This window comes from Gossypium arboreum, chromosome 12, assembly GCF_025698485.1.
Source record: "Gossypium arboreum isolate Shixiya-1 chromosome 12, ASM2569848v2, whole genome shotgun sequence".
NCBI lineage: Eukaryota > Viridiplantae > Streptophyta > Magnoliopsida > Malvales > Malvaceae > Gossypium > Gossypium arboreum.
In genome coordinates this window covers 13,756,231-13,900,409 of record NC_069081.1, presented here as the reverse complement: position 1 = coordinate 13,900,409, position 144,179 = coordinate 13,756,231, and the positions used below count along the sequence as shown (strand labels likewise).

Here is a 144,179-nt window from a genome sequence, read left to right as displayed (position 1 = left end):
CATACAATTAATCTAAACAAGCCATGCAATATATGAGTTAAAAGGCTTGTTGGAATACAATCGTTTACAATCACTTATTTCCCTAAAATAGCCATTAAAAAAGCTCTTCAAATAATTAGCATACAAGCATAGATCTTTTAGCAATCAAACTTCTTTGAAGATCAGCTCTTTTGTTTATGAAAACTTCGATTGTATTGAATGTTTGGTCTTCATCCTTGCTTAGCTTTAATTCTTGCTAAAAAAGACTTCATAAATGAGCTGTAACTTTTCCTTAAGTTGTCATTAACATTGAAGCTAACAGTTATAACTAGGACTAACATGTAGTAATGGTAATAAACTCTTATGTTGATCTAAACAATAGTTTCCACCATCAAACAATTAAGTAATACCCTAAACTATCCAAAGATCTTTTACCAAGATATGAAAATAATCATCCAAAATAATTACCTTAACCAAGAAAAGGCATTACCAAGGCCCACCAAGGAGAATTCTCTGTAACCTTCCATATTTGCTTCATTTCATTAAGGAGAAAGCTATACCTAATAGATTTACTAAGTGCTTTGACTATCACAATCTTCTTTCAAGGATCATAATTCTCTTCATGTTCCTCTTTAGAAATATGTAGCTTAATTCAAGTAGAATTCCCTTATTATAAATCCTCCAAAATATGGACAATACCCTCATTTTTACCTAAAACCTCTTCCCAAGTGAGCTTAACTTTGCATCTCTTATTTAAAATTGCATCCTTAAAGGAAAAATCCCCATCAAAATGAAAAAGGGACTTGTAGTTAATTCTTCAATTTTATTAGCCTCCACATTCCTTATCCTCTTTGTAACTAAAATACGAAGGTGTGAAGACTTAGAAGCGGGTTTAAGAGATAGGCCAACCTAAATCATGTTGAAGGGATGCCCCTCTAAGGGCAAGGGTCTAAGAGAATCCACAATTTTGCAAGCTAGGGATTTCACGATGAATCTATCCCAATATTTTGTTCTGATTGGTAATGTAGGAAAAAAAAGATATATAAGCTTTAGAGATGTCTATGAGTTAGGTTGAGCTAAGTTTGAACCAAGTCAGGCTAGATTTAGACAAGATGGATAAATATATGATAGTAACAACATATGTAGTTGCTTAAGTTTGGTCGACACAAAAAGAAAATGCCTCGAATTTTGTCATTTTGTCATAGTCTACCTATATTTGTAAATTATTAACTCAAGCCTATTTAAACTTGTCCGTATTTTTTTTGTAATACATGCTATTTTTATCTAGTATTTTCTTATTTTTGTATTTATTTTATTAATTTTTAAGCATAAACAACTTATATAAATTTTAATATTTATATTATAGTATTATAAATTTAATTTTTATATGATATAAATAATATAATACATAAAAGATTAACATTTGTAAAATTGAAAAATATGCCAAGTGTCGTATTTTTCAAATTTAATAATTTTATTCGTATTCTTTTAACTAGCAAATGAACATTGTAATATAGAGAAATATTCCAAACTTAGAGAAGTGTAATAATAGTGAAGAAGGCTGGAAAGTTCCTGAAGTGATGTGATGATTGGATATGATGTAATGCAAAATCAATAATGAAAAAGAAAATCCACATTTCAGGAAGTGGATAGAATACAATTAATGATAATGAATGCTGCTAAGTTTTTAATATCAAATTAAAGCATGAAGGTTGAAAATATTGTACAAAGAATGGGTGGGAAGGGATTTTCGTTTTGGGGGAATATGAAAAGATTTGCTGATGTAATCATTCTTCTTTTTCCTCCTTCCTTCCAATGGGATCGACTGCAAATAATATAATCAATTAGTAGTCTCGTTTTCTCTTTCAATTTTGCTGGTAGGTAAGCTAAATTATGACGTGCATGCATGGCCGATGCAATGCCAATTCCACAACACGTAAGCAAGTTGCATGTATACTATTACCATTAATAATCAATTAAGCTCTTTTGTAATCTTTCCACCAACTTCATGAAACTGTGGGTAGTCCAAATGGTGGTTTTCAATTTCATCATTTACAATGATAGTTGTAGAGCAACTTATATTAAAATAAGAAAGAGAGAGATAGGAAAACAATTTAGAGGAATGAAATGCAATTCATGCATAATTAAAATGTTTGGTGCTATAAACTTTGCATTTATATTCAATTTAATTACTAATTAAGAAATTTGTTAATTACAAGTTGAGTTTTATTAAAATATTATGGATGATTATTAGGATAAATAACACCGTTAGTAATTAAATTATTGATAAGTTTTCGTTATGCTCACTTAATTAAAAATGTTATAATTTGGTCACTAGATCATTTAAAAGTTTCGATGGGTACTGGTTCACCCGTCACTTGCAGCTCGTTACCGGAACTTTTTTAAAAAATTTAACAGTCCAATGACTAAAATAATTTTTTTTTGAATGGTTCAATGACTTAAATAAAATTTTTTAAATAATTTAATGACCAAATTGTAATTTTTTTTTAATTAAATGACCAAAATAAAAACCTACCCATAATTAGTTTACCCATTATTTTTTTTTGGGTAAAATGAAACAAGCTGGAAAAAAACTAATTACAAAAGAATTATCAGAAGATTATCTTTTGCTTGAACAACAGGGGAAATAGCTAGCACTTCTCTTGGAATCTTTTCAAACACCTTCAGACTCTGGTTTATATCAAAGGCCATTTTAGGTATGCAGTCAACAATTTATTGTAGTCCCTAGGAATCTGTTGCATATCCCATAGCCTATATTCGCCAAAAGATGATGAATATGTCTAATAAGGGCAGAGCTCGAAGTCTTTAAAGAAGATTCTTAAATGGCCTTGATTGCCTCCAAGCTATCCGTTTAAATCATTATTCCAAACATATCGCCTATTTTATAAAAACCAAACCATCAAGAATATACACAGTTCAGCATCAAAGATGAAACATATGGCCAAAAACCAGTTATATCCCATAATCTACTCCTCGTCTCCATTTCACATGACTCCTCCCGCTGCAGTCTTTCCAGAATCCACCTGAATTGCACCATCAATACAGAGGTTGATCCAATTTTCTGACATTTGGTCTATTCGCCTAGGTAAGTCCTTTCTGTGAAAAACCTTCACGTGTTTTATTTATTTGTCGATAATTTTTTTGATATTTTTAACATATTAATTGAAAATATGATGACTTTACATAATGATCTTAAAGAATTATGTTGGAACATTTATTACAAATTTTCATGAGAATAGTTATAAGGTTGAAAAATATTAATTACCAGTTTCTATTAATTTGGTAGACCAATGGAAGGAGATGAAGAAGAGGCCATAATTAATCATATAATTATATGGTAATGGTAGGTCAGCCTTCTTAATGCAAATTCTTCAAAAATAAAACTTATTTCCTTACCAAATAGCATGATTATTGTCGGCAAATCTATGGGTTTTAAAACAAAACCACTCAAAGTTTGTTGGCTGCTTTTGTACTTTTAATGTGAATGAGAGGTGAACCCTCGTGATTTAAAAATTAAAATTTTCTCTTATAAATAGCAAATTGGGTGGGGAAACTTTTTATTACTAAACCCCCCGTTGTTTTTTTTTTTTTTGTTGAATTCTAATTCGATTCGCTTCAAACGAATTCAATTTTATTTTCTTTTGAAAAATGGATATAAATGGTGTAGTATAGATTTTCTTTTAGAACATGGATTTGGAGTGATTATGATAATTGTAAGATTGGTTAGTTTGCTTTTTAATCTAATGTATAGGGATTAATTTGCTCACATTTTGAGTGGAGGGGGCAAAATGCAATCTAACACTTAGTATAAGGGGTTCCATGATATTTTTACCAAAATTTTCTCTAAACAATTATGTTTAAATATTTACATGCATTTAAAAAGATTGAAATTTTTAAAAATAAGTAACAAAAGTTAAATTGAAGCGAAGCAAGATGGGGTAGGATGGATAAGTGTGGATGCATTCCACATTCATGAAAGTGACAATGGTTTTCAAGATTATACATTCATAGAAGAGTGGGTTAAAGTACAAGAATTGGAATTAAAGTATTCTCTGCATTCTATTTTGGTTACCAGACCTTTATTTTTTTCCATTTTGGTCACTAAATATACGAAATCAAATATTTTCATCATCAAACGTTAGCAATCGTTTGAATATTAATGGAAGTGCTGACGTGGAATTTTTTTAGTCTAATAATAAATTTAGCTCTTTAATGTTTACAACTCTATCAATTTGGTCCTAAATATAAAATATTCAACAAAATTAGCCTTCAATATTTACAAAATTTGTCATTTTAGTTCAAATTTTAAAAAATTCAATAAATTTAGTCCTCAACATTTACAAAATGACAATTTTTTTGTCTATTTTAGCACTTGAACTAAAGTTATTTGTTAAAGCACCTTAAAATAGATAGAAAAGTTAAAAGATGTTAACTTTGTTGACGTGGTAGTCCACATGCACTCCACATCATCAATTATTTAAATTTATTAAAAATTTTAAAATATATAGAAACTTATAGAAAGTTATTTAAAAATTAAAAAAAGTATTTAAAATTCAAATATATATTATTAAATTTTTAAAAGAATATATAAAATATAAAAATGGTAAAATAAAAATAAAATGTCATAAAGGTCTCCCTTCTAGTAGGTAAAAAACATTTTGTATGTTTTCACTGGTGTCTTTTCTTGAAACAAACAAAGTTATCTTTTCTTTGTTGGACACTACAGGTTAGCAAATAAATATTTAAATAAAAATAAATAAATATTGCTATATAAAATAAAATAAAATAAAATAAATTATATTTAACTTATCAGATACGAAAAACCAATAAATAATATAACGAAAACCAGAAATCGAAAAGAAAAATCGAGTTTTACTAAATGTTGAGGCTTGTTTTACACAGTTTCTTTAAGAAAAATTTGACCACTCCTAAGGTACTTGGAGAAACGTTGGTCGATTGTCTCCTAAAATACAACAATAGTGAAAAACCAATAAATAACATAACGAAAACTAGAAATCGAAAAGAAGAATCGAGTTTTACTAGATGTTGAGGCTTGTTTTACACAATTTCCTTAAGACAAATTTGGCCGTTCCTAAGATACTTGGAGAAACGTTGATCAACAGTCTCCTAGGATACAACAACACAATGATCGAAGCAGTAGCACCTCTGCAATGATCAACGAACAAACATTGCCTTTTTTTATCATCGAAACGTTGGAAAATATGGAGAGAGAAATAGAAGAATTTTGGAGAGCAAAATAAACTCGGTGTGAGAGTGTGTGATTGTCTAAAAAAGTTCTGAAGAATTCCTAGACTTTTATAGGCATTCAATATAGAAGAATTTTAGAAATATCCATCAATAAGGATACAAAATCTACATTAAATGAACAATTAAATCAATTTTATTAAAATCAAATCAAATCAAAATTTCGTGTTTGGCTAAAATAACCGCAGGCCCATTTTCTGCCCAATCGGTTCAAACATTTTGCATCGCCCACGTCGTGCGGGTGCGCCCCAACCCCAATGGGTTTGGATTTGCACTCTTTTGCCCCTGAGTGTGATGCAATGTTACAAACTTAATCATTCAATAACTTTTCAAGTGGATTCTCAAATATAGACACATTCCCACACTTGGTATTTAACCAATGTGGGATCTAAACTTTTTTCTTTTCCTCAACAAATATTCACAAGTAGTTTACTTTGAGTATCAATTTCTCATTCATCACTCAACTATTTTGAGCATATAATATACCTTTATAAAGGTCTCATAGAGTAGAATATAAAACCATAATTTTATTATTGAACTCTTCACCTTTACCAATTGAGAATATGCCTCAAAGTTTTCAAAAACTTATAATTTTTCCAACATTCTTCTATCTCTAAAAGCCACCATTACTTGTGTCAAGCACTAGTGGGTTCTTCCAATCATGTCGTCAATAATGTTTCAAATCTAAAATCTTGAAATACCAGTGTTAGCACCAATGGCTTCTTCCAACCAAGGTGGAGATAAGTTTTTCAAGCCCAAAATAAATAATAATAATAACCAATTAACAGTACTTCGAACCAACATGCCACCTAGTCTTTTTGTCTCTTCTAATACCAACGCTGAACGGGTTATTATAAAGGGCTTGATTGACGAAATAGTAAATGAGTTTTGATGGAAGGATTGATTATGGGTTTCTTTTTATTTTGGTTAAATCAAGTGGTTTGAAATTTGTGAAGTGTTTGCTTTCTATTTTCGGTGCTTTTGATTTAGGATTGTGAGTTTTTGATTGGTAAGCAAAAACTAGAACTGAGGTTTGCTTGTGTTCATCAATTTTGGGGATAGAGATTTTTCATTTCTTTTAATTGAGATTGAAACTGAAACAAATTTTTAGTTTCCATTCATTAGTTTGTTGAAGAAAAATGTTCTATATTTGAAATTTTCAATGTTTGGTTAAATCAAGTGATTTAAATCAAATTTTCAAATAAATTTGTTTTCATTTTCAGTTTCAGTTTCAATTTTATTCATCCATTTAAATAAAAAAATTTTGGCGGTGATGGATATGTTAAAAAAGCAAAGAAAGTATTATTAATGATTGAGAAATTAAAACTTTAAAAAAATTGAGAAATTAAATACAAATAGTATTTTCAGAAAAATTTAATGAAATATTGGCTCATGCAAAAACTTTATAATTTTAGTGAAATATTAATTTAACTTTTAAGAATTTTTATATTTTTATGTAATTTTTAGAATCAAATTGATATAATGTATAAATATTATATGGATAAATTTATTATTGGACTAATAAAAAAAGCCCACTTTAGCATTTTGTCAATTTTCAAATGGTTGTTAACGATCGATAATCAAAAAATTTGAATTTTGAATAGTTTAGTGACCAAAATAGAAAAATTAAAAGTTCAGTAACCAAAATAGAATACAGTTAATATTTTAGTGACCATTTCTATACTTTACCCTTATTTTCAAAACTCTTATATATTTATATATATATATATAAATAAAAAATTTGGTGGGAGAACTTAAGGATGGCAAAACCCGAATCACTCGTTGGATCCCAAATCAATCTGCTCCAAATAAAATGGATGTTTTCTTTTGAAAAGTGCATGTGGGTGGCGGAGTGGAGTGGATTGTTTTTTGGATAGTAGGTATGGAGCAGTTATGATAATTACTTGCCTTGCCCCATTCACTTCATTACATGAAATTACCATTTTATATTTGCCTATATATAATTATTGAAAGAGGAAAAATGTAATAGTATGTTATAGAAAAAAATTATATGTCTTATGTTTAAATTTTATGAATAATTATGTTTAAATATTTACTTACTTTTAAAAAGATTGAAAATTTCAAATATAAGTAGCAAAAATTAAATTGAAGCAGAGCGAGAGGGATGGGATGGGATAGGGCAGGTTAGGTGTGGATGCGTCTAACATCCATAGAGGCGATAATGGTTTTCAAGATTATACATCCATAATGGAGCAAGGTGGTTGGTGAAGCAAAATGTGCCAACTATGATGTAGTTGTGAATTTAACAACATTTTCCCCACCCTACTTTATTGTCATCCCTAGAGAAATGCACCAAGTTTAAACTTTGGTTTTTTATGCCAACATATAGCTTTGAACCCTTGTTTTTAATATGTAAAAAATGTATCATTTAACTTTATCTTAACAATTAAGAAATTGTTTTCAAACTTTGGGTTTATTTATTAATTGGGTAAATTATATCATTAGTCACTAAATTATGAGTAAGTTTTTGTTTTGGTCACTTAACTAAAAAAATTACAATATGGTAATTAAAATATTCAAAAGTATTCATTTAAGTCACTAAACTATTCAAAAATATTTATTTAAGTCAAAGGGATGTTAATTTTTTTTAAAAAAAAATAATTCTACCAGTGAGTTACAAGCGATTATTCGATGATCGATACGATTGGTCAATACCAATCGACGATTAAGGAACATCTCTTTCTTTGATCTTTGCCACTGTTTCAGTCGTCTTTTAGGCTTTATTCCTTTGATTTTGATATTTTCTTGCGGATTGGTGGTGCTTCAATTCTTGATTTCTTGCGAATTTAAGTTTGGGTATTTGAGAGTAAGTGGTTTCGTTGATTTTTGTTAAGTTTATGGATTGTTATTTTCCTATCTTCTTAAAGCGATGGATTAATTTTGGGAGATCTTTTGTGTTTAGGTGATAATCAAGGAACTCGGTATTCTCCTTCTGCAACTTAGTTGTGTTAGGAAGCTGTTACAGATTTTTGGGTAAGTTTTTGAACGCCTAAGAGTTCAATTTTCATGTTAGAATTGCCTATGTTGCATTGTAGTCTGTCGCGACGTAAAAAAAATTTTGGTTTGGGGTCGCTAATTGTGGCAATTTATTGAGAACTTTAAAACTGAAGTTTGATTTTTTTTTTTTACATAAACTGAAAAAAAAAAAAAAGATGGGAGTCGCCACCGATCTTTTTTATAGGTATGATCGGACACCTAATAAATTTATTTTCTTTAAAAAGAAGGACGAGTTTAGGTCTACGTTAAATCAGAGAAAAAGTAGGGTTCGAAGTCGATTCTGCGAGGAAGGTATGAGCACCCTCGTGGCGCCCAAAATTGGTATCTTTTAAACATGTGTTGTCTTAATTTTCAAAATGCTAGTTCAATTTAAATTCCAATCGTGATCCAATTTAAAAGACGAGAACTTTCAATTTTGATTTTTAAGAAGGATATACCGTTTAACACGAGCCGCGAATTCCATCCAACATAGCGATGAAATTTACGACTTAACGTTAAACCGTGTATTGCCTCAACTAGTAATTAAAACATAAAAATTATTCATGAAATAAGAATTTGAAATAAATCAAATATGCAAACAATGACATTTTCAAATGAAAATATTAACATAATACTAGAGCAGTAGCAAAACAATAATAATATTTAAAAGATAAATAAAACCAAACATAAACAAATATAAAGTACATTTAGTAATAATAATATAAGGTAATATATACATAAGATAATATGCAAAAATATAATATATGATATATATACATGATGTATGAAAATATAATGCCTAATAGACATATATATGCAATATTACTAAATATATACGTACTAGATACAAATACACATAGTATAATTCAACATATACAATGATATTAGAATACTATGGACAAGGAAAATACATTTATACTAATAATAGTAAAAGATATATATACACCAAATAATAATATAATAAGTAGCAATAGGAAAATAATAAATACAAAATCAATAATGCAACATACACAAATAATACAAATAAGAAAGGTATATGCATACGGACTATAAAATAAATGTATTAAAATTAATAATAAATACAATATGGGTAAAATAAATATATACATGATATATACATAATGTGGTACTAAGAAAATATATATATATATAAATAATAGTATTAGAAATCATATAGTATATATAACGATAATATTAAAATATATACATAATATTATATATGAATTATTCATATAATATATATTAAAAATTGACTATTAATACGTACTAAAAATATATACGGGGTAAGCGGCATACACTAATAAATATAATAATAATAACCATGTAATACAATACCAAAAGGTAAATATAATAAAATGATATTAAAATAAAGGTATTAAAAACAGTAATATACATATGTATACATCTAACAAGGATATATAATAATAATAATAATAATAATAATAATAATAATAATAATAATAATAATAATAATAATAATAATATTGAAACACAAAACCATTATAATAAAAATATTAAAATAAAGTAATAGAAACATTACTACATATATATATACATACATGAAGATATACACTAATGTATTTCAATAATAATAATAATAATAATAATAATAATATTGAAATGCAAAAATGTAATATTTAATAAAGAAACAAAACAAATAAAAAGGACTAAAATTGAACTAATAACAAAGTTCGGGGCAAATGTGAAAGGAAATAAAGAAAAAGGGCTTATTTGAGCGCATAAAACAAAGGGGACGAAAGCGATAATTAGTCCCTCCCATTAAAATGCAGCACATTAGCGGGGACTAAATCGAAAAGCGAAAAATTATGGGGCCAAATTGAAAATAAAAAAATGACTTAATTGTAAAACCTTGAAAAGCGGAAGGACAGCGCATAAATAACCCATTCAAACAAAACACGCGGATCCTCCTAGCGGGTCGGGTCGGATGGGTGGGACATGGCAAAACGACGTCGTTTTGGGGCTTAAGTGTAGCCTCCAAAACGACGTCGTTTGGAGGCTATATAAGGCCTAAAATAACCAAAAAATCATTTGGGGAGAGGAAAGAAAAAAAAGAAGAGAGGGAAGAGAGAGGAGAGAGAGGGAGGGAATCGGCCAGGGGCGATCACGGACGACCACCGGAGGCTCATGCAAGCCCGCGGCACCACCATGAAAAAAAAAAAAAAAAAAATTGTATATTTTTTGTATATCTTTTGTATATTTTTTTTAAGTTTGAATATATATATATAGGTTAAAAAACTTAAAACCAATTTAAAATAGAAAGAAAAAGAAATCACCTTAGGTTTTTTTTTTTAAGCTTTCAATCCTTTGATCTTGGTATTTTTTTATGCTTGAATGCTATTTACGTATTTAAACGCTGATTGAATCACTATATTGAATCTGAGATTGAATGTTTCACTTTCTTGTTTTGTGCTCATTTCTCTCTGCAAAAATGAAAGAAAAAAAATAATAAGAGTCCTCCTTTTACCATCTTTTTCATTCGGCTTTTATAGCCTTATTTACAAACTATTTTTTACTATTTTTACTATTGTTGCATGTTTGCTTTCTTCCTCTGTCTTTGCAGAGCGGTGGGAGTGTGTGATGGTGTTGGTGGCAGACAGCATGGGAGAATGGGAATGGTGCTGGTGGCAGACAGCATGGGAGAATGGGAATGGTCTGGTGGCAGACAGCATGGGAGAGTGGGAAGAGGCAAGTGGGAGTCTAGGGTTTTGGGATTGGGCTTGGATGTTAGGCTAGGTTAATTTTAGGTTTTGGGTTTGAGGATGGGTTAAATGGTTTAATGGGCCTGGGTATTTTGTAAACGGGCCAAAATTGGCCTACAACATAGTCGATTGGATTATTTTGGTAAAATTGAGGAACTAGGATTGATTTGGGACAATTAACTGTAGATTTTAGGTATTGGATATATCATGGTTACTTCGTACCAAAATCGTTTCATGTGTGTAATGAAAAACCCAAAAATCAACAAACGGCGAAAGTAAAAAATCTGTATTGCCAACACCACATGGGCGTGTGGTAGGCCGTGTGTAACATACGACCACTTGAAAGGTCATGTGGCAACTTGTGTGTGAAATTATTGCATCATACGGTCTATGCCAATTGGGTTGTGTGAGCTACGGAGCGTGTATGAGGTCGTATGGACCACATGGGCGTGTGGGCCTAAAATTTTAATTTTTTTTCTATGACTGTAAACATCATTTGGATTGAACGTAGGCCTTCCGTAAGGTCATTATGTGATCAATTAATCTATAAAACATGAATTAGACACATTTTGATATTGTACAATAAGATAAATGAATGCATGTTTGATATGATATACGATAAGTACAACTCGTAATGTGATATGTATGGTCTGAAAAGTGTTATGTATGATATGATATGTGATAAGTATGACTTGAGTCTGATATTAAGTGTCTATGACATGTACACTTTTGGCATCTATTATTTTTGTATGCGCCTTTGAGGTGGGATTATGTATTGGAAGTAGCATAGGCAGTTTAATTACCTGTCGTAACTGGTGGCACAAACACATCTATTTCTATACACTGCAATAATTTGCCTAATGATTTGGCAGCTAAACTGCAAATATTCTGAAAAGTGTCATACCGACACTAAGAGGTGTGTAGAGTTGAATAAGTGTTTCATACATTTTATGGTGTGTTGGGATGGTCGGAGTTGGTGTGTAGCGGATAGGAGTAAGATTATATTACTACATCTGTATGGCTCTGATATGTTCAGCTTCTAATATATATATTTGTCTAATTGATTTCTGTTGTCCATTAGTTCAGGTAACCCTCTGAAATGATTAGAACTTTCTAATAACTTTCGTAAATTCTTCTGAAACTCACAAATTTCATAAATTCTTCTGATAACTTTCTGAGCATAAAATATTTGTTAATAATTTGCCTAATGAGTGCACGTGGAAGTGGTACCCGTGGCGTAACGAATACCAAGGGAGGCTCAAGCTGAGCCATCTTTGATGGGAACTATGCCTAATTTGTATACAAGTCAAATGGCTAGGGACGACGCATTGTCCCGAGCCATGTTGAAGGTTTTGGAGAGGGTTGCTAGGTCTTATACTGTATTTGGGAGTCGTGGGCTGGTAATTGAACGACTTCGGTCCAATGGTGCTAAATTGTTTAGAAGCGTCACTGGAGTCACCCCGACTGTGGCCAAATATTGGTTGGAGGCCACAGAGAGGATCATGAATGATATCAACTACACCACTGAGTAGAAATTGAAGGGTGTAGTGACTCTACTTCGCGATGAAGCTTATGGGCCTAATAAAATTTCTTGGAAGTAATTTAAGAACACTTTTTAGAGCAAGTATGTAGAGGTGAGTTATATAGAGGCTCATAAACCCAATTTTATGGGCCTTACTCAGGGGGATAGGACTGTGGCCGAGTATGAGGCTGAGATTTTAAGACTGAGTAGATATACTCGTGTGCCGGTGTTGTCTGACTACGACAAGTGTATCCATTTCGATGAAGGGTTGAAGTATAACCTCAAGGTTCTGATAGCTCTGTAAAGGGAGTGAGTTTTTGTCGTCTTGGTGGATAAGGCAAAGATTTCTGAGGAGGTTAAGCGCGCTGAGCACAAAAAAAGAGACAGATAGAAAGGTAAGACTAAGAGGGATTTGGAGCCTTCTAACTCTATTCAGCAGTCTAAGAAACGGGTCAGATTTGATGGCCTCTGAAGGTTAAGGCACATGTTGCTCCTATTGTGGGCCAGACATGTAGAAATTGTAGTAGATGCCATCCGAGCAAATGTTGGAAGAGGTTGGGAGTTTGCTTGCGATGTGGGTCAATGAAGCACCATATCAGAGATTATCCACTTCACTCTACTCAAGTGCAAGCTCCAGATCAGGGTTTAGTTCAACCTGAAAGAACAATTCAATAGCCACCTAGGGGCCGTGGGTAGGCCAGAGGTGATAGTGGTTTAGGTCGAGGTCAAAGAGCACCAGAAAATGTGCAAATCAGGTAAAGGCTAGACAACCTATTTTGGTTTATGCAGCTAGGCACCGTGAAGAGAAAGACGCCGCAAATGTTATCGTTCATATGTTTTTCATTAATTCTTTACGATATTTTACATTGATAAATATATGTTCAACACACTCCTATATAGCTAGCACTATTTTTTTGAACTTGAGTATTATTGTTGATAACACTTCTAGTGAGGTTTTTGTGATCAATCCGCTAGGTCAGTCAGTTTGAGTTGATAGGATTTATAAGAGAGTTCCACTTGAGATACAAGGGGTTGTATTTTTGGCTAATCTAGTGGAACTGCCATTCAGAGAATTTGATCTAATTCTAGGGATGGACTGGCTCATGAAGCATCAAGTCAACTTGGATTGTGCTACTAAAAGGGTGATTTTGATATCTGAGGATGGTTTGAAGGTTGTTATGATTGGTGAGATTCAAGATTACCTATCTAATGAGATCTCCACTCTTAAGGCCGAGAAGTTAGTTCAAAAAAGGTGTGAGGCTATTCTGGCTTTTGTGTACGATTCAACTTCCACGGGTTCATTCATTGGGGATATTCGAACTTTTATGGAATTTCCAAATGTTTTTCTCGTAAAATTGTCTGGGTTGCCTCCAGATACGGAGGTCAAGTTTGGTATCAAGATTCTACTAGATACAGCTCCAGTGCTCATAGCTCCCTATCGCATGGCACCGAAGGAGCTTATAGAACTGAAAGCTCAAATTCAAAAACTTCTCAATCGAGGGTTCATTCAACCTAGTGTCTCTTTGTGGGGAACGCTAGTTCTGTTTGTAAAGAAAAAGGATGGTACAATGAGGATGTGTGTAGATTACTATTTGCTAAATAAAGTGATAGTAAATAATAAGTACCCACTATCGAGGATTGACGATTTAGTTGATCATTTTCGTGGGGCCTCTGTATTTTTCTAAATTGATCTCCGTTTTGGGTATCATCAGCTTAAGGTTAAAAAGGTTGATTTTAATAATATCGCGTTTAGGACTTTATATGGGCACTACAAGTTCCTAGTCATGCCTTTCGATTTGACGAATGCTTCGGCTGCATTCATGAACCTTATGAATCGAATTTTCCAATCATATTTGGATCAGTCCACTATGGGCTTTATCAATGACATTCTAGTATACTCTAAGACTGAGGATGATTGTGATGAGTATCTTAGAGTAGTTTTTCAGATACTCTGTGAGAAAAAGCTATACGCTAAGTTGAGCAAATGTTAGTTCTGGCTAAAAGAGGTTGCTTTTCTAGGGCACGTGGTATCTACTGAAAGGATCCGAGTCGGTCTTAAAAAAATAGAGGCTATGCTTAAGTGGAAACAACCGAGGAATGTGTCTGAGACTCGCAGCTTCCTTGGGTTAATAGATTATTACCTAAGATTTGTTGAAGGGTTCTCGCTTATCGTATCTCATCTAACTAAGTTGTTGCATAAGAATGCATAATTTATGTAGACTGATGAGCTGCAATCTAGCTTTAAAAAGCTCAAATCTGTTTTGAATTAGGCTCCTATACTGATGTAGCCTAAATCTGGAAAAGAATTTGTAGTTTACAGTGATGCGCCTCATGTTGGATTAGGTTGTGTTCTAATGTAAGACGTTAAGGTAATGGATTATGCATCAAGACAGCTTAAGTCACACAAAGGCAACTATCCCACACACGATCTAAAGTTTGCTGCGGTTGTTTTCACATTAAAAATCTAGAGGCATTATTTATATGATGAGAGGTGTATCATTTACACTGATCACAAGAGCCTCAATTATCTCATTACTCAGACGGAGTCGAACCTTAAGCTAGATAGATAGAGTTGCTTAAGGACTACAACTGCATTGTTGAGTATCATCCCAGTAAGGCCAATGTGGTGGCTGATGCTCTTAGTCGTAGAGCAATGTCTGATTTGAGTGCGATGTTTGCTCGTCTATGTCTATTCGATGATAGAAGTCTGATAGCCGAGCTATAAGTTAAGTCAACTTGGATTGATCAGATTTGGGTTAAATAGTTGGGGATGACTCTTTGGTTCTGAGGTTTCATCAAGTTGAGGAAGGTAGTACTTCTGATTTTGGGTTAAACAATTATGAGGTTTTGTGTTTTCGAGGCTGGGTTTGTGTGCTTACTGGTTCTAATTTGAGGCAATCTATTATGAGGAAAGCGCATAATAGCCCTTATGATATGCATCTCGAAAGGAATAAGATGTATTGAGATCTCTAAAAGTTATACTAGTGGCCTAGTTTGAAATGAAAAGTAATGTATTTCATCTCTCGTTGTCCAACGTGCCAGCAAGTTAAGGCTAAACACCAACTACCTTTATGTTTGCTTCAACTCATTAAGATTCTCCTATAGAAATGGGAACGGGTGACTATGAACTTCGTTAGTGGGTTACCCTTAACAGCCACTAAGAAGGATTCTATTTAGGTCATCGTGGATCGTTTGACCAAGTCTGCTCATTTTATTCCTGTCATGACAGATTATTTCCTTCAAAAACTGGCTAAGTTGTATGTTTTTTAGATCATTAGACTTCATAGAGTTTTGGTTTCGATTGTTTCTAATAGAGATCCTCATTTCAGTTCTCGGTTCTGAAAGAAACTTAATGAGGCTCTGGGTACTCGATTAAACTTCAATATTGCATTTCATCCTCAGACAGATAGACAATCTAAGAGGGTGATTTAGATACTAGAGGATATGTTATGGAGTTGTGAGATCGAATTCTGAGATGGTTGGGAGAAGTTTCTATCACTAGTTGAGTTTCTTATAAAAATAATTTCCAATCCAGTATTCAGATGGGAGCATACGAGACTTTGTATGGTCATAAGTGTCGTAACTCTTTGTGTTGGACTGAGTTGGGTAAGAGACGGGTTTTGGGTCCTAAGTTGGTTTTTTAGACTAATGACGAAGTTAGATTGATTCAAGATCGTCTGAAGACAGCTTCTAATAGACAGAAGTCTTATTCGGAACTTAAGAGGAGAGATATCAAGTATTCTATGGGTGACTAAGATATCGAGTATTCTGTGGGTGATTAAGTCTTTCTTAAGGTATTTCCATGGAAGATGGTTATTCGGTTTGAACGTAATGGCAAGTTGAGCCCTAAGTTTATTGGATCATATTAGATTCTAAAACGTGTGGGACTGATTGCCTATCAGTTAGAGCTACCTCCAGAGTTGGACCATATACATAATGTGTTCAACGTGCCCATGTTGAGGCGATATTGGTCTGACTCGTCTCACATTGTATTTGTTGAGGAGATTAAGGTGAGGCCAGATTTGACATTCGAGGAGTCGGTTCAGGTTATGGATCGAGACATTAAGGTCTTAAGAAGGAAGATCATTCCTTTGGTTAAGGTTCTATGGTGGAATTATGGCATCGAAGAAGCCACTTGGGAACCTGAGGACTCAATTCGACAATAATATCCGCATCTGTTTGAACTAGGTAAATTTCAAGGTCAAAATTTCTTTTAGGGGGAGAGTTGTAATGCCCCAAAATTTGAATATCTGATTTGTTAGATTTTATCATAATTAAATATTTATTTCAGTGGTTAGGGGCTTTAATTTTGTGTTGAGATCTTGGGTTCAAGTTACATTCTTTTTGGAAAAATCCAATTATATTTGCTCCTGGTCTTATCCCTCTTTGTTTGGCTTAAGTATTTTTTTTTTTTGCTAATGAATTTGTGAGATGTTCAACTGGTGGAGTTTGGGTTGAAATTGAACTCTTAAAAAAAACTGTTGGATAATTATAAGTTTAGTTGGTTAGTTGAGATAGGTTGTGGATTTTATTTTTATTTTATTTTGCTTTATCTTAAAAAAATTAAAAAGATTTTCTTTCCCTACTTTTCACGTTATCCCAGTCCTCCTATTCTTTTGACTTCTCTGCACTTACAATAAAGAAAAAATAAAATTCCCAAAATCTGTTTCATTCTTTTCTTCTCTTTCTTTGATCTTTGCCACTGTTTCATTCGACTTTTGGTTTTTTTTTCCTTTGATTTTGATATTTTCTTACAGATTGGTGGTGCAGTAATTCTTGATTTCTTGTGAATTTAAATTGGGGTATTTGAGAGTAGATGGTTACGTTGATTTTTGTTCAATTTATGGATTGTCATTTTCCTACCTTTTTAAAGTGAGTGATTAATTTTGGGAGAGTTTAAGTGATAATCAAGAAACTCAGGATTATCCTACTGCAACTTAGCTGTGTTAGGAAGCTGTTGCAAATTTTTGGGTAAGTTTTTGAATGCCGAAGAGTTCAATTTTCATTTTAGAATTGCTTATATTACGTTGTAGTCAGATTATTTTGGTAAAATTGAGGAATTGGGACTGGTTTGGGATGATTAGTTGTAGATTTTAGGTATTGGATGTCTCGTGGTTGCTTTCGTACCAAAATCGTATCAAGTGTGTAACGAAAAACCCAAAAATCAACGAACTATGAAAGCCGAAAATCTGTACTGTCAACATTACATGGCCGTGTGGTAGGCAATTTGTGACACATGGTTTTGTGAAAGGTCTTGTCGCAGCTTATGTGCAAAATGTTACGCTACACGGTCTGTCTCAATTAGATCGTGAGGGCTACACGGGTGTGTGGGACCAAAATTCTAAATTTTTCCCTAGGGCCGTAAACATTGTTTGAATTGAACATAAGCCTTCCGTAGGGTCGGTATGTGATCAATTAAAATATAAAACATGAATTCTAACCCTCTGATATTGTAAAATAAGATAAATGAATGCATGTTTGATATGATATACGATAAGTACAACCCGTAATGTGATATGTATGATCTGAAAAGTGCTTGTATGGTCTAAAATACGATAAACATGACTTGGGTATGATATTAAGTGTGTATGACATGTACACTTTCATCAACATCACCAATTACATTATCAAGTGGGTGACTTTTACATACCCTTGAAGATGGTTAAAGTTGTGAAACATCATCAACAGACCAGACTTCATTATTTGCTAGCTCAATTGCATGTTTAGTTTACGATTTCCTCTATAACTGGCTTCGTAATTTCTTTATTTACTCTTTCATTTGGTAAAAATGTTCCAAGTTCATCTTTCACAACAACATTAAAGGACTTCATCATTGACTTGGTGGGTTGTTGAACACTCTGTAGGCCTTTCTATTAGTGGTCTACCTAAGAAAAGTACCTTCATCACTATGCGTGCGCATCAAACTTCCCTTGGTAAGCTCTGTCTCTATGCATGTAGCATGTAGCATGTAGCATTTACTACCTATTGAAAAATATGGAGATGGAAATTGAGTGCCAAGGGAGTGTCTAGTCTTTAGCCACTGAAACTGTGTGAAGATAGTTTTCATATTTGAGATGTTGGCGGTTTATTAAATGATATTTATGGGATTGTTGTGTATATGAATGATATTTAGTCTATTAGTGAAGATCGTGTCACTTGGGGAAACATATTTTAGAGATTGGATTGAATCGAATCAACCCTTTAATCTCTTAGATGATGGATATTGGATTAGATTGAAACTCTGATGCTTAGTTGCCAAGAGTCCATATTTACATTACTTGTTTTATTATATTGTATTCATAATATATTTGTTGTTTTAGTGGGATTGTGATAGATCTTCTTATGTCAGTAAGTCTCAAAATAATCTATTTAATTGAGAGACTTTGTATAGGTTAATGTACTGAGAACATTAAGCACTTAATTTGTTCTTGTGAGGAACCTTATTGTATGAGTGCATAATGATAATAAAACCTTTTGTGTTGTATTAATACTTGCTAAATTCAAAATGCGTGAATTTAGTAAGAAGAGTATCATTCTCTAAAGTGCAAAGAAGAGGAAATTGTCATAGGTATACTATTGTAACATCCTCAAAACCCCCTTAGTAGAAAATAATATGAGAAAAATTCTTAGTGAAATAAGATATAAAGAAATTTAAGGATAAGGGATGTTAGAGAAAAATAAAATAAGAAGTATGTTGTGAAATATTAATTCGAGCCGATGACTAAATCTTAAAGATATGAAAATTTTTGTTGTCCAAGTATATATATTTAAAATGTGAGGGGTTAAAGTCAAAATATGGAAAAGTTTAAGGGAAAATAGTGCAACTATCTTAAGGGTGGAAGATTATAGAAAATAAGGAAAATGGATGAATAACAACTAAATTGAATAAATGAAGAGTTATGAGGGACTAAATCATAATTTTACCAAGTTAAATGATGATTCAATAATGGAATTTTAAGGATTATAAAGGGAAAAATGGTCAATTAGCATGAGAGAGAATTCTAAAGTGTAATGATGACATGAGAGATATTTTAATGATATTTTAAATTAAATATTTAGATAAATGTTATAATATTAATATTTTAATTAGATTTTTGTTAACATTTTATTATAAAAATGATTGGTATAAAAAGAGAGGAAAGTGGAAAAGAATTCATCATCTTTTCACGTTCCATCATGAGAGATAGCTAGAGAAGAGAAGGTTTTATTTTTTTTTCTTACAATTTAGTCATTTTCCATGAAAACTCACATTTTAACAAAAAATTCTTCAAATTTTCAATAGGCACCAAAGTGAAAAGATGAAATAGATATTCTAGAGAATATGTTCATCAATTTAAAAACAAGAAATAGTAGATGAAAGTGAAGAAAATGAGAAGAAAAGGGAAGGAAAGTGGTGAAGATTAGGAAGGAAGGGAAATGAAAAAGAAATAGGAAGAAATTCTTGACAATTGGGGTAAGTTCCATACTAATCCTACTTGTATTTCAATAGATTGAGTTAAATATGTTGTGAATAAGATGCATGAAACATGTATTTTAATCTAAATACTAAAAATAGAAAGTATTTGATGAAGCTTAGAAATTTAAAACACTAAACTGGTAAGTAGAAGAAAATGTGATTTGTATTATGAAAAGTACTAAGATTAAAAATGAATATGTAATTTACACATAAACATAAGTGATTAAATTGAACAGTAATAATATTATGGTGATTATGTATGATTGAATGAAATATAATGCAAAGAACCATGGAAAAGAAAATATGTTCATTATAACAATTTGGACAACAATAGTGGCTTAACTTTGAAAATTCACCAAAAATCATAAAAAAAATCATTTATAGGTTTAATTAAATATGAAATTAAATCTTATTCAGTTTAGTTTTGTATGGAAGAAATAATGTATGCTATGGAATTGTAAATTTTGAGATACATTAATTTTTGTGGGACAAGGTCTTAATGGATTCGGGTTCCCCTGTTCAGACTTCGGAAAATCATCAAAATTTGTACAAAAAATATTAGGGAATGAAATTTATATGTTTAAATTATTAGAGAATCAAATGGAAACATCATATGAATTTCAGATAATTAATTTTTAGTAAAGAAATGTCGAAATTGTCAAGCAGTAGAATAAAGGCAAATTTGAAGGGTTTGCTATACTGATTGGCTAAAGTAGAAATTCTGAATTTTTTATGGTAAAAATATATTTGATTCTAGTTTCAATAACATCAAGCGAATCTTAATTTCAAATTTTGTAGCTCAATATATAAATAATTTGGTGACTATGACACAGGTGAACAACTTTGATATGAACACATAAGTAAATAGTGGAATTATACTTAATGTTACATATAAGCATGTCATACTAAAAGCTAAAGATTCTAATATATATACATAAAGGATGTGGAATGCAGAGGAGGAGGAGGCAAAATAATAAGAAAGATACAATGTTAAGAAATTGTTGTAAACGATAGATTTGCTAACACGTATAAGAACTTCAAATTTATTGTTGAAGTATCACGTGCGTGAATGTTTTAAAATGAATAAATGATGAACCCAAAAATCAATTACCCACCACTTCGATCAACCAACCACTTAGGATTTATCTACTCAAGCTTATATTTGAACCCATTAACAACAAGAAATCAAATAGAAACACCATTAACTTAACCTAAAAGAAAGTCGATAAAGACTCAAGTTTTCTTGTAAAAGTTTGAGGAACACAATAATGACAATAAAGAAGATGAATAAAAACATCGAAGATAAGATTTTTTAACAGAGGAAACGTAACAAAGATAATGGATTAAAGTGCAAATATAAGAAAATTTCAAGGGCTTAACAAGTAAATAAATCCTAGTTATAGTAATAGCTAACTTAACTACCAACTATGGAACTAACAAAAACCAGAAATGAACATGAAAATAAACCTTAAGTTATGGAGAAAAAGAATTAAACCCTAAAAGATAATAGAAAAATGTAAAACTAGCTTATGTGAAGTCTCTTTTTCACAACCAATTTTGACCTATTTAAGCATTTTTTCTTAACCCAACATTTTTACCCAAAATGCCCCTTAGCGTGTGTTTCTGATTGGTGTTGAGGTTGTACAAGGTCTGCCGTTGCAGTTAATTTTTTGTTGGAAAAATAGATTTGGAAAACGTAACGGAAAATAAATTTAAGAAAAAACCTAAGTTTTAATTTTTTTTTCCAAAACAAGATCTTGCTTGTGATATCTAAAGTAATAAATACTTAATCAAAATTGTACATTTTCGATTCGTCTAGGATGAAAGCTTCGACCGACTAATCTTCTCTGGTATCCTCAAGTTCACGTCTCCCGGGTGTGGGCTTACCTCGAATTAGAAAATTACCAATGAGGTAATTTCACAATTTCTCTAAACTTTTAGTTCAAGTTGTAAATCAGAAAAATATCTCTAGAAATTTTCTGAAATAATTTTTTCATAAAATTTTCTCTTCACAACTTTCTCTTAAATTCAAATGTGTGAAAAATAATAACCTAAGACTCTCTTTATAAAGGAAGATTTTAGAGAGTTCAACTATGATTAAACTTAATGTTTTAATATTAAATTATTGTAATATTTAACAAGATAAATATTAGATTAAATTTAATATTAAATCTTATTAAAATAATATAATGTTTATCTACAAGATAAACATTAAATTTAATTTAATATTAAACTATTAAAATAATATAATTTTTGAAATAGTTAATCTGAAATCAAATTCTCTGATAGGGTCCCAGTAGGAGTGTAACTCTTCCACTACTCAACCACCGAATATCAACTATCGTCGACCAGTGGGACGCCACCATCGCAGCCGTCGGCACCGTCGTGTTTAGTGGTGCAGGTGCGACACGCTTACGGCACTCTGAGCTGGTTCGGCCCGGGTTAATGACGACCTGATAGGTTCGGTCTAGCCACCGGTTGGATCGTCAACTCGGTTTGACCAATTTTTGGGTCTTGGTCTCAATTTTGGGCTCCTAAGCCTAATTTACGATCTCAGCTCTAATGTTTAATTTTAATTACCCATTAGGCCAATTGTCTGATTAGAAAATTAATTTCTAAAAATATCATATTCATTTTAATTAATTTGATTAATTTAAATTTTCTTAATCAAAATTAATTAGATTTTCCAAATTAATTTTTCAAGAAATTCTTTAATTAAATTCTCTAGTTAAACAATTCTCACAACCACCTAATTTAATTCCATATTAAACAAATCGACTCAATTAAATTATTTCAAAAGTCGTAGAATTTTTTTCTGATTCAAATGCAGTCCGATCGAGCTTTTGTTGAGCTAGCGGAGGGACCAATTGGACATATAAAATTAGGCTCTAGTAATTGCAATTCTGTCCAGAAGTATTGTTTCAATAATTTGCAATTATTTAATCATGAAGTCAGTTCACAAGAAGTATCATGATTGAAATCCCCTTATTGTATACTCTTTACGAAAACAATTCATCCAACTGTTTTGTCCAATGACCTCATCATGTGTGTGTTATGCTCATATGATATCCTTGATTCCTTTGAGTTAACTTCATTCACTCAATACAATCCTATTTTATCACTTTGTCACCATTGTGTTTTCTTAATGATTAATATTATTACTGTCAATAAATGACTGTGATAAATTACTCGTTCGAGAACAAGCAACCTATGGCCACGTTCCACATTTATTAATTCGCAAAAATATTAGATTAAATTAATAAAATACTATTAAGATATTAAATTAAATTTAATATTTGACTATTAAAATAATATTATTTTTGAAATACTTAATTTGAAAATAAATTCTCTAGTAGAGTCCAGTAGGAGTGTAACTTTTTCCATTGCTCAACCACTGATAACAACCATCGTCGACCACCTAGACACTGTTGTCGCAACCGTCGACATTGTCGTGTTTGGTGATGCAGGTGCAAGACCTTTAAGGCACCCTAAGCCAATTCGGTTGCTGCCAGTTCGGTCCGGGTCAATGACAAGCCGACTGTTCGATCTAGCCACCAATTGGACTGTGAGCCCGATTCAATATATAGGGCCTGGTTTAACTAGTTTTTGGGTCTTGGTCTCGGTTTTGGGCTCCTTGGCCCAATTTATGATGTCAGGTCCAATTTTCAAGTTCAATTACTTATTGGGCCAATTGTCTGACTTAAAATTAATTTTCAAAAATATCATATTAATTTTTCTAAAAATCACTTACATTTTCCAAATTAGTTTTTCAAGAAAATTCTTTAATCAAATTCTCTAGTTGAACAATTCTTACGTCCACCTAATTTAATTCACAATTGAATAAATCATCTAAATTAAATTATTCTCAAAGTCATAGAAATTTTTTCTGATTCAAATGCAATGAATTAATTCACAAACGGGCTCAGAATTAATTCATCTTAGGTCCAGTCCAACGTATCATTCTACTAATGAATACATCTATGTCTTTACTCGTGGAGTCAACTACTCCGATAGCCAAGACTAGCCATCTCCCCAATTGGAATTCTAGACGACATAATAATCCTTCTTAGTATTTGAATCAAATGTTCACTTTGATTCTTTTACGGGATTACGGACTCATTTAGATTATCTACTGAAGTAAGTCGTTTCTGTCACAATTTAAACGCTTTTTACAATACCACTTATCTTCAGTTTTAACTTTAGACAATTAATGAGCTAATATTTGCCTGTCACAATTTCGCTATACATGCAAAATATAAAGTACATAAACACAAAAGACATAATAGTGAAATGTGAAATTAACCTTATTTATTTATTTATCATTCAAAAAAATAGAAAATAGTTACATGTTTACTACAATATCGGCACATTTCCCAATAGTATATTAAGAACTCGTCGGACAAGTATTCCCCACCTCGATCAGGCCGAAGATTCTTTATGGATAAACCTAATTGCTTTTCTACTTCTGCATGAAACTCTCAAAATTTATCAAAGGTTTCGCTTTTGCTGTGCATTAGATACACATATCTGTATCGAGAATAGTCGTTGACAAAAGTCACGTAATAATTGTAACTTCCTTAGGCACTGATGCTCATGGGACCATATACATTAGTGTGCACAAGTTCTAAAGGTTGGTTGACCATTATACCTTTCGCATTAAAAGAACTCTTAGTCATTTTACCTTCCATGCAAGATTCACATTATGGAAGACTAACTTCCTTAAGCATACTTAAGAAACCATCTTTCACACGTCTTCTTTCTTCGTTAATATGACAATGTCTTAAGTTCCATAAGTACCTCTCATTAGAGTGAAAAGTTTTAAGTTTTTTATTCATTATTTCAGTTTGAAGCGTCGAGTATTTATTTGGTTTGATAAAGTAGAGATTATTTTTCATCTATCAATTATAGATTGAAGAACGATTTCTGTAAATATCAATCCATTTATTGAATGTCACGGTATAACCGTCATAAAATAATCATGCTACAGAAATTAAATTCCTCTTAAAATGAGGTACATAAAACACGTTCCTTAAAACAATCTTCCTAAAATTATCAAAGTGTAAAATAACTTCTCACACTGCTTCAGATGAAACATAACTCCTATCTCTAGTCCACAACAAAAGGCTCCTATCATACAAACACACAGACTTCTCGTTTTGCTGAACCCCTATAAAAAACACACACACATGGTTAGTGGCTCTAAAATCAATAACCAATTTGTCAATTGATTCTTCCACTAAGCAAGCATCAACCACAAAAAGTTTTATATCTTTGCCCTTTTCGACTAAGTAATCAAAATACTCCTTGCAATTTGATCTGAAATGCCCTTTCCTGTTACAAAAGAAACATTTGATCTTTTTGGGATCTTTTGACTTCTTAGCCTTCTTCCTATCCACACGGGGTGGAAATGAAAACTTAATCAGTTTCTTCTTTCCCTTAGCTTTCTACTTCCCCTTAAAGGATGAGGGGGCCACAGCTAAGTTTGCTTCAGGTTTCTCTTGAATCGACTTACCACCATTCAGCATCAACTCATAGGATTGCAATTCTTTCACAAGCTGAGTAAAGGTAAGCGTCTTATTCCCTAAGTGGTAAGCAGCCTTAAAACCAGCAAACTCCTTGGTTAAGAATTTGAACACTATTTCAATTTGAGACTTCACGTCTAGTTCAGCCCCATTGTCCTTCGCTTTAGCAAAGAATCACATAAGCTTAACCATATCTTCTTGACTGGAGTGCCGATTTTTTGTTGAGAATTCATTAAATTTGTGACAGTGGATTGTCGAGTCAATGTGACTTGACCTTTTAGCAAATCCTTTAAAATTTTCACGGTCTCTTTGGTAGTACAGAAATTCTCGCTAACATATAACATCAAGCAATCGAGTCAGAATCTCTCTAGTGATTACTCACTTTGGGCTAAGTTTCAAGATGACACGTTTCATCAAGAATGAATTTGTGTTTCTTACAGTTGAGAACTATAAACAAGTTTTGTTTCCATTCTCGAAAGTTATCTCCATCAAGTTTATTCTCAGTAAGAATGCTAATAAGAGGAGTAGGAGACATATTTGACCCGAAAAAAATAAAGATTCACTAATTACTATCTTTGTATTAAGCAAATATTTTTCATTTCAGCAATATATCAAGAATGCAGTATGATACATACGTCTTGTACTAAAACCTTGAAAATATATTTTTCCGTTGCTACGATCATTCTCACACCCATCAACCATGTCGCCTTGGGGTCCCATAATTAACTAGCAAGAATATGGATTACATCCAATCAGTTCGTGAATCTTAATTCTCAAAACTCTACATGAACTAACGACTGTTTAACGTTTGACCATCATCTCTAGGTTAAATATCGTTTCTTGGGAAACTATTTAATAAGGAATGATTTTGAGTGTGTAACCATTGAATCAACACCCATCATGAACATGCTCTCATTTGTAAGTCATCTTGGGACAATCTCTCTGAAAGTTATGCATGATTAGTTGTCTTTAAAATGAAATCTCATATAGTGAACCCACATGACAAAGTTTACCTTGGGGTGCGGCCAAGGTAAGAATCGACTCAAAACCTTATCATGCTATCACTTAAAAACCATCAATGGAGGTTGTAGGTCTTCTTCAAGGACCTTCTCCCACTCAATATTTTAAAAACATGCAAGGTTTTTTTATCCCAAATTTCAAGAATGATCATACAATAGTCCTAGTGGCATTCTTACCTAATCTTAATGACATGCTTCCAATATGTGCATGGCATGCTATAGAAATTTTATAATATTCACATTCATTCATAAGAATCAATCTATCATAAAAACAAACAATTTTGATTCTCCATAATTTTTCGTTTAAGGGAAAACCGAAAAAAGTGAATGTGAATTATGCACTAGGTAAGTTCCCAGGAAAGAGAGGTAAGTCAAATTTGATCGCTTAAAAACCAAGCCTTTCCAGGCTAGAGTCAACCTAGACATGCACCTTCTCATTACCACACTTGTCACAGTTATTGAATAACTTAAAGAAGTGAATGGAACAGTACAAGACATGTAGTTTCTCATTGCCACACTTCTTATTTTATAAACTATCAACTGTGGATCATCTCATATATATATCACAACTATAACATTACATAATATAAATATTATAAACAATTATAAAATAGATATATAATGAGATAGGTAATTAAAATAAAATTGCCAGCCAAGTTTTCTATGGTTCTCTTTCTAGAAAATAAATGAAAAAAATAAAATTACGCAGTTTTCTGCCACAAGGCATTCCTTAGGTCTTCAACTTCCATCGCATCTTTTTCCTCGTCATGGACTCCTTTTAGAAGAATTACATTTAAATCCTATATCTGTTTCCGACTCACAAGAATTCTATGAATTTAAAAAAAAATAGCCATACGTGGAGATGATAGTCTACAATTTATTTCCTAACAACCACAACTTCGACACTAAAAAATAATTATATAACAAATATATAATATACCATCAATTCCCATATATAACTCAAAACATGCATAAGATCTAAACAATATCACTTTCTACGTAATCAAATCATTCAAGAAGAAGATAAATTTATTTTGATTATTTGTTTATACTTATAGATAGAACACAACCTCACTCTAATACCAATTATTGAAAAAACGGGTTTGGAAAGCGCAATAGAAAATAAATTTAGAGAAAAACCAGAGTTTTAAAAAAAATTTCCAAAACAAGATATTGGTTGTGATATCTAAAGTAATAAACACTTAATCAAAATTGTACCTCTTCGATTAGTCTAGGATAAGCACTTCGACCAAGTAGTCTTCTCCACTATCCTTAAGCTCACATCTACCATATATGTGCTCGCTTCGAATCAGAAAATTTTTCACAAAACTTACCAGTGGGGTAATTTCATAATTTCTCTTAACTTTTGGGTCAAGTTGTAAATAACAAAAATATCTCTAAAAATTTTCTAAAATAATCTCTTCAGAGAATTTTCTCACTACAACTTTCTCTTGAATTCAAGTATGAAAAATAATGACCCAAAGCTCTCTTTATATAGGAAGAGTTTAGAGAGTTTAACTATGATTAAACTTAATCTTTTTAATATTAAATTAATGTAATATAAATATTAGATTAAATTTATTATTAAATGTTATTAAAGTAATAAAATATTTATCAACAAGATAAACATTAAATTTAATTTAATATTAAGACCAACTGTCGCTAGCCATAAGGATGTCACCGTTGCAGCCGCCGACATCGCCGTGTCCGGTGGTGCAGTTGCGACACCCTTACGACACCTCAAGTCGATTCGGCTGCTACCGATTCAATTTGGATTAGTGATGACCCGACCAGTCCGGTCTAGCCATCGGTTGGACCATCGGTCCAGTCTCACATACCAGGCTCGATTCAACCATTTTTTGGGTCTTAGTCTCGATTTTGGGCTCCTAGGCCCAATTTATAATCTCAGGTCCAATTTTCAAGTTCAATTGCCCATTGGGTCAATTGTCTGACTTGAAAATTAATTTCTCAAAATACCATATTAATTTTAATTTATTTGATTAATTTAATTTTATTTGATCAAAATTAATTTTTTTCAAAAAATCATTTAGATTTTCCAGATTAATTTTTCAAAAAATTTCTTTAATCAAATTATCTAGTTGAACAATTCTCACAACCACCTAATTTAATTTCACATCAAATAAATCGACTCAATTAAATTATTTCCAAAGTCATAAAATTTTTTCTGATTCAAATGCAGTCCAATTGAGCTTTTGTTAAGTGAGCAGAAGGACCATTCGGACATATAAAATTAGGCTCTAGGAATTGCAATTATGTCCAGAAGTATCATTCCGATAATTTGCAATTACTTAATTATGGAGTCAGTCCCCAAGAAGTACCACGATTGAAAACTCCTTATTATATACTCTTTACGAAAACACTTCATCCAACTATTTTGTCCAATGACCTCGTCATGTTTGTTACTCTCATTCAATATCTTTAATTCCTTTGAGTTAAATTCGTTCACTCAATACAATCCTATTTTATCTCATTATCACAATTGTGTCTTCTTAATAATTAATATGATCACTGTCAACAAATGACTATAATAAATTGCTCGTTCGAGAATAAGCAACCCAAGACCATGTTACATATTTATCAATCCATACAATGCCAATGAGAGGATATCATTAACTCTACTTGTAGAGTCAACAGCTCTGAAAGCTAAGACTAGCCATCTCCCCAATTGGAATTGTATACGACATAATAATCATTCTCGGTATTTAAATTAAATGCTCACTTCAATTCTTTTACGGGATTACAGGCTTATTTAGATTATCTACTAAAGTAAGTTGTATTTCCTGCAATGTAAACGTTCTTACAGTGTCACTTATCTTTAGTTTGAACATAGGCAATTAATGAGCTAATATTTGTTTGTCACAATTTTTCTATGCATGCAAACTATAAAAGACAGAAATACAAAAGACATAATAGTGAAATGTGAAATTAACTTTATCTATTTATCAGCATTCAAATTAATAGAAAATAGTTACATGTTTACTACAATTGGGCACATTTCTCAATAATTTTTTTCTCTTTTCGTTAGGTGCATCACAATACCCATGGTTTGGTAATGCAATACCCACTTCAATCTTGACTTGGGGGATCCTTAGGAGTTGGGTATCGCGATACCACTATACCTGGCATTGATCTTATTCAATTCAGCATTTTTAGGGGTGTCACGACTTTTAGGCTTCGATATTATAATACCCTCTTCTAGGTGATATTTTCGCTCACGTTCCTTTTGATGACTCCCTATAACACTCAATCAACCATTAGGTTCCCTATGGTGCATTTGGCCATTTTAGGTTTCAAAAGTGGCATAAAATGCACTATTTCACTTATTAAGGCAAATAATAAAAACTAAGTTAAAACACGACAAAAACATATAAATTGTTCGGAACCAAGCTTCTTAAACGTAACGGGGAGCCTAATTTGACATAACAAATTACGATAGATCAAACTCCCCTATACTTAAGTCTTTATTTGTCCTCAAATAAATACACAAAACATGCAAAAGATGACATTGGACTAAATCGAGCAAAAAGGCAACATGGTCGTTAAATATTTAATTTGCATACAGACTATCTCACATGCAACTTCAGAATGATATTTAGCTAACTCAGGTTTCTTAAAGGCAAACAAACTCAGTTCAACATATTAAAAGGCTAACAAATCTAGAGACAATTCAAATGAATATATGTACAATCGTGCTGTCCATCAAAGTAAACTATATAGATACATTATAGACACATAAAAAGACTCGAAGGTGTTCATCAGATTAAACATAAGTCAAAAGACTTGTGCACGTGAAATGTTCGAGTCGCTTAGGTCTTTTAGGCTTGTAACATTTCGAGGCTTAGGGAGGTTCAGATTTCAAACAAAATTTAACTCAAAATGGTTTTAAGGACTAGAAATAGTGAAGCACACGAAATTTTTCTATATTCTCACCCCCAATTTCATCATAAAGCTCACCTCCTTATTTTTCCCACTCTCGCCTTCCTTATCTCTCCAAAAATTTAAAAGATAGTGTTTGATATTGGTATGTATAGGAAGCTAGCAAGTATTGATACCTTATGAATTGAAAGATTTCTTTTGAGACGCTCAACTTATTTTTCATTTGAGTATTTTTTTTTCTAATTTTTGCTCTTTTTCACTCACAATGCTTTAAACATTAATCGTGTTTTTGTTTTACTCACTTTGCTTTTAACCCTCATTTTGCTTTTATTCACACAATTTTATTTCTTGTTTTAATTTATTTAGCAAAGGTCTGTATATACCATATCATACACTCTATTCTTTTTCTCTAAAGCACACAACGAAACCACCATAATGCCTCTACCTAGTTTTCAATATCCATGGCTTGACGTCCATTTCATAGTGCATTTACAAACTTCGACAAGAAAGGTTAGAATTTTTACTCATTTTAGGCTTAAGGATTCTATAATAAGGCTTATCAAGAAAGGGTTGTTCGAAGCTCAAATTATGGGAACTAAGGGCATATAGTAAAAAGGTAAGCCTTTTTAGCTCTAGGCTAAACAAACAATGGCTTAGGTCATTCCTGAATCATTTCACACAACACGCTTTCTATCATGATTACATTAATTCAAATGAACAACCATCAATTCAAGCTTTATTCATCTACAAGTATCTACACAATTCATTTATCCTATAGCACAATTTACACATTTTTGCTTTCCTACAAATTTTTGTCTCCCCATTTTTGAAATTGTCTTGGGTAGCGCGATACCACTAGGTGTTATGCAAAAGTTCCAATTTTTGAAATTGCCCAGGATATTGTGATATCGAGGACTGATATCGCGATACCCATAAAATTTTTTGCCTCCCCTCAAAACTGATTGGGGTATCGCAATATCCAAGGGTAGATATCACGATACCACTACGTTGGGCCCCAAAAATCTCCCAAAAACTTAATCCTAACTACCTACAAAAAATTAGACCCTTAAAGAAAATGAAAAATTCAACATGCAACAAATTTAAATCCTAAGCTAAACAAGAAAATCAAATGGAATCCATGCTCAAATAGTAATTATTTACAAATTCGGTTTCAAATTGACCCAAAAGCTCATCTACCTTTTTACTCTGAGGTTTGAAGTCAACCATGTAACTTTCTTTAAGGAAAGTAGCATGAGTTGAGACTATAACAGTTTTCTCTTTCGGGTTATAAAACAAACCACCCTCTTTTTTTTCCTTTTGGATAACCTACAAACATGCGTAATTTTTTCTGTGAGTCCAATTTTCTTACATCTTTATCTAATACGTGGGTTGGGCATCCCCAAATCCTAAAATGATTTAGATTTGGCTTCTTACCATGCCACAATTTGTATAGGGTTTTCAATGATGCCTTAGTTGGCACATCATTCAGAATATAGCAAGTTGTTTGTACACCGTATCCCCTCAAAAAAGATTGGAAGCTTTGAATAACTTAACATCGAACGTACCATGTTTAACAACGTTTGATTTCTTCTTTCTACCATGCATTTCTATTATGGAGTGCCAGACGTGGTTAACTAGGTTAGAATCTCATTTTTTATGAGGTACCCTAAGAAATCATCATATAAATATTCCCCACCTCGATCAAACCAAAGTGCCTTTTATGGGTAAACCTAGTTATTTCTCTAATTTTGCACGAAAATCTTTGAATTTATTAAAGGTTTCACTCTTGTGGTGCATCAAGTATACATACACATATCTAGAATAGTCATCAATAAAAGCTGCATAATACTTGTAACCACCTATTGCACTGACGCTCATGGGGCCACATGTGTCTGTGTGCATAAGTTCTAGGGGTTTTTCGGCCCTCGTTCCTTTTGCATTAAAATATTGCTTAGGCATCTTACCTTCAAAGCAAGATTGACATTGTATAAGATTAACTTCTTTAAGAAAACTTAAGATATCGTCTTTCACAAGTCTAGTAATTCTTTCTCAGCTAATATGACAATGCCTCAAATGCCAAAGGTATGCCTCATTAAAGTGGGAAGTTTTAAGTCTTTTTTCAATATTTCAATCTCAAGTAATGTGAACATTTTTGGTTTGATAAAATATAGATTATTTGACATCCACTCATTACATATAAGATTATGATTTCTAAATATTGCAATTTCATTATTAAAAGTCATGGTCAATCCTACTTGCCAGCTTATCCCACAAATTGATCAAATCAACAGGTAATGAATCTAACCACTTGAAAACATCATTAATCAAAGAGAAAGCAAATAATCGAATATGTATGGCGTCATCGATTACCTCGTTATACTTAAAAGTATCACAAAGGGTTAAGAAATGTTTGAAATGCTGGTTAGAATCCTCGAAATTGGAGATTCCCTTGTATCATCGTCGGTTTGATTTCAAAATTGTTAGCATTAATCATGGGGCTATTAATTCTCCATCGGATAACCTTTAAATTAGGCATAGCATAGTCGTGCAACGTGCATTGTTCCATTGGTACTCAACACAGTGGTGGCAATGGACGCTCTTCCACTATTGGATCGTTAATAGGTGAGTCTGTCGGTGGAGGTTAGGCTCCTCTCGAAAGTTGGCCCTTTCTCTCGTGTGTTAAGATTTTTTCCAGTTCTGGTTCAAATGGTATGACCCTACTGTCTATCTGAGTCATACCCTACCTCCTACAAGCACAAGAAATTAAAACAAATTAACAATTATTTTCCAAACAAAATAGCAAATAAACACAAAGAAATTATGTATCTATAAACCTAATTTTTGTCAATTATCTCCATAGATAGCATGCAATAAAACTAAAAATCACTTAATCTAACACTATCTCCCCGAAAACGATGCCAACAACTTAACCTGCATCGTACGTACACATAAAAACAAAATATTTTATTAGTGCAGCTTTAACTGCAAGCAAATAGTGTCATTTGTAATGTTTATAGTGTCCAATAGAACACCAGAGTATTCCAAGGGGTCAAACCCAAATAAGCCGGTGATTAAGCAATTCCTAAACTATAAACATGCAATCAAATGACACTAACTAACTACTCATTAAGTACTATATTCCGGTAGACCATTCACGAGTTTAATTACACTAATTAATTACTTAAATGTAGTGAAAAACTAAATTATAAATAAAACAAAATGTAAAATTAAAAAATACGAACAAATACGATAACAAACAATGGTTGGTTGATTTTCATGAGGTTGGTTAACCTTCAAATTAGGGATCTAAATAACTATTACTCCTAAATTGGTTTAATTTTACCTCTCGACCTCAAGTTTACCAATTTCGATGAATTAGTCTAATTTATCTTTCGACCTCACCAAACAACCTAGGACTATCAAATTGATGTCTAATAAGATCTCTTTTCGATCTCACTTATCTTAATTTTCCCTTAGAGTCATTAATCCTAAGTTTTGAAGTCTATTCGATTTAGTCCAATTTTTGTAATTTAGTCCCTAAACCAAAAAAATCAATCACCCATCACTTCCATCAACCAACCACTTAAGGTTTAGCTACTCGTGCTTATATTTGAACCCATTAACAACAAGAAATAAAATAGAAACACCATTAACTTAACCTAAAAGAAAGTTGATAAAGACTCAAACTTTCTTGCAAAAGCTTAAGGAACACAATAATGACAACAAAGAAGATAAATAAAAACACCCAAGATAAGATTTTTTAATAGAGGAAATGTAACAAAGTTGAATGGTATAAAGCTAATTGATTAAAGTGCAAATACAATAAAGTTTGAAGGGCTTAACAAGTAAATAAATTCTAGTTACAATAATAACAAACTTAACTACCAACTATAGAACTAATAAAAACCAGAAATGAACATGAAAACAAGCCCTAAGGTATAGAGAAGAAGAACTAAACCCTAAAAGATAAAGAGAAAAATGTAAAACTAGCTTATGTTAAGTCTCTTTCTCTCACAACCAATTTTGGTCTATTTTAGCATTTTTTTCTGACCAAACATTTTTGCCCAAAATGCCCCTTAACGTGTGTGTTTTTATTGATGTTGAGGTTAGACAAGGTTTGCCCCTAAGGTCAATTTTTGTCTCTTCTTGTTAGGTGTATTGCAATACTTATAGTCTAATATCATGATACCCATGTCAGTCTTGACTTGAGAGGATCCTTGGGAGTTAGGTATCGTGATACCCATAGTTGGTATCGTGATACAACTATAGCTGGCATCGATCCTCTTCAATTCAACACTATTAGGGATATCACGACTTCTAGGCTCTAATATCGCGATACCCAATTCTAAGTGATGTTTTCGCTGGCGTTCGGGCCTCCAATAACTCTCTACAACACTTAATCAACCATTAGGTTCCCTATGTCTCATTTGGCCATTTCGGGTATCAAAATTGGCATAAAGCACACTATTTCACTTATTAAGGCAAAGAATGAAAACTAAGTAAAAACAGGAAAAAAACGTATAAGTTGCTTGGAAACAAGCTCTTTAAGTGTAATGGGGAGTCTAATTTGACACATCAAATTACAGCGAATTAGTTATACACCCTTTGCATTTAGCATGACCCTTGTCATATATTCAATCATGCAATTCTTTCTTTCTTTCAATAATATTGTATTGTTGTAAAGCCTTTGGGGCAAATAACTCATGTCGGATGCCTAAATTGTCACAAAATTCAAAGAATTCTTCATTCTTGAACTCTATTTTATGATTACTCTTGATTCTAACATCTCTCCAACCAATTGACTTTTCTCATTCATCAACTTCTTACGCAACTTCTTAAAAGCATCAAATGTGTTTGATTTCTCTTGAAGGAACTTCACCTAAGTTAACCTTGAATATTCATCTAATAAACTAGAACGTAGCATTTACCATTCATGGCTTTTGTTTACATAGGCCCCATCAAGTCCATGTGTTGTAGTTCAAGTGATCTAATTGTTCTAACTAGTTGCAATTAGTGGTGCAATTCACATTATTGTTTTCCCTTCACAATTTCACCATAAACTTTGGTAATAGCTTCCCTATCTTTGGCAACCCTTTAACAACATTGTATCCCACAAGCCTTTAAAGTGTATATGACCTAGCCTTTCATGCCATAGCTCAAGGTCTAAAGAGCTGGGACGATTGTAAATCATAAATTCAACCAAATTATAACAATTGTCGAATGCCCAATCTCACTCCATAACAAGTTCTTTAGATTTTCTAGTTACCTTGCAGCTTTTCTTTGTGAAGTTCACCAACATTCCTTAGTCACAAAGTTAGTTATACTAATCAAGTTGGTTTTCAAACCTTTCACAAGGAACACGTTTTCAAGTTGTGGCATTCCTTTAACATTCAAGACTCATTTCCCAATAATTCTTCCCTTTTTACCATCACCAAAGGTCATCCTGTCTTCATGATTCTCTTGAAATTTTTTAAGATAACTTCTATTCTTAGTCATGTGCCTAGAACAACCATTATTGAAATATCATATATTCTCAATAGTAGCCTTCAAAGATTTTTTGAGATATGCTTTAGTATCCCATCATTTATTTGACGAGTTATTTGAGAAGAGGTAATTGGTTCCACACTGCATTATAAGGGGTTGCTTCCTTCGAATTTGGAGATTGATGAGTGCACTATTTTGTTCAAACAAGGAAGTAATTTTTTATTATAAAAAACTAAGAACTAATCTTTAGTGCTAAATAATTATTTTTTATTCCCACCATTTTTAGTGTGAATATAACCTCATAAGTAGATTAGATTGTTATTGAGAAATGTACGGAATGAAATTATATTGTATTATAATTTCACTCTCTAAATTGATGTAACGCAAATGTAGATTTGTGACTAAACTATATAACCAATATTGTGTCTATTCTCTAAAATTTGCTTATTATTATTATTATTCATTCATTACTGTCATGATGTATTATTATAACAACTCACTAATCAATTGAGTCTTAGCTCAATTGGTATTAACATTATTGTCTATATAGGAAGACGTGAGTTCAAGCGTTTTGAAGCGCATTTAACCTTTTATTGAAGGATTGAGAAGAGACTATGAATAATTCTAAACATTTGTATAAAATGTTAGTAAAATTTTAAGGCTTATGCCTTTTGTTGCTAGGAACCGACTTATACACAATTTTAGACGTAAAGTTACAAGTAAGCTGTCATGTTTTGAAGGAAAATAACAAAATGAAGAGATCATTATTGTTATTATTACCACCTCATATTATATGCAAACTAATGGGCCTTGGACTGGCCCAGCTCATGTACTTTTTTTTTACATCATTATTATTTAGGGTAATATATTAAATAAGTCCTTAAACTTTGTTAGTTTAATAAAATAAATTCTTGTACTTCTATTACATCCTAATAACCTAAATTGAGATCGAAATAAGCCCGTAAATTTTGTTACTTTATTTAAATAAATCATTATACTTTTATTACGTCCAAATAAACCCTTAAATTTTAATTGTTACCCAAATCAACTTTAATCTTTGACGTATGTTTAACTAAGCCATTGTAGTATAAATGTAGGCTATTATTCCTTATATTGTATTTTCAAAATATTTAACGTTTAATAATTTCAAAATACTACTTCAAAAATTTATTTCAAAAATATTAAATCATTAATTAGTTTTGTAAAATTTTTTGTTCAACGTTTATTGATTTTAGAAATAATATATAATTCTGAATGTATATACAATTCAATCGATTGTCTATTAAAATTTATAGATTTCATTTTAATTAATTATGCTTACACGCCTCTATTTTTATTAATTTTTTGGTAGAAAAAACACAACATAAAACAACTATATCAACCCGTCCATATTAAATTAAATTAGAGCCATTACAATCAATAATCAATACATTTTTTACCGAATTTGGCGGAGCTTCAAACAATTGGAGCGAGGAGTTTCCTATTACAACATATTTAGCTATGTGATCCGTAACTTCATTTTAATCCGTCGTAATATGATTTACTTCACATTTCCTACGCAGCAACTATGTAGTAATCTTAATTCCACTAAACTACTATTGGCGCTTCTCCCTCCTAAAACCAATTCAACCAAAAATGTATTATCACATTCAACTTTGACATTTCTAAGCTTTTTCCCCATATTATGAAAAGACCTTCAAGCATCGCTCTTATTTCAACTTTAAAAATTAATTCATTGCCGAAGCTCATCACATACTCACATAACCAATTTGCATTTGAACCCCTTTGAAGTCCTTCAATAGAAGTATGTTTCACAGAAGGTAAGACCGCTCCATTAGAATTAAGCTTTATCCATCTCATTTATGAAGGAGACTAAACCGAAAGATGGAGCATGGAATATGAGAATGTATATAATAAATAAAATTTTTATACTTAAAATGATTTTTAGTTATTTAAATTTCATATTAAATGAAGATCAAAACTGAAAGTATAAAGTAAATAAAAATATAAGAAAGAAGGATCAACTTCACTTTTAACTAATGATGGATTAGTTGGGTATATGCCAAAGGTTAAAGAATTGATTTGAGTGAGTAGCAATTAAAATTTCAAAGTTTATTTAGTTGTAATAAAAGAATATAAAATTACCGATAAATAGTTGGAAAAGATAGAAATATTTGAATCTTAAATTTAAAACTGTTGAGCAAGTTAAAAAAGCATAAGGATTTATCTTACGTATGGTTGTACCAGAAAAAAATACAAGGGTTTATTTAGATAAAGCGACAAATCGAAGTATTTATTTAAGTATGAATTAAAATTTGAGTTTTTTACCTCAATATTATAAAAAACAATTTATACACCAAAATAGGTTGTCAGTCAGATTAATTACGAAAATGATATTTTTTTTAGGTCGTGTCTATCTGACAGGCACAACCGATTTTTTCAATATTAAATTTTTTTTTCGTTTAAAAAATTATTATTATATTATTTTTTTAATATTTATATATATATATATATATATATAAAAATACGAGTTTTATACGGGTAAAAATACCCGAAACGGGTCGAGCCTGTCAGGTAGGCACGACTAGTCGTGCCTGACAGGTAGGCACAACACCCCCTGCTGCTGCTGTCTCCCCCCTGCATGTTGCCCATTTTTTCTCATGCATGAGTCTTATCACTCATGAGAAAAAAAAATTTTATGGGGGACCTTATAAGCATGGTCCCCCCCTATATTGAAGCATCTACAGGTGAGAAAGAAAGGAGAGGAAGGAGAAGGAGAAGAAGGAAGAAGAAGAAAAAAAAGTAATGTATTATTTTAGTAATTTATTATAAAATTATGGTGTTTTGTGAGTTTTAGTATGTAAAATTTTTTAAAAATTGTATAATTATTTTGTTAGTAGTTTATGATTAGGTTATAAATTATTAGTTTTTTTTTGTATTTTGTTATAGTTATTTGTTTTGTTAATAATTTATGGGATTAGGTTACAAATTGTTAGTGTTTAGTGTATTAGTGTATTGTGATTTTTTAGTAATAATATATTTTAAAAAAATTATAATTGATTTGGTTATATAAATTGTTAGTGTGTAGTAGTTTAGTGTATTAGTGTATTGTGATTTTTTAGTAATATATTTTTAAAAAATAATTTTATAGCTATTTTATTAGTAATTTAAGATTAGGTTATATAAATTGTTAGTATTTAGTCGTTTAGTATTAACGTATTGTAATTTTTTAGTAATATATTTTAAAAAATATTTTTATAGCTATTTTATTAGTAATTTAAGATTAGGTTATATAATTTATTAGTGTTTAGTGTTTAGTGTTTATTGGTTTAGTGTATTAGTGTATTGTAATTTTTTTTGTAATATATTTTAAAATTTTATAGCTATTTTATTAGTAATTTAAGATTAGGTTATATATTGTTAGTGTTTAGTGGTTTAGTGTGTATTAATGTATTGTGATTTTTTTAAGTAATGTATTTAAAAAATAATTTTATAGTTATTTTGTGTTAGTATATGATTATAAATTGTTAGTGTTTATAGTTTAGTGTTTTGTGATTTTTAATGTAATTTTTATATAATGTAATTTTATATTATTATATATTTATTTGATAATTTTTATTGATGTATTGAAATGTTGATTAAATTTGTTGTTACATAATTTTATAGGTTATTTGGAAGTTCTTCTAATTAGGTATGTTTCTAATTCTTTTTTTTTAATTAGTATGTTTTTTATATTTAGATAGTTTATTTGTTTTTAATTATATTATTATTGTTATCTAACATAAAAAATTGTAGGTAAAAATGAGAAATTATGAGATATTTATGTGTTTATTTCTAAAATTTGAAAAAATTTATTGTATCTTTTGAAATAAGAAAAACTGAATTTATTTTTTTAATTGCGATTTGTAACAAATGGGTTCTTTGATTGATAATACAAATCACATATCAAGTACCATTAAGGAGAGGGTAATAAAATTTTTATTTCATAGTCATGTTATTTGTTGAATTAAATTATATTGTATTAATTATTTCGCTAATATAATAATGTCAGGAGTCGTACCGCGTATTGAGAGGCCGTGTTAATAGTATAGGGTTTCAGCCAGATGAACGCCTAATACCGTTCTTAGAGTTAGCCGGGTTCGGATCAGCAGCATCTTTGTTTGGTTGGCGGTCGATGGTAGTCCCCCCACATACGACACGAATTGGGCAACATCTTCCAGATCCGAATCATGCACCAGAGCCGGAGCCACAGCAGGAGCCAGAGCCGGAACTACACTCTGGAGGTAGTTCTTATCATCCAGATTTAGGGGGCGATGACTATTTCTCGGGCTCCTCGGGCCACGGATATCATTCAAAGTTTGATATCTTCACCACTACCACCTCAAGATTCTCACCATCCCACTCATATTTATCTCAAGATTTACTCCTTCCACTTCGTATCCACCTATGTACTCAACTCCTCCAGAGCCGTATCCATCGCCGTACTCTACTCCTCCCGGCCCATATCCACCTCCATATTCTACTCCTTTCTGTTCAAGTTCATCGATGGCGTTTGAGACATATGATTTTTCGTCTATATTTCACACACCCCCACATACAGATGAAGAGAACGTTGATCGTCGTAGTTATCCGCAACGTGAACGTCGGGCTCCACAAAAGTATACCCCTAGAACCACACCATCAAACCATCAATTTTAAGGGGTTTTGTAATATAAATAACTTCCTTTTTTATGTAATAAATTTTTTGGCAAATTATGTAATGACTATTTATGTAATGAGTTTTTTATCATTAATTACAAAGGATAGTTATCATTTCCCCGATTGAAGAATGTTATTATAATAATAAATGAAATACATAATAAATCCGAGTTAAGTATGTATGAACACAAATAATCATGCTTCACCCGGAGTAAGTATGTAAATTGTATATAAACATGTGCTTCGAAGGCGAATTTTGGATTTGCTTGGGTTGAAGTGCATAATTGCAAAAAAAGAGGAGTATTAAAAACAATCAATTTTAAAATGCTTAAAAAATCCATTTAATACTACTCGGTGGGACTTTTTCTTCCAACATGTAATTAACAAAATCTTAATTTCTATCTGATCGTGACGATTGTCCAATATGGTAGTTTCGGAGCGGGCATTTATTCCGATTATGACCTGGTAATCTGCAAACTCTACACAACTTCCCATCGGATTTCTCTCTAATGTCCATTTCATTACAGATTCTAGATGATTGCGGACGACCTTTTGGGTTCCTACGCAACCCTTTGTCTGGGACAAGCTCGAATGTCATCGGAGGAACCTCCCAAGTAGATAGGTCAGGAAGCACGGGAAACTCATTCTCCCATACACGCAACGTGCATTCGAGGGTATACACTTCATCGATAAATTGATCCACATTGAGCAAGACTTTAGCACAAGCTGCTACAACATGTGCACAAGGATAATGAAGTGTCTAGAACCTCCTACAATCGCACCGTCTATTTTGGAGATCAACTCTGTAGGACCTAGGTGGTATACCGGGTCGACGACCGATGGTCTCTGTAACGCGAAACGTTTCATTACGTCGTGAATATACTTCTACATTCATCGACCTCGCCATCTGACGGTTTGCAACCATTGCATCCCTGACATATTCGACAAACACGTGTCCTGCCTCTATCTGGTTGACTTGTTGCTGACCCATTCTTGGCATCAAGGTAGCCAACCTGTAGAATGTAGCCGAGAAGACAGATGAAATCGGAAGATGTCGTGTTTTTAATAACACAGCGTTGATGCCCTCCACTAAGTTTGTAGTCATTTGACCTTAACGAAAGCCCTCGTCAAAACTTTGAGCCTATTACCACGGCTCTATGGTACCCAACCATTGTCGGAAAAATGTGTTCGTTTGACCTTCCATGTCATTCTCAAGCCGAGTCATCCTTTTCTGGAAAATGTGTGGCTCAAGCTCGTACGCTGTGTATGTATTAAGAAAATATAAGTTACAGTCTCATCACAAAACATTAGGTTATATATTGAAAGGATAAGGTTATTCTTTACCCATTTTCACAACTTGTTTTTTCCAGTCTGCATTCTTATAATCTCGATGAAAGTTAGACGCAATGTGCCGAATGCAAGAAATGATCTCCATGGCACACCGAACGCCTAATGGCGCAATTAATCCTTTCCCTCTATCGGAGATGATGCAAATACTATCATTACTAACAACATACCTCCGCAGGTTTGTAAGGAAGAATTCCCACGACTCCATATTCTCTTTATCTACGATGGAAAATGCAATCGGGAGCACGTTATTGTTCCCGTCCTGAGCAATCGCAAGAAGTAAAATCTGTGTATATTTATCGTATAGCCATGTCCCATCTACTTTCACAAACGGCTTGCAGTGGGGAAATGCACGTACACATGGATCAAACGTCCAGAAAATCCGTTGGAAAATTCTTTTTCTCAATTGTAGTTGCTCATCCGGGCCATAATAAGGTTGTGTCTGCAACTCAATGGCAGTCCCTGGTACGTACTCCCTCATAGCGGCAATCCATCCCTACAACTCATTATATGATGCATCGAAATCTCTGTACAATTGCTCCATTGCCATCTGTTTAGCTATCCATGCCTTCCGGTATGACACTCGATACTGTAATTGTGCCTGTATTTCTACAATCAGTACCGAAACCTTAATGGTCGGCATGTCTTCAACCATTGGCATGATGCACATATAGATAGTTTTGGAATCAAGTTTTCGATGATCTTCTGTCATACGTGATGAAGTGCATGTGTGAGGCCCAACAAATTTTCGTATCTCCCACATCTGCGACTTTTGGATAAATGCAGCTCGTATCCGCCAATTGCAGCTTTCCGCTGACTTCTAGCACTCTCCAATATATAATGTCGGTTTAGACACGATGACTTTATAGTCTACTGATATATTCATACTATACCGTTTAATGGCAAATACGCAATCTTCCTATTTTCGAATCTCTGACCCACAAACAACTACTCAGGATCAGAATATACGGCCATCGGATGAGCAGATTGTATTTCAGGGTACTCTAGGAACTCGGCTACATGCGCCGCATCGGGGTCTATCCGAGACATGTATACCCCAGGATTATTATGTATCACAATACGACGAATCTGATTCCCGACTGAAGACGCATTAACATTTACTTCCTCATTCACGCCTTCATCGTCAATATCATCCGGGACCTCATCCACGTCGGGATCACTTTCACTATCGACTTCATGATCAGAAGGATCACTACTATGATATACATCATCACCAACCACAGCAGTCTCGGGTGCAGCATTAAGATCAATGTCGATCCCATGTATAGTTGATTGACTACCAACGTATGGTACCGGAACCACCATACACGGTTCTTGAGCTCTATCTTCTTCACCTAATGGAGTGGCATCTTCAGTTTCCTCCACACCAGCTAACTCAGCAAATAACTGAATCGGTGCATTTTGGTTGCTCCAAGTCCCACAATAAAGAGCGACCATTGTCTCCACGTCTTCATCGTCTACAAGTTCCATTTCGGTAAATTTTATGGGATCCGTCGAAACTAGAAACTTGTAGAAAAGTTTCGAGATCCTTCTCCCACAACGTTTATAAATTTTTTCACTAATTTTTTCCTTCATATCATCAAAAAAGATATTTCTATTGAATCTCATTGCTACTTGTTTGCGACATTCAAATATACATCCTACGCTTGTTGTCAAAATTTCTCCATCAAAATAGACGCATACGAAAAACTGATTCGCCATATTCAATACTAGATCTGTTAAAAAAATTTCAAAATTCTCAAAATAGTTTGAATAGCAAAAAGTTACATAAAATTTTTAATGCAAAATTTTTATTCGAAGCTAACAAAATTATTAATCTAACAAACTTTTAAATAATAAAATTTCTAACAAAATTCTACATCCTATTTAAAATAAATAAATTAAAATACCTTATCCTTCTTCTTGCTTTCCTTTCTTTCCTTCTTCTCACTCTCTTCTTACTTCTATTTTACTGCTAAATTTTCTGTATGTTCTTCATTTGATTTTCGGGGGAATATATAGGGAAAAATCAAGCATGTGGGCTCCACTAGTTGTGCGAAGGCACAACTAGTCGTGCCTGTCAGATAGGCTCAACTAGTTGAGCCTGTCAGGTAGGTACAACATGTATGTATACTTCCACATACACGGGTTGTATACTAACCCGAAAAAAAATATATATATATATAATAATAATTTTTTAAACGAAAAAAAAAATTTAATATTAAAAAAATCAGTTATGCCTGTCAGATAGGCACGACCTAAAAAAACATACAATTTTCATAATTAATCTGACTGACAAACTATTTTGGTGTATAAATTTTTTATAATATTGAGGTAAAAACCCATTAAAATTTAATATAAATGTAAATTTAAATAAAGCAAAATGTTTAAGGGCTTAAATGAAAAAAAAATGATAAACTCGTGAGAGGCATTTGCCAAGCACAAGCCAAAAGCTGTTGAAAGTTAATAAAAAAATATTAAAAAGAAAAATAAAGAAATAAAAAGTAATTGGATCAACTCAGATCAGATCAGAATATATTGGAATATACAAATACGACAAAGCAGACCACTTCGTATTCTCAGATATCCTAATTTTGCTTTGATTTTTTTCCTCAAGCCTTTTCGCTCTCCTACTCAGCATTATCTTATATAAAATAATAAAAAAATATAAAAAAAATCATTTTAAAGTGCATGTGTTTGGTTGAGTTCACAGAGAACGAAACCTCACCTACCCCTGCCTTCAACTCGAATCTCACATTCCCTTTTAGATCTCGCTTTGCTTTCATCAATCAATCGTTTATTGGCTGATTACCATGGGTAAGTACGCTACTCGAATGATATCAGTTTCCTTTTTCTCATTCTTCTCTTGTTTTTTCTACTTTTTTAGAGATATAGACTCATCTAACTGGTTTTGGGACTTCAATTTTAGCTTCAGCAAATCCTTTCAATTCCATTTTGAAGACTTTGGAGAAGCCACAGGGTGGTGAATTCGGCAAATACTATTCTTTACCTGCTCTCAATGATCCAAGGATCGGTTAGTTTCTTCTTTTAGATTTTAAACTTCGTTTGATTGCCGATTAGTAGTAGGAAAGGGAATCAAGTGTATGAAATGAATTAAATCAATGCGTTTTTTAAGCTAATCTGATATTATTCAAACCGAAGAAGCTCGCTTTTCACTTTTTCTTTTTCGTGTTTCTTTATCTTCAATCAAACAAAGCCTGTTATCTTTTGGTTGATTTGAGATTTTGATGCTTGTTGTGCAGATAAACTTCCTTACTCTATTAAAATACTTCTTGAATCCGCAATCCGTAACTGCGATGAGTTTCAAGTTAAGAGTGAGGATGTTGAGAAGATCATTGACTGGGAGAACACATCTCCCAAACAAGTTGAGATTCCGTTTAAGCCAGGTCGAGTGCTTCTTCAGGTCTGTTGGTTATCCGAAATTTTACCACGATGGTATTGTGTTAAAGATAATGATGAATTATTTTTAATGCTAACTTGCATTGCTAGGAATACTTGTTTTCTAATATTCTCTGATTCATTTTTTTCTCTTTTTTTTTTCAGGATTTTACTGGTGTTCCTGCTGTTGTTGATCTCGCCTGCATGCGAGATGCTATGAACAAGCTTGGTGGTGATTCTAATAAAATAAATCCCTTGGTAAGTTATGCGCTTAGTTTTAGGGGTGCTATTGGACTAATCAAAGCAATGTTTAATTTTTTAAATTGTGATTTTGTAACCTGGAAAACTGTTCTAATCATTGGTTTATTATGAAATTATGATGTTTGCAGGTTCCTGTAGATCTTGTTATTGATCATTCAGTTCAGGTTGATGTGGCAAGATCGGAAAATGCAGTGCAAGCAAACATGGAACTTGAATTCCAACGGAACAAAGAAAGATTTGCTTTCCTCAAGTGGGGTTCTAATGCATTTGATAACATGCTTGTTGTCCCCCCCGGATCAGGAATCGTACATCAGGTAACAAGCATTTTTTATGCTACATTAAGAGATCAAAATCAGTTCTTAATTGGCTGTAAATAAATAAATCAATGCTACTATTGTTGCAAATGATTTGTTATAGTGTTAAGGGGGAAAGGAATTTCATACTGCTATTGATAGGCTTTTTTTAGTAAGAAAACAGAATACATGTGTTTACTGGCATTTTGTGTCCTTATTCCTTAAACAAGTTTCTCTATTCTTGGTTTACAGGTCAATTTAGAGTATCTTGGAAGAGTCGTTTTCAACACAAATGGCGTGCTTTACCCTGATAGCGTTGTTGGAACAGATTCTCATACAACTATGATTGATGGTTTGGGTGTTGCTGGCTGGGGAGTTGGTGGTATAGAAGCTGAAGCCGCCATGCTCGGCCAGGTTAATTACTTACTCCACTTATTAATAGGTTACGTATTACAAAAAGAGGGAAAGGATGGGGAAGGAAGAAAAAGAAAATTTATGGAGCTATTTATGTGGCTAAGTGTCCAATTAGCATTAATAAATTTCTTTTTTCTCTTAGTACATTGCTGAAAGCATGAACTTTAATTTTGATTAGTAAAACTCCTTAGTTAATGATTGTACACTTGCCTTTTTTGCATGTAGCCCATGAGCATGGTCTTGCCAGGTGTTGTTGGGTTTAAACTATTAGGAAAGTTGAGGGATGGTGTGACAGCTACCGATTTGGTGTTGACAGTTACTCAAATGCTGAGGAAGCATGGGGTTGTTGGCAAGTTTATCGAATTCTATGGTATGGTCTTCAATACAAACACTGTGGTAACTTATTCTTTGCTTCTTGTGCTACTTTTATCTATTCGTAAATGTATCCCTCTATCCTTATACAGGGGAAGGCATGAGTGAATTGTCATTAGCAGACCGTGCAACTATTGCCAACATGTCTCCTGAGTATGGTGCAACCATGGGGTTTTTCCCTGTGGATCATGTCACCCTGCAATATCTGCAATTGACTGGCAGGAGTGATGAGACTGTAAGCCCCTTAGAAAAAAATCTTTGTTTCATTTGATGCATCGACCTTTAGTTTACTGACTTATCTACAATCATGTAGATTGCAATGATAGAATCTTATTTACGGGCCAATAACATGTTTGTGGACTACAATGAGGTAAATATTCCCTAGATTCTTTCTTTTTTGAGTAAAAAATTTTCAGCATACAGTTCCCAACTAAGAATTTGTTCCTAAACTCAGCCTCAGATTGAGAAAGTGTACTCTTCCTACCTGCAATTGAAACTTGAGGAAGTTGAACCATGTATATCAGGGCCCAAGAGGTAAAGTTTTATTTTTTTTTATTTCTAGAAACTGCAATCTTCTCTAAAATGAAAATTCTTGTTTAATTTTTGGTATTCCTGTGATTAAGGTTTGTCTGAGTATATGATTGCTCTATTGCAGGCCTCATGATCGAGTTCCTCTGAAAGAAATGAAAGCAGATTGGCATGCATGCTTAGACAACAGGGTTGGATTTAAGGTATGATCTTTATAAATTTGGGAAGAGTGTGCTTCTTGGAACACTGAAGTGGTGATGGGGACATTTAAATATTAAGATTACTATGTGCATACAAAATAAAACTCTTCAAATCTACTATTAAAGGTGGGATGATATTATTTGATTATTCTAAAACTTGAGTGTGATGCTTAGACACAAATGATGAATTCTTGAACAGTGTGAAAATGGTATATAATCTGATCATATAATAAGAACTGTCTGGTCCCTGAATATTCTCTTACTAAAAGAGGAGCTGAAAAAAATTGTTTATTGCATCCTCCTCCTCTACTGTTCTCTTCCCTTGTTCATGTTCCCCTCATCTCTTGTTACAGGGATTTGCTATACCAAAGGAATCTCAGGATAAGGTTGCAAAGTTTTCATTTCATGGGACTCCAGCAGAATTGAGGCATGGAGATGTGGTTATAGCTGCTATTACTAGTTGCACAAATACTTCAAATCCTAGTGTGATGCTTGGAGCTGCTCTGGTAGCAAAGAAGGCCTGTGAATTAGGATTGGAGGTAGACTTTCTCTGCTTTCCTTTATGTCTACATGTATTAATCTTTTCATCATTGAAGTAATTGATAATGAGAAAATCAGAAGTGCTAGATCAACTACGTTAGATGGCCCTTGATTGCTGTTTCATATTTTTGAACATTGCCAGTATGAGCTACTCTTAAAATTGTAAAATTCAACCATTATTCTCAGGAAGATCTCCAAGGTTTATGTTATTAAAAGGTAGAAATTTTTCTTTTAGGTTAATTGCTTTTAAAATAGCACATTATTCGATGGAAAAATATGAATTTTTTGTTTTGCCTTAAAATGATATTTTGACCTAGAAGTTTTGAGGTAACTTTTTCTAGCCAGAATGTTTATACGGTACAATTTTCGGAGCAATAAGCCTTGTTGCATATTTTTGGATCATTCCTTTAACAGGTCAAGCCATGGATCAAGACAAGTCTGGCTCCAGGTTCTGGGGTTGTAACCAAATACTTGCAGAAGAGGTACTTCTTATTAATCTGGAGGAGTATATTGTCCATATGATAAATGCTCTTCTTTATTTCATATTGCTAACTCAGTAATTCACTGCAGCGGCTTGCAGAGGTATTTGAATCAGTTAGGGTTTCATATAGTTGGATATGGATGCACTACATGTATTGGGAATTCCGGAGATATTGATGAATCTGTGGCATCCGCTATCTCTGAAAATGGTAAATTTTTTAACAAGAATATACTTGGTTATACTTGCATAAGAATGCTTGAAGCTGACAGATTGGCTGTTTTCTACATGCGTCCAGATATGGTTGCTGCAGCTGTGTTGTCAGGAAACAGAAACTTTGAAGGACGTGTACACCCTTTGACAAGGGCTAACTATCTTGCTTCTCCTCCTCTTGTTGTTGCCTATGCTCTTGCTGGCACTGTATGTACCTTCATGTTATTATAATTGGATCTCCGTTCATGAATTTATGTTCTTGAAATTGAGTTGTATACCATCTATGATGTCTTCTTGTTATCATAATTTAGCCGCTTAATTTTTAACCTCTTTCTTTATTCATTCACTTGTTTATTCTTAAGATCAAGAATATTTCTCATTAGACACAATGTTGCAGGTAGATATTGATTTTGAGGCAGAACCCATTGGTACAGGGAAAGATGGAAAAAAGATCTTTTTCAGGGATATTTGGCCTTCTAGGGAAGAAGTGGCTAATGTGAGCTACTGAGCATGCTTACCCTTATTCCCAGGCTTAAAATATTAGGGACTAATACTGTTTTCCATTGTTGTCCTGTCCTCAGGTTGTTCAATCAAGTGTGCTGCCTGATATGTTTAAAGCTACATATGAAGCAATCACCAAAGGAAATCCCATGTGGAATCAGTTATCTGTACCCTCTGGTAGCCTTTATGCGTGGAGCCCAACATCAACTTACATCCATGAGCCACCCTACTTTAAGGACATGACCATGTCACCTCCAGGTCCACATGGAGTGAAGGATGCCTACTGCTTGCTTAACTTTGGAGATAGTATCACAACTGATCACATCTCCCCTGCTGGTAGCATCCACAAAGATAGCCCTGCAGCCAAATTTCTACTGGAGCATGGGGTAGATAGAAGAGATTTCAACTCTTATGGAAGTCGGCGTGGTAATGATGAAATTATGGCCAGGGGTACTTTTGCAAATATCCGACTTGTGAACAAACTATTGAAAGGAGAAGTTGGGCCTAAAACAATTCATATCCCCACTGGAGAGAAACTATCTGTGTATGACGCTGCCATGGTAAATTTCTACTCTTAATCCAGCATATGTTTCACATATTATGACTTACCAGTAAAATATAACCTGTGCATTATGATCTATCTGAGGACGTCATATTTATTTGTATGACTAGCATTCATCTCATTGTTTTTAGCAGAAAATAGCATTTACCTTATCGTGCTTGAGGGTTCTATTAACTATTAAGTTAATGCTTTTATATTACAGAAATCATCGTGTTGAAGTTGCATTTAAATATTTTTATTAGTTGTTGAGCTTCTCCACGTAAAGTGGCTTTTTATAAGTGAATTGTAACAGAATTAAATTTTATTTATCAACAGAGGTACAAGACTGCAGGACAGGATACCATAATTTTGGCAGGTGCTGAATATGGGAGTGGAAGTTCTCGAGACTGGGCTGCAAAAGGTCCAATGTTATTGGTGCGTTGCTGGTTTGACTAACAAGAATGCACCATTCAATGGCGCTTGTTTATATATTTACATATGTTATTGTTTCCTGAACCATTGCTGGCTTGAGCGACAATTGTAGATCTTGCTCCTCTATTTCTATGCAGTTTGCGCTCTCCTAATAATGCCATTAATGATGATGTACTCAGGGTGTAAAAGCAGCCATTGCCAAGAGTTTTGAGCGAATTCACCGTAGTAATTTGGTGGGCATGGGCATCATTCCCCTATGTTTCAAGTCTGGAGAGGATGCTGACACTCTTGGATTGACTGGCCATGAGCGCTACACAATTGATCTTCCAAGCTGTGTGAGCGAAATTCGACCTGGCCAAGACGTCACAGTGGCTACAGACAGTGGCAGGTCATTCACCTGCACTGTACGATTTGATACAGAGGTACGTACTAATATGAAAACAATTTTGTCATTTCTTGGCTTTTGTTAAAGGCTGAAGGAGCTGTGCTCCATCCTTGAATAATCAAATTTCTTTCCCACTGATTCACTGAAGGAAGCATTGGTTACTTGAACTAAAATGCAGGTGGAACTGGCATATTTCAACCACGGAGGCATTCTGCAGTATGTCATCAGGAACTTGATCGGCTCAAAACAGTGATTACGCTGTGTAATTTATGGTTGCGGAGTTTGACGAAATATTTCATAACCGTGGTTGCTGCATATTTAAATCGGGTTTGTGAACTGAAACTATTAAGTTTGCAGCAAAAGTTTAAGTTGAATAAAAAATTGGAGACAGAGGTGGGTTGGGATTGAAGGCAAGGCAATGCCAGTTTCAGATAATAGAAAATGCAGGCATGAATTTTGTTAAACCAAGATGTGTTGATTACATTAGATGATGACTAATTCATGGATATATATATATATATATAATATTGGCTTGTCTTTTATCTTTTCATCTGTCACTGTAACGTCTTGTTATGGAATTAATGGTTTCCCACAAAGGTAAGCTATGTGAGTACGTCTCGATTGAGGTTGGGCAGTCCTGTCTACGTGAGGATGTGGTATGCGTATGGTATTAATGTCTTTGTTATTATTGCCGACCAATCAACCCGGGCCACACCTCTTTCCTATGCTCTGTACTTATTTCTATCGCTAACAGCTGCAGATTTTAAAGTTGAAATACGGCGTCGTTACCAAGAAGCTAAGAAACAGAGTTAACCTAATTCCATCCTTCCAAATTAAACGATATGGAAATGCTTCATATTTGGGATTTGAAGTAGGGCTCATAATATGGTCACATTAGGTCAGCAGGATTGAACCTCGACTGTCTTTCAATCCAGGATGTGTTTTACGTTGATTTTTTAAGCTGTTAGAATGATAAAAGATCAAATCAAGCCAATCAAAAATAAAACTTGTGTAACATTTCGATGTTATAATACAAGGCTTTTAGTTTCACCAGGCTTTTAAAATGGAAACATTGTTCAGAAAAGCCAAGATCAACTGATGAAATCAATTAAATTGAAAATTAGTGCCAATTTTTTATCACATATATTGTAAAATGGAGATTTTAACCAAAAAAACAAATATGTTATTTATTATTATTAATTTTTTCCCAAATGATAAAAGTTAGAAACGTTGATCTCAATTTTTTTATTGAATGACATGTCATTAAATCGTCCTTTTTACACATTATAAAAATATTGATTAATTACTTAAATAATATGAAACGAACCGTGCATGATTAAATTGACATCAAATTGTCAGCTGTCATCAATTGTGATAACTTGGGCTTCCCTTTGGCTGAAAAAAATAAAAAAAATCAAAATCCAAATTACTGTTTTTAATATATTTTCGTAAATAATTTGGAAATATTATTTTGATAAATAATTATGATTTTATAATATTATTTTTATTAATTATCTACGTAATGTTTAGATTTACTACAATTGAAATTGCCAATTGAACCGATAACCAAAAATCTGCAGCGATTCAATGAATTCAGTCTCTTAATCTTATCGCTTTCAAAGCAAATCTCTTAATCTTATCTGATTTTATAATCATTGAATGAGATTACTGTTAGAAGTGTTACCATTTGATGCCGTGATTTGCAAGAAATGGAAGTTTTCAAGGAGGGCACACAGGGCATAGAAAATGTGAAAGGAATCTGATTTTGTCAATATCACTAATTTCCTGATTCTCATTAATAGTCATTATACTCATCTGTCCTTGTGCATTATTACACTTTGAATGCATAGTGCTAGTAAAATATTAAATCGCTTTACTGAGGTAAAAAATGGAACAGAAAGAAATTAAAAAAGATAAGGAACAGAAACAAGGTTGGAGCATGAATCCAAGTAAGCATGATAACACACTACTGCGACTACACAAAAAATGGAGGAAAGGGCCAAGCACTGCCCCATCCTCGAAGCACAATGGTCCCTGGAGCTCTTACTTTAACTTTCCAACGTACACTCAAGATAGTAAGAAATCCAAGTCAGTTCTGTCAACTATGAACCAAAAAAAGAAGGATTTAAGATTATGTATGAAGATCATTTACAGGCAAGGCTAGCATGAATACCCTCATGAAAGCTGTGTCAAGAACAATGGGAGATTGAGGGGCAAATGCAGGAATAGGGGTTTCTGTTCCCTTCCTCATAACAAAGAAGAAATCAGGTCCCTTCAGCAATCTGTTCCGACAGGTCAACTCTTATTCATTTTAAAATCATCTAGATATACCATTTCATGAACCTGCTTCTTGTTTAATGCAGAATCATGCTCAATTTAAGATGCATCCCGAGATAGCATTTGGTATAAATTAAGATTCATAATCATCAGCCTAACTTAAGGGGTCTAGATCAATATGGGCGATACTGTACCGGTTGGCATAGAGCTTTTTTCTTTTGGTATATTTGTAATTTTGATAAGTGAATTACTAGATAGAAAAGGTTACCTGTATAACGGTTGTTTAAACCTTGTACTCATTGACACGCATCCATTTTGTAGACGACCACTTATTTCCTCTAATCACAGGGCAGCCTCCTGGATAGCTTAAAATAGTAAGTTATAAATTATCCTAAAAAATAAAAGAAGAGAAAGAAGGGGGAAGATTTGATATTAACTTGTGACAAATTAAGTAATGCAACAAGACAGATGAGGGACATGAGTCATGTCATCCAAGAATTAAAGGACCCTTGGCAGCAACTTAATTTGTGACTAGAACTAACCATGCAGGCTTAACAGATCCAGAGTTGCGTCAGGCTTCATGCTCCAAAAAAGTAATGCATCACCCATCTTTGGTCTCACAGAAAGTCCTCCCTTTCCACATTCAGATAATTCATTCCACCAAGGCACAGCACTGATGTTCCCCTTTGCTGAAGGAAACACTGTCTCTCCTCCTTCTTCAACATCTGAGCTGTAAAACGGTGAAAGAAAGTAGAAAAAGAGCAAATGAGAACTTCCACACAATGCACTAGGATAATAAAACACAGGAAAGGTATGTTATATGTTCATGGTACTTACAGGTACATAAGGACAGTAGCTATGCGCTGGCCCCCGTTCCTAGTATTGACCTCATCCTTGAAGTAGTCATAGTGAGGCTCATATTTTTGGCCAACTTCATAGTGAAGAACTTGAAGTCCTTCCCCATGCTCTGCATATTATTGCGTTGCCATGAGTAACTTTACTACCATGTATAGCATAAAGAAAGAAACTGATCTAAAGCAGACCCTAAGGAAGAAATTACACTAGTAAAGGCATTAAAAACAATTGAGTGTGACTGATAAATTTGGATAGATTCAGATACTAGTACAGACCAACTGGTATGAAGGTAAAATCCGCAATCCTTTTCTCAATGCTCTTAATAATCTTATCACGTCCTCTAGGTAGAAATGTTCCAGAACTTGTACGTACCCTGCACGCAAACATCCATGACATCTAATATAATAGAAGATTTAAAGAAGAAACAAAAATAAAACTATATATGAAATCACAGTAATACTTACATACCTACTATCTTCACTCTTGCCGGTTTTACTATCAACAACTTTTGACTTTTTCATACGAGGCTTGGCAAGATCAATCAGGTATTCACATTCCTCCATGGACTGCCAATTTTTTTACAACTAGAAGTTAGTTTAGGATTAGCTAAAAGATACATGTTAAAAGTATGAACTTTATCTGCCTTCCCTTTCAACTTGGATTAAATCATCTTATAACACGGATCCGTCCACCAAATTACTAAGAATATTTAAGATACATTTCTTTATACATAATTCTCATTGCATTTTCAGTTTCAAGTACTAGAATACAAGAAGTGAAGCTTGAAATTTGAAATATCAAAAGGCTAATAGCTTACAAAAAAAAAAGAGAAGAAGATTGCTTGCTTCACTAGTAATTTCAATTGCAATACTATTTCGGTTAGAGTTGAATATAAAATTGAAGACGAACAAAAAAAATAAGTGAAATATTCATCCAAAAATCTTGAGAAACTGACCAAGAAATTATGGTAGATAAAAGCTCTAGGCTCCCAAGAGATGGCTTCAACCCACTGCTCTCCTCTGTCTTCATCAACATAACTTCTGGCAATTCAAAAAAAAGGAAAAAGAAAAAATGGCTTCAAAACAACCGCGGTTATTATCAGATCGCCTTCCAACACAACCAAAATTAAAAAAAAAAAAAAAAGCTAACCTGTCGACGACGTTATGCACAATGGAGCTCAAATCGTTGGGCTTAGGAGAATTTCGGGGGTCACCGCTAGGAATGTAAAAGATTCCGAGGCCCAAAAGAATCAAAATGAGGAAGGTAAAGATGACCAGCATGGCTAGAAACATGATTGAGGATGAGGATTTCCGAGGCGGAAGGCGGGAAGACCTGGGCTTCGCCATTAGTGCTGAAAACTGGGGAGATCGAGACCTGGAATTGCTTCGACTGGGTGTTTAATAACTGAGTCCAGTGGCGAGTTATGTCTTTAACATTCTATGTTTGCTTTGAGGTTAGTTGGTTTATAGACACTGTGTAATTGTCATTCTGAAAATGCTCTCCTATTCCTTCTTCAATTGCTTTTCCATATATATCCTTCTCTCCCTTCATGTTTTCTCATTGGTAAAACTTACTTAAAGGTCCCTTTTATTATACCAATCTTATCAAATCAGTCCTTTTATTATTAGAAAGAATCAAATTAAATTAAATTTTAATAAAGTTAACTTATACCATTTAAAATATGATACTTATTATTCATCAGAGTTAATATATTTAATTTTTTATAATTCTGCAAATAGAAAAAAATAACATTATATTTTAAATAATAAATGTTTACTCTGCTAAACTAAATATTTCTATTATATTTTTGGTTAGTAGGTCTAAAATTTTGTTAGTTTATTTATTTTTATTAGGATGACACAGCTCAAAATTTCAAACTCCATTTAGCATGATCAAAACTAGCAGGGACTCCTTTCACTCTCATTTTTATAGGAGTAATATTCTAAAAATATATTGTGGATTCATTTGAAAATTGGTTAAATTAAATTTTGTAAAGTTTTTAAATTACCCCTGTATCATGATGTTATAATAGTGCAAAATTATATGGCTAAAATGTCAAATAAGTCTTCTAAAAATAATTTTAAAAATCAACTAAGCCTAGCGTTGAAGGGTGCATCCAATTAAGCCCTTTGAATCATAATTTGTACCCAATTGAGCCCCTCGAATTTATTTTTCCATTAAAGCCCTTGATGGGTGGTTAAGTGCTAATGTGGTACCTAAGGTGGCAAGCTAATATGGAAAATTGAGTACATGGCAGGTTGGAATGGAAAAATGATATGTAGGCTTAATTAAATTTTTATTATTTTGTGAAGATTTAATTGATTTTTATTATTTTACATTATTTCATCTTAATTTAAAAAATAAAAATATAAAAATTAGAAATTATTTAAAAAGTATAAATAAGATATAGAAAATTATCAAAATTGCAAAATTTTTAAAATTAATATATGTTTATAAAATAAAAAATTTCTTAAAATTTTATTAAAATATAAAAAAAGTATGAAAAGTATATATAAAAATTTTGTTAATTTTGCTAGGAATAATTGGTTTGGTTATTAAGGAAATGGGGAGATTAAAGTGTGATGATGATTGTACTTGTGTAGAGAGTTAAGTGAGAAGTTTGAATGATGATGACAAGTTCAATGCTTGATAACTCAAAGGTGAGCCATAAGTAGAGGTATTCAAAGGTTACTCGCAGTATTCTGCTCAAAAAATAAAAACTATGTAAATTATAAATTAATATTTTACATATCTTATAATTAAATTTAAATAAAACATTTTATCAATTTTTAAAAATAATGAAACAAACCATTTCAACGAGCCAAGTCTAATTGGGCTCAGACTTGAAAAAGTTTTTTTTTTAAATTGGTCTAAGCTCAGCCTACCCCACAAACACATCTAATAATGAGTAATGTTTTAATTGAGAAAGAATTATGCAAAAGAAGTTGATAAGGAGGAGGTTAAGGTATGATGTACAATAGTGTGTGAGAAAAACAAAAAAAGTGTACTAATGTATCACCCCATACTCGACCTGGTTATCGGGTCCAAGCTACAAGATGCCACATCTGTTACCGGAAAATCTACAATCAATTATACACCATACAACCATTTACACATGCAAATGAGTATATTATGCATTCATATTGTGCTACATAATCATTTCTAAGTCCCATACGAGCTTAGAAAAGCTTTTTTTTCTAACTTGAGGTCGAATTAAGGACAAATTGTAAAGTTTTTAGACTTGAGGGCTGACGCCGTGACATCATCAGTCAGTGAGTTATGTCGCGACTTCAGACACCTCAATGTCACAATGTCACTTATTGTCGATCTATGTAACAATGTCGAGGACTCGTGCTCATGATGTTGCCCCTGTTTTAGCAAAGAACACATTGGTATATTTTTCATGCTTCCTAACAAACACTTATATACTTCTATAACATCATTCCATAATTAAAACAACATCATTCCATATCCATCTACATCAATCCAAACATATGAACATTTGAAACCAAGTATTTAATATAACATTCAACACATGATCATCATTTAAACTTATCCAAGTCATTTATCAATCTAGTCATATCAAGCTACCTCATTTCAAGTTCACATACATTTTACTTATGCAAATTGAAAATAAAAAACTTATATGGTCTTAACATGAATCGAAACAAACCATAAACTAAACTATATTTCATTCTTAACATTCAAACATACCATTTTCAAACCATTCATTAACTTATCTTGCCCAACTACTTCACTTTGCAACCTTTAACATACTAAACTCATGCAAGTTTAAGATTATCACACATACTTACGTCAAACATGACCAAAACCATGCATCAAATAAGTCATATGTCAAGCTTAACATACAAGTTCAACCACAACCATAATTACCACATAATTATCCACTCAAAAATGACCATTTGCACAACAATGTGCCCTTATATACATTTCATAATACTTGAACTCAAAATGAACATAATTCTACTTGTTCAACGATAGTGTGATGTCCACAAAGATCCCACTTTGAGAGCTCTACAAGTTGATTATCTACAAGAAAGGAAAAAAATTAAACTAGGCATACATGTGCTGAGTAAGTTCAAATGGAAAATAATATGCTTACCTTGATCATACACAAGCATGTTAGCTACCATAGTTTTGGCATAAATTTGGCTAAGACATGGCACTTAGAATAACAACAAGGTGGGCATAAATATTCATGCACATTAGACATTATAAGATCATGCTAACTCATCAAAAGAAAAGCTCAAATCATAACCAATTTATATCACTTTCACGTAATTCATCTCAATGTCATATTCTATCATCAATTCATAAGGTCATGCTAAATTCACCTAATTCATTACAATGTCATATTCAATTATCAAATTATAAGTTTATACCAATTTCACATTATTTATTTCAGTGCCATATCATATCATTTTATCGAATCCATTTTCATTACATTTTCAAGTTTCCAATTTCAATTATAATGTTTCACCCGGTGGAACCTTACTAAGACGAACTTGGATAGATGGGTGAACTAGACCACACTAGATAGCTCGTAAGAGCTTAAACTACACTACACCAAGGCACCGAAGTGCAAAACTTGTAGGCATCAAATGCATATTCATATGTTAATACATTTCTCCTCCATACCAAAGTCTCCGTAAAGACGTATAATACTTAATGATCCACAACAGATGTTAGATCTCAATACAACCTGTAATAATCTTCGTACACTCACATATCTCGTACAAACACGGATATGACCCTATTAACATGTCAATCATATCCTTAACATTTTACTAAGTTCACATGGGCATCAATTATACATATATGTATTATTATTTCCTGTAAACAATCATTTTCACATGTTTATACCTTGTAATTATCCGTATTTACATATCACACCCTACAAATTATCACACTTTCATTTCCATACCCTATAATCATTCAAATTTTCACATTTATACCCTACACTATCTCATAATAGTCAATTATCACATAATATTTCAATTCAATCCATTACTAGCCATATATGCCAAATTCACTAGTATTTCAAATTATACTCAAACAAATATATATAACAAATTAAACACAAGCATACATATCGCACAAGATCAAATTGTAAGTTCCATATGAACTTACCTTTTCAAAATACAAAATGAGTGGATCATTTAGGGACTAATTTGCAATTTTTGTTTTTCCCTTATTAGCTCCACTTTGATCTAAATCTTGATCTATATAAATATTTTGTTTAACAAATCAATAACAAACATTATTACACATATTATGAGATGCATGATCCTAATAAATATATTTTTTTATTTTTCCCACAGACTTTATATTTTATTCAATTTAGTCCCTAAACTCAGGATAGGCATAACTTTAAATTCCTAACTTCGGATTAAAATCCAATTTCACATATTCTCATTAGGGATCTTATATTTTCTATTTTAACATAATTCCATTAAAGGTTTTAGATTTATTCAATTTGGTCCCTAATGTAACGAAGTCAACAAACAAGCTACATTAACTTTTCAATCTAAATCTTTTCATAATCTAAGCTTAAAATCTATCAATTTCAAGCCTAATTCATCAATTAATCAACAATGATAGCTTTTTAAAACTTTAACAGTTTATCAAATTGTTATACGGACTAGCTAAATCAAACTCTCATGACCATAAATTCATAAAAAATTTATAAGAAAATGACTTGAATTACTCACCTAATTAAATGGCTGAATGCATAAGGGTTCGAAAGCTTTCTCTTTGGTTTTTCTATCTTATTTGGACAGTAGAGAAATGAAATGAAGAAAATGAAACTGACACATCCTATAACTTAGTTTATATACTTTAATTATACTGTAATTAACCCAACTTAATTATCTTAATTAAGCTTTAATCATGCTAATTTTTATGCTAATCACCCCAAATGGATTTTCACATTGTCAGCCACTAACTTATACTTAAGAATGATTTAATTTCATTTTGGACCTTTGTTTAATTATTATTTAAGTCCTCAAGTCTTTTGTTAATTAAAATTCTATAGCGATAGGACTTTTACAATTTAATCTCTGAGCTTCAATTGACTAATTATTCTGCAAAATTACTCGACCATTCTAAAATATATTTTTATATTAACTCTATAAATATTCTTATTTTATAGTTATAGACTCGATTTACGGAAATGAGATTTCGAAACCGCATTTTTTGGTACAATTGAAAATCGGGTTGTTACAATTAATTTTTATTTTTATAATATTTGAAACTATTTTTATAATTTATATATCTTAAAAATAGATTTTGTATAATTTTAATATTTTTTTTAAATTGTCAATTAAGCCCTTACAAAATAATAAAAAATCAATTAAACCTTCCATGTCATCTTTTTTCCATGTCAACATTTTTCATGTCGTCAGCTTTCCACCTCAACTGCCACATCAACACTTAATGGCCCATCCGGAATTTTGATGAAAAAATGAATTCAAAGGGCTGAATAGGGTAGAAATCATAATTCAAGCCTCAATTAAAGCACTTTTCATTGAAAGGTTTAATTAATTTTTAATTATTTCCGAAGTACTTATTTTAGCATTTTAACTAATTTATATTTAACCCTTTTAAAATTCTCAATAATTGTAAATTTGATAACGACAAATTTGATAACATTTTCTTTTCTTGCTGACTACACTTTAGTTTATACATCATTCTTGATTATTACCTTAATTTAGTTTATATGCAACCGTGAAAATTAATTTTTAATATTTGAAAATTATCTATAAACTATATATAAAAGGAAGATTCAAACCACCTTTCTTTTATTGACACATGGCATCTCATGGTGCTCCCTTTTCTTTATATTATAGATTAGTGGTTAAGTTTTAATTTGATCCCTCTATTATGCTTATATTTTTAACTTAATCTTTGTATTTTAATTTTTAAGTAATTTGATCTCTATATTTTTATAATATCATTAATTAGTCCTAATAGTTAATATTGTTAACTTTCTACTTAAATATTATATGGTTATATATAATTTGAATGTCTTTAGAATCTTGAGGCGAGTGACTTTCTATTTCTTTTGAGTTTTCCTTTTTTTTTCTTTTTTACATTATAAGATAATGGTCAATTTTCAATTTGGGCTCTTATACTATGTTGAAACTTGAGATTTAATATATATATATATATATATATATATATATATATATATATGTTTTAATTTTTATATAATTTGGTTCTTCTATTTTATTATGCCATTACTTAGTCTAAATAATTAATATTGTTAATCATTTCAATCAAATGTTGATGTCAATTTTTTAAGAACACTACAACAGTAAAATTATTTTATAATGACGAGTCCTAATTATCAAGATAAATATTCCAAACTATCAAATGAGATACTTAAAAATTTTGTAATTAAAACTAAAACATATGAGAATACTAAAGAACGGTGAAAGAACATAAAAGATAGATCCTAAAAATTTGAAGAATCAAAATTGCAAAATCCCTTTAACTAAGAAAAAAAAAAGTTTATCAACTCATGTTACAAGAAAAACACTAAAATATAATAATATTATATGCGGATAAGTCTAATTCTAATCCTAAAAATGTGTATTTATATGTTAAAATTCGGACAAATTGCCCCTAACGAATTAAAGCATATTTTCATGTTAATGCAAGTATCTGCCACAAACTTGCACTTTTTGGCATCTTCTCAACAATTTTCCAACTTCAATTATTACTCTCAATTCTCTTTTTAACTGTATATTATAAGCCCAAATCAAAACAGTGAAGCAAGATCGAGTTGAAATATTTAAACAAGTCAAAATTGTAAACTTTAATTAAAGTTTATACAATAATTCTCAAAGAAATGTTATATCCCGTTAAGAAATTGAAAATAAGCCAAATTTTTCATACTAATATTGAAATCATGTTCTATCAAATTAAATTTCTTAAAAGTAAAATATTTCCAATTTCCATCATTCCAAATGTCATCTTAATATATATCAAAATTATTTGATATGTTACTAGTGTTCAATGAAATTTAAAACTCCATACACACAATTGAGACAATGACATGTCGTTATATGATGTAGTAAATATATATATAAATAAAAGAATGAGATAGATGAATTTTTTTAATTTCGTTTATGATTTTTAAAAATATATATATGCGCTGTTAATATACCAAATTCCACGGCTCCCCAGGAATAATCCTAGCTTGTCCCTACTGGTCCGACTCTGCTTCTAGACTTTCATCTCCTTTACGTGTTCAGCTCTTACATCTTGCATGGGAGAGCATCTCAAAGTATAAATCCCAATACCCTAGCTCGCTCACCTTCAATCTAAACTCTTTCTCTTCCTCCCGAGAGAATATTGTGTGCATGCCGAGTCCATCACTAAAAGAGCATCACATTTTCAAGTTGTTTGTATTGGTATACTTGAATGAATAAAACTGACATTTTTTTATTAAACATTATTATTTTTACTAAAGATTATTAAATTTCAATGGAGCAGCTAATTGCATCATCTAAAAAAGGTCAATGATCGTCGGCCGTCCGTGAGAGTGACTTGGTAAGACTTATGCAAAGTTGTGGCCGGCAAGCAAGTTTGTTTTAAGCCATCATTTATTCATTCTCTCTCACCATTTTCTACATCGACAATTAGACCCTGTGTTCCAGCTTCTGATCTGGGGATCATGGACAAACTGGTGGTGAAAGTGAAACAGAGGAAGATACTGTCCTTTCTGCCTAAAGTTGTATCATCATCAGCTGTACTCACTTTCCAAGTCAGCCCACCAATAAGCCCTGTTGGCAAAGGATCTTCCTCAGCTCCGACCATCGTATCCTTGATTCCCAAGGGAGCTCCAAGTAAGTCTAGGAATGGGAGCTTTGATGCACGTGAGCCTGCCTCCCCAGAAGTTTCGTGCATCGGCCAGATCAAGCGCAACAAAAAGAAAAAACAAGCTGCCAGCAAATCTAAGCTACCCTCACCTCCACCGCAAGCAACATGTGCAGAACAAGTGAAGAGGAAACAGGCATCAAAAGTGACAAAGCATGGTCATAAGATTGCGGAAGCTGCAAGAGTTCCTTCCCTTGGGCAGACGAAGCAATTTTCAAGCGCACGTGGCACCTTATCAGATTTTGATTGGAAGACTTTTGATCAAGCAGCTGGCTTCGTCACCAATCCTTTGTACGAGGAAAAGGTGGTTGTCAATGTAAATGGAGTTAAAGAATCAAGAAATGCAAAATTGTGGATTAGAAGAACCTCAACACGTCTAGCTCCACTTCAATTGTAGTAACTCCATCACTGTCTGCATTGCTATGTAGTTAATCAATGTCATGTTACAAATTTCTAAACAATTAACTCAATTGAGTATTCATTAGTATTTCATTAAATATAAATATTCAAATCTCATTAAGTCTTATTTAATGAGCGATATATAAGTATTACTTTTAACACTCAATCAAAATAATTTAGTTGTCTCTCCCCTTCTCACTTAAACTTTTCCTTATTAAAAAGAGAAGGGAATTCTGGGACGTGCTTAAAGCACAATCCCATGATTCCATACCAATCAAAATGTCACCTGCCAACCCAAATTAGGTTGATGGTGATGGTGATGCAAGCTAATCTGGGAAAGAATATTTGGTTTCCATTTTCCAACTGTATACAAAAGAGGATTTAGAGGAAATCCAAAAGTGGAAGCTTGGATGCTCGTAAAGATCAAAACCCTAACCCCGAAGGCATCTTTTCATGGACTATTTAAGGAAGACTTGGTTGAGTTGTCCATCAAAAACAACTAACAAATGCAAGTTGTAGATGCGGGCGATAGTCTATAGGTTATCGGGGTGGGTATGACCCGACCCCGAAAAACAGATATTGTCAGTGTCAGAGTAGATGGAAGCGGTGGTTGGGGCTTGGCCGGGTAGGTAGGCACCTATCTATATCATTACTTAATACGTTTACACGCTGCCTAAAGTCCACTGAAGGGGCATCTCAAGGCCCAATTTCTTGTTACTTTTATAAATTAGGATGCAAAACTTTTTACTTAATTTTTTAATAATTTAATTATAAATTTTGATTATATTTGTTTTTTTAATATAATATTTAAATAGGGATATGTTAGGATTTTAACCCGATTAAGTAACGAACAAGAAAATAGCAAAATAAATTGAGAAATTGAACACACAAATTTAACGTGGAAAGACCCCTCCAAAGAGGATAAAAAACCACGGGCAAAGATAATTTTACTATAATGGCAAAAGAACGAATAGTACAAAAGATGGAGATAAAAAACTAAACCCCGAAAACAAAGAACTCACAAAACGTAAATACAAAATTCTCTAAATGTGTTATGAGTTCTAATCTCTAATAGGTGTATTTTCTAAGGTTGTAAAAGAGCCTATTTATAGGCTAAATTCATAGATCAAATAATAATAAAATAATCTAAGCTAATCAGTGTTTGATTGAAACAAGTAAACAGAGTTTAACTGAAAGACTATTTTTCAAATTTAACAGAAAATAAGAGTCATATTTAACGGGATATAATACACTTTAGCATATTCGAACTCACGTACTCTTATATTATCAATAATATTTATATTAATCAATTAAGACTTAATGAATATTTTAATTTTTAAACTTTATATTTTCTTAAAATTTGTATAAAAATTATATTGCAAATATGTATTTTGATACCATTACACGGTTTTATTTTATTTTTGTCAAAAGGTAGTACATCTTCAAGTATCAATAAGTACGAGGATACATGATCTGTTAAGTATTATCCAAATAATTGGAAAGGGTAAAAAGATTTTTTTCCAAAAAGAAAAGAATATTCGAAATAAAAAGATTGGAGGTAAAAAACCAAAGTATTTTTTATATCATACGTCTCATCTAGAAAAAGATTAAAGAACTGAAAAAACAGATAGCCAATGATATCATCATCTTTTGACCTTTCAACTTCATCTCTCAAACCAAATTAAAAATACAATTCTTTTTTTACCTTTTACAATTATGGTAACAAATAATAAAAACTTTTCCACATTGGCTGGTGCATAAAAATTTTATATTTGAAATTTATTGGGTTTATTTGGACAATTTAGAGTAATTAAATGAAAATATAATTATGCTCTCTTGTAATTATAAAGAATTGTCATTTTTAAATGTATTTGATTGATGAATATAATTACATTATAATTTCGTATGTCATCTTTGATAATACAAATTATAATTATACAGATTACATAGTTTGTATTTTTAAAAACAATAATTACTATAAAAGTTATTAGTATGATTAAAATAATTATTAATAATAAAATTAAAATCAAACAATCATATTTTCTTTCAAATGGTATCATTTCTATTTGTATAAAATCTTTTCTATTTGTATAATTAACATAAATATTATCATATTTGAGTATACAATCTAAGTAGTTTGTAGCTTTAATTATAAAAATTTATATAAACTTAATTTGTAGAAAGACTTATTCTAATTTAAATCCCTATTTATAATATGTAAATTAAGTCAAAATAATAATAATAAATTATAATATATAACCTTTAAATTGTCCAAAACTTTCATAACACTTCTTATAAATAATATATTTTTGCCATAACTTTATAAAGTTATTTTTTATAAATAATTTATGATAATAAAAATTTATAACATTTTTATGAATAAATATATTATTTTATAATATATGATATGAACATATAAATAAGTTATGTCATAAATATATTATAATACTTTTATAACATGTAAATCATTTTTTCATAATAAACTTTTTGTCATAGTTTTAGAAAAAATTAGAATTTAAATAATATTTTTATTATAACTTTATAAAATACACACATTATTTTTATAATATAAGGAATTTTTGGTCATAACAATTCGAACATTCAAACATGCTTATAATATAAAATTTATAATTTGTATAAAATAATTTTTAAAATTGAATTTGGATATAATTTACTATGTGATTACTCAAATTTTACCTTCCTAAAATTAAAAAGTATAATTGAAGTACTTTAATTATACCAAATTAAATGAGACACATCTATCATAATATCTATTTTGGAAAATAACTTTTTATATACATATTTTAAGTAAAATCTTTACATCATTTACATAAAAATCATTTTATAAACGAAAAAATAATTTTAAAACCTATCAACCAAAAGTAAAGTTTTTATAATATACTAAAAAATTCTAATTTATCAAATAAAAAACCTACAATTATATAAAACAAATCATTATCATTATCATCTGCCTATGTGTTCAAGTATTATAAATGACGCTGGACACTTGTTGGCGATCCGTACTCTATTACCTTGTCAAACCAAAATCTGAATATTCTGAAATAAGATTGAAAGGGGAAACGGCAACAAAGGGTTTTTTTTTACTTTGACGTCATTTTCGTCTTCAATCATACTCCGCTTTTGGAGAACACATGTATCTCTCTACAACACTATCACTGTATATCAAAACAATATACAAATTTACCCTAGAATGTTGCCTTTTGGATGTTGGGTGAGGGGGAAAGGAGGAAAGGAAAAAAGGTCTATTTTTTAAAAAATCCTTTTACTTTTTAATTTTAGAATTTAGTCTCTTAACTTACTTTTTTCTGATTTAAAATTAAAGTTCATTCATTGATTTCTATGAATTTTAAATATATATGATCAATTTAACTTTAATTTTAATCTCATCGTTATAATAAATAATCCTATTAGTATAATATTTTTAGTCTAAAACCTATTTAAATAAAACGTTAATTAATCCTAAATTATTATTAAAAATTAAATTATTTTTATAATTAAAATAATAATATATTAAAATATTATTACTCTATATAATCAATTATTATTTAATTAAACATATTATTTAAAAACTAAAATCCAACGTAAGCGGGGACTTGATGCTAGTGAAAAAAATTAAAAAACACTAAAAGATAACCAATGACATCATCTTTTGACCGTTGATCACTCAAATAAAAATTCTCACGAGTATTATGATTTCAATATTTTATAATTTTTTAAATAAAATTAATAAAAACATTTTTATAATTACTGACTTTATCTAAGTTTTCTTATTTTCATAATATTTACTCTCTTTTTAAAGAAAATTCATTAATTCAAATGATATCATACAATTTAAAGAAAAAAATACTTGTAAACGTAGAAAGACAAGCTCCATTAACATAACAAAGATTACAACCTCAATATCAATAGAATATTATGGTACGTTGACAATTAACTCTGTTACAACATAAGCATGCTACAGTAATTTCAAACACTTAATATAAAAAAAAATAAAATCAACCTTAGATAGTCCAAAATGGTGAGCAAAAAATGACATATGAATTGAGCATCACCAAATTGGAGAGGACGGTGACAAAATCATCCTTAAAATCACTGATAAAAGCAAGACTAAAAAATGTGCTACAAGAGCAGGCAAAAACTTCTAAAAATTAAAACTTATTAAACAATGGAGAATAAACAAAAAAACAAAAACTTAAAATAACATTCATTTATTATTCTTCTCAAAGTAGAAATAGAAAAAGAAAGCAAACAAAAAGCCTCCCACTTTTCAAGAGAAATTGTTGACAGTTGGTGGAGTTTTAGCGACAATCTGTTTATCATAACTTATGAAAATATCAAAACTAACCAGAAAATTAACACCACCGCTTGACAAAATAAAAGAAAAAAAAACAAACTGACTTGAAGAAAAAAAATTAGAGCTTCTTAGATACTTAATTTTATTATTATTATATTTTTCATGTTATCAATATTTTATTATTAAGTGGATGTCTATCAAGATTAAGATAAGTTTGATATACATTAGGACTCTTATGTCTATAAATATAGATTTTTGGAGAAGCATTATAGATTATTTTCCATTGATCAATAAAATTCGCCCTTTCTTTTGCTCTCCCATTTTCTTTGTTCTTTACTCTTGTCTTTTTATTTTATAATATGTTATCAGCACGACAATTCTCTATTTTTTTTCACTTTAAAATCTTTCGAAGTTGTCCCACATATCTAATTCCTCTTTCACATTAATTTTTCACCCTTATAACTTCATCTCTAGGATGTTGAAAGATTCAATTTCATAATGGATTATGATTCTTATTCCCGATCTTTGATTCATCATTGTACAAGCATGGGTAAAGTATAGATTTGGTAAGAAACTTTTATATTTCGACTATATTTTATTTTTCAATTAAGGCATTACTACTACTCATTTTTATTTGATATAAATTTTACATTCGATGGTATTTGATTTTTGCCTCTCTAAGTTAAATTTTTTATGTAAAAGACATAATTGTTAGTTAGATATGTTTGCTATTAATATGATATATATTACTTTTTGATAACCATTTTTTTAGGATAAATCCTCTTTGATTAGATTCAGTGATTAACTTATATATCAAAATTATTAAATGATTTTTCGTGTGCTCTATTAATGAATAAAATAATCGTGATCCTCTTTGATTTATTGGTTTATTTTTTATTTTAAAATATATATTATCTTAACATTATTTATATATATGCCATGTGAGATAGTATTTTGTCTCTAAATTGGTTTCTATTTTCAGCCAAATTTTGTGGAATTGTTTAATTATAGAGATTTCAATTAATTGAAATAGTTTGAAGTATGTGCTTGCCAATGAAGTATTAAGAAATTATATATATATTTGTGATTTAAAGTAAGTGCTTGTGGATGAAGCGGTAAGAATTTATATTATTATGAATTATGTGATTTAATTATAGGTTATGATTAGATAAAGAAAGATATGACTATAAGAATATGATAGTTTTATGATTGGATGCGCTTGAAAGATCTCCTATCTAAAGCTTGTTATTGCTGGATGCACCTGAAGTTGCAAGTTTTTAAAACTATGAGTATAACTCTACAGTATTCAAAATAAATTCTCAATTAAAATTACGTGAAAAAATATTACTGATGAGAATTTGTAAGAGAAAACTTATTCAACTTTTCATGCTTCAAATGTGCTCTTATAGTAGCAATATCGTGAAAAAAAATTCAAGAGTTAATATCATGTTTACTTATGATTGAACAAAAGTTTTTAATCACGAAACCTAACCATTCCCTAAAGAGAATGTAAGAATATGTGATAACTTTGAAAGGCATAATATTTGACGTGGATTTAATAAGTTGGACAATAATAATAGTCAAAAGGGATGGTCATAATAAATTTTCTTACCACTAGAAGTGGAAAAATGAAGAAAGCAAGAAAAAAAAAGAATTCTCAAGAACTCTTTAAGGAGTGGACAAAATTTATACTATCAATATGGTATGAAAAGTCGTTAGTTGTGCACCTATTGTAGACCTGAACATGTAGTTGAACACTATCAAACCTAAATGAGACAATGCGAAAAATGAATAATAAGAATGATGTTAAATCAAATTTGGCATACCAAATTGATGATTGTGATAAGTCTAAACAATAAAGGATATTGACATTGTCTTTATTATGGTGATCATTTTAAATATTAGTATGTGAATTTTAGGATTTCTATAATTCATATCGAGGAATTTGTTACTAGAATTTATTGCTATTGATATTCAATACTAAATTTTAAAACAATGATTTGATTTTGATATTTATATGCAATTTTATGGTCAATTTTTTTAGGGTTATATGTATTTTGTTGTATGAGTAGCATCTTTTTTCTTTTTCTTTTTTTTGTGAATTGTGACAATCATTACTTGATTCTTTAATATCTTATTAGTGATATTTCTTTTCGCCACTAGAAGTGAAAAAATAGAGATAAATAAGAGAACAACAAGAGTTCTCGATATAAACTTTCAAAAATGAGAGACAACTTACGTATAAAAAGTCAATGGTTATATACTTGTTGTACACTTGGAAAATAAGATTCACTTTCAAGGTTTGTTATTAATAAATTTTAATTGGATTCAAAGTCCATTATTGGAGTTTAATTTGCTTACTTCTTGATAAAATCGTCAAGACTCAACGTAAAACAAAAAGGGTATATCTTTAAATGTTAAATCGACTTGATATATGGTTTAAATATTTGAGATAGTCTTCTTTCTAAGTTTTGATTACATGGGTTACATATTGTTTTAAGTATTTATTTGTTTATGAAAATGAATATTAATTTATTTATTTATGTCGTTATAGTAGGTTTTATAATTAAATAATATATTTGACTAAAACATATCTAGTATGCAAATTTGTGTTAATAAGCCAAAGAATTTTATGATTATTTGGATTTGATTTAGTTCATGCGTTTTATGTTATTCCATTTGTTAATTATTTAGAGAAATGACATGAGCAATTGTAAATGAAAAGTTCTATCAGCATGAATAATTGGATTTTGAATTAAATTTCATGCATGTTTACGATGATGATTATGAAAAAAATTGCTAGTTTTTCATTATGTCATATTTTTATGTATGAGATGTGACTTTTATTCATATATTTAATTTAGGTTTGTTTATATACATGACCTAGCTAGTTATTATTGGTAGTTAACTGATTATGCAAAATTCTTTTTAAACGGGCTTTAAAATTATTTTGAATTGATCTCATATCTCCTTGTGACTAAGCAAAATAACGAGTTATCAGTTCCACCAGTTCTACTCCATTCTCCGAAATGTAATGTAGCAATACATAACAATTATGAAAATTTAACTTATTGTCATTATTGACAATAGATAAGAAGAAGATAGATGATTCAAAATGTTGTTAAATGTTTATTCTTAGTTCGAATGCTCGATGATTTATACTAATTTATCACTCCTTGAAGCAGATGATATTTATATAATCTTATTGGTAAGAAAAATGATATATGCTTACATTATTGCACGAATTACTTTTTGCATATTCACGAATGTCTACAATAAATATAATAAATTTTATAATCATTGTTTTGAACATTTGAAGATTTTGACATATTCCTAAAGCGAATATTGCATATAATTATTTAGAAATTATATTTATTTTGTTGACATAGTGGCATTATAGACTTCATATTTATTTAAACATTTTTAATAGTAAATGTCACAATAGTACTTATATGTAGATACGAAGTACAAGGAATACTAGTAAAATTATCAATTTGTCACAATTTATATTGACATTGTCGAAACCATTTTTTTAAAAACAGGAGCCGACTTTAAAAAACGAATTATGGAGTCGCCACCAATCCTTTTTGTTTAGGTGTGATCGGGTCACCCTATGATCGATCATTTTAATAAAGCATTTTGGTTTATTAAAACAACATTTTTGGTCTAAGAAAAACTAGAAACCGGATTCGGGAGTCGGTTACACGCGAGGAAGGACTAGCACCCTTGCAACGCCCAAAATTGGTACCGTATTGATCAATTTATGCCCTTAATGTCGAAAATTTGGAAAAAGGTTAAAATGTGGTTCCTTTAAAAAAGGTGAAAAACTCGAATTGGATTTTAAGATTCACTCGTTCCCAAGGAATAAAATATCACATCCAGCACGTTAGAACACGATATTTTAAGCCTCCAAAAACTTAGATCACATCACTATTTGCAAAATGCGCAACGAAATCTTAAAAGGGTATCCCGTTATTTGGCCCAACGGAAAATTGAAACCCAGCACAGTAGAGCACGACTTCTTGAATTTCCAAACACAAAATATTGCCTCATTTTAATTTAAGAAACATGGATGAAATTTCACAAGGATATTCAGTTATTAAGTTGAACGAAAAATCGAAACCTAGCACGGTAGGGCACGATTTCTCGAACTCCCAAACACGAAATATTTCCTTATGTTTAAGGGTTTTTTGAAACGCGGGTGGTTATAAAAGCGTTAGAGCACATCTATTCGATTTATTTGGAATAAAAAAAAAATGAAATGAACGATTTAAAACAAACAAGTTGGTAATCCCAATTATAAATATACATAGGACTTAAGAACAAGGAAACTAATATGAAACATGTACATGGTTAATATAGTTCATCGTTTATCAACAATAATGCAAATGTGTAAAATACGTAAATTAAAACACATAAAAACAACAAAAATACATAAGATAAATTATATGAATATATACAGAATATATGCGAAACTCTTGAAATAGATTAAAATGAAATAAAATAATCGATGCATAGAATATAAAGTCTATCATATAAATGAATGTCAAAGTAAATATTATAAGCTGAAATTTTAAAATTAATGCTATTCAAAACAATTTAAAACTAAAATAAATTCAAATATAATGTTAATTATGTACATAAAAATAATGATATATGGCCATGCAAAATTTTAAAATAAATAATGTGTGTGAAGTGAAAAACTTAATAAAAATAATACATATAAAATAATAATGGAGGAGGTGTAAAAAAATACATATAGTAAAATAGGATATTTAAGTGAAATAGATTATATGGAACTAAATTTAAAAGAAAATATAAATATAAAACAATCATGAAATTAAGAATGTACATAGGGTTGAACTAATTTAAATATAAACTATATATATAATATATAAGGATAATTTAATAAAATATTACACATGATTTTAAAACCACATTATATGCAAATGGTTTTAAAACAATGACTATATAATTTAAATAAATAAAAAACAAATGCTAATAAACTCCAAAATGAGGTAAAAAGATTAAAGTAATTCACAACATCTATTTAAATAATTTTAAAAATGAATATTAAGTAAATAAAAAAGAGAATTAACTATTGAAATGAAAAAACAAACTGAATTGAAATAAAGTTAAACTAACGAGGGTAAAATAGAACATTAAAACAAAACTAAGGGCTAAAATGCAACGCGTGCAAATGTGCGGGGATTGAAAACGAAATTCCCCCGGGTTCCTGAACGCAGTGTTTAAATGCGGATCAAAATGGAACTTTCACAAAATTTCTGGGCCAAATTAAAAAGGGTAGAAGACCTAATCACATAACAGTGCAGGCAGGAGGGACCGATTGCGCAAATATCCCACTAATAAAAAACGCGCGGATCCTCCCCAGGTCGGGTCAGCGCGCGGATCCTAGGGGATGAAACGGCGTCGTTTTGACGCTTATACCTCAGGCACAAAACGGTGCCGTTTCTTATGTAGTATAAATCTAAATTTTTTCACAAAAAGATCATTTGGGCCCCTGATTTTTTTTTAAAAGAACTGAATACCCTATTATGCTAGGGTTTTAAACCTAGCTTTTGGGGCGCCGGCATTGCCATACCACCGCCGTGGTCAACTTATGGGGTCATCGATGCTTTGTGCACCTCTACCTATGCCGACGAAGGTAAGTTTGCCCTTTTCATTAATTTTTATTTAAAAACAGTTTGAAAAAAACACGAAAAAAGAAGGGAAAAAAAATAATTACGAATAGGAAGAGACAATCTTAGCAAAAGAGTAAAAAACAACCTTTTAAACTTTGACGATTTTTTGCTTGCTATTGACTTTCTGTTTGTATTCTTTTTCTATTGTATTCGTAAAAAAAAAAGAGCCCCTTTTACTCTCAGTTTGATTCGGTTTTATAGCCGAATGAAAAAAAACAAAAAAGAACTTCTTTGCTGCTCTTTTTGCGCTTGTTTGCAGGTGCGTGGTGGATGTGGGCTCTGACGTGGAGGCACGAATGGCGCGGCGTATGGCGCGGAGGCCGCGCGACGTGCGGCGCTTAGGGTCAGTTTGAGGCGCTTAGAGTTAAGGTTTGCTGTTTCTGAAAACAATTTGGGCCATTGGGCTTGTGTTGTTTTTTGGGTTTTAATTGTAAATGGACTTTGTATTTTGGACTCTGGTTTATGGGCCCCGGGCTGAATTGGGCCATAACAGGCATTATTAGTAAAACTGAAATGCATGTTAAAGTAAACCAGAAGTTTACTGATACAAATACATTTATTATTTGGCGTGACCAGTTAGACCATCCTGGATCATATATGATGCGAAAATTAATTGAAAATCCATATGGACATTTATTAAAGAACTAGAAGTTTCCTTAATTGCCAGTTAGACCATCCTAGATCATATATGATGCGAAAACTAATTGAGAATTCATATGGACATTTATTAAAGAACTAGAAGATTCATTAATTTAAGGAATTCTCATTTGTTGATTGGCCTTAATGAAAAATGATTATTAGAAACTTACTAGCTAAAGTTGAGATTTAATATTTTGCATTTTGTGAAATGAATATGGGCTCATTCATCCACAATGTAGATATTTTCATATTATATGATTTTAGTAGATGCATCTGCAAAATAATTACATATGTATTATCAACTTGCAACCTATCGATTGCTTGTTTAAATAATTAATTTTAGATTATGCAATTAAGACAATTCATATTACTAAAGTTGATGAGTTTATATCTCAGTCTTTTATTGATTGAGTTTGAAAAACTTTTGTAAAAGCTTGTTATTTATGCGCATAATGGTTTAGAGAAATTATTGATAGAACGGCTCTAATTAATATCTAAATTGTTACTTATGAGAACTAAACTTCCTATTTCAACATGAGATTATATTGATTTACGTGTTGAACGCATCAAGCCAATAAATTATATATACTCCTCATTACAATTAGTTTTTGGTCAAGAGTTAAATATTTCCCATCTTAAAATTTTTGTATGTATGTATATATTCCAATTTCTCTACCACAACGCACAAAAATGAGTGAATCCTCAAAGAAAGTTGAGAATCTATATTAAATACGAGTCTCATTGTATTATTAGATGTTTTGAATGTATTGAAAATTCATTTATGTCATGATTTGTGATTACTATTTTGATTTGATAGTTTTCCCGACATTAGGGGGAGAGAAATAATTAGTTTTCCCGACATTAGGGGGAGAGAAATAATGGTTGAATGAAATTACTGCTTGTAATGAGTTTTTATTATCTAGATCCTTATAGAGAGTAATTTGAACCAGAAGTTCGAAAAGGATAACTCACTTTATTACAAGTTAATTGTCAGATATATTTACAAATTTAATGACAATAATCAAGTTTTATATACCATCTAATATTTTGAATCAAAGTCCCAATAGGACAATCAATTAGAATAAATAATAGATTGTTCGGTTCTAAATATGAAAATTCTTCTAAATGGTCATATAGTGGAGGCGGGTGCTCCAAAAGAGACCTAATACATAATTAATAACTAAAACTCCAGAAGAAATTTAGGTACCTGAAACTGAAGATTAAAATAGTGAAAACAAAAAAAATCTTGATAAGTTATGTCAATTCGAGAAAATGTGGAACCAATAATAAAAATGGTCGAAAATGATTTTGCATGCAATATTATTTATGAAATAATAAAATTAAAAGAGAATCTTGAATAAATCTATTGAGAAATATATATATATATATATATATATATGGAATAGATTGGTCAAAATAAAAGATTCAATTCAAGTACAATTAAATTCCTGGAGTTTTTTTACCAGTAGTTCAAATATCTAAAGGTATAAACCCAATGAGGGTACAAATAGAGTAGTTTTGTAAAAACGGAACAAAAATATGAAGTTTTCAATTAAATTCCTGGAGTTTTTTTTACCAGTAGTTCAAATATCTAAAGGTATAAACCCAATGAGGGTACAAATAGAGTAGTTTTGTAAAAACGGAACAAAAATATGAAGTTTTTCGTTAAGTCCTAGCATCGGTTATGAAAAAAAAAATATATTTTTGCGATGGATGCAATAACATTTAGATATATTATTAAATTGGTAATTCTTAAAAGATTTAATTTACGTCTAATGGTTGTTATTACAACCTTTTAGGAATAACTATATAATAAAGTTTATATTAAAATCTTAGAAGGATTTAGAATGCTAGAAGCATATTGAAATTCTTGGGAAATTGTTCATTTATATGAATTGAATAATTTGAACATATGTGATAAATTTAATTTAGTGAATAGTAGTTAATGAGGATTATAAAATTATCCAAAATACCTATTTATATTTTTATAGAAGAATTATGATTAAAATTTGCTATAATTATTGTTAAAACTCTGAAGAGATTAAAATATATTTATCCAAAAATTTTCTCACTCATGACTTTAAAAAGAATGGTGATATAAATGCTTAGCAAATACATTCAAATAGTCATTTGAAAAGCTAGTAATCAAGATTGAATATATAGAATATGAGATATTATGTGATGTTTTCATAAATGGGAGTAAATATGCGTTGTACTATTTTTTTTCCTTAAGCGAGATTTTGTCCCATTAGGCTTTCCTGATAAGATTTTTAATGAGACAACATATTATACATATTATAAATATGTGTACTATTTTTCCTTTACTAGGATTTTTTTCCTATAGGTATTTTATTAAGTTTTTAATTAGGCACATTATCTATCAATGAACATTCAAGGAGGAGCGTTATGAATATTTTATTATTAAGTGGATGCCATTAAAATTAAGATAAGTTTGATATACATTAGGACTCTAATAATCATTAGAAATAGAGTTTTATTTCATTTATACTTCTTATGTCTATAAATATAAACTTTGAAGAAACATTGTAGATTATTATTGATCAATAAAATATGCTCTCTCTATTTTAATCTCTTATTTTCTTTGTTTGTTACTCACTTTCTTTTTATTTTATAATATTTCATAATATTTATTTAATTTACTAAATACAATTTTCAATTAAAAGGGATTTTCTAAATTTCTAATAGTAACAATAACGTTTATTGAATCAAATGATAAATAATAATAATAATAATAATAATAATAATAATAATAGAGTTTATTTTCGAGTTACATGCGAAAAACATGCTGTTAGAACTTCAAAAGATAAAAATTCTTGGGGAGACTTTTGTTGGAAAATTCATCAATCTTAGTTATCATTTATTAATTATTAATTTATTATTTTTGTTATATTTAGTCTTTATATCAAAATATTAATTAAAATGATAAAAATATAGTTAATTATAAAATATTCTAATTATTATTGAATAAAAATATAAATTGTATTATATTTTAATATAATTATATGTTAAACATAAAGTATTTTTCAATTAATATATGTAAGTTTTTTAAATTAGAAATATAATTGACGATTGAGTATTAGCTTGATTGGCATAATCATTGATGCAAATACAGGAAGATGTAAGTTTGAGTCGCTAAACGCATTATCTCTTATTTATAGATCGGGAGGGACTATGCTTAAATTTAAGCATTTTATATAATGAAATTGTTTTAAAAATTTAAAATATATACACCAAAATTAATTATTATAAAGTACTATAAGATTAATAATCTGAATACATCCATATATTGTGGCATATAACCGAAAATAAATATACACTATAAATGTTTATACAAAGTGAAACTGAATATAATATCAAAGTTCTTAATGTCTCAACCTAAAATTAATTTAAGGTCTCAAATTCAAAGAAAATCTTATCAAAATAGGGTAAATTTTAAATAAATAAGCAATTATACTTTTATTATTATTTATCTTTGTATTATTTATTTAGTGTATTTATGTCTTTATTTTAATGACAATAGTAAAAAAATATTTTACTTCAAATAAAATTAAATATTTGAAATATACACTTATATATTAATTTAGAGATAATTCCATTAAACTAATTTTATGTAAATTTAATAGGTTACAGTTTTAATAAAATAATTAATTAAAATATAAAAATTATTTAAAAATTAATATTATAATTAAAACCTGACGACAAGTAAATAATCTTTATTTTCCAATAAATTTAAGAGAATTAGATTTAGCGAGATAAAAACAAAACAAGATGAAGAATTAGGCTAAATTAATGATATATGCCGATTTTTTTTTTCATTTAGTCTTTTAGGCCAATTTTTTAAATTAAGGAAATAGATTGATTTTGGAGAGAGAGCTGGATACGCTTTCTGCACAAGTGACAGGAAAGCGCACCCAGAAGACATAAATTTTATATGTCATGGTGGGATAGAACTATTGCCTCAGAAACTCATCCTATGGAAGTTAGGTTTTGGGGTGACTGTGCTTTATACGGTCACGGATCGAAGTCTAAGTGGAAGTTTCAGTAGGCGGCCGTGATATGGTCACGGGTTCAAGTATAACCGGGGGTCAATTGACGGTCGTTAAGTGGTCTTGAGTTCAAGCTTTTTGGATATTCGCAAATAATGCCTTATATATACTATACATTATTGAAGTTATACTCATAGGGAAAAGCAAAGGGATTTTCGATATAATCAATGTAATTTTTTTCTCTATTTCTAAGCAGCTAGTATTTTTAACCTTTTATTCTTATCTAAAAGCTAACAACGAGGTGGACATAATAAGGCTCTCAGGAGGAGAATAGATGTTTCGGCAGAAGTATAGGTCAAACTCGGGTCGGCGCGATAGTGATTGTAGTTATTAATAGATTATTTAATGACAACTGTTGTCACCCCGAAAGGAGCATCACCTTCACTCCACCGAAATAGTTGTTCCCTGCTTGAGAGTCCTCTTGCGTCCATGGCGGTGCCGACCTTCGGGTAAAAAGAAAGGTTAAAGGTACTAGCTACCTGGAAATGGAGAAAAAAATTTCGCTGATTATAACAGGAAACCCCACAGTTTTTTGCATATGATTATACCCTCAAACTTCTGTATGTTATTTTTAAGGTAACATTTTTAGGTATCTAAAAAGTTTAAGCTTGTGCCGGGGTAACGACTTTAACTGGCTTCCTGTTATACTCCGATCCATGATCGTATAACGATCGTCGATTGAGACCTCTACGTAAACTTCCACCCATGACTGTACAAAGCAAAATCACCCTGAAATTTGACTTTCACATGATAGGTTTCGAAGGCAATAGTCTCATCTCAACAGGATATATGAAATGTGTGCGTCTCAAAATGATATCACATCACCGACGATAAAAGAATACCTCGAACAGGAAATTTTATTAGCGACCAAAAATTTCAACACTAAAGTTAGGAAGAAAACGAAAAAGGAGAAATATTGTATAGTGGCGAGATGAAGGCTGGGAGAGATGATGTTTGAGGGATGATGGAGTATGGAGTGAGAGCCTCCTTTTATAGACACAAGGGAAGGGTTTGATTGCAAAGTAGAAAATTCTAGTGGTTGAAAACGAGTTGTAGAAGCAACGTCTTCATCGAATATCTTCAAAACATGCTTCAAATCTAGAGAAAAATCCTCAAGGTCAGGTACATTTTTTCAAGACTTTGAAAATGTTAGTGAAGACTTGCTCGTATCTCATCTCGGGAATCCCGGTGAAATCTAATGCACATTTTGAGGCATTAAACACCCTCTTAAACATGTTTCTAATAAAATTATTTGATCTATGAAACGCTTTTTCGAGCATCAAAGAGCATTTCATTATCATTATTCGACGAAAACACATCTTCAAAAATAGGTTTTGAAGCACGTATTCCCACTTTCGTTATTCTATTTTCATATTAAAATAATGAAATATTCATAATTTAAGCATGCAACAAATTTATATCAAACATCGAAGAGTTGAGTTATGATAGCCGTTTGCATTTCTTTGGATAACTGTATGAAGTTTTTTTGCTTCTGCTCATCCAATTAGTAACTAATATTCAAATGAGTCGAAGAGTAAAATTCGTCATTTACTATGATGATTAAATCTGTAATGTGGAAATCAGGATGGTATTTGCAGAGCCCAGTCCGTGGAATTAGCGTTCAACCGTACCATTTAATTACGTGAGCTACAGACTAAAATCAGGAGGAAAGTAAGGGGTTTGAGTCGAGGAAGAATTTTAAGGTTGCAATGTAGATATCTTACTTCGGTTGACCTCTATAAGTATAAGCTATTTGATGTGAAAGTGAGCTCAAGCTCGAGGCGATCATATCATTACACTGTTCAAATAGAAATGTTGTAATGAAGTTATATGTTGAGTCTGTCGAGATTGATGGAGTTAGTCTATCTTCAGCGACCATTGTGGGTAATGTTGGAACCAAAGCTGAAGTAGAAAGTATTATTATATAGTTGTGTGATGAGTTCACTAACTTGTTACAAAGCTCCTATTGTGATGCCCCTGAAACGTATATGGGTAAACATTCTTCAATTTTTGATACTGATTTAAACTTTGACGGCCACTACCAGTCGAGGTATGAGCTAACCTGGACCTCGACACCCGGGCTTAACATTCAATTAGTGCGTTCAATTTCAACTTCGTTATCTTGATGCCCTAGGGCGGAAGCACTTATATTGGGGGGCATAAACCTACACCGACCACCAATCCGGCATAGATTTTGGCGGGCACATAGGGTACAGAAGAATTGATAACTTACTCTCGACAATCAGGTTTAGTGATGGTACATCGAACCCTTTGGTTGAAGGTGACAATGAAGGTACAGATGAAGAAGAAGATGCAACAGAAGAAGAAGGGGCAGTGGATGCAGTTGACGGATCGAAGTTAGACCCGGATCTAATCTGGTAGTATGGTCTGGATGGTTCAGAAGTGACATTTTTTTTCAACTAAAGTAGGTTCCAATAAAGCTAGAATCTTGCAATTCTGATGACGACGACTCGAATTATGCTCTAAATCCAGATCCGAGATTTAGGGTGTATGAACCTCCACCTCATATGACCAATATCAACTTCTGAATATAGGGTCGTTTAGAGTTTTGACAGCTACCATAAGCTCATTGTTAGATGTTTGGGTATTGGAAGTTGGCATAGAGTACCACGACAAAGACATTTTCCTTGCTGCACTGAAGCGGTATAGCTTTAAGAATGACGTGAACTATCACGTCATGAAGTCCTGTTTATAGAAATTCGAGGGAAAATGCGTAATTTGTGATAGGAGATGCAAATAGAAGATCATGGAATCCTTACCGAAGAAGATTGACTTGTCGATGATAAATAAATATTCTAGTCCACATAATTGTGTTGAAGCAGATGCGCGGTGCGATCACTCCATTTTCTGATATAATGTGACTTAACCGGAGTCTTCATTTTTTACAATTACGTAACTTTAACTCGCAATTTGCAAGTGTAAGTTAGGATCATTCCAGGCTAGACTCGGATATGATTTTTGACATTATTCTGCCGATGGTTAAGGCTAATATCAGGATTCTCGTCCCGATATTGATTGCCAACATCCGTTGCTAGCATGGTTACACGTCATTGTACTAAAAAGCACGAGTCACAAAACAAAAGGCTATTGATAAGTTGTATCACGATTAGGACAATTTGTACAACTGTTTATGGCAATGATGTTAGGTACTGGATTGGTATGTACCAGGTTTCGTAACTGATCTGGAAACACACCCAGAATACTTTGGTGATCATCTAATCCTTGAGAAAAGAGTATTCCATCGATTCTTTTGGATATTCAACCAATGCAAGGAAACTTTCTGGCATTGTAAGCCTTTGGTACAAATTGACGACACTTGTTTGTACAGGAGGTATCAACATAAGTTGTTGATTGTCTTTGCCAAGGATGGTAATCGAAGGATGTTGGAAAATAATGTTTGAAAAACGCAGCGGAAAATAAATTTAGGGAAAAAGTATTTTTTTTCAAAACAAGACCTTGGTTATAATATCTAAATTAATAAACACTTAATAAAAAAGTACCTTTTCGATTAGTCTAGGATGAACGCTTCGACTGAGTAGTCTTCTTGGCTATCCTCAAACTCACATCTACTGGATATGGGCTTGTTTTGAATCGGAAGTTTTTTGATAAAAAATACTAGTGAAATAATTTCACAATTTCTCTAAACTTTTAGGCTAAGTTGTAAAAACTCTATTGTGTTTTCTTAATAATTAATATGACCACTATCAACAAATGACTACCGTAAATTGCTCGTTCGAGAACTAGCAATCCGTGGCCACGTTTCATATTTATCAATCCACACAATGCCAATGAGAGGATATCGTTAACTCTTTAATTGAACTATGAATTCTATTGTTGCTTGTAAAGTCATGCTATACACAAGTCATGTACCCAACATACCGATTATCGGCTCGATCATCTTTAGAGCATAAGCCTCCACTTATATCAAAACACATGAGTTACATACACATGGTCAGTGACTAACTCAGGATTTAGGTAAATCACAACATAAATGTCACAAGTATATTAATTTACAAACGAATTAATAGTTAATTCATCTTAAGTCTAGTTCAACGTATCATTCTTCCAATGAATACATCTATGTCTCTCCCATTGAGTCAATTGCTCTGATAACCAAGACTAGCCATCTCCTAAATTGAAATTTTAGACAACATAATAATCCTTCTCAGTATTTGAATCAAATGATCACTTTGATTCTTTTACGGGATCATAGACTCATTTAGATTATCTACTGAAGTAAGTTCTCTTTCTCACAATATAAATGTTCTTACAATGCCACTTATCATCAATTTAAACTTAGACAATCAATGAGTTAATGTTTGTTTGTCACAATTTTGCTATGCATGCAAATTTTGGAAGATAGAAATACAAAAGATATAACAATGAAATGTAAAATTTAATTTTTCATCATTCAAATACATAGAAAATAATTACATGTTTACTTCAATATGGTCTCATTTCCAAACAGATGATTCTGCATATTGTATTTATAATAAATCTCTTCAAAAAGGCAATTGACTAATATTTCTTCTTTAATCAGTTGCATTGTCGCGTTTGCCCGCAACCCAACATATGTTTCATATCGAGTAGGAGAACTAGAATCTTATCCACTATTGAGAGATAGGATAGCCTTTGGGATCGCACTCAACATAGGTACTACACACGACATGTCAAATCCAACTACCACATGAAATGTCCTTTGAAAAGTGAACGAGACTAGTGCATTGACATGAGTATGTAGGTTCCACTTTTTCCCATTCATGTTACAACTATTTACTATCGTATATTGTTTACATTCATGGGTACGAATTCGTCCAATATCTTTTCAATGAGATGTTGGATAACTTGTGCGCCATCAACAGTGCAAGTGCGGACTACCTCACCAACATACCATTCGAACAGTGGACGTAATCTATAATGGGGGCTTATAGTACAAGTACATGACAATAAACTTAGTCAAATGCATCAATTTCGTATTGAAGGAGATGCGTTATTTGTTGATAACCTCATTTGCTAAAAAAATATACTTTCGTCTGGTTGCCTTATTTTCAAAGTGGGCGGTAGCGTATGCTGGACAAATAGCGGGTAGTTATTTTTGGTGCGAGAATGTCATGAAAGAAATTAGACAAAATAGAGTGAGAGCGAACACTATGTATTTAATGTGTCACTCATGTTGGAACTTGAAATTTCTGGTCATGGAGTACGTTAAACCATCATATCGTGTTGACCTAATATAAAAGACTTGCAATGTGAGAGGTTTCAAGCACTTCGGTTCCCATGTGCACATGTAATTGCCACATGTGCAAACCTACGAATTGAGTCACATTTTATGTCAACAATGTGTACATGCTATAACATATGCGCAGTATATATAGTCCTAAATTCCCACTCATCCTAAATGAGAGTTTGTGGCTGTTAGCTAGTGTCCAGCGCGACGTACGAGTTGGCATCAAATATGAACTTAAGTTACATATTGGAAGGTCACTCGAATTCCACTCTCATATGCACCAATATGGATATTCGGGAAAGGGATAATTAGTAAAGGTTATGCGGGTACTATAGAAAGCCAATACATACAAAGGTAACATATTCTGTATTGAGGAGTACATTGGGGCCTCAATATCATTAGCATTCATATTTTTCAATGATATAAATTTGATTACAATGTTTCCTTTTTTTTTGTGTAAAAAAATTGTTGTTTCTTTTTAATTTGTCTTTCAACTGTATTTGCCATCGCCTACTAACATTTACGTAGTGTAAAAATTACTACTTTAAGTGCTATTTCAAGTACCAATTATAATTTATCGGGGAATTAAAATTTATCCATTTTTACGAGGTAGTCATTGTACCTTTATTAATCATTAGTTCGATAAAAGTGTCTATCCAAAGTTACATAGTTCATATCAAATATTAGATATATGGAAATTCATGTATAGTTTACATTAGAATTTAGCAAAGAAAAATATGAGTTGCAATAGCAATATATAAAAAATTATTGTTTCTTTATTGATGTTATCTATACAAGCTACATATTTATTACTATACAAACTACATATTTATTAAGAAATGACTTTTACCTTGTTATCAATAGGAACATATATGGTCGTTCACTCAAGGACGTAGAAATGGTAGTCGCCACTATGCCCATTACTGTAGCACGAACAGGCAACCACCGATTGACATCTTATTAGGTTCTGTCACTTGACCAACTTCCGGTACAATGTTGCTGACATGGCTGATCCCCAACTCATTCGTCTGCATCCTTTGAAGTCGACTAGATGTATTAGTTACCTTATGTGTACAACAAATTGATATTTATCGAGCATTAGAATGCCCCCAATTAACCTCAGGATGAATGCTCAGACGAATTGTTCTTTGACAATGTCGGACACGTAGGAGGAAGATTTTTGAAATTTGTTTCCGACCACTTCATATCTATCTGATCACCTTGAAACTTGTTAGACACCTTCCCCAAAATACCTCGCAAATGTCCTCCTTACCGGGAACGACCGTTGATCTCGTGACGACTGACTCATCTATCGATAAACCAAATTGTAAAACTACGTCCTCGAGTGTGATTGTACACTCGCCACATGGAAGATGAAAAGTATGTGTCTCGGGCTTTCATATTTCCACCAACGCATTGATTAGTGTAAGATCGACTTTGCAGCCCCTGAGCATATGAGACACATACAAGAATCTTGTGTCTTGCAAGTAACCACAAATTTTGGTAGTTGAGCTCTTTGACAAGTTATGTATGAACCCCTCCAAAATACAATCACCCACCTATTTATATTGACAAAAAAATTATTTAAAATATTTTAAAAAACAAAATGCTTTAAGTTTAACAAAATGATTTCTAGAAAATGATTTATTTTTCTTGAAAAGTTAATATTTTCTAGTGTTTGGATGAATCATGTAAAATATTTTCTATTATTTGGTAGATTTCTTTAAAATATTTCATAATAGTTGTTTTCAATTAAAAAACATACATATCGATTTTTTTAATTTTTCATTGTTTAATTGAATTTATTTTTATCTATAATTTTACATTTATATTGTTTTTGCATATATTAAAAATATTATGTTAAATTCAGATTCATTACAACGTCATTTTTAATTATATGACTACTAAGTGAATATTTTTAATTTAAAATGTGACATCAACAAAATTGACAAAAAAATTAACGATGTCAACAATTGGACTTGATTTTTAAATTTGAAAAGTAAAATGACTAAATTCTTAAAAATAAAAGTACAAAGACTAAATTACAAATCAGAAAGTGTACATAAACTTATGAAATATTTTAACCTTTATACTACAAAACATTTATTATTAATATATTTATAATTTTAATAAATATTTATTATTAAAATATTAATATTGAATATTTTCAATAATATGTGAATAATATTATTTAAAATTATTATTTTAAAATTTATTATTAAAATAAAATTGAAATATTAAATAATTTATTAAAATAATAAATTATAGTAATAAATTATTATATGACTAAATATAAATAATTAAATATTTATGTTTAATAATATTGAAAAATATAATATTTTAAATAATTTTAAAAATAAAAATAAAATTTATTATCAATATAATAATATTAAGCTTGATTTAAGTTAATTTTAGAAAAAATAAAATAATCTATAGATGAACTCTTTTTAAAAAATAACTTACGCTTTTAAATATAAACAAACGGACTCTAATATTCAAAATAAATTACCTTGATAGAAAGCGTTTTATACAATCTCTAAAATCGATTTATTTTTTTCAATAAAAAAACCTAAAAAACCAAATAAAAATAAATGGGATATATCATTAATTTAGCGGAGGAATTAATCGTATAATTTCATTCAAATAAATGGAATGGGAAGATTTGAAGCGTATCTTACAGCTAAATGATTTTATTGAATCATAGAAATTTAAGACGCGACGTCACGTGTTCCTTGAAAACATAAAATAGATATACATATGATCCAAGCATAACAAGGGAAAGCAAGCAGCTTTTGAGCTTAGTTTAGCTGTCTGTAACTGCCGCTGCACGATTGCCTCTTCTGCTACGGTAGCCATTTTCATTATAATATACCTTATTTCCATCTCCTCAAAACCCACGTCTCCCCCTGTTTTTGTTCTACAAACCACAACCAAGTTTCGGCTTTACCTTCAAAGCCAAATCCCCACCGTCGACATAACACACCTGTTCCGGTCCTGGGTTCTTTTGCTTTTCTGCTGTTTTTTCTACTCTGAAAATGGAGGAAGCATCGAAACAGCAGATTTACCTACACGGTGACTTGGATTTAACCATTGTTGAAGCCAGGAGATTGCCCAACATGGATTTTATGGTCAATCATCTCCGCAGTTGCTTAACCTGTGAGCCTTGCAAGTCTCCCGCACAGACTGCTGCTAAAGAAGAGGACTCCAAAATCCGCGGCCACCGTAAGATCATCACCAGCGATCCCTACGTCACCGTTTGCCTCCCCCAAGCCACCGTGGCTCGCACACGCGTATTGAAAAACTCCCAGAACCCCAAGTGGAACGAGCATTTCATTATCCCTTTGGCTCATCCTGTCACTGAGCTCGATATTAATGTCAAAGACAACGACCTCTTCGGCGCTGACGCAATCGGCACTGCCAAAATCCCTGCCTCGAGTATCGCCACGGGGGAGCATATCACCGGATGGTTCCCGCTCATTGGCCCCTCGGGGAAGCCTCCTAAGTCGGACTCGGCGATCTACCTCGATATGAAATTCACGCCCTGCGAGAATAACCCCTTGTATAAGCAGGGAGTCGCCAGCGACCCAGAGCAAGCCGGCGTTAGGCACACGTATTTCCCTTTAAGGAAAGGGAGCCAGGTGACCCTTTACCAAGATGCTCATGTGACGGACGATTTGTTGCCTAAAATAGAATTAGACGACGGTAAAGTCTATAGCCCAGCAAAGTGTTGGGAGGATATCTGTTATGCCATATCCGAGGCTCACCATCTGGTTTACATCGTCGGCTGGTCCGTTTTTCATAAGATTAAGCTTGTTAGAGAGCCTACTCGGCCATTGCCGCGAGGCGGCGACTTAACGCTTGGTGAATTGCTTAAATATAAATCTGAAGAAGGGGTTAGAGTTCTATTGTTGGTCTGGGATGATAAAACTTCACACGATAAATTTGGTATCCGTACGGTAAAGAAGTCCCCTCCCCCTCAAACTCTGAATTTTTTTTATCCAATGACTATTCGAATTATGAGATTGTGATGTGGGTGTTAATGGGTGATGCAGGCTGGAGTGATGCAGACGCACGATGAAGAAACATTAAAGTTTTTTAAGCATTCGTCTGTTACTTGTGTGCTGGCTCCTCGTTATGCTAGCAGTAAGCTTGGGTATTTCAAACAACAGGCAAGGTTTTATTTGTTTGAAATATTAAGTAGCTAGTTAATGTATCTCCAACTATGTGTCTTGAGTGATCATAGATCATGTTTTTGTTTCACCTCCTCAATCTAATTAAGTAAATTGGGTTTCTTTTTGTCTTGTCACCCACCACCAATCTGTACTTGAATTTACTTAATGCTTTGCACCAGGATATTGGATTACCTTGAACAACTTGTTTCCCGCATATTCAGGTTTCTGGATTTTTGACAAAAGCAATGTAGTAGGGTTGCTTGAAGGTTGATGACTTCTGATGGATCTCAACCTGTACATATATTCTGCTTCTGGTTTTGCTTAGTAGATTTAGTTTAGCAAACTATTTTACGAATTTGGCTAATTTTATTTGTGATTCTGATAAATGTTTCAACTAAATATTTTTGCTGAGGTCGCTTCTGCAATTATTTTGTTCAGGTTGTTGGAACCATGTTTACACATCATCAAAAATGTGTTCTTGTTGACACTCAGGCAGCTGGAAATAATCGAAAGATAACTGCATTTGTTGGAGGTATCGATCTCTGTGATGGTCGCTATGATACACCTGAACATCGAATACTTCGTGATCTTGACACTGTCTTCAAGGATGATTTTCATAATCCTACTTTTCCTGTAAGTAATTGCCTAATTTTGTCTTAATTCTTTCCCCTGCTGAGATGTTCTATCTTGTATGTTAATGGAGAACGGATGAGTAAAAATTGAGCCTGGTCATGAATGTTCACTCGTTAACGACTGTAATTTCTTAGCATTGCTTCTAAGTGATCAACATCTCTTAAGTTCCATCGACCTGTATCTTCCATGTCATTCTCACTTACATGGAGCTAGGGTGATATCGGTTCGGTTCAGTTGGGTCTTTTAGATTTTTTGAACCGTTCTTCATAATTCGGTTCAGTTCTCGGGTTTTTCATATTAATTTTTGTTTTAAATTTTTAGACTTATTTTGATAAAATGAGCTTTGTTTTATGGATTTTGAATACTATAATTTTTCAATAACTTTTAAATTATTTTCACTATTTTAAATTTAAAATATTTATTTTTATATCATAAAAAATTAAATTAATTATATATTAAATAAAAAACAGAATTCGGTTCAATTTCGGGTAACCGTGGCTTTTGAACTTGCATTCCATAAATTGTCCAAATACCTCGGTACAAGTCGATTTTCGGTTTGGTCTGTTTTTTTGCTCACTGCTACATGGAGCATGTCTTAGAAAAAGTTGAGGAAGAGGTTCATATTACTGGCTCCATTTAGATTGGGGTTAGGGCTTGTGTGCTTGTGTTGCAGTTTGTAACAAGCTGTTTGCATATAAGACCGACATTTAGTTCAGTTAAATTTCAACTGTATCATCAAACATTCTGGTTTAGGTACCAGTCCTTTAAATTATAATCTTGGCACTTCTTTATATTCTCTTCTTTCTTTCTTTCTACTTCTCTCTATATTTTTAGGTTGGAACCATGGCTCCAAGGCAACCGTGGCATGATTTACACAGCAAAATTGAAGGGCCTGCTGCATATGATGTTCTTATCAACTTTGAGCAGCGGTGGAGGAAATCAACCAAGTGGAAAGAGTTCAGTCTACTTTTTAAAGGAAAATCTCACTGGAGTGATGATGCTATGATTAGGATAGAACGAATCTCGTGGATACAAAGTCCTCCCTTAGCTGTAACAGATGATGGTACTACAATAGTTCCAGATGATGATCCCAAAGTACATGTTCTTAGTAAAGATGATCGTGAAAACTGGAATGTTCAGGTTCTTTAAATTTTTACTGCTGATAACCATGTGTTTGATTTTGTTCCTTTTATCATTTTACAGAAAGGAAATTGCAATGTTGGTTTAATTTCTTGTCTTCCACAGATTTTCCGCTCCATTGACTCTGGATCACTGAAAGGATTTCCAAAATACATCAAAAAAGCTGAAAATCAGGTTTCTCCTTGAAACTGCTTTTATTCTGACTTGTAGATAGGAGGAAAACTGATATGTTTTAGGTTTTCCATATTCTAGATTTTCATCAGTTCCATATTTCTACTTGTAACTAATTTCTGTATTATGCCATATTATAGCTCTTAGTGTTGGATGTATTCTTTTGCAGAATCTTTTCTGTGCAAAAAATCTGGTGATAGATAAAAGCATTCAAGCTGCTTATATACAGGCTATCAGATCTGCCCAGCATTACATATATATTGAAAATCAGTATTTTCTTGGATCTTCATATGCATGGCCATCATATAAAAATGCAGGTCAGCAGTCTTGTCCTTTGTCACTGAAGTTGTCTCCATATATGGAATTATTTGTCTCTAGAAGAATGTTCCTGTATCAAGTATTTAGTGTACAAATTTTTGTCTGAGATATGTCTCTCCTGACCTTTTGGTAGCAATAAAGAAGCTAAAATGTACTATTATTTTATTTCTTTTAGTTCTTCATATGTTTTTGCTTTTATGCTATAAACAGGGGCTGATAATCTGATCCCTATGGAACTGGCACTAAAGGTTGCTAGTAAAATCAGAGCAAGGGAGAGATTCGTGGTATATATCATCATTCCTTTGTGGCCAGAGGGTGATCCCAAAACTGCCACTGTACAGGAAATTTTGTATTGGCAGGTTGGTATCTAGTTCCTGAACTACATTAGCTGTAATCTTCTTATGTCTATTCATACGATAAAAACATGAACCAGCAATGCTATTTGTGCTTGTTCCAATATGTAACTTACTTTGATTTCTTGAAGATTGTTTTTTCTTTTAAGTTGTTTCATTGCTAGTCCATAGGTTGTTCTGAACATAGACTTGATATCCGATGCAAGACCTTCCAATCCCGGAAGGATGCTCATGCTAGTGTACTTTGGGAAAATACAGTTTCTATTGCTTGAGCTTATTTGGAGCTATTTTTATTATGTTAGTTCGTTTTTGGTTGGGGGCTTTCTTTTTTGACATTGTATTTATTGTTATTCAAGCATGAAGGTGGGTTTCTCTGTTTGTTCTGATTAGATAAACGCAGAGTGAAAAGCTATTCTGCTTATATTCACCCATTTTGTGTTCCAGAGTCAAACAATGCAAATGATGTATGATGTTGTTGCACAAGAACTCAAGTCCATGCAAATTAAGGACTCACACCCTCGAGATTACCTCAATTTCTATTGTCTTGGTAAGCGGGAAGAGGTCTCTCAGGAAATGCTCAGTGGTAACAATTCGGTAATTGCTCAACTATATATCCCTTTCGTCACTTTTTAGATTCTTGTTGTAGATTAATGTCTTGAAATTGGATCTGGACTGATCCTACGTAACTCTAGATTTCTACATTTGGATTTTTGTGATTGTTTTATTTATTTATTTTGATGATAAGCTCTAGTTTTTAGATTTGATAACCAGTGGAGAGTTCCTTGATCATAGATGGAATAATAGATGTATCAATAATTAACAATGAAGTGAGGAGTTGCTTATCTTTAGTTTAACGTATTTATGTTTTGCTTAGGTCTCTGACTCCGCAAAATTTGGTCGGTTCATGATTTACGTGCATGCAAAGGGAATGATAGTAGATGACGAGTATGTAATAGTGGGATCGGCTAATATTAACCAAAGATCCATGGCTGGTACAAAAGACACAGAGATAGCTATGGGTGCCTATCAACCACATTATACATGGGCTAAGAAAAAATATCCTCGTGGTCAGGTATGTATTATCTTTTTGCTTATTGTTTCTTCTGATAAAACTGTTGATTTTTGGACCAATTTTTTGGCTGCTGTTCTGAGATGGTAACTGGTAAGAAAAAGCCATTGAATGAACTTAAATGATGTTCACCAGCTATTTGTCTTTCTTTATACTTGATGTCCCAAAATATATCAAAATGTGACATATGGTGAACATTGTGTCAAAACTGTTTTTAGGACCTAAAAACGAAACTATCTGCAGATTTCTGCTCCTTTGTTCATATGGTAGTAGACGAAAAATGCTTTAATCAGTGAGGCTGCATTGCTAGGAAGCTGTTGACCATAATTCGGATGTTTTATTGTGTGATGGCTCTCTGGAATTGGCAGGTACACGGATATAGAATGTCATTATGGGCAGAGCATCTTGGGGAGCTAAATAAGTTGTTCAAGGAGCCAGAAAGTGTGGAATGCGTGAAGATGGTGAATAGTATTGCTGAAGAGAACTGGAAGAAATTCACTGATGCCGAGTATTCACCATTGCAGGGTCACCTTCTGATGTATCCATTGCAAGTAGATATGGATGGAAAAGTAAACCCGCTCCCTGAACATGAGAATTTTCCTGATGTTGGTGGTAAAGTAATTGGAGCTCACTCCATTCAGCTTCCGGATGTTCTTACAACATAATACACTGGTAGAGAGATGGAATGGAGGATTGGACCTTGTAAAATCATATCAGCAATACCATTGTTTCTTGATGTGTGAAGTAGTAGCTAGTTTGTGAGAAAGATTTGGCATATTTGTAAAGAGCAAAAAAAATAATGGTATATTTGGTTTACACTGTCTTTCAATTTTCTTTTTATGTATGCATACAATGTTGGATTTTAATTCTATTTTTTAATTTTAAATTTCTTTTAGTTGATTTTATTTTAATCATCTTATTGTTTTTAGCATTAAAAGGGATACTGTTGGTACCCAAAAGTTGGATTCTGATGCTAATATAAGAGATGCAAGGTCTGTGTATAAATCAAACGTGCAATGAGAATAAGGAATTGCTTTATGGTCGGTAAACCAGGGATAAATTTCTCTTTATTGTTAAAAATTAACGGAATAATTAGACTATAAAATAGTGTACCATGTGAATTTGCTTTTAACAGTGAAAATAAATTATTATTATTATTATTTTTATGATTTCTTAAGGTATCTACTGAATCTAGTTCGGTAATTAATCTTTCGCATTTTTACACTCTTAATGAGTAAATGCTAGCAAAATGCATTTATTAAAAATGGATGAAATTTTGAATAGAAAGATCAATTTACTTTTTAATTTAAGATACAAAAATTAATTTATTCATTTTTGCATAAAAGGAACAAAATACAATTTAACATTTAATACAGAAATTTTTATGATAATTTTACCTTTTCTAATCTTGTCGCTATGCAACTTAGAATCTGCCAATTTGAGAGGTATGTTGAATTTAAAATTAAAACTCAAATTGATTCAATTTGGATTTACTCTATTTAAGATCAATTCCATCTATTATAACAATAAAGTTTAAACTCTAATCATTGAGATGTATCAAAGGATTTTAATCATTAATTTCTTATGTTGTTAACTATAGTATAATATATTAATATTAAGATTATAATATACTACTCATGATTTAGAAAAACAGATTTAATTTAAAAATGTTTGGGTAAATGTGTGCACAGCCATGATCATGATTATTGAACTTAGAAAAAGTTGTGAATAAAAAAAAAATGAAAAAAAAATGACTTGGCACAAAGCAACAAGGGAAGATGGGGAGGATTAATCGATGATATAAATATATCGCAGCAGATAATAGTATTTCAAAATGCTTTGAAATTACAGATAGTTTACCAGTAGATTAATATAAGCATGTAACAATGGTCATGGGATATATAATATATATTCCGAAAATCACAATAATCCAAAAGCACTGCATGCAGCATTAATCTCAAATTTATTAAACAGGGGTTGGCATTAAACGACGGCAAATAAGCGGTATACAGAGACGGCGAGGTTTTGGCATCCGTTCACCATCTCCCCACAGTGCATAAGCTTCCTCTCCATGCACCGCATCATCCCCTACCTCAAGATCCTCTTCATCCATTCTTAAATTAACAATGCGGCTTATAACAAGGCAAATGATGCTAGTAACAACAGCATTCCATGCAGCGATGAATATGGCACCTACAAACTGATAAGCCATTTGTTTGAGGCCCGGGTGGATATGTCCCCCGCTGTGGAGTAAGCCTGGACCATATACGTCATTTCCATACATCAAGTTCAGAAGCTTGGGTTTTGCAAAGAGACCGGAAAGGAGTCCTCCTAAAACACCAGCCACTGCATGTGTATGGAACACCCCTAATGTATCGTCCACACTTTGGAAGAAGGCTGATTTTCTGTGCAAAATCATCATTGTGTACCATGGAATTGATCCCGACATCACACCCATTAAGGCCGCTGCCCATGGATCCACAAGCCCTGCTGCCCCATGCATATATCAGATGTTAAAAGTGAAACAAACCTGGAGAAAGATGACTTAATGTTTGTGATATGTGTTTGAGTGAAGGCTAACCTGCACCAGGAGTGATGCAAACAAGTCCCGTGATCATCCCCTGGACTGCACCGATGACCGAGCTCTTCTTGTACACAACCATGTCTAAAGCAAGCCAGACCAAGAGGCTGGTGGCGGTGCAGATATGTGTGTTTATTACGGCTAAAGATGTGACCAGCCCTGCTGAAAGTGGAGATCCTCCATTGAAGCCAGTCCATCCCAACCACAGAAATCCAGCACCTCCTAAAATCTGAATTATGTTGTTGGGTGGAAAGTGCTGTCTGTCATGCGAATGTCTAGGTCCCACCTGCAATCACCATGTTTGTTTATGATGACGTGACAATTTCTATGTAGCAAAAAAAGGATCCAATATCTAATGGACTGAATTGGTATATGAATATTACCCAATATGCGGCAGTAAAACCAGCCACCCCAGAAGAAAGATGGATGACATATCCACCCGCATAATCAATGATTTTGTGTTGAAGAAATCCATATCCCCATATGGTGAATGCCCCTACGCTATATGAAAAGGTTAACCACAAAGGAACAAATATCATCCAAGCGTAGAAGTTCATCCTCCCAAGCAATGATCCAGCCAGCAAAATCACTGTGATGGCAGCAAAAGCGAACTGGTAAAATACATAATCAGCATTTGGCAGCATAGAATGAACATGCGTTGGTCCCAGAAGAAATACGTTGGACAGTGAATTAACGGGCTTTCCAACCAATGGGCTGTTTTTATAGTATCCGAAAGACATCTGATGTGCCCATAAAACCCAGCAAAGTAGAGCAGCGGCAAAGGCGTAGAGGGCCATGAAAGCTGAGTTGACAGCCCATTTCTTCTTCACCATGCTCCCATACAGCATCACTAGCCCTGGAACGCTTTGCAGGCCAACAAAGGACGTTGCTGTCAGTTCCCATGCATTGTCTCCTTTGCTAAGCCATTCAGGTGATGCTTCATCAGGAACAAGACCTGAAGGGAGAGACCATGACTGATAGCCCTCGAAGCTCATAAAGAGAGATGGGAATTTTCTCTTTTTTGAAATTTTGGACATACTTGGGGGTGTTTTGAGTATAAAGGGCAACCATTTTTGGAGTTTTCTTTGACGTGAAACATTGGAATAATCCCCCATCAATATAATATTATATGAATACACTAACATTCTTCGTTGTCTTGACTAGCTGGCTATGAATATTCATTTGAGAAATAATTAATTGGATTTAGAGGTGAAAAAACGTTCATGTTCGCCGATAGTAATGAAAGGTCGTTGACATAACCAGAAGAAAACATTGTTTGATATGCACCCAAAATGAAAGCATCCGCCACAGCGGACAACACAACGATCCGTTGGACACATCACATTTTACGTTACATATAAGCAATATCACCTAAATCAAGCAGACAGTATCGAAGCTAGAGGAATTTTAGCTTTGGTTGCCATGTAAAGTAAAATGAATATTAAAAAAAGAAAAAAGAAAAAACAAAATGTACAATTCTCTTCTCTGGTACGTGTACTTAGTGTAATTAACCTCAACTCCAACTCCAACTCCAACTCCAAGCAGCAAAGCAAATACAGCCATACTGGATTGAAACAAGGGTTTCCAGTTTCTAAAAAGAGTGTGTCTGGTTGCCTTGCCTTGCCTATTAATGTTGCTGTCTGTCCGTCCCAGATAGAGATTCCGTCATTAATGATGCTGGTAGCTGTTGCACAGAGTATTACGGTCATGGCATGGGCTATATCTCTCAACCTCTGCCTTCTTGCTTCAACCACCGCCCATGTGATCACCTTAAAGGACAAAACTTCCGCTACCTATACTACATCCATATCCACATGTTCATATTTAGCTGGAGTTAATTTGAGAGGTACACAGGTCATTTTAACCCTTAATTTCCATCCTAGATGACAGAACGGTCCTTCTGCAGCGTTATATAGTATGTGTTAGGAACTGATTAGTCAAAGAAAAAGAAAGAGAGAAACATGGATAAGATGGGACAATGGGAGGGAGAATAATGGATTTAAATGCAATGGGCCAACTTTTCTGCTTTGGTAGTAGAGGGTTTTAAATGCTCTTTGCAGACACCCCTCTCACTCTCCTAAATCCCCCCACCCACACATTCGTACACCCCCTCAGCTCTCTCTCTCTCTCTCTCTCTCTCTGTTTTATTTGCTCTCTTTTTTAACCCATCTTTCCTCCCAATATGCTTCACTCTTCTCTGTTTCATTCCTTAATGTTTTATTTAGGGATCCATCCAACGCTCTCTTCCATGCTTTAACATTTCATGGAATAGTAACTGTGATATTGGCCTGGTTCACTCAGACATGAAACAAGGCGCAGTTTTTGATCTCTCAGAAGAGTTGAAGCATCAGTGGTTTTGGTCTGATTGAGCCGTGCCAATATCTTAAGTACTGTTTCAAATCTCCGAGGTTCCACTCTTTTAAAGCGCAAGATGGAGCTACCACAAAGGTTTGCTCTTGTCCATCAACTGATGATATTGTAACATATCCTAGGCTCCTAGCTATTGGTTTTACAACAAGTTTAAGCTATACTTTTTATTTACCTTATGCATTTGAGGGCTTTGATTCTGGCTATAAATTAAGATAAAACAGAAACAGAAACAAATTTCAGAAAGAGAAAAAGAAATACCCGGTGGACGGATGCAGCTGCACCCATCTCTGAAGCTGACATGGGACAGGGGAACATTAGGTTTCTTAAAAAATAGTATCATCAGATTGAGTAATAGTTTGTTGTAAAGTTTATAAGATTAAAATGGGTTGTTAGATGAAGAAGGTCTAGAAAATAGGAAGGAATTGAAAGTCCGAGGGTAATGTTAGTGTTACCCATAATTTCAACCCTTAATATATATTGCATGGCCTTATAGCCTATGCTCTAAGAAAAGAGGGGGTCTACCCTACAGTCTATCTCTATATGTTGAGGGTTTCCATAAGAAGTATTATAACTGCAACTTGTTTTAAATATCTTATACAGCTGCTGATGTGATTAATGGCACAATCAAGCCTTATCTAACAGATGATACCTTTGTCTCTAGGCATGGCCACGTGTGTGGCCGTTACTAATAAGCCCCCTTTGTATTCAACTCAGCCTTGCCCTTTAGGCCTGCCTGCTTTGTCTACATAACACCTTATTTGTTAGTGTCTCAAGAGTTGTAAAATTTTATATTATGATTAAGTCTTAGGGAGATTTGATTAAGTCTTAGAGAGATTTGTTAGCTTTTTAGTAGAAGTAAGAAGCTAGATGTTGTTATCTTGTTAATAGGAGTAAAAAACTAAAATTTGATTGAGTTTATTACTTGGGACATGTATATAAGTGTTGCTTGGTTAATGAATTCAATCATCCTTTCCATTCTTATTTTCTATGCTTCTAGTAGTTCTCTGCTAAATCAATAGTGGTATTGAGAGCTTTTTTCCTTAAGGGACATGTGAGAAAAGTTCTGTGAGAGTTTTGAGAGAAAAATCGAGAGATACACTTGTGAGGTATTGAGGAAAATGGGATCAAGATTAAGTAATCTATCTATCTTAGCCCCTCTTGTGTTTGATGGAGAGAACTATCAAGCATGGTCTATGAGAATGCAAGCATACAAGGAGGTTTGTGATTATTGGGAAGCTGTCGAGGAAGACTGAGGTGACTCCACTTCCCAACAATTCAACTATGAACCAGATCAAAATGCACAAGGAGAGAACCAGTAGGAAGGCTAAGGAAAAAACTTGCCTTTATGCTTTGGTTTCACCAGCCATATTCAATAGAATTATGACTTTTGGATAAGCAAAAGAGATATGAGACTATCTCAAGGCTGAGTATCAAGGAGATGAGAGGATCAAGGGTATGAAGGTGTTGAACTTGATTCAAGAATTTGAGAGGCTACAGATGAAGGAGTTTGAGTTAATCAAAGAATACTTTAACAAGTTGGTGGATATTGCTAACAAGGTAAGGGTTCTTGGGACTGAGCTCTCTAATTCTAGACTGGTGCAGAAAGTATTAGTCTATGTACCTGAGAAGTATAAATCAACTATTGCCTCTTTAGAGAACACCAAAAGGACTTGACTCAATTAAGAGTAGTGGAGTTGATCAGTCTTTACAAGCACAAGAGCAAAGGATGCTAATGAGGCAAAAAAGTCGAATGGGAAGAAGAGTGGTGGTAGTAATGGTTCAGAAACTGCTGCAAAAAGGTAATGGTATTGGAAATTTTAACAAGTATTCTTCATGTAAGTATTGTGGAAAACAGAATCATCCACATTTCAGGTGTTGGAGAAGGCCAGATGTGAAGTGCAGAAGGTGCAACTTGATGGGGCACATTGAGAGGTTCTAAAAGGAACCAAGAAATCAGCAGCAACGTAGAGCACTTGCTGCAGTTAAAGAAGAAGAGGACCAATTTTTTGTTGTCTCTTACTTTTCATCAAGCACTTTATGTGACAATTGGTTAGTTGATAGTGGTTGCACCAATAACATGACTCGTGTTGAGAAGTTGTTTAAAGACCTTGACAAGTCATTGAAGTTGAGAGTAAGGATAAGAAATGGAAAGTACCTAGAAGTAGGAGTGAGCATTCGATTGAATCGAATCGAATGAAAAAATTTCGAGTTAATTGAGTTGACGAATCCTATTTGATCATCTTAACTCGATTTGAAATTTTCTCGAATTGAGTCGAGTGAGATGAAATTCGAATTGAATCGAATTGAATATATTTGTTCAAGTTAGATTAAAAATTGATTTTGGGTCCTTATAATCACTATCACCCACCGTAATCAAATTTGTCCATTGTAATCAAAATTGTTATTAACCTTCATCCCCTCATAATTTATTTATTAATCTTTTATATACGGGTTAGCTTATTTACTTGCCTAGTTGCTTCAATTATCTTCTGATTCTTGTCGCTATGTATTTTGAAATTAAAAATATATTAAATGTAAAAAAATATGATTTTTAATAAAAGCTATCTTAAAGATAAAATATAAAATTGATACCAACATAAAATTTTAACACGAATATTTTATAGCATCATCAATAAATCAATTTTAATAAAAAATATAAAGATTCAATATGATTAAACAATTCAATAATATAAATAGTAAAAATGTGAAATTTAATTTAATAATATAAATAGTAGATATGAATAAAATTATTACTATTTAGGTTTAGGGATTTTTTTGGATGATTTTAATTTTTGATTTGGGGGTAAAATGTGAGAAGTAAAAGTTTAGGGGGAAAATAAAAAAATTTGGGGGTTGATGGAGTAAAATTTTAGGGGGAAAGTAAATAGGGAGAGTAAAATTTGAGGGGGGGAATGGGTTTGGGGTAGAAAGGGGTAGGATGAGAGAGAGTAAAAATTTTAAGGAGAAAGTGTGAATGAGTAAAAGTTTTTGGGGAAAGTAAAGAGGTTTAGGAGTTTGGAGTACAAATGTAAAATATTATAGTTTGGTATTCGGTTTATTTGAATTATTCGAGTTATTCGAATTTGAAAACCAAACTTGATTCAAACTCGAAATTCAAAAAAAAAGATTCGAGTTGACTCGAATAATTCGATTAATTCGATTATCTAGATTCGTTTAACTCAAAATTTGAATTTTTTTCAGTTTTTTTGAGTAGAATCGAGTTTTGCTCACCCTTACCTAGAAGTGAAGGGAAAAGGCATAGTAGCAATAGAGAGTTGTGTTGGAACTAAGTTGATTTTAGATGTTTTGTTTGCACCTGCGATTGATCAAAACTTGCTGAGTGTAGGGCAATTGGTTGAGAAGGGATTCAAGGTGATGTTTGAAGAAGAAAAGTGTATGATCATTGACTCTAATGGCAATGAATTTTTTAGGATCAAGATACAAAAGAAGAGTTTCTCATTAAGTCCACTCGAGGATGAGCAAGTGGCATCCAAGTGTTAGGAAGGAATGACATCAGATCAAATAGACCTTCTTGCTGAACAAGTTAAGGTGCTTGCTGGAGAGATTACATTTAGCTCTAGTACCCTGAAATACTTGTTGGACCAGTTTGCAAATGATCGTACTAGCTTGAAATCTCAACTTCCAAATTTAGAAAGAAAGATTCAAGAAAAAAGGAATCAAATGAGGGCTTTAGGGAAACACGTAATTGAGATGGGAAAGCTTCAATTTCTAATGCATCATTTATTGAAATGCAACAAACAATTGTGAAATTAATGACACAATGTAATGAAAATAGTTTTGAGCTTGAGATAAAACTGACAGATAATGGTATCCTGTAAGAACAACTATAAAACAAGTGTTCTGATGATTAGGAATTGTATGCAAAGGTAACTATCTTGGATCAGCAATTGACATCTCTCTCTGATGATAAGTTATCATCTTCTGCACATGAAATATCTAAAGAACATCTTGATGAGCTACGAAAAAGGATTCAACCTCAGCAGATCGAGAGTGAAAAACTAAAACTGGAACAAGTGCAACTTTCAGAAGAGAACAACGAGTTATGTTTCCCAAATCAAAAGTTGGTTGAAGAAGCTTCATATGCAAAATAGTTGACATTTGTAGCTGCTTTTGAGTTTAAGAATTTAGTTGGTAAGTTGATCAGACTTTCAATGCAAAATGCAAAATTGAAAAAAGAATTATTGGCTATGAGAAGATCGTTAATCAAACCATAAATGGTGTTAATCACAAGTATAGTGACAACACAAGACCTTGGAGGAAGGGGCGACACTCTAGCCACTCTTATGACTTTTCTGGAGCAGTTGGTGATAATTTTGAATTGTTGGAATTTTGATTTAGATGATCTAAAGATGGAATTGTAGGCTAGGAAATAATTAGAGGCAACTCTTGAAGTTGCACTAGCTGAGAAGGAATTCATAGAAGATGAATACTTAAGAAGTTAAAGAAACTGGTTTTATTGCAGATATTTTCATGTTAGTCAATTTGAGTTTCTTAGGAGTAAACTTGGTGCCTACAACACTTGAGTCAGGAGGAAAATGTTAGTATCTCAAAGGCTGCAAAGCTTTTTATTATGACTAAGTCCTAGGGAGATTTGGTTAGTGGGAGTTGTTAGCTTGTTACTAGAAGTAGGAAGCTAGGTGTTGTTAGCTTGTTAGTGGGAGTAGGAAACTAAACTTTGGTTGAGTTTGTTACTTGGGACATATATATAATGACTACTTGGTTAATAAATTCAATCATCCTTTCCATTTTTATTTTCTATGCTTCTGTTAGTTCTCTGTTAAACCAACAACTTTTCCTTCGAATTTGGTCTATTTTGTAAGTATAGTTTCAGTATTTGCATGGTGAATGAAGATCTGTGTTCCAAATTATTCCATGCATGCAAGTATGTTGGTGCTACAATTGAGTTAGTTACTAGGACTGGTGTTAGCGTAGGAATTTTTATGTATAACCAAAATTTGTATTAAAAGTTATGGCCAAAAAAGATGGCAAATGCTTTTTGGTTAGAGAAAAATGACAAATGAAGCAATACCTGCCATTGCCATTGCTCATCTGCCTAGAATTATCATCTTTCAAATGTTATGATGACTCAGATGAATTTGAACCTAAAAAAAAGTCTAAGGTTGCGCGGTTTGCCAAACTTAAGTTCTAGCCGCATGACACTTCCACTTAAGTTTGCAAGTAGCACTCTCTTTGCCACAATGACTTACATGAGCATAACTTCTCTGAAACTACAATTACTTCCATTATCTTTATTACTTTTTTCCATTACTCACTACAAGTAACATGAATTGATTTCATTCACGCTCATTATCCACATATTGTAAATTAACCCAGAATCTCTCTTACGTCCTATAAAATATGATACTTGTTTTATAATCGTTCTTTGGTGATAACTATTTGGAAAGGCTATAAATAGAAGATTCAAAGTTTCATTGGGGGACTTTTTGATGTTTTGACAAATTTAACTCTCTAAAATTCTCTCTGCGACTTTCTTTCTACAATCACAACAACCACAGTAACTCTCACCCTTCTGAGCCTCTTTTTGTGCCCACCATTATCGCATGCCATCACACTTGTTTTCTATTGGAACATTTTCAAAATATATATAGTGTTCCAATAGTTGCAAATAAAAATTATAAGTAACCAAATGTTATGTTACTTGGTTATTAACAAATTGTCATAATTATTCAAGTAAATATCTATTGAATAATTATGTTTATTGCTAAAGATATGATTATCCATTTGAGTAGTTATGTCCTTATGAAGAGACATAAGACCTCCTTTAAATAGGAGTGAAGTTTCATTTGCATGATAATCCAGAAATATAAAAAAAAAGTTTCTTTTTGATGTCCCACCATCTTTTATATTCCTAAATTTTTCTATAAAGAATTATTGTAGAATTTTTTTTAGAAATTGATATCCTTGCTATGCTCGATCAGTGCTCAGTTGATTGCTTTCGTCAGTGCAAAACATAGACAGTCATTAGGTTTCATTGTATCCTCGAAATTCATTCGCTAGTAACTTTTTAGCACACCGTAATATAGGTGGGGGAGAATAGAATCTTAAAGAAAGTGATATTGATACACACTTTGAAGCCTTCGTTAATTTCTTATAAGTTTATTTTTATCCCCACACACCAAAAATTTTAAGGTTCTATTTTCGTAATTTATGAGAAATTAAAGATGGCTTGTCTGTTCACCATAAGTTTACATGCCACTACAAACATGTTACTATGAGGATGGATATCGAAAAATAGGGTTGCATCAAGGCCAAAGATCTTGTCAAATTTTGATTTAAAATAAATCTTTATCACAATAAATGATATGCCAAATTTATTGTTTTACTATTATTGCATGATTTAAATTTTAATTGTTATGTGTTTATTGGATTACATTATGCAAAATATGTGTGTCTCATGCATTAATTACTTGACGAAAAAATTTAAATGCTAGTTCATTTTATGCATGATTTTTTGCATAATTTTGATTAGTATAAAATTATATAATATATGTTATATATCATGCAAAAAAGAAAGAATGAATGGACAAGATAGAATGAAAATGTATGTTTGGGAAAGGGTCGATTAATGGATCGAAAAGTTACTTTCATTTTGAATTGTGATGGCTTTATTTAAAAATTAGTTAAGCATGTTTCTATTTAACAGAAGCATTATGACCATTCGGGTGAGCCTTCCCAAATCAAAAAGTCACGTTACTAGGTCCAACGAATACATTTAAAAGGTTGGGTAAATAGTTTCTTGAAACCAAAAAGTGCAACTTAAAAAGTGACATCTTTTTAAAGAATCACTTAGACACCTATCAATGCTTTATAAATAGAAAGTAAGTTAGAAGAATTGAAATATAACTCGTTCCATCTAATTTGTGAGTGAAACCTTCATTCTTTTTTTTTTTTGATATATATTTAACTTAAGATGTGAAATTACTTGTTTATTCAAATCATTATATCATTAACTAGTATTTGGATGATATTGATATTATTTTCATTGCTAAAATGAAAGTTTGTAAATGATTATAAAATATAAATAATTTTGGTTGTTGTTTTTGCTAAATAACCTTAAGCTAAATGAGTTTTATATATGCTGCACATTTTTTTCTATGTTATAAAATTTGGATTAGAAGTAGTTTTGACTAGAAATGAAATAAGTCATATGCATATGTGTGGTTAATTTTTCTAATTAATATGGACTAGTGGAAAGCATTGGCTTGTATAATAAGATCACTATTCTGGCATGAAGTTTCCTAGTGAATATATATAACGTGATAGTTATATATTTGAAATCGAGATCATACTGTGCATATTTATGATGGTGTAAGTGGTTTTTATATGACTTAGATATGATCTATAAACTCATGATTTTATAAATTTTTGAGATGTAGTAAATTTTGAAATTTATTTTGGAAGTCATGAATCAAAAATCTTATGAGCACGAAATAATAATATGAATGTTATTTAACCCATTTAGGTGATAGACATGATTTTAATCATAGTCAGAAAATAATTGATAATATCCATGGTGAAGGGTGAATAAATATGTGATTTTATAGTCGATTGGACAATTGATGGTCCTTTAATATGACTATATATGTTACACCCTTGTATATATAAAGTGTGTTGAGAAAAATAATGTTATTTGACTATGAATGAAAAAAATTTAAAGTTATGTACTGAATTTGAAAAGAAGCTATGACAAGCAGTAAATATGTTGTCTAGTTTGACTAAGACATCATGTATAGTTTCATATATTTGATGATTGTGAAATTAATTTCTTGGATATTAAGAAATAATTAAAGTAGTCAAATATGAAATCGTCATGATAATAAAAGATAAAGTGATCACTGTAATTTGGCAATAGTAGAAAGGATATCCTTGATAGCATTATTTGGTGAAAGAAAATGTAATTGAACATGGTAAGGATGTTGGTTTTGTGAATTTTCAAGACACAAATAAATATAAAATTTCACCATGTGGTATGGATAAATAACACAACTATGTTGAAAATTTTGGAAATTTAGGAATGAGATACAAGCCTATATAATATTTAAGTTACCCATGATGGAAACTCAACTCAACGCTTGATATAATGTCAAGTTTTGAGTTCAATGAGACAAAGTACATAATAAGTATGTTACTGCTAACACTATAAAATAATATATAATATATCATTCCAAGGTATTAAGTGTTAGGTACCCGTAATAATAAGAGGAAGGATGTGTACTATACTGGTAATAGACCCATAACATAAATATGTTAGAGTGTTATAATTACAGGGATACTCTTAATGGGATCTACTTATGTGAGTAGAAGTGTGACCGCTTCTAGGAGCTCAAGGGCTTGGCTCTGACAGTACTCATGAAAAGAGGTTACAAACACATGACCATAATAGTGGCCCTAGATATTGTGCATTGACTGATTTTGAAATCATTGTGTGGATGTGTTCTGTTAATCAAATGGAATAACTAGTTCAAAGCATATCTATCATGTAATTTCGATTAACTTTAACATGTTTTCACTAAGTGAAAGTTCAATTGTAAGACACCTTCATTTATGCAATTGATTTTTAAGATGATCAAAATCTAAAATATTTTGAAAATGAGGAGAGATTGTTAGAACATTTTCAATATATATATAGTGTTCCAATAGTTGTAAATGAAAAGTTATAAGTAACCAAAAGTGATGTCACTTGATTATTAACAAATGGTTTATCCATTTAGGCAGTTATGTTTCTATGAAAAGACATGAGACCTCCTATAAATAGGAGTGAAGTTTCATTTGCATGACAAAAAAAAAAAATTCTTTATGATCTCCCACCATATTTTATATTCCTAAATTGTTTTATAAATACTTACTGTAGGAATTCTTTATAGAAATTGATATCCTTACTATACTCCGCTCAGTGCTCAGTAGATTATTTTCGCCAGTGCAAAACGTATACAATCATTGGACTTTATTATATCCTCAAAGTTCATTTGCCGATAACTCTTTTACACACCATAATATAGGTGGGGTGAATAGATACTTAAAGAAAGCAATATTAATACACGCCTTGAAACATTTGTTAATTTCTAATCAGTTTATTTTTATTACCTCGCACAAACATTTTCTAGAACCTACTCTGATTTTCCTCTTCGTCATTTCTCCACGTCTCCGCATTTTGCTGGATGGTTAGAGGAAAATGACGATGAAGCAATATCTGCCATTGCTAAGGAATGCCTGGCATGAACCACGATTCCCTGACCTGTAGCCAGACGAGTCCTATTTGTGCTTGTTCAATTACAAACGCCAGGAGCCCCATTGCTTGCATCTTAACCAGGCTTCTCTATGCTCTATGTTGCTTGTTTAAATTGTCACCATTTTATGACTTTTAAATTTTCAACTATCAAAACCTGAATTTACGAGTTCTGGCTTCTTTACAGGTTCAGGCAGAGACTTATCCTTAACTACAACTTTAATCCCTCTTAAATATTAATTTTTCAACAACATTTTAAAAAAAAAATTCATTTTAATACAAAATTTTCTTTTAGCTTTGGCCCTCCATCACACAAGAAAATTTTAATAACATGACAAGTGAGATTTGTATCGATAGCAAAGAAGAGATTTTTATGTACAAAATTCACTGGTTCCATTCATCTATTATTTGTATGTTTCTTTGTTTCCTTTTCCATACAGAACAACAACGAAACGGTCACATTCACATTCACATACTTCCTGGTCATTCTGTGGCTGCCAACTACACTAATATGCGACATTTTTTTTTCTTTACACTTGAGATCTTTCTAGTTCTCTGTCTTCCAAGCTTTATTATTGTATCACCAACTTTATTCCCTGCCTCCAACATCATCATCATCATTCCGTTGGAAGCCCATTCTGAGTCCACGCCGCGTACCCTCCGGCAATGTCAGTAACTGCAGTAAAGCCCTGCAAAAGGAATTAATTAATGGTACACAAGTTGTAATTAACTTTTACCCATCTTCTACATGTAGATTGAAGGATGATAAATTTTATGTTCTCACAGCAGCTAGAAGCTCGGTGGCTGCCATCAGAGACCGTTTCCCAAGTTGACATCCCTGCCATAACCACCCCATTTTTAACATCAAAATGGACATAGAAAAACAAAAAAGGGTTTTGAGTTAAATTAGAAACAGGAACCCACAACAATAATTTCATCATATTTTCCTAAATGTGATGATACTTCAGCTACAAAACTGGGGTTTTTTGCCATTCCTGCAAGCAAACAACAAAATTTCAGGAGCTAAATCAGTTGAAAGGCAAACGAAAATCTCATCAAGCCACGCTTGCCACCGTATTAAGCAACCAACCAACCTGATCCAACTTTGTACATGTAAGGGATGTTAATGGCCCCAGGGACATGCCCTGCACTGAACTCTTCAGGAGTCCTACAAAAATATCTCATCATGTGCTAATAATAATTGAAGCCATTTGCTCTGTAACAATTGGGAGTTTTTAAGATTCGATTAAAACAGAAAGAAGTACCTAACATCCAAATATCGATGCCCAGCTTGATGAAGCTCGTGTGCTACTCTTACAGGGACAGAAGTAGGAACTCCTGTTACATGCACATTTCCTCCAAGAACTGCCTTTGTACTTCACATGCAGAAAAAAAAAACACTAATCAAATTCAAGTAGTTTCCAAAATAGCAAAGGAAAGAAGAACAAAAAGTTTCACAGGGTGTCGTCCTTACCAGAAGCTCAACTTTCTGTGGACAACAGCTGTTGAACATGTCTGCGGGTTTACAGTAACTGGAAACATGCCCCTGAAGACAAGAGACTTGTGGTGGAGATCTGGAGAAGAAAGAGGTGAAGGAAGGAAAGAGAGGGCGAAGGAAGAAGATGAAGAAAGAAGTGAGGTTGCTTCCATGGTTGGTATGTGTGGGGAAGTTGCATTGGAATGTATAATGGGGGATTGGTTTTAAAGGTGAAAGGGTGATTGGGTAATTGATGAAATATGAGGTGAAAAGAGAGGGGAATGGATGCCACGAAAGGTTTGGCGGTTGAGTAATCGGTTGGAGGGTTCTTAGATAAATACAAAGGGATTGACATGGTGGCGATGACATATACCGACATTTGCAATTGCATGGATAAGTTTGAAACCGTCACCAAAAAGAAGTGGTGGTTTCTTTCATGTTCATATATTTTATCCCTTTGCACATATCTCAATGTCTGGCAGTCGCCTTGTACACGTGGGAATATCAACCCAAACTCCAATACCAGATTCTTCTCTCATTGGTTCACAATACAAGCCATCCAAAGGAGGCTACTAGCTAAACCCTAAATTATGAATAAAATCTTGAAAATTTCGTTTTAAAAAAATAAAATAATTTTATTCAAAAATCTCAACTTTCTAAAGCTCAAACCTAGAAGCACTAGTGCTAAAGGGGTTGGATCCGAGGACATTAGGCCTCCATCTTGAATGAGTTAGTCATCTTAAATATGTAGTAGGCCCAAATAAGAATACTTTATCATTATATGCTTTGTTGTACCAAAACTTTGCTTTCTTTTGGATGAAATGAAATTATCAAAAAACAAACGAGTGCCACTCGTATACAAATCAAATAAGACCGATTTACCAATCCCACCCACCCCGAAGAAATCAAAGCTTTTCTGGAAAATAGGAAAGTTTAGATAACAACATATATCCAAAAAAAAAAAAAAAAATTTGAGTAAAAAAATAAAGCCCATTTAAAAAAAAATGAAGTTTTTTTTGTTCGATTCTAATTTATAAAAAAATGTTACTTTCTTGTATTTTTTATTGTTTTACTGACATTTTATTATTATGTTATTACTATTTTATTATTATTATTTAGATATTATATAATTTTTATTTTATTGTTAATTTTACTACTATGTTAAAGATATTTGCTTCCCAAGTTACATCTATATTAGCGTTATTAAGTATACATTTTAAAATTTATTTTTAATTTGTTGAGAAATATTTATTTTAATGTTTTTAATATTTTTAATATATTATGTTTTTAAAATTATATAAAAATTTAAGATGAGCAGACCAAATGAATCTAAATTTTAACATTTTTATATAATTGAACTTAATAAAATTTTAAAATCTTTCTTTTAACTGAATCCAAACATATTGATCTAGCTTAAAATTATTTCAATGCTTAACCAAAACCCAATTCTACTTGATACATGAATATATCTATTACCATCAAATGCTCAATTCAAGCACAAACACCCCAAATGCACGAGAAAACAAAAAAAATTGATGTCTTGCTATATATGTAATCAATTTCTCTTTTTCAACACCACCCAAGAGTTAAAATCATCACAAAAATTATTTTCTTTTTATAAGATTAAAAAGTTTTAGATTTGATCAATTTATATAAATAAATTTTATACTTTTCGGGCATATAAACAAGATTTTAACATAAAGTAGACCTTGATCTATACTTAATTTGAGAAATTTTTTTATCTTAAGTAGTTCTTAAAAATTTTATTTTACAGTATGTTTTGACTCAAAATATAATTCACCATTAAAAAATCTGACACTTTGGATAAATAAAAGCACCACATGTAATATAATTTGAATATTTCATTATTAAAGTGGCTTTTATATTATTCAAATGATAATAAAATCAAAATTTAAGAATATGTTTCATAAAAATTGGTAAAAACAAAAAAAAATATATTTATTAATTTTCATTACCAAACTCTAAACTTTTTTCATCAAATGAGTATCTTGGATAATCAGATGAAACACTTGGATCTATATCATAAGATCTTCTCTCAATAGGCTCTCCAATGGAAATCCAGTTTACCCACCACCATTTTTCATCTTTTTAAGCATATGTTTTTGCCTCCATTGTTGGAAATTTCTTGTTGAAATTTGAAGCAATAGACAAAAAACTCTTTGCAATCTTCTTTGTTTGCAAATCGTGATCCCTATGATCCTTTATGGGCTTTTAACTCCTCTTCTTCCGCAATTTCTTTAACTTTTTTTCTTCATTTTTCTCTTCTTTTTTTGCTTTTTGAACCTTGAACAACACATGAAGATGAGTCGTGCTTGAAGCTTACTACCATGAAAATGGGAAACTTTTTGCCATTAAAAAAAAGAAATGTACTTAGGTGATTATTTAGTGCGAAAAGGTCGAAGGAGAATTGTTAGGGGAAGATATTGGCGTACGAATTAGAGCTTTATATTTTTTTTCTAGGGAAATTTTAAGTTTAAAACAACATGTAGCTATTACAGTCCATCAGTGGGCAATGCACCCAAGGGTGTGAAGCAGGCCATCTAAGTGCAGGAGTTAGCACATGGGTGTGGACAAATGCCACTAAAGGCGTGAATGATCACCAAGGGTCCAAGGCGGCCCCCTCAGGTAATGAAAAATGAGCCCAATTCGAGTGGAAGGTGTCCAACGGTTTCCATATGGTTCTGAAAAGATTTAGAACGTGCGAGAAGGTCTCGGAAGCCCCCAAAAAGGCTCTAAAAGTTCTAAGAAGGGCCGGATCCCTATAGAATCGAGTAGAAGGTTTCAAAAGTTTTAAAATTTATTTTACTTGGGATGTACTATCAGTCTTGATAATTATATTTATATCTTTATCTTTTATAAGTCATCTACTTCGATTACTAAGATAATGTATCTTTGTAATTGGATTTGATAGATGATATCATAGTCTTTTAATCATTTTGCTCAATTTCGATTAGACTATGGACCATTTAGATTATCTACTAATATAAATTATTTACTTATTTTATTTTTCCTAAATTTTGGTAATCAAGATTATTCAGAATTTACAAATACCTTGTTAAAAGTAGGTCGGGCCCATGCGAACATGTATATTTTATGAAAATATCTTGACCCCCTTTAGTAACAATTATGGCTTCTCTTTTGCTTCTCGTATTATGACTAATCATATAATACAACTTAATATTAGTTAAATGTTAGATAATCAATAAATTAATATTTGCTTTCATTTTACTTTGTGTGCAAAAACTATTGAAGACATTATATAAAAGATATTAATAAGAATGATGAAATTTACAATTTATTTGAAAAATAACAAGTACATTTGGCGATATTACTATACTAGATCCCAACAAAAGTTTAGGTGTCTGGGAATGAAAATGAAGAAATGAAAATTTTGTTTTTACCAATTTTCTATAGATTACTTTTAAAGCTCCATTTACTATCATTTTTTTTATCTCAATAATATAAAAGCCACCTCAGTGATGACATGATCAAATTATGTCACGTGTTACAATTTTATTTACTAAAAGTGTCACATGTTTTTTTAAAGCGGTTACATTTTGGGCCAAAACATGTGATGTAATAGAACTCTAGGGACTACTTATGACTAAAAAGACTTTAAGCAAAAATTTGGAATCAGAGTATAGTTTAAGGACCATTTTACTATTAGAGTACATTTGGTTCAAGGAATGTAAGACTACTTTGGTAATAAAATCATGACAATGTTAGATTTGAGGTATAATGTTTACTATTAGTGTGCATTTGGTTCAAGGAATGTAAGACTACTTTGGTAATAAATTTTTGACAATGTTAGATTCGAGGTATAATGTCGGTTATATTACACAACCCTATTTGATTCATTTGGTTGAAATGTTAATTTTGGTGTTTGGTTGATAGAAGGCTTAAATGAAAAATTAGCTCCCTAACCATAGCGCTTTTCCCACTAATGTACTTAAACTTTTTTTGTCAAAATGTTAACAAAATTATAATTTTATTACACAAAATGATCCAATTGTCACTTCAATTTTAAAAAGTTCTTTTAGACAATCATATTTTATAATAAGGACTAAATTGACTAAAAACTATACACATTAAGGTATAAAAAGTTAGTCTTTTTATAATTGCAAATTAGACGAAAGGATAAAAAATTTTAAATAAAAGAGTATAGGAATTCAATTTTAAAAAGTTCTTTTCGATAATCATATTGTATAATAAGGACTAAATTGACTAAAAACTATATACATTAAGGTATAAAAAGTTAGTCCTTTTATAATTGCAAATTGGATGAAAGGATCAAAATTTTTAAATAAAAGAGTACAGAATTCAATGTCTTAAGGTTAAAATACAAGGACTAAATTTTAAATTTCAAAAGAGTACATGAACTTTTGATGATTTAAGCCAAAAGATTAACTTACAATTAAATTAACAATTATACATTTTAAATTATTACATCAAATTAATTAATGTAAGATGTTATAATATCCATATTTTAAATAATTTACATGTAAATTTATGTAGATAAATTTAAAATAGAGAACAATTATAGGTTTATTTTTATTGATATTGTGTTTTAAATTTTTATTCATACTAGAAAATGAGCCGCGTGATGCTGCGACATTTGTTAGTTAATTTGTATTAAGATTTTTGAATAATATGTACCATGATAGAAGATAAATTAAAAGTTACATGATTCCAAAAGAAAAAGTTTTCATTTTAAAAGTAGTCCATCACAAAAACACTATATAATTAAAAAAGCTTTCAAGTATGTATTATAGTAGATGGGAATCAAACAATTTTATTTACATCAAAGGTTTGTTTGATTCCCTTTACAAAAGAGAGGGAAAAAGTGATTCATTAGTCATAAGCCCTGCTTTCAAAATATTTTCAAATTTGTAAAAGTAACTTGATTTGTCACTTCAATCTTTACTACTTGTACTTATGCCGGATCAAATTATGTTTCCTTGCCCCTGGTGGTAATCATATTAATGGTACATTTTATAAGGTTAGTTCTCTTGAAACTTGTTTGGTAACCGGTGATGATGAGATATCTTATAAATACCAATTTCGTATGTTTGTGTAGCATGTGTAGGAGAACTGAGATGTTTGCTTGTATTTTTGGATTGTGATGGTGATTTTGGTTGCAGTGCTTTGCGTTTCCTTTTCCTATTATCATCACAATCGAACAATTTGAAGCTGATTGTATCAGCCCAGTTAGACCAACTTGAAATGTTCTAGTTTCTCTTTTAAGTTGTGAGATTGGTGCAGGTAAGACCATTTTGTTGTCATTGCTAACATTAATTAATTCTAGAACAGTTGTTTCCCAAAAACAACATCAAATTTTCCAGTTGCATCTTTAATCATCAAATTCAATTTACAACTGTAAACCAAATTTCTTAATATCATATTATTGTTAGGATAAAATAATAATTCAATAGTTATCTTTTTTCAAGTAAAATTAGGGGAAACTTAGTTAAGGTGTAGTGTTTCTTACCATGTTGTTGAGGGCATCGAAATTTTCCAGGAAAGAATCATAAAGAGGTACCACATTGGTTGCATGCATTATAATACTAGCCGTATAGAGCTTTTAAATTTGTTATTGAAGAGTTAATTTGAACCTTCCATTCTAGATTACAATCATAATGGTTATTATGAAAAATAGAATGTCGGTAATGACAATGTATCTCAAAGAAAAAGAGAAAGAAAAAATAAAGAACACAGATTTTTGGGTGAAAACTCTTTTGGGAAAAAACCACGAGCAAAGGAGAAGATAATTCACTATATCGAATTCGAATGATTACAAGAGGAGTAGATTTATAGGCTTGTAAAACCATATTCTAATAGGAGTGTAGTAAGATTGAAACACCTTATTCTAATTAATATCAAATAGATGGAGTTTAATAAGGTTTAAAAAACCTTATTCTAAAAATAAAATAAAAGAAGTGTAGTTCTATATGGGTTTTACTTTTATTTTATTTTACCACTGTATTTTATTTAAATAAGGATTCAGGTCACTAAATTCTAACAATCTCCACCTTGACACGAATTCTCAATGAACAAGTTCTTCATCGCGAACTCTGAACGAACAAGTTTTCCACCTCTTCTATAAAACCCTTTAAGGGTTTAACTTCAACAATGAACACCAACCAAGTCTAAACAATGCTCAAACTTGGTTATAGAAAGTGACTTAGTTATCATATATGCAGGATTTTCATGAGTACTAATTTTGCTCACAACAATATCACCACGAGCAATAGTATCACGAACAAAATGATACCAAACATTAATGTGCTTTGTTCTCTTATGAAACATTTGGTCTTTTGTAAGGAAGATGGCATTTTGACTGTCACAAAATACTATACTGGTTTGGAAGTCTTTATTGAGTTCATTAAAAAGTCCTTTCAACCAAATGGCTTCTTTACAAGCCTCGATAATTAACATGTGCTCAGCTTTAGTGGTAGATAAAGCAACTGTAGTTTGCAAAATGGTTTTCTAGCTAATTGCACAACCTCCGATTATAAAGATATAACCTGTGAGAGATCTTCTTCTATTAAGGTCTCCAGTAAAATTAGCACCAACATACCCAATGACTCCATCTCTAGTTCTTCCAAATTGTAAGCAAACATCAGTAGTACCTCGTAAATATCTTAAAATCCACTGAACTAATTTTTAGTATTCTTTATCGAGATTCGCCATGTATCTACTAACTGCACTAACTACATATGATAAATCTGGACGTGAATAAACCATAGCATACATGAGAGATCCCACTGCACTAGAATATGGAACGTGTGACATGTACTTAATCTCATCATCTGATTGTGGAGACAAAGCTGATGAAAGTTTGAAATGAGCTACTAAAGAAGTACTAATTGGTTTAGTACTCTGCATATTAAACCTGCAAAAAACTTTCTCAATGTACCCCTTCTGACTTAGGTACAATTTACTTACTTTTTTATCTCTGAGAATCTCCATACCAAGTATTTTTTTTGTTGGTCCCAAATCTTTCATCTCAAAATTTTCACTTAGTTGGGCTTTGACCTTCTTTTCTCTCCTTTATCTTTCACTGCCATCAACATGTTATCAACATAAAGGAGTAGATACACAAAAAAATCATCACTGTTTATCTTAAAGGAAACACAACCGTCAAAGCTACTTCTTTTGAGATTATGAGAAGCCATAAAGGAATCAAACCTCTTGTATCATTGTCTTGCTAACTGTTTCAAACCGTAAAGGGACTTTTTCAGCAAGCAAACATAGTCCTCTTTTTTCTGAGACTGTAAAACCCTCTAGTTGTTGCATGTAAATATCATCCTCAAGTTTTTCATTCAAAAATACAGTTTTTACATCTAATTGCTAAAGCTCCAAATCATACATGGCCACAATACCAAGCAAAGCTCGAATTGAACTATGCTTCATAATTAGGGAGAACACATCTGTGAAGTCCACACCTGGAATTCGACTGTAACCTTTTCAACAAGCCTTGCTTTATATATGGGTTCTTCAACTCCTGAAGTTCCTTATTTCTTTTTGAACACCCATTCACAACGAACAACCTTTTTACCTTTAAGAAGTTTCACAAGATCCCATGTTCTGTTTTAGTGAAGTGATTCCATCTCTTTTTGTATAGCAAACATCCACTTTTCTGAGTCTTCACAGCTAACAGCTTCAAAATATTTAGATGGCTCTTGGTTTGCATCTATATCTTCAGCTACATTTAAAGCATAAGAAACTAGATCAGCCTCGGCATACTTCTTTGAAGGTTTAATTTCTTTTCTAGTTCTATTTTTGGTGACAGAGTATTGAGGTGAAGAAGCAACTCTATTCTGAATTTTTGTACTAGCTTGAGGAGTCGACTTATTGTAAATTCTGGATTAATCTGATGTTTCACCTACTTTTGATGTTCTTTATTGGAATAGTCTTTAAGAGATAAGTTAGGTAGCATAGCAGTTTCATCAAAAACAACATCTCTGCTAATCAAAACTTTTCTATTTTCAGGACACCATAACTTATACTCTTTTACACCAACTTTATAACCAATAAAAACACATTTAATAGATTTTGGTTCTAATTTTCCATTATCAACATGAGCATACGTAGGATACCCAAAGATCTTTAAATCAAAATTATTAGCAGGATTACCAAACCATACCTTTTATGGAGTCTTTTTCTCAATGGCAGTGCATGGAGATCGGTTGATCAAAAAATATGTAGTAGAGGCTGCTTCGGCCCAAAATGACCTTGGTAAATTGCATTCGACAACATAGATTGAACTTTCTCCATGATCGTTCTGTTCATTCGTTCTGCAACACTGTTTTCTTGTAGAGTATGATGAACTGTCAAGTGTCTCACGATCCCTTCTGACTTGCATAGTTCATTAAACTCATCAAAACAGAACTTTAAGCTATTGTCTGTGCAGAGGTATTTTACTTTTTTTTCCTTCTATTTTTCAATCATAATTTTCCAAGACTAGAATGCGAAAACACATTGCTTTTTTGCTTCAAGAAGACGCCTAAACTTTTCTGAAAAAATCATTAATAAAAGTTAGCATATAATTCTCCACCTCTCGAAGGCACTCTAGATGCCCACAGATCAGAATAAATATACTCCAATGTTCCCTTCGTGTTATGGATTCCTTTAGTGAACCGAACTCTTTTTTGCTTCCCAAAAATGTAATGCTTATAGAACTTCAGTTTGAAAATTCCTTACCCATCAAGAAGTCCTCTTTTGCTCAATTCTGCCATGCCATTCTCACTCATATGCCCTAGGCACATATGCCAAAGTTTAGTAATATCATCATCTGAGCTGTCAGTAACAGTAGAACCCTGCAAAACATATAACTTGGCAGTCTTTCTCTGCCCTTTCATCACGGGAACCTTTAGAAATATTCAAAACTCCACTTTTAGCTGTGTATTTGTACCCTTTTGAATCAAAAGTACTCAACGAAATTAAATTTCTCTTCAATTCTAGAACATATCGCACGTCACTAAGTGTTCTGACAACTCCGTGAAACATTTTAACTTTAATCGTTCCAACACCTGTAATTTTACATGAAGCATTATTTCCTATCAAAACAACATCTTCAGACACTATTTCATAAGTTATAAACTAATCCCAATTGGGACTCATGTGAAAGGTGCAGCCCTAATTAAGGATCCACTCATCGCTCACTTTAGAATTGTTGACAGAAGTGACTAGAAGTTCACCATCACTGTCGTCTTCTACAACATTTGTTTTACTAGATTTTTTTGTTGTTTTCCCTTTTAATTCGTAGCCTCTCTTTTGATCTTATTTTATAGTTTATAACACTCAGATTTAATGTGTCATTTCTTCTTGCAGAAGTTACAAGTTTTACCTTTGTTTGAAGACTTTGATCTACCTTTGGTTTACCATGAAGATTCTGCTCCTATGTCCTTTCATAATCATCATTAGCATTTTGATCTTGTCTCCCACAAATAATGAGACCTTCTCCTTGAAATTCAGGTTTAACCGCTAGATACTTCATCTTATCATGTGAGGTCAAAGAATCATAAATCTCATCAACTGTGAGAGACTTGCGGCTATATAAAATTGTGTCTCTAAAGGTTGAATAAGACGGGGACAACGAACAAAGTAGAATCAACCTTAGATCTTCCTTATCATATTAAACCTCCATGGCCTTTAAGTTTGAGAGAATTTCTTTAAGCATTGTTAAAAGTTCGTGCACAGACGCACCTTCCTCCAAACGATGAGCATAAAGACGCTGCTTTATATGCAACTTGCTGGTTAGAGTTTTCGACATATATATTTGTTCTAGCCTCTTCTATAATACAGCGACGGTCTTTTCATTTATCACATCCTGCAAAATTTCGTTAGACAAATGCAGATGTAACTGTGTTAATGCTTTTCGATCTTTACACTTCTTCTCTTCCTTCGTCAATGTCGAAGATATTTTATCTATCCGTAGCAGGGCATCCTCTAGATCCATCTGTGCAAGAACTGCCTGCATCTTTATCTGCCATAATGCGAATCTAGTATTGCGATCTAATAGTGGAATTTCATACTTCAAAGACACCATTACCGTGATCGAGATGAACAACCTGGAAGCTCAGATGTCAATTTGTGAAAAATAGAGCGTTAATAATGATAATGTATCGCAAAGAAAAAGAGAAAGAAAAAATAAAGAACATACAGATTTTTACGTGGAAACCCTTTCAGGATAAAAACCACGGGCAGATGAGAAGATAATTCACTATGTCGAATTTGAATAATTACAAGAGGAGTAGACTATGTCTATTTATAAACTTGTAAAACCATATTCTAATAGGAGTATAGTAAGATTAAAACACCCTATTTTAATCAATATCAAATAGATGAAGTTTAATAAGGTTTAAAAACCTTATTCTAAAAATAAAATAAAAGAAGTGTAGTTCTATATGAATTTTACTTTTATTTTATTTTACCACTATATTTTATTTAAATAATGATTCGTGACACTCAATTCTAACAGTTATTATGTTTTTGATTTTTTTTATCTTATTTATATAAATGAAACGATATGATATTATTTGAGTTACCTTGGTTATTGTTGGATTGGTATTGTGTAGTTCAACTATTGTTGTATATTTGACTTGTAGTTGTTCGATATTGTTCTCTTGTTGAATGTATTGGACATTGATTGGTTCATTTTTGTACTTGTAATATTGTTAGTAAACGAATTAGGAATGCATTATGTACATTAGCTAAATATACCAGTTATTTTGCACCTATTTTTTAGTTCAATAGTTTCTAAGATGTCAATATCTCAGTATATTTTTTTATGTTGAGCTTGAGGTAACATAGAGAACCCCTACAACACCATTTTATTTGTTGTTTTTATTGATTTTAATTAGTAAACAAAATATTTTTGTGATAGAGAAGATTAACATTTATACAATTTAACTATCAATAGATTCACAATATTGTTTCAGATTTGATCTTAATTTATTATTGATGCCAAGTCAGCATAGAGGATTAGTAGTTTGACCACTATTAAAGTTCACAATCATTATATTTTTAAGATTTAGTAATTGTAATTGATGAGAATAATTACATAATGAAAGTTTATTGCTAGAAATTGAGTTTAAGAGAACTTACTGAACATCTTGAATGTAAATGTCACATTTTTGTACTTCATCTATTCTGTTGTTTAATTGAAATCTTGTTATGAAGGTCAGAATTTCGATTACATCTATAAAAACTTAATTATTCAAAATTTGTTAGTAATAAAAGTGAAAGAAGTTATTAGTTATAATAAGAAAGCATAATTGCAATTGAAATTTGTAAATTTTATCAAAGAGCTGGTTGTAAGGTGTGAAATTGAAATGATGTTAAATCCTATTGGATTTTTTCAATGATTGTAGTCCATTGAAAACTAATTAATAGTTTCACAAACTATTGGTTCATCACTTTGAATGCGGTGGTAGCCTCCGTCGCTATCTCCAATTTTGTTCTTTTTTATTGTTGGAGAATTTGAGTAGAGACAATAGATTCGGAGATGATATGGAATTAAAATAGTAAACTTCAAGGCGCTGGTGACACTTTCCAAAAAGAACAATTTTCCCCTACACAAAGATGTTAGAGAGTTGAGACAAAGGTCCTCTCAGGATACAACAAAGTTTTTTTATTTCCTTTGATTGGCAAACTCGAGGAATTCCCTAACTTTTAGTATAATTTTTGAAATTGAATTGATTGTAATAATTATATTTTTACCACCATATTCTCTCTATTTATATGCACTCAATGGACACTATTGAATAGCCATAACCCTTCGTATTGGACATACTTTTTTAAAAAAAAATGTCTCATGGAAATCAAATGTATTCATTGGATCAATGAGTCATCACTTTCTAATCCTAGTAAGTGCTAATGAATCACACTAAGTGATCCATTAATAATATCTAATGAACTTGCAATCTACAATTTCCAAAAACTTCATATTTCAAGATATATCCACAATATAGGTATGTTCTGATTTCATCAACTTCAGTATCTCAACTCAAGTTGTTTTGTATTGCAGTACTACTTTTTGCTTCCAAAATAGCTTTGGCTTTGTCTGGTCTTTTATTAATGTGTTTAAAAAAATTTTGATAGTTTTATTCCAGCTACAAATTTCTACATTAATGCTTAACCAACAAATCCACATTATGAGGCACAATAAATCAATTATCTAGCTCAATTCCATTATTGATTTCCACATGTTTGTTATCTCTACTTCTATAAATCAGAAAATCATCATCGTTAATGATTGTTTTAGACTGGAGAGATGTTGGTGTTTTTGAATCGAGAAACCAGAACAAAGATAATAAGAGATAAAATAAAAAAGAACACTTAACAGATGGAATAAACTGCTTGTATATTCATCATCATTTTTCATTCCAAAAATTACAATATATATGAAAATTTCTTATAAGAAATCAATCAATCCCATTAAACATCTTGGGAAGGCAAAGATAAAACTTGTACACAAATTGATTAGGTAAAATTAGCAGCTAAAAACATAAAATCAATACTAACTCTGCTTGTTTCTAACAAGTTAACTTAAACAAACAGATTAAACAAAAACATCAATTTTAGCACATGCGAACCCTACACGCACTTCATCTGGGGGTTCGCCAAAACCCTTAATAGCTCACACTTTGATGAGCTAGCAACTTAGGTTGAGCTCGCATCTTTGACGAGGTCGCGCCTTTGGGAGAGCTCGCAGCTTTCTATGAGTTCACATCTTTCAATGAGCTTGCATCATTTGAGTTCACAAGTTTAGATGAGCTCACAACTTCGCAACCTGAGTTTGCTATTGCATGAATGGCCAATTCACAACAAGAGACTTTGGAAAAAAATTGGAACATTTTCCTTTACTCATACAAGGAGTTGTTACATATGCAGCACCACAAGGTCCATGGAGCATAAATTCTTTCACTGCATGATGACCAATCCTATCACTATATTTATCTGGAATTTCAACTGATATGATTTTATCAATGTCAGTTGCAATCTTGATTTGTTATCTTGATGCAGTCAAAATAATAAATGTGCATGTGGAAGCCCACATTTTTGGAATTCGATCATATATGTAGCTGTCAAAAATTGAAGATAACTATAAACAACTATAAAAAGATGTTGATAAAAAAGAAAGAAAGTTTCATAAGTTTTGCATATTACCAGCTAGAATTAATCCAAAATGTTTCTTCTTTATTATGTCTTGCATGAAGAGCCACAGTTTTAGTCTGAAAATTCTTGACACTATATCTAGTCTATCCTCAGCTTGTTGTCCTGGTATTTGGCTTTGTAGGTAAATATGATGAACAAATCAGGATATATGTAGTACCCACAAATTGCCATTGCATCTTGATAATTCTGATATGGATACTGTGGACCCCTGTGAATGTAGCAGGTAAAATTATTCTTTTTCTAATTGAGTTTCCTCGAGTGTTTCAATTGTTCATTGGGGAAAAAACAAAATTATTGAAAGGTTTTTGGAAGGTTTTCTTTTTCTTTTTTAGGGGGTCAATGGATTGTGAAAGTTTGAGGAATTCCTTGGTAGCATGAAGCTAATCTGCTATCATGCACTTAGGTTTGTACTAATTGAAACAAAAAAAAAAGGGGGAATAGGGGAGTGCTTCAATTATAGTTGAGCTTGCATTTTTGATGAGGTCGCGTCTCTGGGAGAGCTCGCAGCTGTTGATGAGCTCATATCTTTCAATGAGTTTGCAAGTTTAGATGAGCTCACAGCTTCAAAAACTGAGTTCGCCATTGGATGAATGGCCACTTTGCAACAAGAGACTTTCGAAAAAAATTAGGAACGTTTTCCTTTACTCGTATAAGGAGTTGCTGCATATGCAACACTAAAAGGTCCATGGATCATAAATTCTTTCACTCCATGATGACCAATTTTGTTACTATATTGATCTGGAATTTTAGTTGATATGATTTTATCAATGTCAACTGCAGTCTTGCGTTTGTTATCCGGATGTAGCCAAAACCATAAATGTGTATGTAGAAGGCTACGTTTTTGGAATTCGTTTGTATATGTAGTTGTCAAAAATTGGAGATAACTATAAACAAATACAAAAAGATGTTGATAAGAAAAGAAGTATCATAAGTTTTGCAAATTACCAACTAAAACTAATTCAAAATGTTTCTTCTTTGTTATGTCTTGCATGAAGAGCAGCAGTTTTAGTCTAAAAATCCTTGACACTATATCTCGTCTATCCTCAGATTGTTAGTATTTAGCATTGTAGGTAAATGTGATGAACAAATTAGGATATTTGTAGTACCCATAAATTGCCATTGTGTCTTGATAATTCTGAAATGGATACTGTAGACCCCTGTGAATGTAGCAGGTAGAATTATTCTTTTTCGTATTGAGTTTACTTGAGTGTCTCAATTGTTTACTGGGGAAAAACAACACAATTATTGAAAGGTTTTTGGAAGGTTTTTTATTTTTTTGAAGGTAAATTTTTTGGGGGGAGGAAGGGGCGACCAATGGACTGTGAAAGTTTGAGGAACTCCTTGGCAACATAAAGATAATCTGCTATCATGCTCTTAGAATCTTGCTAATCGAAACAAAAAAAAAGGGGGGGATAGGGGAGTGATTCACTTATAGGGGTGTAACACTTAAAAAATTGGGTTTACACCATTCTGTAATATTTTTATATGATTGATATTTTAACAATTCAACTTTTATATTTTATGTTTTATTCATATAGATCATGTATGTCAAATTTGACATAAATTTAAAATAATTAACTATTCGTTTTATGTAAAAAAAAACTTTCAACTGTTAAATATATAAAATATTTTGATAAATTCAATAGTTTTATTATTAAAGTATTAATAGTATAAAAAGTTACAAAATAATCTGAAAGCACTCTAATTTTGAAGGTGTATAAGTAGATCATTCTATTTTTATAAATTATTAAATAAATTTAATATATTATAATGATAAAATCATCCCACTATTAATATTAGAATGTATATAATAGTTAAAAAATATATATTTCAAAGATTTGCTATAGGCTTGAATCGGATTGAATCGATCGATTGAATCGGTTGAACAGAGAACAAATCAGAGAATCGGTTCGAAAAGTGATTTTGAACTAATTAAACTGGAAATTGATACAAATTAATTGAAGTGACTAAAAAATTGATTGAATCGATAGTTGAACTGACGATTAAATCAAGTTTTTTAATTTAAATTATTTTAATATTTTTTTAATTAAATTGATAAGATCGACAAACCGATAGCTTGAGAAAGTTAAAAATATTGATATATCCAAATCCTTTTGCCATGGTGCATTAAAGATAACTCCAGTTTCGACTTTATTTGATGCTTTTCTAGATTTAGGAATGCAATCCACCATTTCTGACCAAAATAAGAAAGCAAATCCTTTAGATTTTATATTGGTATATGAAAAATATAAATGGGATGATGAAAACGAATGTGGAAAGTGGAAGTGAAGTAAATATCCTACCATCCAACATCTTTTCATATATTCTCTCATTTCAACTCTTTTGGCTTTTTCAATTTCCCCAACTCAACCAATCCAGGGGACGGTTGTATTTTAATATCTACATTCAAATTCTCATAAAATATAGAGAATGTATAACTCCATCAACTTCAAGATTAAATAATAATAAAAATTCAATGGACCACTTTTGTAAGTTGTATTTTAATATCTACTTAACAATTTTAAATTTCAAATATATATTTTTATACTCCTTATAAAAATTTTAATTTACATTCCATATAAATAAAAACAATTCAAATATTTATACTATTATCTAAACTCGTGATTAAGTTGGTGTCAAAAGTCAATCAGATATTTTAATCTTTTATTTAAAAATAAAATATATATGCTTATAGTGGCATTTGACCAAAGCGTTACTTGAATTTTCTTTATATATTTTAATTTTATTATGTATAATTTATTACCTACATCAATTGCATATTTGTACTTACTATATATAAAGATATTGACTGAGTTAGCGCCACCCATAACCATATCCCAATTCAGTTATTAAATTATCAAAATGTCCTTATTTTAATAAAGCAATAAATATTAATTTAAGAGTATTTTTATCTTTTAGATAAAATTCAAAAAACATTAATGTTTATAATGGAATTTGAACCCAAAACACTAATATACACCCTTCCAACTACGTCATTTCAACTAAAGTAACATTTGACTTCGTGTCACAATTTAAAAAAAAGTTATTTTAATTTTATACATATTGCATACATATTATTATTAATTTCACATCTTACAATTCATTATTTATTGTATATTATCTATAAATACACTCCTGCATTCTAAATACGTTATTTCATGTACATTTATGTGTGATAGAATTTCAAATATTTATTATTTTCATTAATTCAAGAATTATGATTTAAATATGATTTATTCATATTCATCAATTATCGAACTTATTTACAAATAACCTTATTTAAATATTTTAAGGTTAAAGTGGAAATTCACCATCACACTATATGTAAAAATTGAAATTTGTGACTATACTTAGTTTTTATTGATATTTATCACTATATTTTAAAAATATGAGTAAATTTTACATTCAACTCTTATGTAGTTGAATTTTACTGTTAAGCTTTGAATTTTATTAAATTTTACCAACAACTTTGATTTTTTTAAATTAAATTTCACCCTCAATATATAAATTCGATGATTTGAACACATAACTTAATAAAAAAATTCTTTCAAATATTATCTTTTAATAGTTAATAAAATAATTTAACTTATAAATACTAAAATTAATAAATTAAATTATAATTTCTATTTAATGAAATAAAACTTGAAAAATAAAAATACATATATCAAAAGAAAAAAATAAGTTTTTTTTTAAAACGACCATTTTATTTAACTTTATCATTATATTAATTAGATTATTATTTTAAAATATTAAATTAATATTAAATTTTGTCTTAAAATCATTTTAAATTAAAAATTCAATGGAAAATATAAGTGGCAAAATTTAATTAAATAAACAAAATTCAATATAGAGGTAAAAGTATAATGATGACAAGAGTCATGAAAATATAAAATTAGTGACAAATTTGAACATTAAACTAATATTCTAATTTATTATTGGTAAATTTAAATATATAAAATTATTATTTACGTAAATAATTCATGATAAATATTCAAATAATATAAAAGGAAAAGTCTAACCCATCCAAATAAATAAATTATGGCTTGGCGTGTATATAGAAAAAAAAGATATTAATTTTAATTCCCTTCCCTTCATATTTCAGATTATTTTTTTCTTTCTCCTCCTATTCATATACAAAACTGCGTCTAATTGAATTCCATATTCCTCAATACTTTTCTTCATCTACTTTCTTTAAAATTATCCAAAAAATCCCAACAATCATGTCATCCCAGATTTCCGAGGCTGATCAAGAACTCCTCCGCCACAAACTCGACATTTTCAAGATCCGCGGCAAAGATAAGCAAGGTCACAAGATTCTTCGTATTATCGGAAAATTCTTCCCTGGTAATTAATGATCCCCACGTCTCCACCTCCCTTTTTCTTTTTCTTGATTTGCTATTATTATTCTGTTTAAAGAAGATTTGGGTTGATCAGCTCGGTTATTGATCGTTGAGGTTGTGAAGAAGTATTTGGAAGAGCATATATTTCCAAGGCTAGGAAAGAGGAGGTTTTCGGTGTTGTACGTGCACACCGGGGTTCAAAGGAGCGACAACTTCCCTGGAATCTCAGGGCTACGGTGGATCTACGAGGCCATCCCTGTCAACGTTAGGGATAATCTCCAAACCGTATACTTCCTGCACCCTGGCCTCCAGGCCCGTCTCTTCCTCGCCACCTTTGGCCGCTTTCTCTTCAGCGGAGGGTAAACAACCAAACCAAACCTTTTCATTCGTATTCTCTTAAGCATATATTGATTTAGCGTTAATAGAGACGTTGGGGTGGGCGTGGGTGTGGTAGGTTGTACGGGAAACTGAGATACGTGAGCAGGGTGGACTATCTATGGGAGCACGTGAAGAGGAAGGAGGTTGAGATCCCAGAGTTTGTGTATAATCATGATGAAGATTTGGAGTACCGTCCGATGATGGACTACGGATTGGAGAGTGATCACCCTAGGGTTTCCCTTTCTCCTTCTGTCTCCAGCTACTCTATGAGGTGCATCTCATAGCTAATAACGTAATATATCATCTTATAGACCTGTACTACTGCTGCTGCTGCTGCTGTTTCTCTTATTTTCCTGTAAGGTTGAGATTGATTTGTAAATATATACTAGCATTGAGAAAGCAGGCAGCGTTGAAAGTCTGTTTTAAATTTAATCATAGTTTAACTTGCTGTTAATATAATAATCTTCCCCTGCGTTTTCACATGTATTTGAATACCATTAATCTAACAATGTTAAATTGAGAAGAAACTGTGAATATATATATTCATATATATATATGTATTCATATAGGAAAAAAGAGGACCATAAAGATGATGGAATAGAAAGCATCCTGTTTAGGTTGAAATGGAATTTTGGAATTAGAGGCATAACAGACAATAAAGGAGGAGGGATATAGAGAGGGTCAGGGGCAGGGAAGCTTCCTATCTCTGTTCCTTTCTTTTTCTTTTCAAGTCCCTAACGGAATGGAGAGGGTCAGGAAGCTTCCTATTCAGAATTGAGCAATTAGAATATAGAGGGTCAATTACTGCTGTCTTTTCCTTTACTTATTTACTAAACAAACAGGAGCTACATAATAGTGTTAGAGCATTGAAAAACCATTTTGTTATATATATAATTTAATGAGATTTTCCAAAAATTTTGGTTAATCAAATTAAAACTTTCAAAAAACTTTGGAGGTTTTACATAATTTTTTGAAGATTTTAATTGAAAGTTTTATTATTTTGAAAGATTTAATTAGAACTTTTAAAAATTTTGAGGGGCTTCAGTAAAATTTTCAAAAAAAAAAAAAAAAAAGGAGTATAATGATTTGGGGGCTAAGAACCCTTTTCCCTAATAGCCATCTGCCTGAATATAAAAAGTTTGTATTTATATTCGAAAATGAAAAATAAGAGTAGGGATGGCAATGGAAAGGGGCGGAGCAAATTTTTGCCCAATCCAACTTCAACTTAAAACTTGATTAATATGTCTTGATCTCGCTCCAACTCTAATTCTTAAGAAAAAAAATTCGCCCTAAATCCGAATTCAAAATTTTATAGAAGACCTAACCCCACCTTGAATTTAATTTAGGTGTTATATTTTTTATTTTGAAGCAAATAAAATTAATTATTATTAGTATACACTTCTTTTTTGAAAAAGACAATTGGCTTGTATTTGTTTCAAAAGAATAAAAAAAACAAAATAAAAAACAAGAAATTAAAGCAACCCTAAAGGAACCCAATCGGTTTCCTAAAACAAAAAGAAAAAAAAAAAAAACCAAGCAAACGTCCCTAATCAGAAGCCAGCCTTTCCACGATCGAAACTCCTATTGAAACATCCAGTACCCAGCAATTCCCGTTCACCGACTGAGTGTCCGTTCGTCGATACTCATGCTAGAAACCGGGGGCACCTCTCTTAAGAGTCCAAAACTCCTCACAAAGCCGATGTCTTCTTCAACCAGCTTGATTCCGAGGTACCCCCACTGAACCCATCCACTTTGTTCATCGAGAGACCATTTTCACTGAGGTTTCACTTAATAAACCCCTAACTGACAATAACCCTTTTCAAACTTGATCGATTCATTTGTTCTATCTACCCTCTTCTATTCCACCATGCAATCCTTATTACGCCACTTACTCTCTCAGAGATTCTCTTCGGCGATCATCATCTACCTCCATAGCAGTCGACCGAGGAAATCCATTTTGCAGATAAGTACCCCTGTTCCTTTTAACTCCTCCACTGCTAATGCGTGCACCACTTTATTTGCCTATCTCAATGTATTTCTAAACAAGCATGCTTCATAGTTAGAGCTTAGCATTCTAACGCTTAATACATAGGCACTAATTTCAGATTTATATGTATTCCCTATTTGTACCTTTATTACTGACAACGCATTGTCTTCAATTTCAGCCTTCACGATTCCCAAATCCACCCCTAACTGAACCGCTTGGACACACGCAATTGCCTCTGCAACAAATCCAGTTGGTATGTGCTCATTCAGGCGCATGGTAAAATTCAGAACCCTCCCACTTGAATCCCTGACCACTATCCTCGAACATGAACTTTTGCTTTGTTTGTGAAAAGCAGCATCAAAGTTGATTTTCACATACGACTCCTTCGGCGATCTCCAACGCTCTCCCTATACTCTTCAACCAGGTAACCTCTTTTTAAGTTCCTCCAATTCCTGTATTTAACTCGTGATGAAACATGCTATGTCAGATGCATTTTGTAGTATCCCCTCATGTAGGTATTTGTTCCTAGCTATCCACATGGCCAAAAATGAACAGGCTATTACTCACATTTTTGTATTGAGACGCTGTTATAGAGGTATACCATCCAATCTTTAAACTGACCCTTGTTTAGTTCCTGTTGCCAGTCTATACCTAACTTTCCCCAAATTTCTTTTACAGTTAAACAATCCCTAAAAGCATGCTCAACATTTTCTGCTTTGCCTGTACATTTGGGACAGTTCGCAGATCCCACCAATCTCCTTTAGTATAGATTGTATTGATTAGGCAAATAACTGTTAAAAATCCTCCAATTCATAATTTTTATTTTAGAAGGCAGATCCAAGAGCCAAAGTCTTTTATAAAAATATAAAAAGGGTTGTAAGCATGTTGTTCATTGTTGAGAGTAGTCGGGTGTATTTCTTGTATTAGTATTTTGTACCCACTCCTTATCCAGTATTCCCCAGAAGCCTCACCTCGCCATACCAACCTGTCCTCCTGTGGTCGACATGGTAAACGAATGCATAAGATCCTGTCAGCTTCTTCTTCATTAAAGGTAGTTTTAATTAATCCTTCCCTCCAATAATTTGTAGTTTGATCAATTAAATACGATACATAACATATATGCTGATCATTTGCTCGTGTTTGGATTTTGAAATCCATAGCTCTCGGCACCCACGTATCTTCCCAACCAAGACTTAATTTCTTGATCCGATTCGCCAGAATAATCCCTTCTTTAGTAGCCTTTTCGCCGCCCACATACTCTTTCAGGTATATGAAAGTAAATTGCTCAATCTTGCATTTAAGAAATCTGACTCTATGTAATATTTGGCTTTTAACAATCGTGCCAATAAAGAATTTGGATAACAGATTAGATGCCAACCTTAACATTGCTAATAACACCAAATTAAATTTTGATAGTCATTTAATTCCTAATCCTCCATCCTCTTTCAAATTACACAATCTCCTCCACTCACACCAATGGATACCTTGCTTGCCATGGCTCTTTTGCCACCAAAATTTTCCAATGATACTCTCCAATTCAAGACAAAGCGAATTAGACAATAGGAAACACGTCATTGGATACGTCAGGATTGTTTGTAGTACTTATTTTATAAAAACTTCCTTTCCCGTTGTGAAAAATGATTTATATTCCACGCATTAATCCTACTCATCAGTCGATCCTTTAGAATTTGGAAAGCCCTTTGCTTGTTCTTGCCCACCATATTAGGTAAACCTAGATATCTTTTTGGGTCCCTAAAAATTCTGACATTGAGGATAAAAGACATCAGTTCCCTTGTTTACTCCGATACATTTGAGCTAAAATAAGTAAATGATTTTTCAAAATTAATGCACTGACTCAAGCAAATTTCATACTCCTGCAATATACTCTTTAAATTATGTGTTCCTCTTTTTATCTCATCACTAAACAAAAAACAATCGTCATCAAACAATAAATGAGAAATAGGAGGCCCTCTACAGCTTACCCTTGCCCCATTTATTAATCCTTCCTAAATAGCTAATCACATAAGAGAAGAAAGACCTTCGCTACATATTAAAAACAAATAAGGGCTCAACGGATCCCTTTGATGTAATCCCCATTTTGGTTTGAACCTCTCCCCTATCTCTCCGTTTAGACATATCGAGTAAAAGACTGAGTTAATATAATGCATTATAAAGTGTACACATGAGCTAGCAAAACCTATTTTTAGTATTATCTGCTCTAGGAAAACCCATTTCACCCTATTATACAACTTGCTCATATCAAGTTTTAATGTCAAGCTTCCTTTCTCTCTCATCCTTCTCTGCTTAAAAGTATGCATGAGTTCATAGGCAAAAAGGACATTATCAGTAATCAATCTTCTCAGGACGAAATCACTTTGGGCTTTATTGATACATACCTTTAAAACTTTTTGGAGGCGATTTGCAACAGGCATTGATATTACTTTATATAGAACCATGCAAAAACTAATTCACTGAAAATTCTTGAGGTTTGTTGGATGGGTTATTTTCGGTATAAGTGTAACAGCCCGTTTTTCAGTGGTGTCAAAAACAATAATTTTGGAACCACTATTCTAACCAGTGAGTCAGTAATTTTTATTTATTTAATATTTACAGGGTTATTATAGTGTTGTATTAAAATTTGGTTAGAAAAATTTAACATTTAGATAGTTAATTAAGTAAAAAGGATTAAATTGTAAAAGTTACAAAAGTCAATCGCTATTAGTTTAATTGTATTGAATGGTTATGGAACCATGAATTGAGGGATTTAAAAGGTAAATATACCTTGTCTATTATAGTCGACGGTTTAAAGGTTCTAAATTATGAAATTTTAGTTAAAATTAAAAGGTTAAAATGGTAATTAAATTAATAAACAATTTAAACAAAAGATGAACAAAGTCATTATCTTTCTCTTTTGTTTTTGGGGGATAACCAAAACTCCATTGTTTAGTAGATAAGCATTTGGCCAAGCTTTAAGTCTCTTGCGTGGCATGTATTTTGAGTTCGTTTTTAGTGATTTTTATGTTTTTGAGATCGCTTAATCTAGCAAACTTGGGGACTAATTCGTAAAATTTTTAAATATTTATAATTATGTCATGCATGAATTTGTGATGTACTTGAACTTTGATGATAGATTATTAAGCTCGATAGTTAAACAGAACTATTTTGTAAAGCGATTTTAGTTAATTTTAAAATTTATGGACTAAGTTGTTAAAATTGTACAATAACATGAAATTCTTGTGGTAAAGTGGTAAATATAGGCTGTTTAAGTACTTTATAGAATTCGGCACAAAGATTTTTGAGTTAATTTGTGATAATTGTGAAATTTTTGGTTTTAAGGATTAAATTGAATAAAAGGTAAAAGTTTAGCGTAAATGTGTAAAATGTCATTAAAAGGTTAATTGCGTGAATTTAAGTGCTTTAATATGTTTAAATTCGATAATTGAATTAAACTATTATATTTAAGTCAAGAAATGAATCAATCGATCGACAAATGCGGGAAAGGAAAGGTCTAACCAACTCGGCCTGACCCACTTGAAGAACTTATTCCATTTGTCATCCTAACTTGACATCCCTTCCATATTGAAGCCCAAGATAGGGTTTATCTTCTACCATGAATCTATTTTTATCATTTCGCTACAATTTTTCCTCGAATTTTGCATTCCGATTTTTGTGCCAAAAAGTTCTCCACTATCATCATCCCGTAATCAAACTCTCGTTATAGTGGTCGCCCTCTTCAACTGTGCCCTCAATAACATATCCCATCCAAAATCTATCTTCTTCATGCCATGATTGATTTTGATTTGATAGAAATTGTCCCTATGACCCAAACATCTATACAAATAGCAGGACAATGTCAGTCTTTCATAATAGAACGTTGCATATACAAAATTGGATTGAGAAATCATAAGCTTCTTCCTTCTCTTTAAAGGTTTCGACACATCTAACTAAACCCGAATTTGTAGATATATCCTAACAACCTAGCTTAATTATTTAGTGTCATACTCTAAAAATTTCCCAATAAAGTCTCCAAACTGCTTTGCCACATTCTTTAAAAAATATCGGTGGGAGATCATTCACCTAAACCTAAAAATCCAGAAACGCCAAAGGAACTAGTTTTGGATCCTCCCCTCTCTTAACCGATGAAGCATTAAGAAATGATTGTTAAAAGTCCATAGAGTGCCGCTCAACACTCGTTCCACATCAATTTCATGGAAGAACTTGAAAAAATGCTTTTTTCCCCTAGATTTGAAATTTGTATCCCTCCGCAATGGATGTCATAAATTTTCCATTGTGTTTCGTATTACAGAGAACTAAACCACGTTGGCCATTAAAAAATACCGCACAAGACATAACTAATAAGTCGATTTCTGAGATTCAGATTCACTAGGAAGTTGTCAAGCCTCTTCCTCTCCATCGTCAATCTTTAACCCCGCTAGATCGTTTTTCCATTGAATTCGTATTATCAGATCGCATAAACCTGCAAAGGAACTCTTTGCAAACCTACCCGCCACTTCCTAACCTCTATTTCAAAAAAAATAAACCCTAACAAAACAAACCCTTTCCACTTAGCAGACAAAATCGTGCTACCTAGAACAAACTCTTAACTTCTATGGTATAGACTTAAAACTTAATAGATTCATTTTTTATATATATATTTATTTATAGAAAGCAAACACTTAATATATGTATCATGGGGGCATTTTTTTAAATATTTTGAGGGTGGGTAGGACGGATTTATCTCAAACCCGACCCACCTATCTTTGTAATTTAACTCGATATAACCCTTCTTGAACTTGAAATTTTTTTATACAAGAGCAGAACTACAACTATTTTTTGGATTAAAGTTTTGTAGCAAATAAGGAAACTTAGGTAGTTAGCTATAATTTTAGCAAGTGATAACTTTGATTATTTAATATATCATTAATTATAATTTAAAAGTATTAATTAAGATTTGCAATTAATAATAATCTATAATAATGGTATTTATATGATGAAAGTTAAAAATTCTAATGTCATTTTTTTGTATATTTTAATCACCCCACGTTTTTTTTTTGTATTAAGGATATAACTTTTTTTTTTAAAGTTACTAAAGGAATTTAAACTATAATGCTCAATCGATAACAATAGACTAGTTACTTAGCACTTATCCCTTAACATTGCATCTTGACCACCAAAGGCGGTTATGGGAAAAAATAAAAACCTATTTGGCAACACCTTACCGCCTTGTGTATAGGCATTAGCAACCATATTCACTGTTCGTGGTACATGTTGAATCTCTACTTGCCAATCCCTCGTCATCCAGTTGCAAACTTCCAATGCCAATCTCAGCGATCCCACCATTTTGGCCCCAAGTATTAGGTCTACTGCTATCTTACTATCACACTCAATTAGCAGCTAACACACACTCTTCTCCAGTCGTTTCTAGCCCAGCAACAATTGATCGAAGTTTTGCCTCTAGGATCGAGTTAACGCCTATGTTGCAGCCATACCCAAATACCCAGTCGCCTTGGTGACATCTTACTATCCCACCCGCCATTGCACTTCCAAATCGCATATCAACTCCCCTATCTGTATTAAGTTTATACCACCCTTTTTTTTTTTTATAAATCATTGTTTAGGCCGCCTTTTTAATCTATTTTTTAATGATACATAATAAGATTATTTTTTAATATTTTCACGTTAATGTTATTTATAATTTTTAAATTTTATAATTAAGTCTTTAATTATTTTTATTTTGGTAAACTGCTCAGTTGTTGTTAGCTTGAACAATCAATTGAAAAAGGCAAGAAGGGAGGCGAATTGGCCTTTTAAAAATTTTTTGAAGTAAGAATGAAAAGATAGAACAATGAACACAAGAATTTAGAGTGGTTCAGCTCAATTGCCTACTCCACTATCTTAGTTTTCCACAATTAAGAATTTTTCCAAATTTACTAATTTGATCAACCTTTGAGGACAAAGTTTAACCTTACAATTCCCTTATGATTTCTACCCAAATCTTAAGACTTAAACCCTCTCAAAAAAGTAAACAAATAAGCAAATAAAGAAACAATCCTTACAAGATTAGGATGTTTTTCAATTAAGCACTCACACAATAAAAACACTTGAGCTAATACAAATAAAAAGAGTTGCTCACAAGTGTTTGTAAGAAAAATATGAAAATTTGAAGCACAAAAGGTTGATAAAAGAATTGTTGATCTTGATAGCTTATAATCTTTTGTAATCTCTCTTGTTATTGTAGAAGCTTTGAAAGTTGTTATTTATACCTCTTAATTTATTTCCAACCATTTGGATTGGTAGGAATTAGAATAGAGCCGCTGAAGATGTAAGAATTAGTACATTAATGTCTCTTGCAACAACAAGTATCGATACTTTGGGCATTTAATGTCTAAATTTAGTGACTGTTAAAGCCTATAGTATCGATACAATAAAGGAAATATCAATACTTGTTATGAGGTATCAACACCTAAGGAAGGGTATTGATACTTGGGCAATTTTCTTAGATTTTCCAAAACATCGAACCTTAAAGCGGTATCAACACTAGGCATGGTATCGATAAATTTTGAAAGGTATCGATACTTTGTTAAGGGTATTGATATTTTTTATTTTTGTTCAATTTTCCAAAACATCGAAGCTCGAATCGATTTTGAAATCAAGCAAAGGTATCGATAATTTTTGCAGAGTATTGATAATTTGTTTAGAGTATCGATACTTTTGATTTTTGCTTGATTTTTCTAAATTTTGAAGCTCAAATTGGTATCGATACTTATAGTATCGATACTTTGGTTCAGGGAGCAATTTTCACTTGTTAAAAATGTTTGAAAAATTTGTTACTTAATTTGAACTTGTTCCAAATATTTTCTAAGTGTTTGAAGAGTAGTTTTAAAAATATATCTTTTAGAAATATTCTGAAATGAATTGTCTCTTGAAATTCATCAAGTTTTATTCAAAAACATTATCTTTGTTATATCAAAATATTTATCAAATAAAGCTTAGTTTAGCAGTTGGTCACTCAATTTTTAGGGTATTTTCATTTTGGTTACAAAAAAATCCTTACAATTTTGTCATCAAACTTTTAAGGTGGTTTCATTTTAATCCCCCAAGCATTAAAACCTTAATCATGGTGATTGTATACACTAAATCATGCCACATCATACTAATCTATATTTGTCATTTATTGTAACTCTAAATTGAATTTTAGAATTTTACTTTTATTTGATTAAATTTTGGTAAAAAATTATTTTTGTTTAAATTTTGCTATTCAATTTCAATTTAAAATATTTTTGAAGAAAAAATAAATTAATTTTTTAGATATTTTATTTTAATAGCTAAATATAATAAATTAAGTAATATAATATGAAAAATACAATGCTTTTACAAAAACTTATTTTAATCTAATTTTTTTGAAATTATTAAATGGAATATAATATTAATTACAATATTTTGTTTACTATTTAAAAACAATGTGAGATGAGGGTTAATAATAATAATAAATATTATTATAATATAGTTAATTATTTAGAACCACTTTTGAAAAATAAATTTAATGAAAAATATATAAGTTGTAGAATTTATTTTTAAAGAGAAAATATAGAAATTAAATAGAAAAAGAAAGATAGATGTGCCACTTGTCTATAAATTAGTTTTTCTCTTAAACCTTGTAATATATAATAAGAATAATGACTTATTTAACCCTTTAACTTTACAAAAAAAATTATTGTAGCCTTCTATTTAATTTTTAACTTCTTTTAGCCCTTAAAGTTACATTATTTGTCAAATTACTCAAAATGGATAGATTAGTTAATGTTGTTAACTTTGTGACATGACATCCATGTGACAATCCACGTGTATGCCATATTAGTAATTAATTAATTTTTAAAAAAAAATAAAAATATTTTTATAATTTTAATAATTTAAATAATTTTAATTCTTTAAAATATTAAAATATTACTTAATTATTTTCATGGCATGTCATGCCATCCATGTGGCAATTTATGTGTATGCCACATCAGCAAAAATTAACAAATGATAACTTTTTCTATTCATTTTGAAGTGATTTGACAAATAGAATAAATTTAAGAGTTAAAAGATGTGAAAAATTAAATAAATCATTGTACTTATATAATACTAGTTTTCTTACCCATGCAAGCCTTGGGCTTACTTGGTGTATAAATTAATTATAATTTTAAGAATCATAGAGACCTCTCAATATTTGAATCTAATAATAAGTTAGTTAATAAGTGAATTTAAATAATTCAATGTGTGCATATGACAATATTAATAAGAGTAATGTTGGTAATGGAGTAATATAATACTTAAATATAAATGTACAAGTTTATTGTATTTAAATTAATTTATATTACTTTTTTTTCCTTTTTTGAACGAAAATTGGGCTAGTATTAAACAAGCAAAACAAAGTCCAAACAACAAAACAACCCATATAGAAACCAAAACAAAACAAAAGAACAGCTCGAGCAGTTAACAGGTAATAAATCAGACGCAAATCCCAAAAGAGTTGTTTCCCAAAGCTAGCTCCAAAGCAACTAGCAACAAGCATCCTAAATCCAAACCTTCCATCTGCTCGATCGAAAGCCTAACAGCGCAAATTGATGCCTAGAAAACTCTCCAAAGTCAAACCTCCCACCCAAAAACCCTACAGAAATAGCTGAAATCCCTCCAGACACGCTTTCCTCTCCCTAAACCAAACCCCAACTAGACCAGATCGACAGAATCCTCCCCACTCCCCCTTTGTATTCTCGCATCAGAGACCGATGATCTCTCTCCACTGTCATCATCACAAAATTAGGCACCCGCCCACGAACTGATCCCTCCCTGCTAACCCCCTTTAGCCACCAAATGTGCATTACTTGGACATAGTTTTATTTTAAAATGCTTGGAATAAACTTACGTTTTGAAACAAATGTTTTGAAACTCAAACAAACTTTTAGTTATTGTCGTTGGATACCAATTTATGGCCATTGGATTCCAACGTCTTAATATTATATTGGACAAACAAACCTGTGTTTTGAAACAAACTTTTAGCTATGACCATTGTATGTTAACATCTTAGTTGGATGCCAATGTCTTAGTACTGAATTAGTTTTGTATTAGAATCAATACGTTTGTTGCTGTCTTAGTATTGTATTAGAATTAACACCAACACTATTCATTCGCAAAAGTAAGTAAAGTTTTATATTATTTTTAAATCAATATCTCTTCTTCTTTTTTTAAGATTATTATTTCTCTATTTCATATAATATGTTTTGTATATAAATAATTTTAAATTTCAAATCATTTCTCATGAAGGAAGAAATTGCTGATGAAAATAATTAGAAAATTAACACTTATTTATAATATAAGTGTGAGAAACGAGAGTATTGTTTAGTCAGATTTATGACACTTACTTTTATCTAAAAAATAAAATAATTTTTAAAATGTATTATTTCCATTTAAATTTAACCACTCCCTAAAATAAATCAAATTATATAAATGTAAAGAAAATATTGTTTATTAATAATGACCCCACATCTTATATTAATATGTTTAATATTTTTATATATAAATAAGTTTTCTTTTTCAAATTAATATTATTAATTATTGTATAAAAATATTTGGATCCAAAAAAAATATATACAAGGTAAGGCATCTCAACATAATTTTGTCATAGTTATTTTCCCACTGCGTGCAGGACAATAAAAATAATGTTCCCAAAATATATCACGATTAAAAAACACTATTCCTAATATATAACAAAATATCTTTTTCCTAAACAAAGCATTTATTCTTTCACATTTAAATTAAATAATGCCTGAAATCAAAAGTTTGTATGATATGCTTTTGCACTTAAATTTTGAATTATTCACCTTTAAAATAGAATAATGTCAAAAAATCACTCAACACAAGAACAAATAAAATAGGAAATTGTTTTTTTTTATATTTTTGCACTCAAATTAGAAGCACATAAACTCACCACCTAATTAGAAAAATTAGAAGCACATATAATCACCTTCCAAGCGATAAGTTGGTTATAGTAATCGAGGATCCCTCAAATTGTCAACCCTTTCTCTCGTAGTCGATCCCAGTATCACCTGCAAATTGACCATTGTCAAATTTCAAACCACGTGGCACATGCCCGTAATTTAAAACTTCGACAGTCTTACGATTTGAAAAGCTTTACTCGAATCAACGGTCTAAATCGTATGGGTTATTTAAATCCAATCACTCTCTCCCTTGAGGAATCCAACTAGCTTTTTCCAATTGAACACGCCAATTTGTTCACAAGATTTTAAATACAACATCGTCAACTTAACTTCCTAATTGTACGCCAAATGATTCCAACCCGACACGTGCTTTTCAAATTGAAATTGAATCAACTTTAAAGGATGAATTTGTACCATCCCATATATAGGAGAGATACCGAATACCAAATTATAAAGTATTTAAGCAGGTTCATATCTCACGATCATTTTCGAAGCGATAACCGAGCTAAGGCTAAAAATAGTTTAGTTAATCATGAACAGTATCATGCTTGAAAATAAATGGTTTAAATAGAATTGTGGAAATTGAGAAAGGGAAGGGCTTGATAGGCAAATAATCAAAAAGTTGAAAGAAAAAGAAAAAGAGTTGAAATGGCAGAATAGAGTATCACACAGGAATGGAAAAAAAAAAAAGAATTTATTAAATGTAAAAGGTAAAAGTGTGTGTTTAATTTACTGTAGCCACTAGGTATTTATACACACTTTTAGTACTAAAATTTAGCTAAACTTTTGTTAAATATTATCATTAAATAATTCTAAATATTATCACTAAATAATTTAAAAATCAAATTTAAACTAAAGATTAAATTTAAACTAATTATATAGTTGTAACAATATAAAAATCCTTCAGTCTTTATCCTTCAGTCTTTTAATCAAGCCCTGCTCTTTGCTTTTTGTTTCAATGTAGCCCCTTTTTGTAAGAGTTTGAATTTAGCACACAACTTTATTACTGATAAGAAAAAATTCAAATTTAATAGTATTTTATCTAAAATTAGCCAAAAATAAATATACTAAAATACGAATTTATTTTATTATTAAATTCCCCCTACTTTGTTGATAATTGTTCTCAAGCATGATATCCACTAAAAATAATCCGTCAATCCTTTTCAAAATCAAAACCCCATTTTCTAGTTAAGCTTAATCAATAAGCAATTTATAAAATCTCGAATAGTATGTCAAATTCAAATATTTAACTAAATTTAAGCTTAATCAAACATGCGAAACGATCACCCAACATATACTTTTATCAAATTTTTTTTTATTATTTTTTATTTTCAAACGCAGTCAGGTCTTTTGACGCAAAGTGAGATAACAACCCAAGCATCTTACCCTGATTACTCAACTTGGCACGTTTTCTTTATTTAATTATTTCCAATGAATTCGAGACATAATCAAACCTTTTTGACATGAAAGGAGATAACAACCCAAGTATCTCATCTCGATTACTCGATTATCAGAGTGTTACAAGCTTCGGCTCGTCACTAAACCTTTTGATGCGAAACGAGATAACAACCCAAGCACCTCATTCCGGTTACTCAACTTGGTTAAATTTTCGAATCTTCACTCTTAACCAAGCTATTCGAAATTAAAACAAGTACTTTCATTAGACAAATTAAAGAAAACAAAAAAAATTAATAAAATATTAACTAAGACATAATATTTTCAATTCTACAAAATATTCATTGATCAAGTAAGCAATAGTTACTCACAATTTAACCGCTTATTTAAGTGAACTAAACATAGGAATTAGAGATTTATTTTCGAAATGAATTAAGAAATTATTCTTAGCAAAACACATGCAAAAAGAAAGTATGGCATGATCCCCCTACTTAGCAGCCCATATTTCTCCCAATGTGCAAAAAGAATAATAAAAGTTAAGGCAAAATGTACTCCTCGTGTATATTCAATAGGTCAGAGGACGGTGGGAGGGACTGCTTTATAGTATGTTGAGGATACTTGAGATGTTGGCTTCTATTGTTTCGAGACGAGCTTCAATGCGATAAAGTCGCTCATCTACTGTAGAAGGTGATTGCTCCTCTTATTCTCTAGTAGTCGGATATCATCTTCGTCGAAAAACCTTATTTCTTCAAACAGTTCATGTACCTAAAATATAACGCGAGAAAATGGATTAAACAATATTTTATTTAATTGAGAGCACCAAAAATATTCTATTCCCTATAAAATAGTAAAAATAATAGTAAAAATAATAGTAAAGGGGAAGTAGGGTCGAATCCTCAGGGACCGGATTGTACGAATGCTCGTTTCTTGAAATCCTGGACAATTTCTTGGCCAAGAAAACCTGCGTTCCTGAAAAATAAAAAAAATAGAATTAAGAATCTGAAAAAAAATAAAAACAGAATTTAAAGTGAATTGAAATTGTGAAATTAAATAGATTGCAGAAGTTAAAATGAAAAAATAATAAACAAAATTTGAAAATAAAGAAAGTTTCTTATGTGGTGAAATTCTAGCCTCCGGTTGTATCGTTCCGCCTTGGGTTCAATCCTTGGCTTTTAAGTAACCCTTCTCGAGCAAGATAAGCCAGTTATAGTGGAAGAGGACGCCTACGACCACCAGCTCTAAAGATTTAGACTTAAGATTTGGCGGAACCTGACTCTAGCCAATAATCGCTTTTGTGGGACTATCTTCTGCTAGATCACCACTTCCCAACGGCGAATATCACACCGTTTTGTCTCTTGGATTCGCCAAACTCTGACGCAGAAAGCCAATGAACCGACTGTGCAATCTTCTCAAAACGTACAAAGCGGCCGTTCCTTGCACAAGTTGAAAAGATCACCTATTAAGGGACATGGACGGAAGCGTCAGCCTCATAATACGGAGAAGCGATGAATACCCTGTTGAGAAGGCTAAGCCTCATGAATCTTTTTTGGGGAATTTTGACAACTTTCGACTAGATTGGTTTAGTGGCTCATGATTTTTGGGAAAGAAATAAATATAATATAAATGAGATTTTTATTGAAGAAAATATGGAGAGAACAAAAAAGACAAAGTTTTTGGGAGAGGGAGTATTTACAGAAAAAAGAGATGTTAAATATGTGCCACTCCATCCCCTATTTATAGTACTAGAAAACCTAGTCTATTCCTAATGAAATTCTAAAAGATAAATACAAATAAATAAAAATAATTAAAGATAAATAAAGATAAATGAAAATAAATCCTAAAATTTAAATCTAAATAAAAATCCTTAATAATTATCCTAATATAATTGAAATTAAAATAGAGTATTGTGCTATAAAATCTCTTCTTTTGCATTGTAGTCCTTGGGTCTTCCATGTTTGCATTTTTGGCACCACTTTTCTTTTTCTTTGCATGTTGGCCCATTATATCCACTTTTTACCCTTAAATTTCCTTTTGCCTCCAATTTAGTGCCTAAAAGATAAAAGACCATAAATAGCCCAAATTAGTAGCATCATACTCAAAATAAATATATAATTAGCACATAAAATATGACGTTCTAGAGTATTATCTTAACTTTCAAACTAAACTAGAATTCAAAATTAAATAAAATAAATAAAGATAAATATTGGTTGCCTCCCATAAAGTGTTTTTTGTTTAATGTCATTAACTCAACGACCTAGAAAATTTTAATCGTTCGGCTCTTTGAAAAATAAATCCTCTACTACGTGTACTTAAAAATTCTCGTAAAAGAGTTTTATCCTTTGTCCATTGACTTTCAAATATTTCTCAGACTTCTTGTTTTTAATTTCGACTACACCATGAGGAAATAGTTTAGTAACAATAAAATGACCAAGCCATTTGATTCGAAGCTTACCTGTAAAAATCTTTAGTGTTGGGTTGTAAAATAACATTTTTTGATCGATTAAGAATTGTTTGTGAGATATCTTTTTGTCATGAAATGCATTGGTTTTATTTTTATAAATTTGGGCGTTTTTATATGCATCACAATGGATCTCTTCAAGCTCTTGTATTTTTAATTTTCGATAATTACTTGCGGCGTCCAACTCCATGTTACATCTTTTTACAACCCAAAATGCCTTATGTTCTAACTCTGCTGGAAGGTGACACAGTTTACCGAATATGAGTTGGTAATGGGACATTCTTATGGGTCCCTTGTAAGCAGTACGATACATCTACATTGCATTGTTTAAACGTAAGCTCCAGCCTTTCCTATTTGGTTTTACGGTCTTTTCCAAAATCGACTTTATTTTGCGGTTTGAAACTTCTGCTAGACTGTTTATTTGTAGGTGATAAGTCGTGGTCACACGTTGTGTCACACCATACTTTTTCAGTAGAGTATCAATTACCTTCTTATAGAAATGAGTTCCTCGATCGCTGATTAATGCTCTCGGTATGTCAAACTTGAAAAAAATAGAGTTCGTTAGAAAATCTACTACAATTTTAACATCAGCATGTCGGGTAGCTTTAGCTTCTGCCCATTTAGATACACAATCTACAACAAGAATAATATAAACATTATTAAATAATGAAACAAACCGTCCCATGAAATCAATGCCCCACTCATAAAAAATTTTGCACACATGTATGTGTTAGGGGTATCTCATTTTTTAAGCTTAAATTCCCCACTTTTTGATATCTCTCGCAAGTTTTGCAAAATAAATAAGTGTCACGATATATGTGTGGCCAAAATAATCCTTACGTGCGGTGCATTTAGAACCAAAATGCCCTTCACAAGCATAAAAATGACAAAAAGAAATGATAGATTGTGCTTCAATTTCTACGACACATCATTGAATTACCTGATCAGAACAGTGTTTCCATAGGTATGGATCGTCCCAAATATAATATCATGAGTCTCTTTTGAGCTTGTCCTTTCAGAACGTGATAAGTTGGAAGAAACAATACCTATAGCAAGGTAATTTACCATATCTGCAAACCATGGGTAAACTGTCTGAGTTAACAGAAGACTTTCATCCAGGAAGTCATCCTTAAGAGGTGTGTTGTCTTTTGAAAAGAGAATTCGACTCAAATGATCAGTTGCTAAGTTATCACTTTCTTTTTTGTCCTTAATCTCGAGATTGAATTCTTGTAAGAGAAGAATTCATCGAATCAACCTAGGTTTTACCTCTTTTTTCCCGATCAAATATCTTAACACTACACGGTCAGAGAAAACAATAACTTTAGTGCCTAATATATACTATCTAAATTTTTCCAAAGCAAAAACAATAGCTAATAATTCTTTTTCAGTAGTTGAGTAATTGCTCTAGACAACATCTAGTGTTTAGAGGTGTAAGATATGACATGAGGTTCCTTCCCAATTCTTTGCCCAAGGACAACTCGTACACTTTGGTCGCTTGCATCGCACATGAGCTCAAAAAGGTAGTCCCAATTTGGCGGCTTTACTATAGGAGCTGAAACAAGCTTTTGTTAGAGAATGTCAAATGCGTCTTTGCACATTTGATCGAATTCGAACTCTTTATCTTTTTGTAAGAGATTGTAGAGGGGTCGCGAAATTTTAGAAAAGTCCCTAATAAAGCGCTTGTAAAAACTTGCATGATCAAGAAAGAAACAAATTTCCTTCATAGTTGTGGGGTACGGAAGTGAGTTTATAACATCATTTTTGGCCTTATCGAACGTGATCCCTTCAGCAAAAACAATATGCCCTAAAATCAATCCCTTATCTACAAAAAAATAGCATTTTTCATAATTAAGAATTAGATTAAATTCTAAGCATCTATCTAAAATTATAATGAGATTTGACAGGGATAGAATTTCCATAAACTGTAAAATCGTTCATAAATACCTCAATTATTTTCTCGATATAGTCAGAAAATATACTTACCATACACCTCTAGAATGTGGTTGGTGCATTGTAAAGTCCAAACGACATCCGTATGTAGGTGAATGTGCCAAAAAGACAATGTGCCAAAAAGACATGTAAACGTTATTTTCTCTTGGTCCTCTGGTGCCACTAGAATTTGGAAAAAACCTGAATAACCATTAAGACAACAATAGTGAGTTTTTCCCGCTATACATTCTAGCATTTAATTAATAAAAGGAAGTGGAAAGTGGTGTTTTCGAGTTAAAGAGTTTAACTTCCTATAATCTATACACTCTTAACCCATTTGGACTTAAGTGAGAACTAAATCTCCTATTGCATTTTTTATTACAGTCATACCAGTTTTCTTTGGTACCACATGAATTGGGCTAATCCAATTACTTTTGAAAATTAAATAGATCATCCCGGCGTCCAGTAGCTTTTTGAATTTTTTTTTTGACAACCTCCATCATTGATGGATTAAAGCATCTTTGAGCTTCTCTATTGGGGCTTATGTTATCTACTATCAGTATTCTATGTATACAACTCGAGGGACTTAACCCTTTTATGTTGGCAATCGTCCATCCGATAGCTCCTTTGTAGTCTCTCAAGACTCGAATTAAATTTTCCTTTTCCAATCCCGAAAGTTTACTGGAAACTATTACTGGTAAAGTGTTTCCATTACCTAAATAGGCATACTTCAAGTGTTTCGGTAATGGTTTAAGCTCTATCTCTAGAGCCTGCAAAATAGAATGCAACAATTTAATTTTAGAATGAGAAAGTTCAAAGTACTTACCTTGGCTTCTAGGAAATTAAGGAGTCTCCAATAGAACAACGGTTTCCCGAATCACTTTTCTGAACGTCATTATCTCCTCTAATTTATCCTTTGTATTAAGGTCTAAACTCTTGGAAAGTACAATTTGTAATTTATCCCCTTCATGATACTCAAAATGAAATTTCGTTACTGGTTCAATAATATCAACACTAGAAATATTTGATATTATGTTGGGTTGGCTCATTGCCTCATAAACATTAAATTTTACGACCTCACCATCGAATTCCATAGTGAGGGTTCCACTTCGAATATCAATCTTTGTATGTGCGGTACTTAGGAATGGTCTCCCGAGTAGAATGTTAAAAGCATTTTTTGAGTGGTCGTCCTCCATATTGGTGATGTAAAAGTCTGCAGGAAAAATTAGTTCATTTACCTTTATGAGGACATTTTCTAGCACCCCTTCTGGATATACGCATGACCTATCTACCAATTGAATAATCACCTATGTTTCTTTCAAAGGACCTGTGTTTAGCAGTTTAAAAATAGATAAAGGCATTATGTAACATCCAAATATTAGCTCCATGAAATTTAGAAATATATAAAAAAATAGGGAATTGACCTAAAGGTTAGTTATTAAATGTTAAAGCTTGAAAGTTAGTTGAAGTTCCCAAGTTCAAGTCTCAACTCTTACAAAATGAAATTCTTTTTTTTTTATGTATATGTTGGCATCCAAACCTAGTAAACCAAGGTATAAATACAATTTTTTTGATTAAAATAATCAGCATTTTAATCCATTTTCTTCTACCTTAGCTGTCCCTAACCCCCTCTCCCTCTCTTCATTTTTATTTTTTTTCTTTTCCGTTTTTCCTCTATTGTTGTTGTTGCCTACATCTCCAATTTTATCATCATCTTCATCTTCTTTTTGCATCAAGATTGTGCATCATCTCCATTACTATATTGCTTATACTTTTACTCAATTAAATTAGCCCCAAATATGAAATTTTGAACTCCAACATCGATCCCAAACATCACCTAGGAAGTGCCATTGTCATTTTTTTTGACTAGCTTGTGTAAGGTCTCTTTTCTCTTTAATTTATTAATTAATCTTGTCCATTAAAAACCTAAATTTATAGATCAGGAATTTAGCGGATTTTAAATGTTTTTAAAGGTATTTTTCTAGATTTTAATGAGGTCTCAAATCATTTTAAAATTCAACCCAATTTCGGCCATCATGGGTGGTGGTGCATGTGCACATGTGTAGAATA

At 31.9% G+C, this 144,179-nt stretch overlaps 8 protein-coding genes across 20 annotated transcripts; 5 read left to right on the top strand and 3 right to left on the bottom strand.

Annotated features, from left to right (window-relative positions):
- The first annotated feature begins 44,437 nt into the window (after positions 1 to 44,437).
- Positions 44,438 to 51,080, top strand: LOC108479341 (aconitate hydratase, cytoplasmic). Of its 2 annotated transcripts, none has more exons than XM_017781881.2 (20): positions 44,438 to 44,744; positions 44,857 to 44,961; positions 45,191 to 45,351; positions 45,492 to 45,584; positions 45,716 to 45,901; positions 46,133 to 46,294; positions 46,520 to 46,664; positions 46,759 to 46,901; positions 46,980 to 47,036; positions 47,121 to 47,200; positions 47,322 to 47,397; positions 47,748 to 47,933; positions 48,349 to 48,416; positions 48,505 to 48,623; positions 48,711 to 48,832; positions 49,023 to 49,121; positions 49,207 to 49,686; positions 50,004 to 50,102; positions 50,279 to 50,521; positions 50,663 to 51,080. In XM_017781881.2, exons 1-20 carry the CDS (start codon positions 44,741 to 44,743, stop codon positions 50,735 to 50,737), a joined length of 2,703 nt encoding a protein of 900 aa, XP_017637370.1. In that variant the 5' UTR covers positions 44,438 to 44,740; the 3' UTR covers positions 50,738 to 51,080. The 2 variants fall into 2 exon arrangements, with proteins under 2 accessions (XP_017637370.1, XP_017637371.1); XM_017781882.2 differs by having other exon boundaries at positions 44,598 to 44,744; positions 44,863 to 44,961.
- Positions 51,081 to 52,247: 1,167 nt separating this feature from the next.
- LOC108477229 (probable prolyl 4-hydroxylase 10) lies at positions 52,248 to 55,141 on the bottom strand. Of its 2 annotated transcripts, none has more exons than XM_017779718.2 (8): positions 54,766 to 55,141; positions 54,572 to 54,656; positions 54,085 to 54,182; positions 53,892 to 53,989; positions 53,599 to 53,728; positions 53,304 to 53,491; positions 53,030 to 53,118; positions 52,248 to 52,766 (listed from the first exon to the last, which is right to left on the bottom strand). In XM_017779718.2, the coding sequence occupies exons 1-7, from the start codon at positions 54,960 to 54,962 to the stop codon at positions 53,045 to 53,047; spliced, it is 870 nt and encodes a 289-aa protein (XP_017635207.1). In that variant the 5' UTR covers positions 54,963 to 55,141; the 3' UTR covers positions 52,248 to 52,766; positions 53,030 to 53,044. The 2 variants fall into 2 exon arrangements, with proteins under 2 accessions (XP_017635207.1, XP_017635206.1); XM_017779717.2 differs by having other exon boundaries at positions 52,248 to 52,586.
- Positions 55,142 to 62,185: 7,044 nt separating this feature from the next.
- Positions 62,186 to 63,023, top strand: LOC108477881 (uncharacterized protein At1g76070-like). Its single transcript, XM_017780359.2, has one exon. It carries the CDS (start codon positions 62,318 to 62,320, stop codon positions 62,915 to 62,917), a length of 600 nt encoding a protein of 199 aa, XP_017635848.1. The 5' UTR covers positions 62,186 to 62,317; the 3' UTR covers positions 62,918 to 63,023.
- A 22,509-nt stretch (positions 63,024 to 85,532) lies between these two features.
- LOC108479386 (phospholipase D delta-like) lies at positions 85,533 to 91,632 on the top strand. Its single transcript, XM_017781946.2, has 10 exons — positions 85,533 to 86,846; positions 86,943 to 87,059; positions 87,501 to 87,695; positions 88,530 to 88,835; positions 88,941 to 89,009; positions 89,176 to 89,323; positions 89,535 to 89,683; positions 90,122 to 90,271; positions 90,552 to 90,749; positions 91,115 to 91,632. The coding sequence occupies exons 1-10, from the start codon at positions 85,926 to 85,928 to the stop codon at positions 91,409 to 91,411; spliced, it is 2,550 nt and encodes an 849-aa protein (XP_017637435.1). The 5' UTR covers positions 85,533 to 85,925; the 3' UTR covers positions 91,412 to 91,632.
- A 923-nt stretch (positions 91,633 to 92,555) lies between these two features.
- On the bottom strand, positions 92,556 to 94,322 carry LOC108478872 (ammonium transporter 2 member 3-like). The gene is made up of 3 exons (XM_017781328.2): positions 93,711 to 94,322; positions 93,328 to 93,613; positions 92,556 to 93,233 (listed from the first exon to the last, which is right to left on the bottom strand). The coding sequence occupies exons 1-3, from the start codon at positions 94,320 to 94,322 to the stop codon at positions 92,713 to 92,715; spliced, it is 1,419 nt and encodes a 472-aa protein (XP_017636817.1). The 3' UTR covers positions 92,556 to 92,712.
- Positions 94,323 to 105,333: 11,011 nt separating this feature from the next.
- Positions 105,334 to 106,827, bottom strand: LOC108477267 (thiosulfate sulfurtransferase 16, chloroplastic). 2 transcript variants are annotated; one of them, XM_053023513.1, is made up of 6 exons: positions 106,440 to 106,827; positions 106,231 to 106,341; positions 106,060 to 106,133; positions 105,890 to 105,960; positions 105,750 to 105,803; positions 105,334 to 105,641 (listed from the first exon to the last, which is right to left on the bottom strand). In XM_053023513.1, exons 1-6 carry the CDS (start codon positions 106,613 to 106,615, stop codon positions 105,555 to 105,557), a joined length of 573 nt encoding a protein of 190 aa, XP_052879473.1. In that variant the 5' UTR covers positions 106,616 to 106,827; the 3' UTR covers positions 105,334 to 105,554. The 2 variants fall into 2 exon arrangements, with proteins under 2 accessions (XP_052879473.1, XP_017635256.1); XM_017779767.2 differs by having other exon boundaries at positions 105,334 to 105,654; positions 106,440 to 106,788.
- A 16,879-nt stretch (positions 106,828 to 123,706) lies between these two features.
- On the top strand, positions 123,707 to 124,890 carry LOC108478667 (uncharacterized). Its single transcript, XM_017781140.2, has 3 exons — positions 123,707 to 123,989; positions 124,080 to 124,344; positions 124,440 to 124,890. Exons 1-3 carry the CDS (start codon positions 123,866 to 123,868, stop codon positions 124,645 to 124,647), a joined length of 597 nt encoding a protein of 198 aa, XP_017636629.1. The 5' UTR covers positions 123,707 to 123,865; the 3' UTR covers positions 124,648 to 124,890.
- Positions 124,891 to 125,548: 658 nt separating this feature from the next.
- LOC108479861 (uncharacterized) lies at positions 125,549 to 127,503 on the top strand. Of its 10 annotated transcripts, XM_053023558.1 has the most exons (5): positions 125,549 to 126,091; positions 126,264 to 126,626; positions 126,706 to 126,774; positions 126,866 to 126,945; positions 127,029 to 127,400. In XM_053023558.1, exons 2-5 carry the CDS (start codon positions 126,475 to 126,477, stop codon positions 127,112 to 127,114), a joined length of 387 nt encoding a protein of 128 aa, XP_052879518.1. In that variant the 5' UTR covers positions 125,549 to 126,091; positions 126,264 to 126,474; the 3' UTR covers positions 127,115 to 127,400. The 10 variants fall into 10 exon arrangements, 4 of the variants coding, with proteins under 4 accessions (XP_052879518.1, XP_052879515.1, XP_052879516.1 ...); XM_053023555.1 differs by having other exon boundaries at positions 125,602 to 126,626; positions 126,851 to 126,945; XM_053023556.1 differs by having other exon boundaries at positions 125,602 to 126,626; positions 126,703 to 126,774.
- The last annotated feature ends 16,676 nt before the right edge of the window (positions 127,504 to 144,179 follow it).

Excerpts from the sequence above, each read along its gene's own strand:
- LOC108479341 (XM_017781881.2), top strand. Across the intron at positions 48,833-49,022 it reads CCTATGCTCTTGCTGGCACT|GTAGATATTGATTTTGAGGC; the intron begins GTATGTACCTTC and ends ACAATGTTGCAG. Across the intron at positions 49,122-49,206 it reads CTAGGGAAGAAGTGGCTAAT|GTTGTTCAATCAAGTGTGCT; the intron begins GTGAGCTACTGA and ends TCCTGTCCTCAG.
- LOC108477229 (XM_017779718.2), bottom strand. The coding sequence starts at position 54,962 with ATGGCGAAGCCCAGGTCTTCCCGCCTTCCGCCTCGGAAATCCTCATCC. Across the intron at positions 54,657-54,765 it reads GTGCATAACGTCGTCGACAG|AAGTTATGTTGATGAAGACA; the intron begins GTTAGCTTTTTT and ends TTGAATTGCCAG. Across the intron at positions 53,492-53,598 it reads GCTACTGTCCTTATGTACCT|CTCAGATGTTGAAGAAGGAG; the intron begins GTAAGTACCATG and ends ACCGTTTTACAG.
- LOC108477881 (XM_017780359.2), top strand. The coding sequence starts at position 62,318 with ATGGACAAACTGGTGGTGAAAGTGAAACAGAGGAAGATACTGTCCTTT.
- LOC108479386 (XM_017781946.2), top strand. The coding sequence starts at position 85,926 with ATGGAGGAAGCATCGAAACAGCAGATTTACCTACACGGTGACTTGGAT. Across the intron at positions 86,847-86,942 it reads ATAAATTTGGTATCCGTACG|GCTGGAGTGATGCAGACGCA; the intron begins GTAAAGAAGTCC and ends TGGGTGATGCAG. Across the intron at positions 87,060-87,500 it reads TTGGGTATTTCAAACAACAG|GTTGTTGGAACCATGTTTAC; the intron begins GCAAGGTTTTAT and ends TATTTTGTTCAG.
- LOC108478872 (XM_017781328.2), bottom strand. The coding sequence starts at position 94,322 with ATGAGCTTCGAGGGCTATCAGTCATGGTCTCTCCCTTCAGGTCTTGTT. Across the intron at positions 93,614-93,710 it reads GTTTTACTGCCGCATATTGG|GTGGGACCTAGACATTCGCA; the intron begins GTAATATTCATA and ends TGGTGATTGCAG. Across the intron at positions 93,234-93,327 it reads TTGCATCACTCCTGGTGCAG|GGCTTGTGGATCCATGGGCA; the intron begins GTTAGCCTTCAC and ends ATGGGGCAGCAG.
- LOC108477267 (XM_053023513.1), bottom strand. The coding sequence starts at position 106,615 with ATGGAAGCAACCTCACTTCTTTCTTCATCTTCTTCCTTCGCCCTCTCT. Across the intron at positions 105,961-106,059 it reads CATGTACAAAGTTGGATCAG|GAATGGCAAAAAACCCCAGT; the intron begins GTTGGTTGGTTG and ends GTTTGCTTGCAG. Across the intron at positions 105,642-105,749 it reads CCACCGAGCTTCTAGCTGCT|TTACTGACATTGCCGGAGGG; the intron begins GTGAGAACATAA and ends GCTTTACTGCAG.
- LOC108478667 (XM_017781140.2), top strand. The coding sequence starts at position 123,866 with ATGTCATCCCAGATTTCCGAGGCTGATCAAGAACTCCTCCGCCACAAA. Across the intron at positions 123,990-124,079 it reads TATCGGAAAATTCTTCCCTG|CTCGGTTATTGATCGTTGAG; the intron begins GTAATTAATGAT and ends TGGGTTGATCAG. Across the intron at positions 124,345-124,439 it reads CGCTTTCTCTTCAGCGGAGG|GTTGTACGGGAAACTGAGAT; the intron begins GTAAACAACCAA and ends TGGGTGTGGTAG.
- LOC108479861 (XM_053023554.1), top strand. The coding sequence starts at position 126,475 with ATGTATTCCCTATTTGTACCTTTATTACTGACAACGCATTGTCTTCAA. Across the intron at positions 126,627-126,702 it reads TGTGCTCATTCAGGCGCATG|CAGCATCAAAGTTGATTTTC; the intron begins GTAAAATTCAGA and ends GTTTGTGAAAAG. Across the intron at positions 126,775-126,850 it reads TCCCTATACTCTTCAACCAG|TATCCCCTCATGTAGGTATT; the intron begins GTAACCTCTTTT and ends TGCATTTTGTAG.